The 144179-nt window shown below is 45.6% G+C and overlaps 1 pseudogene; it reads right to left on the reverse strand.

Moving 5' to 3' along the window:
* Window positions 1-49274: 49274 nt before the first annotated feature.
* On the reverse strand, window positions 49275-49380 carry LOC120925142 (annotated as a pseudogene).
* Between the last annotated feature and the right edge of the window lie 94799 nt (window positions 49381-144179).

A 144179-nucleotide genomic window follows, 5' to 3' on the forward strand; every position in this document is an offset into this window, starting at 1 on the left:
TTAAGGGGTTGTGTGATGTTGTATCCAAACAAATTGAGGTCCTTTTTTTCCCCACAAATAGAGCTTTCTTTTGGTGGTATTTGATCACCTCTGCTGTTTTTATTTTTTGCGCTATAAACAAAAAAAGTGTCAAAAATAAAAAGCGCAGAGGTGATCAAATACCACCAAAAGAAAGCTCTATTTGTGTGAAAAAAGGACAAAAATTTCATATTAATACAGTGTTGTATGAGTTATTGTCATTCAAAATGTGAGAGCACCGAAAGCTGAAAATTGGTCTGGTTATTAAGGCTGTTTAAGTGCCCAGTGGTCAAGTGGTTAAACTTTTGAAGAAAAAACATTTTTTTTACTTACCAGAATTCCCTGTTGCTAGGCAGTCGTCCTTATCTGCCAATTCCTATTCCGTGGAGCCCCGAGTTCTCTTTCTCCCTCGCCTGTGCTGCTGGGAAATGGGTCCCAGAAGACAGCCGGTCATTCACAAAGCGCTGCGGAACTCACGCATGCACAGTAGGAAACCGTCAGTGAAGCCGCAAGGCTCCACTGCCGGTTCCCCTTAGAATGGCGGTGCCGGCACCCGATCCGATGGACGGATCGGCCTTGGGCGGCCGACATCCTGGGCTCCCTGGACAGGTAAGTGTTCTTATTAACTACTTGCCGACCGCCCACCGCCGTTATACGTCCTCACTTTAGAGATGAATATCTCGGTAACGGCAGCAGCTGCTGCCACAATCGAGATATTCATCTCTTCTGTGGGCGGCCGTGTTAACGATAATGGCGGTCTCCGCGGCGAATTCGCCGCAAGATCGCCGTTATCGGTGGCGGGAGAGGGCCCCCCCCCCCTCCCGCCGCTGTCCCACGCCCTCCGCCGCTTACCGGAGCCGTCGGTAGCGGCGGAGGAGATCGCGACCATCCGGCAGCTGAGCGGGGACGAGACTGAAGGAAAAATCTCCTTCGCCCGTCCCCATAGCTCCGCTGGGCGGAAGTGACGTCATAACGTCAGTCCCGCCCAGCGTCTTAAAGAAAATTTTTTTTTTTTTGTCATTTGAAAAAATGACATTTCCAAATTTTTTTTTTTTTTTGCATTTAAGCCCAAATATGAGATCTGAGGTCTTTTTGACCCCAGATCTCATATTTAAGAGGACCTGTCATGCTTTTTTCTATTACAAGGGATGTTTACATTCCTTGTAATAGGAATAAAAGTGATAATTTTTTTTTTTTTTTTTTTTCAGTGTTAAAAATTCTAAAATAAATAAAAATAAATGCGAAAAGCAAAAAAAAAATTTTTTTAAAGCGCCCCGTCCCGACGAGCTCGCGCGTAGAAGCGAACGTATACGCGAGTAGCGCCGACATATGAAAATGGTATTCAAACCACACAAGTGAGGTATCGCCGCGATCGTTAGAGCGAGAGCATTAATTTTAGCCCTAGGCCTACTCTGTAACTCAAAAAATGCAACCTGTAGAATTTTTTAAACGTCGCCTATCAAGATTTTTAAGGGTAAAAGTTTGACGCCATGCCACGAGCGGGCGCAATTTTTAAGCGTGACATGTTGGGTATCATTTTACTCGGCGTAACATTATCTTTCACAATATATAAAAAAATTGGGCCAAATTTATTGTTGTCTTATTTTTTCATTTAAAAAAGTGAATTTTTTCCAAAAAAAAGTGCGCTTGTAAGACCGCTGCGCAAATACGGTGTGACAAAAAGTATTGCAATGACTTCCATTTTATTCTCTAGGGTGTTAGAAAAAAAAATATATAATGTTTGGGGGTTTTTAAGTAATTTTCTAGCAAAAACAAAATGGTTTTGTCTCGTAAACACCGACTCTGAAAAACAGGCCCGGGGCTAAAGTGGTTAAAGATCAGCAGCTAGAGTGTTTGTAGCTGCTGACTTTTAAAGAAAAACAATTTGCGGGTGGAACACCGCTTTAAACTGGTGTATGTTGTCTTTTGATGTAACCACTAGGGATGAGCCAAACACCCCCCTGTTCAGTTCGCACCAGAACCTTCGAACGGACCGAACGTTTGCGTGAACATTTAGAACCCCATTGACATCTATGGGACTCGAACGTTTGAATTCAAAAGTGCTCATTTTAAAGCCTAATATTCATGTTATTGTCGGAAAACGTCTTTGAGAACCCGGGTCTTGCCCCAGGGAACATGTATCAATGGAAAAAAAGTTTTAAAAACTGTCGTTTTTTCAGGAGCAGTGATTTTAATGATTCTTAAATAAAAAAACAAAAAAAAAATTCCTTTAAATATTGTACCTGCTGGGTGTCTATAGTATGCCTGTGAAAACGGGTCTTTCTCCAGGGAACATGTATCAATGGAAAAAAAGTTTTAAAAACTGTCGTTTTTTTTTCAGGAGTCCTGGAGCAGTGATTTTAATGAAGCTTAAATAAAAAAAAATATATAGCTGGGTGTCTATAGTATGCCTGTGATAACGTCTTTAAATAGCACAATCACCTGCCTGCCAGTAACTTAGGAAGAACTGATCTAGCTAAACTATACAGTGTATAAATATATGTACAACACCTGGGATGTATATATATCCTCTACACACTGTGGCCCGGATTCAGAAAGGAGATACGATGGCGTATCTCCTGATACGCCGTCGTATCTCTGAGTGTGCGTCGTCGTATCTATGCGCCTGATTCATAGAATCAGTTACGCATAGATTTCCCTAAGATCCGACCGACGTAAGTGTCTTACACCGTCGTATCTTAGGCTGCATATTTACGCTGGCCGCTAGGTGGCGCTTCCGTATATTTACGCGAGGAATATGCAAATGAGCTAGATACGCCGATTCAGAAACGTACGTCCTGCCGGCGCATTTTTTTACGCCGTTTACGTTAGGCTTTTTCCGGCGTAAAGTTACCCCTGCTATATGAGGCTAATGTTAAGTATGGACGTCGTTCCCGCGTCGAGTTTTTAAAATTTTACGTTGTTTGCGTAAGTCGTTCGCGAATAGGGCTTTGCGCAAGTTACATTCACGTCTAAAGTATTGACGATTTGTCATGCGCCGTTCGTAAAGAACGTCAAATACGCGGGTCACAGTTAATATACATAAAACACGCCCACATAATCCACATTTGAATTAGGCGGGCTTACGCCGACACACATACGTTATGCGCCGTAACTAAGGGCGCAAGTTGTTTCTGAATACGGAACTTGCGCCCTAATTTACGGCAGCGTAACGTATCCGAGATACGTTACGCCACCCGGAAAGATACACCAATGTATCTGAATCCGGCCCTGTAACATTAACTGACTAGCCGACCTGCAAAAAATGACACTCTCTCTGTCTCTCTCTGTTAACTGCCGCAACACACTACACAAGGCCGACTTGCAGGCGGCCTTTTATAGTGTGGGGCGTGTACTAAACCCCCTGAGCCATAATTGGCCAAAGCCACCCTGGCCAATTATGGCTCTCCGTTTTTTGCGCGCTGTGATTGGCCAAGCATGCGGGTCATAGTGCATGCTTGGCCAATCATCAGCCAGCAATGTCGCAGTGAATTATGGTCTGTGACACATAACTCGAATTTGGCGCGAACGACCCGTTTTGTTCGTATTTCGACGACCGATCGAACATACGATGTTCGAGTACGAAGCTCATCCCTTGTAACCACTATAGTTTGGGGACTTTTTTGGAGATCTGGGCCAGAAGGTAAAGAAAGTGACTAGGACTGGTTTAAGCTATTGGGACCCCAGAGACAATGGGATGTCACAGCTAAAAGCAGAGTCGCATCAACCACAGAAAACCATCAAATAACAGAGTTGAAGAGAAAAAAAAACCCTAAACAGAAATTCATATTCAGCTCAGCTTTGCACATAATATTCTATCAAGAGAAAGGGTTGAGGAGGTTTGGGTCTGTTTTCAATCATGCTTTGCGATTGTTCCAGCTTGTGTCATGGCAGGGATCCATTATTATTTTAAAGGTTTGTCTAATGGAATTTTTGCGGTGTTTGGAAGTTATTACGCGTTTAACGGACTGTGTTAGGGTCTAAGCACAAGAAGTAATAACTTCTAAATCAAAGTGCAATAGGAACAGAATCCCCTTGTCCCATCAGTTATTAGTGAAAACACAGCCAGGGACTGAGAAGTATGTACATGTGTTTGCGTACCTGCCGCTCCGGGGAGGTTAAAAATTTGGCCGTAGACATGAGACGGCGGTAGAACATAAGTAGGAAAGATTCAATTATTTCTCTTATTTCTTATTATTTCTCACGTATTTTTTTTTTTGTATCATTTACTTAGAAAGACCAATATACCTTTGGTACAAGTTGTCCTTTAAGGCATGCCTCCACCTCACTGAAAGCAACCCACCTGATCCATTACTTACCAAAATGCTGTTTTTTTATTTTCCTTGCATGTCCCCCCACAGATCTGCAGCAACTGCACTTGCAGTGCACTTGTAGTTTAAAGTGGATTTGCCTTTCCTTAACCACTTAAGCCCCGGACCATATTGCTGGTCAAAGACCAGTGCCAGTTTTTGCGATTCGGCACTGCGTCGCTTTAACTGACAATTGCGCGGTCGTGTGACGTGGCTCCCAAACAAAATTGGCGTCCTTTTTTTTCCCACAAATAGAGCTTTCTTTTAGTGGTATTTGATCACCTCTGCGGTTTTTAGTTTTTGCGCTATAAACAAAAATAGAGCGACAATTTTGAAAAAAAATTATATTTTTTACTTTTTGCTATAATAAATATCCCCCAAAAATATATATAAAAAAAAAAATTCCTCAGTTTAGGCCGATACGTATTCTTCTACCTATTTTTCGTAAAAAAAATTGCAATAAGCATTTATTGATTGGTTTGCGCAAAAGTTATAGCGTTTACAAAATAGGGGGTATTTTTATTAATATTTTTTTTTTACTACTAATGGCGGCGATCAGCGATTTTTTTTGTGACCGCGACATTATGGCGGACACTTCGGACAATTTTGACACATTTTTGGGACAATTGTCATTTTCACACCAAAAATGCTATAAAAATGCATTGGGCCAGATTCAAGAAGCACTTGCGCCCGCGCAACCATAGGTTGCGCGGCGCAAGTGCTTACTTGCTCCGGTGTAACGAGTGCTCCTGATTCAGGAACCTCGTTACACCGACTGCAGCCTAAGATATGACAGGCATAAGCCTCCTTATGCCTTCATATCTTTGGCTGCATTCTTGCGTTGGCCGCTAGGTGGCGCGGCCATTGTGATCTGTGTATAGTATGCAAATTGCATACTACCACCGATTCACAAAAGTTGCGCGGGCCCTGCGCACGCAAGGTACGGAGTTTCCGTACGGCGACTTTAGCATAAGGCTGCTCCTGCTAATAGCAGGGGCAACCAATGCTAAAGTATAGCTGCGCTTCCCGCTCGTGAAATTTAAATTTCACGTCGTTTACGTAAGTGAACCGTGAATGGCGCTGGACGCCATTCACGTTCACTTAGAAGCAAATGACGTCCTTGCGACGTCATTTGCCGCAATGCACGTCGGGAAAGTTTCCCGACGGAGCATGCACTGTTCGCTCGGCGCGGGAGCGCGCCTAATTTAAATGATTCCCGCCCCCGGCGGGATCATTTACATTAGGCAGCCTTACGCCCGGCTGTTTAGCATATCGCCCGCGCAATTTACGGAGCAACTGCTCCGTGAATAGCGGGCAAAACGCAATATTTGCGTGGGCGCATAGAAAAATATTTGCTCTTTGCCCACGCAAATATTGCTCGGATCTACCTGAATCTGGGCCATTGTTTATTGTGAAAATGACAATGACAATTGCAGTTTGGGAGTTAACCACTAGGGGGCGCTGAAGGGGTTAAGTGTGACCTCATATGTGTTTCAACTGTAGGGGGGCGGGGCTGGACGTGTGACGTCATTGATTGTGGCTTCCTATATCAGGGAACACACAATCAATGACGGCGCCACAGTGAAGAACGGGGAAGGTGTGTTTACACACAGCTCTCCTCGTTCTTCAGCTCCTGGAAACCGATCGCGGGACTCCAGCGGTGATCGGGTCTCGCAGCCGCGGTCACGGAGCTTCCCACGGCTGGGCACTTAAGGAGGATGTACAGGTACGTGCTTGTGCCCAGCCATGCCATTCTGCCGACGTATATGTGCAGGAGGCGGTCCTTAAGTGGTTAATCACCCCCATTGTGTTTTTTTTTCAACATTGACGCTGTTCTTTTGTTTATAGCACTAAAAATTTTAACTGCAGAGGTAACTCCCAAACTGCAATTGTCATTTTCACAGTAAACCATGCATTTGTATAGCATTTTTTGCTGTGAAAATGACAATTGTCCCAAAAATGTGTCAAAATTGTCCGATGTGTCCGCTATAATGTCGCTGAATGAATGAATGAATGAATGACTTGTATAGCGCAACGCATGCGAACTGAATCGCCTCTGGGCGCTTTTTCCAGCCAGTGTCTGCTTGGCTGGTGCGGTCACGAAAAAAAACGCTGATCGCCGCCATTAGTAGTAAAAAAAAAATTATTAATAAAAATGCAATAAAACTATCCCCTATTTTTTAAACACTATACATTTTGCGCAAACCAATCGATAAACGCTTATTGCAATATTTTTTACCAAAAATAGGTAGAAGAATATATATTTTTGGGGGATATTTATTATAGCAAAAAGGAAAAAATATTGAATTTTTTTCAAAATTGTCACTCTATTTTTGTTTATAGCGCAAAAAATAAAAACCGCAGAGGTGATCAAATACCACCAAAAGAAAGCTCTATTTGTGGGAAAAAAAGGACGCCAATTTTGTTTGGGTACAAAGTCGCACGACCGCGCAATTGTCAGTTAAAGCGACGCAGTGCCGATTTGTAAAACGTGCTCTGGTCAGGAAGGGGGTACCAAGTAATATACAGCTAAAGTTAAAAAAAAAAAAAATAATAATTTTTACGAATCGGGTCAGGAGATATTTATTACCACTTACCACCAAATGCAAGGGCAATTTGTCTTGACAAAAACAAGGTATAATCCACCTGAATGTACGAAGTCGTTGCGATGATATCTACGGTTTTACTAACACGTCTCTAAATTGTGCTTAGGCATTTCGATTTGTTTTACCCTCAGGCACGAAGGGGTTAAGGACCTTTGAACAAAATTAGGTGACTCAATGGTGGCAAGATGGAGTGTTCTGATGAATGATTTTATTACATTTTCCATACAAACATTCGAAGAAAGTCCTAGTGGTTTCATGAATATAAAAAGAAAAGTGATTTTCATGGTTTAATCCTCTTCACAAGGTGATCTTCTTGACCCCCGGCTGATAGGTTCTCCTCGGGGCGCTCGTGAGATGTATTATCTGTCATGGAACACATCACAGGGAAAAAATGTACAAACAAATTTGAGAAGTAAAAGTGCTAAACGGGTGCTGGAGCCAGGCAGGGAAAATCTCCAAATTCTGCCGGGCGCTCTCTGGAAGATCCATGCGGCTGATGAGGTGAGACATTCCATGTTGAGAACAGTGTGTCTTCTTTACTGGAGGATCCAACCAGGAATTTTCCAACCAACATGAGTTAGGAAGAGAAAGATTGTATAGATCCAAAAAGGAATTTATAAATGTTCTTATACTGAAATATATCACAGAAATATTACTACAGGTACCAGGAATTCTAAATTCTTTCTAGTCATCAGTGGCCACCCCCCCTCCTGTAGTCACAAATGGGCCCTTTAAGATTTTTTTTCCCTTAAAATGCGCTGCCCCCTCTGGCTCTCGCAAACAACATACATTCATGCATTGCATGAATGTATGTTATTGTGGCCAGCTGCCGCTGGTCTATTCAGATGGCCGGACCTTGGGCGCCGGCTAACTGAATAACGGCAGCTGGTTGGCTGTGCGGAAGTGCCTATCAGAGCGGCTCTGATAGGCTTTCCGAGTACAGCCCTCATCTCCCGGATGTCTTATCCTCGGAAAGTACGGGGGGAGCGTTCCTTGGATAAGACCGACGGCCGTCTCAGCCAATCAGGTTCCCCGATTCTGGTTATCGGTAACCTGATTGGCTCAAGCGTCACCAAGGCGGGAGACATCGAGGAAGGAGTAAGGTAAGTGCATTTTACAGGGCACAGCGCCGACAATGGGCACAGAGGCGACAAAGGGCACAGTGGCATCAATGGGTACAGTGGCGAAAAAGGGCACAGTGGTGACAATGGGCACAGTGTCAACAATTAAAGGGCACAGTGACATGCACAGTGGCATCAATGGGCACAGTGGCAACAATCAAAGGGCACAGTGAATGAATGAATGAAAAATGTTTATAGCGCGGCGCATTCGAACTGAATCGCCTCTGGGCGCTTGTTGTTCCTATCTGTCTAGACATCAAAAGAGCAGAGTTTTGATCCGTCTTCTGAAGGTTAGGTTGTTTTCCTCCAACCGAATGCTGGTTGGTAAAGCGTTCCATAGTCTAGGACCTTGTACCGCAAACCTTCTTTCTCCCTTGGACTTGTATCTGGCTTTGGGTATCTGGACCAGATTTTGGTCGGTGGATCGCAAAACGCGATTGGAGTTGTGAGTTTTTATCTTTTCGCATAGATATTGCGGAGCCTTCCCATGGATGCACTTATGCGTCAGACAGAGTGCTTTAAAGGCAATCCTGTCCTTTACTGGCAACCAGTGAAGGGATCTCAACGAAGGTAAGATTGATTCCCATGTTTTTTTTCCAGTCACAAGTCTGGCGGCCGTGTTCTGAACGACTTGCAGACGAGCGATCTGGTACTTTGGGAGTCAGTGACATGCACAGTGGCAACAATGGGCACAGTGGCGACAATTAAAGGGCACAGTGGTGACAATTGGCACAGTGGCGACAATTGAGGGGCACAGTGGCTGCGTTTGATGGCATAGCACAGTGGTGACAATTGATGGCACAGTGGCTGTGTTTGATGGCATGGCACAGTGGTGCAAATTGATGGCATAGTGACTGCATTTGATGGCATGGCACAATGGTGATAATTGATGCAACAGTGGCTGCATTTGATGGCATGGCACAGTGGTGACAATTGATGGCACAGTGGCTGTGTTTGATGGCATGGCACAGTGGTGACAATTGATGGCACAGTGGCTGCATTTGATGGGCACAGTGAGGCTGCAATTTTTTTTTTTCGTTTGCGCCCCCCCAAAAATGTTGAGCACCAGCCGCCACTGCTAGTCATCCTAATACCCTAGAAATACTATATCTATCTATCTTGCCAGGCAACACGCATTTCCGACTTGCATCCAGACACAAGTAATCTGTCCATGGGCTTTTTTGTTGTTGTTTTATTGAGGGAAAACAACTTGGATATTGTGTAGGGATCATGGGACGCCCAACTTGAGTTGAAGAAACATCAGATAAGGAAAACTTCCTTCTCTATGTACAAAAATAAAGATCCTGGACTGTACTCCCTCTGTTGTCCGCCGGTGTCCTGCGATCGTGTCACGGAGCTGCAGAACAGGGAGATGCCTATGTAAACAAGGTATTTCCCCGTTCTGCCTAGTGACAGAACAGTGATCTACTGCTCCCTGTCATCGAGATCAGTGATCACTGTCATGTCACGTAGCCCAGCCCCCACACAGTTAGAATCACTCCCTAGGACACACTTAAGCCCTTCCCTGCCAGTGTCATTTACACAGTAATCAGTGTATTTTTATAGCACTGATCGCTGTATAAATGACAGTGGTCTCAAAATAGCGTCAAAAGTGTCCGATATGTCCACCATAATGTCGCAGTCACGATAAAAATCGCAGATCGCTGCCATTACTAAAAAAAAATAATAATAATAACAATGCCATAAAACTATCCTCCATTTTGTAGACGCTATAACTTTTGCGCAAACCAATCAAGATACGCTTATTGGGATTTTTTTTACCAAAAATATGTAGAACAACACGTATCGGCCTAAACTGAGGAAAACATTTTTTTTTTTTTTTTTGGGGGGGGGGGGGGGATATTTATTATAGCAGAAAGTAAAAAATATTGTTTTTTTTTTTCAAAAATGGCGCTTTTCTTTCGTTTATAGTGCAAAAAAATCGCAGAGAATCAAATACCACCAAAAGAGATCTCTATTTGTGGGAAAAAAGGACGCCAATTTTGTTTGGGTGCAATGTCGCACGACCGCGCAATTGTCAGTTAAAGCGACACAGTGCCGAATCGCAAAATGTGCTCTGGTCAGGAAGGGGGTAAATTCTTCCAGGGAGGAAGTGGTTAAAGAAATAGCACAACGTTCCAAACTGTATGTAGGAGTATCGTGTCTCCTCAGTAGAACTGCACACAGTTCTGATGCTTTCTGCTACTACCAACCCACCTAGCTGCCTTGACTACCAGCCCACCTGGCTGCTCTGAAGAACACCCCAGGACATGGAATTGTGATTTAGCTCAACGCTGTCCCTGGAAAGTTTGCTACATCTGTCAGTCACCTTGTATGCCCTCAGGTGTGCAGAGGTACTCCCACTGTCCCTTGATTCCTGCTGCACTGGGTAAGACTCCTGTTCAGGCCCTGCTACTGTTTAGAAATCATATTCCCCTGCCAGCCAGGATGACTTCAGCACAAGACCCAAAGGTAATGTAGATCCCTCTCTTATGCCTCTTCTCCTTCCTTTCCTCACCTCACCTCCTATCTGGAAGCAAAGCCCCCAGCCCCGGGGTCCCCTCGAAGGCCTTATGACAGCAACCTTAGCACTCCATCTTCCCCCTGACTCCCTTGTTGGCCAGGCTCCACGATATTTAAGGGCTGATCCAGCCACCCTGCCAGTGAATTCTGCCTGGGGATTGGCCTGATTACCTCAAGTATGCAGTTTAGGACCTCCTACCCTCCGCCCACTAACTTCCAGAAGCTTCTCCAAGATTCTAGAACAAGAAGGAGGTACCAGAGACCCTGCCTTGTACTGCCTTCCAACCTGACCTACAGTGACCAAACCTAATTACAGACTCTCACAACTACCATGAGTCACAACGTATGTTTACCTACACTAGTTGCACACTAGAGGGTGCTACATTTATTATATATCTATTTTTTATTTATCTATCCATGTATCTTTCTGCTATCTATCTATCTATCTATCTATCTATCTATCTATCTATCTTTTATCAATTGATTATCTATCTTTCTCTCTAGCTATTTAGATAGATCAGATATGCAACAAGAGATGGCCAGACTGTGAACATATTATAAGAGTTGATGGAACCTGGGGCCATGAATCAACCATAGACTGTGGAAGCATTTTATGATCACTGGCCCAGATTCAGGTACATTTGCGCTATATTTTCGGAGGCGCAGGGCAACGATTTTGCCCTGCGCCCCCGCAAATATTTTGCGCTGCCCTCGATTCACGGAGCAGTAGCTCCGTGAACTGCGAGGGCGCGCCGGCAAAATTGCCCGGCGTAAGCGCGCGCAATGTAAATGATCCCGCCGGGGGCGGGAATCATTTAAATTAGGCGCGCTCCGCGCCGAGCGTAGAGCGCATGCAAAACTTTCCCGACGTGCATTGCGGCAAATGACGTCGCAAGGACGTCATTTGCTTCAAAGTGAACGTGAATGGCGTCCAGCGCCATTCACGAATCACTTACGCAAACGACGTGAAATTCAAATTTCACGTCGCGGGAAGGGCGGCTATACTATATACTACTGCTATTAGCAGGAGCAGCCTTACGCTAAAGATGCCGTATGGAAACTCCGTACCTTGCGTACGCAGGGCCCGCGCAACTATGTAAATCGGTGGTAGTATGCAATTTGCATACTATACACTGATCACAATGGGAACGCCCCCTAGCGGTCAACGCAAGAATGCAGCCTAAAATCTGCGTGGCATAAGAGCCTTATGCCACGCAAATTTTAGGCTGCAGTCGGCGTAGCGATGTTCCTGAATCAGGAGCATTCGCTACGCCGGAGCAAGTAAGCAATTGCACCGTGTAACCTATGGTTACACGGGCGCAATTGCTTCTTGAATCTGGCCCACTGCTATTAAATCCCCTTTGAAATTTAAAGGAAAGGGACTGCACAGAAAAAGTAAGATATTGTGAAAGGTAAAAGAAATAAACCTAACCAATTACCTGCTAGAACCAAGTCTAAAGTATAGTTTTCCTTTACTTACCCAGTAAACATCCAAAGTAAAGAAGGGGTCCTGATGGTCACACAAGAAGTGAGAAAGGGCCACTTGCGTCCCTCAGGCCACAGCTTGGGCACCAGGGATCTATGGTATGATTTTGAACCTCACCTCACTCTTGTATGAAAATATTTAGTATATCACTGATGAATGAAAGGAGATTGTGTAGAGAATGTTCCGTGATTAAGAGAACCTTGAGGAAGAGGGTGCTCGAGAGATTATCATATTTTACATTTCAGATTAAGAGTTTAATTTACATATACTCAATTTGCCATTGACAAAATGAGTTTGTGATAGAAGTAGGAAGCAGTTTATGGATTTATGTATATAGGCAGGCTTCTTGCCAGGAATAAAGTCAGTGATTAAAGCGGGAGTTCACCCATTTGTAAAAAAAAATTTTTTATCCCCTTAGCTTCCTGCTCGTTCGGTCTAGGGGAATCGGCTATTTGTATTAAAATATGAGCTGTACTTACCCGTTTTCGAGCTGAATCTTCTTTCGTCGCTTCCGGGTATGGGTCTTCGGGAGCGGGCGTTCCTTCTTGAGTGACAGCCTTCCGAGAGGCTTCCGACGGTCGCATCCGTCGCGTCACTCATAGCCGAAAGAAGCCGAACGTCGGTGCGGCTCTATACTGCGCCTGCGCACCGACGTTCGGCTTCTTTCGGAAAATCGTGACGCGATGGATGCGACCGTCGGAAGCCTCTCGGAAGACTGTCAATCAAGAAGGAACGCCCATTCCCGAAGCCCATACCCGGAAGCGACGGAGAAGATGCATCTTGTAAACGGGTAAGTACGGCTCATATTTTATAACAAATAGCCGATTCCCCTAGACAAAACGAGCATCCATCTAAGGGGGAAAAGTGCCCTCTAAGGGTGAACCCCCGCTTTAAAGTGATATTAACCACTTGCTTACTGGGCCCATAAACCCCCTTCGTGCCCAGGCGAAATTTCAGCTTCCGGCACTGCGTCGCTTTAACTGACATTTGCACAGTCGTGCGACGTGGCTCCCAAACAAAATTGACGTCCTTTTTCCCCCACAAATAGAGCTTTATTTTGGTGGTATTTGATCACCTCTGCGGTTTTTATTTTTTGCGCTATAAACAAAAAAAGAGCGTCAATTTAAAAAATATATATATAAAAACTATAAAAAATATTTTTTTCTCAGTTAAGGCCGATACGTATTTTTCTACGTATTTTTGTAAAGAAAAAAAAATCGCAATAAGCGACTGGTTTGCGCAAAAGTTATAGCGACTACAAAATAGGGGATAGAATTATGATTTTTTTATATTATTTTTTTTTTTTACTAGTAATGGCGGCGATCTGCAATTTTTATTGGGACTGCGATATTGCGGCGGACATATCGGACACTTTTGACACAAATTTGGGACCATTCACATTTATACAGCGATCAGTGCTATAAAAATGCAATAATTACTGTATAAATGTGACTGGCAGGGAAGGGGTTAACACTAGGGGGTGAGGAAGGGGTTAAATGTATTCCCTGGGTGTGTTCTAACTGTGTGGGGGGTGACTGGGGGAGGTGACCGATGCGGTGTCTCTATGTACAAGTGACACAGATCGGTCTCCTCTCCTCTGACAGCACGTGGAGCTCTGTGTTGACACACAGAGCTCCACGTCCCTGCTGTCACCTGCTGTGTCACCGCCGATCGTGTGTACCCGGCGGACATCGCGGCCGCCAGGTACACGCATCAGTTTTTCAGCGATGCGCCGGGACAGTGTTTACCCCACTGTGCAGTTTGTTTTTCACAGAGTGGCCCCTAAACGCCGTCGTCTGGGGTCCCCCGGTTGCTCTCGCGGCTCCTTCCCACATCAGATGACCGCCTAGGAGAAGTGCTCTCCCGGGGGGTTACCTTGTGGGCCTGCTCCCGTGTCCTGTATTTGGCATCCATAGCCGCCAAATTCATGAATCAGTCCCTCTCCCGACACCCGCGTCATTGGATTTGATTGACAGCAGCGGGAGCCAATGGCTGTGCTGCTATCAATCTAGCTATTTCTGGCCCAGATAGGAAGGGTGCATGCCTTTAAGTCCTCCTGGACACCAGAAACCTTTGCAGCCTTACTCTTCCTAAACAGTGTACGCAGCATTTTTCCCCCAGCACAAGCAACAAAACACACCACAGAAAACAGGTCTGCTTCAGTTGAGATTTTAGCACAAATCCCGGACGAGCCCCCAATGTAATGCATTACATCTATCTATTAAGTTCTTGTGGTAAAACCAAGGAAGCTTAGACTTCTGTAGTGTATCAATGCTTTACTAAACAGAGAAGCTGCACATACAACTATAGTAAATGTAGAAAATGGAAAGGTGATGGACAGCCACACTCCAAGGAAACTTCAAAAAGTTGTCTTTATTTGGTAAAAATGGACATGCAAAACAAAACACAGCCACAGAAAGGGACACCCGACGCGTTTCAGACTATGTCAGTGCTTAGTCGAGCCATGACTAAGCACTGACATAGTGTGAAACGCGTCGTCTGTCCCTTCCTGTGGCTGTGTTTTGTTTTGCATGTCCATTTTTACCAAATAAAGACAACTTTTTGAAGTTTCCTCGGAGTGCGGCTGTCCATCACCTTTTAATTTTCTATGTTTGCCTTGTGCATTGCCAGCACCTTGGTTTCCTGAGAGGTTCCTTAACTGCTTACAAAGACCCACCTGGAGCGGTGATTCCCTTTCTCTCCACATACAACCATAGGATGCACAATACAACACAACTCATAGCTTACAAAATATATCAGTGTAAAAGGAAAGAAATCTGCGCTAAACCCTATAAAACTAAATAAATAAATGAACAAGTGAACAAATGTGTTGCAAGATAATGATGATCAAGGTGGTATAAAAAACCAAACATAAGTGAAGTGGTGCAGCAACTACAAAACCTTAAATATTCAGTCCATAAAAGTGTAAAACAAAAATAGTGCGCTACCACATAAATGAGGTGAAAATGTGTTAATGAGTGAAAAACCTTAAATGAGAGAATATTTAGAAAAATAGATATAATGTCCTAAACAAGCAATTAGGTATCCAAAAAATTATCGGAGTAGCTTCACAATTTCCGGTATCCACAATTACAACAGAATGACAACTTGTCTGCAGGTAAGATTTTCTGTTCATCAAAGGAAATAAGGCAATCACTGCCGCTTACCAAATCTGTTGGATCTCAGGTAATAGAGATCAAATAGGCATGTCAGAACACCAATGAAGGTGCAGATGTCCCGTCCGAGCTATGCAAAACTCCTTTTTCAATGGATTTTATACATCAAATGGATATCCAAACTTGCTCACCATACCGGTATTGTTAATAGGGGTAGAAAGAGAAAGGCTTCATGGTGCAGTTCGTTTAAAATATTTATTACTCCAAATCAGAACATAACATCAAGCTAAAAACAAAGTTCCACGCAAAAATTCAAAAAAGCACAACCATTTAAATACCAAAAGAGGGTATTGGTATTTAAATGGTGTGGTGCTTGGCGTCTGGATATGATCTCCTTTCCCTGAAGAATCCTTATGTGGGGAAATGCATTGGGTGGAGTCACTATCCTAGACGCTATCATACTTGAACCAGTCAAGCTATGTGCTGTGGTTGTGCTTTTTAAATTTTTTGCATGGAACTTTGTTTTTAGCTTGATGTTATGTTCTGATTTGGAGTAATAAATCTTTTAAACGAACTGCACCATGAAGCCTTTCTCTTTCTGCCCCTATTAACAATACCGGTATGGTGAGCAAGTTTGGATATCCATTTGATGTGTAAAATCCATTGAAAAAGGAGTTTTGCATAGCTCAGACGGGACATCTGCACCTTCATTGGAAACTTCAGATGCTGATCCCTATCTGGCTGATGGTGTTCTGACATGTCTATTTGATCTCTATTACCTGAGATCCAACAGATTTGGTAAGCAGCAGTGATTGCCTTATTTTCTTGTACGTCACCGCGCTTTGCTAGAGCATTTTTCTTTTCACTATCGTGTGTAGGCAACGTCGTTTTAATGATGAAGTTGAAAAAAACATTGTTTTTTCTAGAGGCTGAAAAACTTCGTTTTTTACAACCCGAAAAATGATCGTGTGTACGCGGCATTAGAGTCTGACTTGAGACTGGGACAGAGGTTCACCTTCCAGCAAGACAACAGCCCTAAACATACAGCCAGAGCTACAATGGAATGGTTTAGATCAAAGCATATTCATGTGTTAGAATGGCCCAGTCAAAGTCCAGACCTAAATCCAATTGAGAATCTGTGGCAAGACTTGAAAATTGCTGTTCACAGACGCTCTCCATCCAATCTGACAGAGCTTGAGCTATTTTGCAAAGAAGAATGGGCAAAAATTTCACTTTCTAGATGTGCAAAGCTGGTAAAGACATTCCCAAAAAGGCTTGCAGCTGTAATTGCAGTGAAAGGTGGTTCTACAAAGTATTGACTCAGGGGGGCTGAATATAAATGTACCCCACACTTTTCACATATTTATTTGTAAAACGTTTTGAAAACCATTTATCACTTTCCTTCCACTTTTGTGTGCCACTTTGTGTTGATCTATCACATAAAATCCCAATAAAATACATTTACGTTTTTGGTTGTAACATGACAAAATTTGGAAAATTTCATTTTGGATAGAGCAAGAGAGGGTCATAACCCCTGTCAGATTTTGTTTTCGCCATCTTTGTCCTATTGCAGAGAATTCTCTTCACTTCCTCCCCATAGCCAAAACAGGAAGTGAGTGGAAATCCCTGCAAATCAAGGGAATCCCTTGGGGACCCCCAGGTTACCAGAACTAGTGTCGCCATTGGAAGATATCCCTCTATTACTTTTCTGGGGACAACCCAAAATTTGGGAATGGCCAAATATAGCCACATTAGGTCAATGATGTTACCAGCATCCCTGCCCCTCGACCACATATTACAAAGGGTCAGGGATGCTGGTGACATCATTGACCTAAAATAGCCACATGATCATATGCACAGTATATGGACCAATGTCCTTGGCCAACAATGCCCTAAATATGGCCATATTAGGTCAATGGTGTCACCAGCATCCCTGCCCCTCAGCTGCATGTAACAAAGGGGCAGAAATGGTGGTGACTTTGTTGACCTAATATACCCATATGGCAATATACGGATGGTGTCCATGGTGGCCACAAGGCCATATTAAGTCAATGATGTCAACAGCATCCCTGCCCCTTTGTTCCATGTGGCTGTGGGGCAGGAAATTCCTCAGCTGCAGCCGATTGGGCTGGCGGCCTGCTTTCATGTGACAGCTTCCTGGGGGCTCAGGCAGAGACCTTAGCTCATTGACAGAAGTTGAAAACCAGCCTTAAGTCAATACAATGGACTTTTCTGCACGATAACTCAAGGAATGCACTATAAACCCTTTCAAGAATAAGGCCTAGAGCTAATGGGCAGCATAGGCGAAAGGCCGGACATGACTGGGTGGCAAGACAGGATGCAGTATAATAAGGGTTAAATATTAAATTTTTCTTAAAACTAGGGGCCCTGTTGATTAGAGAAGGCAAGGGTGGAGCAGGGAGGAGTTTTGGTGGAGTAAATGGGTGGTACTAGTATCCAAGGGTCAGTCGGAGCGAGGGCAACTTGGAACGAGACTCTCCCTCCCGTAATAACTTGGCTTGTTTTAGTTTGCTTTTCATTCGTTTGTTGCTTTCAATTTCTATCTCTTTGCTCATGGAGTGAGTGGAATAAGGGTATTGTTTTGTGTGGTTATTACGTTTTGGGGGATGGTTCGCTTAAAGGGCATATGTCGTAGCAGTTGACAGGGGTCTCAGGTCTTAGAAGGCAGTGTTGTGTAAAACTTTGGAGAAGGAGGGGTGGGGCCTATTTCAGGTATGGGTGTACACACCCTGGTAAATTTATGGAATGGTTTAATAGGTCATTTGGCTGTATTGCGGATATCTAAATAGTAATAGTCCTAGAGCTGGTGTAATTGCGGCTGAGGGCCTTGAAGTCTATTTTGATGATAGCTACAGCCGGTTGGTCGAATAAAAGTTGCCTTTCCAAGATCCTAGAATTCAATGAGGTAGTAAATGTACTGAGGTTGGGTTAGTAATTCCAGATATTAAACTGAAGGCTAAGATGTATTGTGATAATAAAGTTGTATTTTATTTGTTTAAAAAAATGGCTGCTATGGCCTTTAAAATCCCAAAAAGGAAAATAGTTTTCTGTTGTTTATGGGGATTACAGGTATAAGGTTGGGTAAAAGCTAAGCAGCCGGAGTATCTGCAATACCTCAGTCATGTTCTTTGCTTTGCTCTGTACTTGTTTTCTTACTTTTCTGTAATTTTTAAGAACTTTGTTCTTTCCCCAATATATCTATATATCTATCTATATAGATATATCTATATTTATTTTATATAGATATTTCTTGATAAAAAAAATAAAGTAAAAGAGATTTTTCCAATTTGCACACAGTTGGAATGTTTCCTCGCCACTGATTGATTTCACTTGTTGCATGAATTGCTCTTCAACAAATTTCATAAAGTAGAGAGAACCCCAGTGAAGCTGCAATACTTACGTTGAGTTATGTGCCGGAGAATGGAGTATATAACAAACATGGGGTTGTGAGTTCCAGAAAGATAAGACGGCTCATCTCACGCTCACACCCCCCCCCCCCCCGGGGATTTCACCACGGAACACGTCCGTGAGAACAGGAGAGATGTGCACTTCCCTCCTGGGAGACACTGTGCAGATTAATTGGAGAAACATTCTAAATATAATGAAGTCTCGAGTAGTGGGAATTCTTCCAGGTAGAATGGGATCTCTCTAATTTTATCCACACAAACAGTATCTGCATTGCTGTCAAAGACCTGAATTTTCCAGTAGCAGAATGTTAAATCTCCTGTACTGATGCTCAGAATTAGCTATTGTTTGCTGTAACATTGCCAATTTTATACATTTTTGGGAAGAATTTTTCTATGGCTGGCCTTGAGCGTTCAACACTTAAATGGTCACCTTTAAATAAGTTAAAGGGGATCCAGCACCAGATATATTGTTTCATGTAAAGTGCATGCATGGTAAGTCATGTGTCAGTGCAAAACTTCCATTTGTGTAGCACCCTGGGGTTTAGTTAGGGAGCTCCTCTCAAATTTACTTGCCAAGCGTAGCTATTTTGGCCGATTCATAGAGATCTATTGATTTCTCCTTAAGTTTGGCCTTGTTGCACTTTTCACTTCTACCTCTAGGTGACCGGGTACTTGGTGTTACTAGATATGAGAACAGTAACCCAAGGTCAGGTTATGAGTAAATGGGGTATCTCAGCCAATGAGCAGATGTTTTCTTGAATCCCTTAGCCTGCTGGGAGAACTTATGCATTCGGATAAGGTCAGGTGATCTGATTTCTATGCCACCTGGACTGCCATCTGGGTGGATGTGTGTTGTACTCCACGGGATACTTGGCCAGAGATTTGGCACATCTGGCTGCCAGGCTGTGTGAGGGCCTATCAAGAAGTAAGAGGGCAGAGCAGGGTTGGAACTGCGGCTTGCAGTCCAACCAAAATTGACGGTTCTATCGGCCGGAGAACCTGTCAGTGGTCGGAGGTAGAAGGAAAGCTGTCGCCACAAAGGGACCAACCACCTTTACCAGGGACCACAGTGAGTAACTCAACAATGTACCGGAAAACATATTCTCACCGAACAGGCATGGTGGAGAATCGTGAAACTTCAGGAGGTGATCAAGTCAGGAGGAGACGCTTGCAGAGCAGCCTTGTGAGTCAAGCCAGGGACCTCGCTGGTAAGGAGGGGTGAAGCTTGAGAAGTGTCTGGCGTGCCAAGCTAGGGACCTAGCTGAGAAGTGGGGGTGACGCTTGAGGGAGATACCGCCACAACCTTGGAGAAGCTCAAGGGATTCAGAGTCAGTGAATCAGAGGGTCTAGTGAGAGATCGGGAGCTCAGTGTTGAAGAGGCAGTTGTAGTGGAGCTAAAAGAACTGTTAAGTTTGGTTTAGGATTTGTTAAAGGACTGTTACCATAGGAGACGGTGTTCCTGCATGTGCAGATGTGGCACCTTGCTGGGGCCTTTACCTGCATGGCCGTCTTCCTATTGAAGGCTATAAGTCTGCCGATTGAATCTTTAACTACTTAAGGGTGTCCTGGCCCTAACCCTCTATCCCCCAAAAATACAAAAGGACTGTCAAAAGAAATAAAACCTCTTTTACATACAGAAGTGTCTGGCGCCCAATGTCTTTCACCATCTTTGCACCCACTATGCCTCGCAACCCACTACATATTGAAGGATGTCAGCTATCTTTGGTCTTGGAGGTCCTCATTAGACTGGATCTTGCTACATATGTATTACCTCTCACAGTGATCAAAGTACTTCGCCTGACAGTGCCATCTCTCTCCTGAAGGAAAGAGCCATCTTTGTTCAGGCATCATCCATGGCTACCATCTAGTTCCTGTACTGAGCTGCCAGCTCAGAGATGATGTGATCAGTCAATCTTTGTGGCTGTGCAGTTGTTGGCTATGTTTACAAATGTCTGCCATACAAGTGTCTTAACTAGAGATGGGCGAGCTGTTTAGGCTGAGCATTGGTTCACCGGGGCACCCAAATTTGTGGGGCGCTCGTTGGGATGTTCGATTGCTGAGCGCCCCACAATGCACTGGGCGCTGCACAGTGTATTCTAGGGCCCTGCATCGATGACCGCAGGTCAGGTGCAAGGCTTTTCCCAATCAGGGCACAGAGCACTGTCAGAGCCCTGAATTTCCCCAATCATGGCTCAGTGCTCATAGTCCCACCCCACATATACTGGCACCAGCTATCACGCAGCTTATAAACCAATCATTCAAGGAGGGCATAGTGCCCACCTTGCTGAAACAAGGTACAATAAAACCTATCCTAAAAAAACCTACCCTCGACCCCAAAGACCCAAATAACCGAAGGCCCATAACAGCTCTAAATGTTTTCTCCAAGGTAATGGAGGAAGAAGTTGTACAACAGCTACAACTGCATTTAGACACCCATAAATTACTCGACCCGTTTCAATCAGGCTTCCGTCCGGGTCACGGAACAGAAACGGCGTTGCTCAAAATATGGGACGACATTCTAGAGGCCGCAGACGAAGGAGAATCCTGTCTCCTGATACTGCTGGACCTAAGCGCTGCTTTTGACACTGTAGACCATGGATTACTACTGGCCAGGCTAGCTGAAGTAGCCGGAGTCGCTGAAGGTGTTTTACCCTGGTTCTCCTCCTTCTTGGAAAACCGATCACAAATAGTGAAACTGGGACCTTTCACTTCCGGAAAATGTACGGTATCATGCGGAGTCCCTCAGGGGTCCCCCTTGTCACCCGTATTGTTCAATATCTATCTCTGCCCTCTCTTTGAAATCATCAGTAACCAGAAGTTATTTTATCACTCTTATGCTGATGACACACAATTGTATTTCCGCATCTGCAACAAAAAGGATTATTCTCTTGGACTAGAGAAATGCCTCACTCTAATAGATAACTGGATGACAAACAGTTATCTCAAACTCAACGGCTCGAAAACAGAACTTCTCCTGTTTCACGCAAACCGAAAAAATCACCCCGCGTCAACATGGACCCCCCCACCCATTCTGGGAAAACCTATCACCCTAAGCACCAAAGTCAAAAGTCTCGGAGTCATTTTTGACATCTACTTGACAATGGATGCACAAATAGGGTCAGTAGTCAGCGGATCCCACCATCTGCTGCGCTTACTACGCAGACTCACGCCCTTTATCCCGAAAGAGGACATTGCAGTCGTGGTGGGAACAATCATCAATTCCAGACTGGACTATGCAAATGCCCTCTATCTCGGTCTCCCCAAATACCAAATCACTCGTCTGTAAGTCGTTCAAAATACGGCCGCTCGACTAGTGACTGGAAAAAAACCATGGGAATCAATCTCACCTTCACTGAGATCCCTTCATTGGTTGCCAGTAAAAGACAGAATCACTTTCAAGGCACTCTGCCTAATACATAAGTGTATTCAAGGCAACGCCCCCCAATATCTATGTGAAAAAATAAAAGCCCATAACCCCAATCGCATTCTGCGATCCATCAATCAAAACCTCCTCCAGATACCCAAAGCCAGATACAAGTCCAAAGGAGATCGAAGATTTGCAGTCCAGGGACCTCGACTGTGGAATGCACTACCAACCACCATCCGACTGGAGTCGGACCACTTGGCCTTCAGGAGAAAGATTAAAACCCATCTCTTCTGAGGTCAAGGGGTTCCTTACCCATGAAATGGATACAGCGCCCAGAGGCGATTCAGTTCGCATGTGCTGCGCTTTACAAGTTTCTCACTCACTCACTCACTCACTCACACTATAAAAGGTTCCTTCCTTCCCTGTTGTTGGAGATAGATAGACAGACCTCAGTGATAGCTAGTCAGTGTTATTGTGTCTGAGTTTTCTTTGATGTTTTTTTACATGCATCGCCCTTTCATGTGCTCCTTGCTGCAAAGGCCAGTTATAGGTTGGGGTGGTTGCCATTAGTTTGTAAATTTGCCCTTAGTTGGAGTGATGGACAGCTCCAAATAAGGGTCCATATAGTGAACTTGGTGTTGAGTTATTCACTTTACGGTCAACACAGAGGACAAGGGGGCACTCTTTACGTCTAGAGGAAAAGAGATTTTGTCTCCAAATACGGAAAGGTTTCTTCACAGTAAGAGCTGTGAAAATGTGGAACAGACTCCCTCCAGAGGTGGTTCTGGCCAGCTCAGTAGATTGCTTTAAGAAAGGTCCGGATACTTTCCTAAATATACATAATATAACTGGGTACTGACATTTATAGGTAAAGTTGATCCGGGGAAAATCCGATTGGAAAGGAATTTTTTTCCCTGCTGTAGCAAATTGGATCGTGTGCTGTTTTTTTTTTTGCCTTCCTGTGGATCAACTGTGGGTATAGAATTGGGTATATGGGATTGTACGATATTTTATTTTTTATTTTTTTATGGTTGAACTAGATGGACTTGTTTCTTTTTTCAACCTGACAAACTATGTAACTATGTAACTTGGTGTACCCATTGGCAGTGCAGCTCACACAGCTGAAAGGCTTCACTAGCCTAGCTGATGTGACAGACACTCTGGGAGGGAATTTAAACCCCCCTGACTCCCCCCTTATTTACGCCCTTGGTTAGGGTAGACTAAAAAATCCAAAAGATATGTGCTGAACTGAGACATTGATGAAATTAAAAAAAGGGATTTTAGGAGAAAAGGTTTCAGGGACACAGGTGGGTAAGGTGAACCAAGTGGGCTTTCGGATTTTGGATAATAACATCATTTCACTGGTTGCCAGGTTAATCACCAGTTGTTGAAACGATCTAAAATTTTTTTTTTAAATATCTTGCCTTTTCCTTACATCGGAGCCCTTCTTTAACCGTGGTCTGCAATGTGCATTTTTTATCATTCCACAAGGACGGCAGAGATCTTAGAGCTCTTTGAAGATGCCGGAGAGATTTCCGGTTTGATAAATTCCTGACAATTCTTTGAAAGCATGTCTGCCTATAAATAATAAATAGACAACATAATTCCTGCATGTCAAAGTGTGGGTCTGATACAAATCTCAGCCAGAGACCGGCGTTTGGATCATATTAGCATGCTAAAGGAAGATTAGCGCAAGGTTCTCTCCGCTGACAGGCTGTTGATGTAGACATTTCTTCTAAAGTCAGGAAATCGCTTCTTCAACCCATCTCAGGTCTACCTAAAATAGTGTTACAAGGTCTCAGGTGTAAATGGGGAGCAGGTGTGTTAAATTTGGTGTTATCCACTTGCCAGGCCCCCCTTTCGTACCAATTTTTGCAAACAAACTTTCCTTTAAAAATATATTAGGTACATAGGGCCAGATTCAAAAAGAGATACGACGGAGTATCTCAGGTACGCCGTCGTATCTCTCAGTATCTATGCGACTGATTCATAGAATCAGTTACGCATAGATAGCCCCTAGATCCGACATGTGTAATTGTTTTACACTGTCGGATCTTAGGATGCAATACCGCGGCCGCCGCTGGGGGGAGTTTGCGTCGTAAACCAGCGTCGGGTATGCAAATTAGTAGTTACGGCGATCCACAACGGATTTTCACGTTCGCTACGTCGCTGCTAGTCTAGTTTCCCGTCGAAAAGTTAGTCGTCGTTTGACCTGCCCTAACTTTACTCAGCAAACGTATTGCTGTTTAAAGTATGGCCGTCGTTCCCGCGTCTAAATTTAAAAATTAACGTCGTTTGCGTAACACGTCCGGGAATACGGAAGTACGCTACGCACGTCGCCGTTCGAAAAAATTACGTCACTTCGCGCAAAGCACGGCGGGAATTTCGAAACAGAGCATGCGCAGTAGGTCCGGCGCGGGAGCGCGCCTAATTTAAATGGCACACGCCCATTTGAATTGGCCCGCCTTGCGCCGGACGGATTTACGATACACCGCCGCAAGTTTCCAGGTAAGTGCTTTGTGGATCGGGCACTAAAACTGAAAACTTGCGGCGGTGTAATGTAAACGGGTTACGTTACACGGCCGCAAAAGTATGTGAATCTGGCCCAGACAGTTTCACTCTTGCATGCAGTCAATTCTCTCCTAAGGTGCATTTAACCACTTCCCGTCCACCTTGTAGTAAAATGACAGTGGACCATCAGTGCCGCCCATCAATGCTGCCCATCAGTGCCGCCCATCAATGCTGCCCATCAGTGCTAACTTTTGTTTTTCGAAATTTTCGGATTCTTTCATATTTTTAGCAAAAAAAAATAAACCCAGCAGTGATTAAATACCACTAAAAGAAAGCTCTATTTGTGTGAAACAAAAAATATATGAAAATGTAATTCTGGTTGTGGGATGGGGAATTCCCATCCCACTTCTGAAACAAAATAGAGTCAGGCTGAGAGCTGCTTAGCCATTCACAGGGAGCTTTGTATTCTATGAATGAATAAAAAGCTTCATCTGATTGGCTGAGGCAGAGATTGGGATGTCACCCACCCACTTCTCTGCCTCAGAGAAAGCTTTGTATCCATTCATATAATATTATTTTGTTCCAGAAGTGGGATGGGAATTTTTCCATCCCACAGCCAGAAGGCAGCACTATATACTCTATTTAGCTGAGGCGACAGTTAAAGCAGCACATCCAGCTGACAGCAACTATTTTGTTCTGGTGGTGGAACGGGAAGTCTCTGTCCCACTGGAATATGGCTGCATATGGTTAACACAGCACACCCAGCAGGCTCATTTATTAATGAAGGTAATAGTTCATTTGGGTAAGCTTGGCACAAACAAACTATTTAACCACTTAAGCCCCGGACCATTTTGTTGCTAAATGCCCAGGCCAGGTTTTGCGATTCGGCACTGCGTCGCTTTAACTGACAATTGCGCGGTTGTGCGATGTGGCTCCCAAACAAAATTGACGTCCTTTTTTCCCCCACAAATAGAGCTTTCTTTTGGTGGTATTTGATCGCCTGTGCGTTTTTTTTGGGCTATAAACAAAAAAAAAAAGAGCGTCAATTTTGAAAAAAAAAAAACACAATATTTTTTACTTTTTGCTATAATAAATATCCAATTTTTTAAAAAAATATATATTTTTTTCTCAGTTTAGGCCGATACGTATTATTCTACATATTTTTGGTAAAAAAAAAAAAATCACAATAACCATGGTTTGCGCAAAAGTTATATTGCCTACAAAATAGGGGACATAATGATTTTTTTTTTTAGTAGTAATGGCGGCGATCTGCGTTTTTTTTTTTTTTCGGAACTGCGACATTATGGCGGACACATCGGACACTTTTGACACATTTTTGGGATCATTCACATTTATACAGTGAACAGTGCTATAAATATGCATTGATTACTGTATAAATGTGACTGGCAGGGAAGGGGTTAACCACTAGGGGGCGGAGAAGGGGTTAAATGTGTATCCTGGGTGTGTTCTAACTGTAGGGGGAGGGGGTGACTGGGGGAGGTGACCGATCTGTGTCCCTATGTAGAAGAGACACAGATCGGTCTCCTCTCCCTGACAGGACGTGGAGCTCTGTGTTTACACACAGAGCTCCACGTCCCTGCTCAGTTACTGGGCAATCGCGGGTGCCCGGCGGCCATCGCAGCGGCCGGGGCACGCGCACTGTGTTCCCAGTGACGCGACGGGTGCGCGCGCGCCCTAGAGGCTTTAAATGACAGGGCGTAATATGACGTCCTGTCAGAACAATAGAGCATTCCGCCCGCCGTCATTTGACGGGGGGCGGGTGTCAAGTGGTTAAAGTAGAATTCAAGTCTAAAACTAAGCTTAGAGCTGTACACCTCCACCTTTCTAACGCCTATACTAACTACACTGTAGAAGATGGTTATACTTACCTATTCTCAGTGCACTCGGTCTGGTCAAGTGATCAATGTAGAGGTACAGGGGAGAGGGGAGAGCTACTGGAATGCCTGGGTAGTGACATCACCCATAGGCTTACTATGGGGCATCCATTTCCAGGTATCCCTCCTCTCCCCTGAAGCCTGCTGCTGGGAGCCGATCATATGACCGGACCAGAGCACCCTGAAAATAGGTAAGTATAAGCATCTTCATTCTACATTGTAGTTAACCACTTGCCAACTGCCCGCCGTCGCTTGACTGCGGCGGTATGGCACTCCTGCGCAAAGCGCCGTAGCTGTACGGCGGGTGCTTCAAGGAGTATAGGGGGCGCGCGTTGACACACAAATCCACGTTCTGTCAGGGGTAAGGAGACTGATCTGTTGTTCCTAGTATATAGGAACAACGATCGGTCTCCTCCCCAAGTCATTCCCAACCCTCCATAGTTAGAACACACATTAGGGAACACATTTAACCCCATTTAACCCCTTCCCTGCCAGTGACATTTACACAGTAATCAGTGCATTTTTATATGACTAATCGCTGTATAAGTGTCAATGGTCCCAAAAATGTGTCAAAAGTGTTTGATCTGTCCACCGCAATGTCGCACTCCCAATAAAAATCTCAGATCGCCGCCATTACTAGTAAAAAAATAAAAAAATTAAAATGCCATAAGTCTATCCCCTATTTTGCAGACGCTATAACTTTTGTGCAAACCAATCAATAAACACTTATTGGGGCTCATTTACTAAAAACAATGCGCTGCGCCGGTTCATGGCTTAATTGGCACGCCGGATGAATCCTTAATTAGGCGCATAAACCGGCGTAGCAGCGGGCGCAATGCAATTAATATGTAAAGCCGCCACCGAACTCCCTTTAGAAGTCTATGGGAGAAATCAAAAGTGTTAATTTTAAAGGTTAATATGCAGGTTTTTGTCCTAAAAAGTGTTTTTTCAGGAGCAGTGAATTTAATAACGCTTAAAGTGCAACAATAAAAGTGAAATATTCCTTTAAATTTCGTACCTGGGGAGTGCAAAGTAAGCATGTAAAATAGTGCATGTTTCCCGTACTTTGGGCCAGATCCACAAAAGGGATACGACGGCGTATCTACTGATACGCCGTCGTATCCCTGTTTCTATCTTTGGAACTGATCCACAGAATCAGTTTCCAATAGATAGGCAGAAGATCCGACATGTGTAAGGGACTTACACTGCCGGATCTTAGGATGCAGTACCGCATCCGCCGCTGGGGGCATTTCGAGTCGAAAATGACATCGTGAGCATGCGCAGTACGGCCGGCGCGGGAGCTCGCCTAATTTAAATGGGACTTGCCCCATTTGAATAGGAACGCTTTGCGCCGGCCGGATTTAAGTTACACAGCCGAAAATATCTAGGTAAGTGCTTTGTGGATCGGGCACTTAGGTAGAAATTTTCCGGCAGTGTAACTTAAATGGGAATATTTAAGTTACGGCGGCTGGCTGTGGATCTGGCCCTTAGAACTGTCCCTGCTCAAAATGACATTCTGAAGGAAAAAAGTCATTTAAAAAATTACTCGTGGCTATAATTAGGGTTGTCCCGATACCACTTTTTTAGGACTGAGTACAAGTACCGATACTTTTTTTCATGTAGTCGCCGATACCGAATACCGATACTTTTTTTAAATGTCATGTGACAGTTTTCAAACCACAATACAGACTAAGGATATTTTCTTTAGAATTATGAAGAACTCTAACTCAAGACATTATAAAAGAATAAAAATTAGTAAAAATGAATAAAAATGTTTTATTTGCTTGTCACGCAGTAGTAAAAAACTCAAAGAATTTTCATAGAACATGTTGATAAATACAAAAAAAGTATTCTATTTAGGTATCGGGAGCATTTGCGCGAGTACGAGTACTCCCGCAAATACTCGGTATCGGTCCCGATACCGATACTAGTATCGGTATCTGGACAACCCTAGCTATAATGAATTGTCGGCTCCCGACAATTCAGAGCAAATTCATTCATAAAAAATAAAAAAAAGCGTGGGCTCCCCCCAAATTCAATTACCAGGCCCTTCAGATCTGGTATGGATATTAAGGGGAACCCGGCCGTCAAATTAAAAAAAAAATGACGTGGGGTTCCCCCCAAATATCCATACCAGGCCCTTCAGGTCTGGTATGGATTTTAAGGGGAACTCCACCCCAAATTAAAAAAAAATATGGCGTGCAGTTCCCCCAAAAATGCACACCAGACCCCTTATCCGGCGACCCCACCCTTTGTTACATCACATTCCCGGGGCATGATGGGAATTTGATGTAACAAAGGGTGGGGTCGCCGGTTGGCGTCACCCGGCGACCACGCCTCATGCCTATATAAGTCATTGCGCAACGCTCAGACGGCATTACAGCAGGAGAGCTTGTCGTGTCAACATCGCTGGAAGAGAAGACGGAACAAGACAGTGGAGAAGACCCGCCCCCCGCGGTGGAGCCCGGCAGAAGAGGGAAGAGAGAAGACCGGGCCCGGCAGAAGAGGGAACAGAGAAGCCCGCCACCCCTGCCCCACGCAGAAGACAGCGGAGAAGACCGGGCCTACCCCCTTTTGCAAAAGAGCTTAAAGAAGAAAGGGGGGCCGGCAGAAGACCCCCCAGCTGACTAATAAGTTACTTAAAAAATCTGTGTAGTGTGGTTTTTTAACTTTACATTTTCCCCCCAGGTGAATGGGTAGGGTGTACGATGTACCCAAAACTCATTCACATAGGGTGGGGGGCCGGCATCTGGGGGCCACCTTATTAAAGGGGGCTCCCAGATTCTGATAAGCCCCTGCCCGCAGACCCCGACAACCAATGGCCAGGATTGTCGGGAAGAGGCCCTTGTCCCCTTGTCTACATGGGGACAAGAGTGCTTTGGGGTGGGGGGCGCAGTGCCCCCCTGCCCCAAAGCACACACTCCCCCATGTTGAGGGAATGCGGCTTGGTACGGCTCAGGAGGGGGGCGCTCGCTCGTCCCCACCCCCATTCCTGTCCGGCCAGGCCGCGTGCTCAGATAAGGGTTTGGTATGGATCTTGGGGGAATCCCCACGCCGTTTTTTCGGCGTAGTTTTTCCCCCTTACGATCCAGACCAAACCTAAGGGCCTGATGTGCTCCTGGAGGGGAACCCACGCCGTTTTTTTTTTTTATTTGGCGCGGAGTTCCCCTTCCTGGTCAGCGTAAGCTGAAAAGGATTCGGGCATTCAAGTGCGCCACTTCAAGCCACGCAAAGGCAGCTACGCCGCTTGGTATTTACCAATATTTTGCTGGTGTAGTGGAGCGGCGTGCATAAGTGCCCGAATTTGACGCTCACGCATGCGCAGTACTCAAATAAACCTCCCGCAGGTTTAAATGTACTTGCCGGCGTAGCGACTCGTTTTCAGAAAAGTCACTTTCACTTTCAATTCGCCCCGTAAAAGTTAAACAAACACATGTCACTACACTTCCCCACATCACCCCCTAATAAACTCCCGCCCAAACCCCTTGTATTTACATTTCTAAATGCCGTGCGCGAGGTCCATAGAGGCGCACTCGGCATTATAGTAAATAAGGAATTGTGCTGCATTGCCAGCGCATTCCTTTAGTAAATTCCAAAACGGCTGTTGCTCCAGCCTTTGCTCCATGAATCATTGAGCAAAGGCTTGGTAAATTAGCCCCATTGTGTTTTTATTTACCAAAAATATGTAGAAGAATATGTATCGACCTAAACTGATGAAGAAATTTGATTTTTTTTTTTCATTTGGGGATATTTATTATAGCAAAAAGTAAAAGATATTGTGGGCCAGATTCATGTACAAATCCGGCGGCGTAACGTATCCCATTTACGTTACACCGCCGCAAGTTTTCAGCGCAAGTGCTTGATTCACAAAGCACTTGCCTGAAAACTTGCGGCGGCGTAGCATAAAGCCGTCCGGCGCAAGACCGCCTAATTCAAATGGGGCGTGTATCATTTAAATTAGGCGCGTTCCCGTACCAAACGTACTGCGCATGCTCCGTTTTGAAATTTCCCGCCATGCTTTGCGCGAACTGACGTCGCACCAACGTAATTTTTTGAAGGGCGACGTGCGTTACGTCCTTTCGTATTCACGGACGACTTACGCAAAAGAAAAAAAAAATTCAAATTCGACGCGGGAACGACGGCCATACTTTAACATGGCTAGTCTAAATATAAGCCATTGAAATAGCACTCGCAACTTTACGACGGGAAAAGCCGACTAGCGACGACGTAAGAGAATGCGACGATCGCGCGTACCTTTGTGGATCGCCGTAAACAGCTAATTAGCATGCCCGACGTGGAAAACGACGCAAACTCCACCCAGCAGGCGCCGAAGTGTTGCATCCTAAGATCCGAAGGCGTACGAAGCCGTACGCCTGTCGGATCTTAGCCAAATGCCGTCGTATCTTTGTTTGAGAATTCAAAATAAAGATACGACGCGGCAAATTTGAAAGTACGCCGGAGTATCAGCTGATACTCCGGCGTACCTTTTCTGTGAATCTGGCCCTGTGTTTTTTTTTTACAAAATTGTCTATTTATTTGGGTAGAATGTTGCACGACCACGCAATTGTCAGCTAAAGCAACGCAGTGCCGTATCGCAAAAAAATGGCTTGGTCAGGAAGGGGGTAATTTCTGAATTTACCCCCTTCCAGACCAGAGCATTTTTTGCGATTCAGCACTGCGTCATTTTAGCTGACAATTGCACCGTCGTGCGACATTCTACCCAAACAAACTTGACGTCCTTTTTTCCCCACAAATAGAGCTTTCTTTTGGTGGTATTTGATCACCTCTATGGTTTTTCTTTTTTGCGCTATAAACAAAAAAGGAGCGACAATTTTGTAATGTCACTAGGCAGAAAGGGGAAATGCCTTGTTTACATAGGCATCTCCCCATTCTGCCTCTCCTCACCGCAATCTCAGGCCGCCCACGAACATCGAGTTTGCGGGACCCGCGGGCACACTTCGAAGGTGCGCAGCCAGCGCACCCGCTAGGTGGCAAATTCAAAGGGACGTGCAGGTATGCCCATTTGCCTGCCCATGCCATTATGTCGATGTATATCGTTTTAAGCTTAGTTGAATTCTACTTTAAAGGGTTTGTAAAGGTAAATATTTTTTACCCTAAATAGCTTCCTTTACCTCAGTGCAGTCCTCCTTCACTTACCTCATCCTTCCATTTTGCTTTTAAATGTCCTTATTTCTTCTGAGAAATCCTTAATTCCTGTTCTTCTGTCTGTAACTCCACACAGTAATGCAAGGCTTTCTCCCTGGTGTGGAGAAAGCCTCTTGAGGGGGGAGGGGGCGAGCAGGAGAGTCAGGACACTCTCTACTTTGCAGATAGAGAAAGGAGCTGTGTGTTAGTGGGCGTCCTGACACTCCTGCCCCCCCCCCTCTCCCCCCTCAAGAGGCTTTCTCCACACCAGGGAGAAAGCCTTGCATTACTGTGTGGAGTTACAGACAGAACAGGAAGTGAGGATTTCTCAGAAGAAATAAGGACATTTAAAAGCAAAATGGAAGGATGAGGTAAGTGAAGGAGGACTGCACTAACGTAAAGGAAGATATTTAGGGAAATAAAAATTACCTTTACAACCCCTTTAACCACATCCCGACCGCCGCATGTAGATATACGTCGGCAGAATGTCACGGACAGGCACATTGGCGTACCTGTACGTCCCTGCCTAGACGTGGGTCGGGGGTCCGATCGGGACCCCCCCCGCTACATGCAGCGGTCGGATACCCGCGGGGAGCGATCCGGGACGACGGCGCAGCTATTCGTTTATAGCCGCCCCATCGCGATCGCTCCCCGGAGCTGAAGAACAGGGAGAGCCATATGTAAACACGGCTTCCCCGTGCTTCACTGTGGCGGCTGCATCGATCGAGTGATCCCTTTTATAGGGAGACTCGATCGATGACATCAGTCTTACAGCCACACCCCCCTACAGTTGTAAACACACACTGGGTGAAACATAACTCCTACAGCGCCCCCTGTGGTTAACTCCCAAACTGCAACTGTCATTTTCACAATAAACCATGCAATTTAAATGCATTTTTTGCTGTGAAAATGACAATGGTCCCAAAAATGTGTCAAAATTGTCCGATGTGTCCGCCATAATGTCACAGTCACGAAAAAAATCACTGATTGCCGCCATTAGTAGTAAAAAATAAATAAATAATAAAACTATCCCCTATTTTGTAAACGCTATAAATTTTGCGCAAACCAATCGATAAACGCTTATTGCGATTTTTTTTACCAAAAATGGGTAGAAGAATACGTATCGGCCTAAACTGAGGACATTTTTTTTTTATATATATATATATATATATACACAGTATGTTTTTGGGGGATATTTATTATAGAAAAAGTAAAAAATATTGCATTTTTTTCAAAATTGTCGCTCTATTTTTGTTTATAGCGCAAAAAATAAAAACCGCAGAGGTGATCAAATACCACCAAAAGAAAGCTCTATTTGTGGGGAAAAAAGGACGCCAATTTTGTTTGGGAGCCACGTCGCACGACCGCGCAATTGTCTGTTAAAGCGATGTAGTGCCGAATTGTAAAAACTCCTTGGGTCATTTAGCAGCATATTGGTCCGGTCCTTAAGTGGTTAAGGTCTTCTATTGTTCAGGGTCCCCTGGAATCCCTCATTCTGCTGAACACAGGGACGGATATTTGCAGAAGTGTAGAATATGAAGACATTCCCGATCACATTGATCCTTCTTCCGTGCTACAAAATACTCTTTTTTTTAAAAAGCTGAATCCAAAAACCAGACCATCATCCCAAACCCACTTCCCCCTCCCTTTTGAGACATAGGATACTCCTGTAAGATGTCAGCAAACAGTAAAATGAAGGGTAACTGAGCCAGTAAAAACTACATCTTAAACATATTATCAAGGGGTTAAAGGTTGACATTTTTGCTGAAAACATTGTGGGTAAAGTTAAAGAGCACAATAACTTTTTTTTAGCATTGCTAAACTCAACATCTTGAGGACTGGGTAATAAAATGATTTAGGTTCTTTATCACTGGTCATCATGCTTAGCCACACATGCTCGACCCAGTTACCGTGTGCGCAGTTTTCCTATCATCTGTTTCTTCTCTTCTGTTATATAAATCTTGAGTGATGCTCATTGAGTACAATAATGTAGAAATCAGATGGAATAATTTATTGAATATATTTGCAATTGTGTTCTAAATACTACAAAACCAATATCTTGAGGACTGGGTAATACAATGGGCCAGATTCAGATAGAGATACGCCGTCGTATCTCTGAGTTCCGTCTGTCGAATCTCTGAGTTCCGTCCATCGTATCTATGCGCATAGATCTCCCTAAGATCCGTCAGGTGTTAGGCCCCGTACACACGGCCGAGAAACTCGACGAGCAAAACACATCGTTTTGCTCGTCGAGTTTTTTGTGAAGCCGCCGAGGATCTCGGCGGGCCAACTTTTCCCATTGAGGAACGAGGAAATAGAGAACATGTTCTCTATTTGGCCCGACGAGATCCTCGTCGGTTTCCTCGGCCGAAAGTGTACACACGGCCGGGTTTCTCGGCAGAATACGGCTCCGATCGAGTTTCTGGTTGAATTCTGCCGAGAAACTCGGTCGTGTGTACCGTTGGATCTTAGGCTGCAATCTCAGGCTGGCGGCTAGGTGGCCCCTCCCGTTTGTATACGCGACGAATATGCAAATGAGGAGTTACGCCGATTCAGAAACGAACGCCCGCCCGGCGCTTTTTTTTTACGTCATTTGCGTTCGGCTTTTTCCGGCATATAGTTACCCCTGCTATATGCGGCGTATCCTATGTTAAGTATGGCCGTGTTAAGTATCGTCGGGCAGGCTCGGCAACTGTCGCGCTGACGTCCTGTACGCTCAGGACATCAGTGCGAGAGGCGCCGAGACTGCCCGAAGATACACGAGTGTACTGCGCTCGGTATATGCCGGCGCAGTATTCAAACTCGTGGCGGGAAAGCGGGTATCGGCGTATATCGCGCACCCACGATTTTGCCCTGATTTTCAGGGCAAAATAGTGCGTGGTATACGCCGATAAATATGGTACATTGTAAATCCCTGTATGTTGTGGTCGTTCAGGTGCTAATGTTTTTTTGAAACCATCGATGCTCCCCCGGAACAAGTAGTGAAGGGCCGGGCATTACAAGGTTGAAAGGAGAGTCAACAAAGGGTTAAGTTGGGGAAAGTCTAATGCCCTGTACACGCGATCGGTCCATCCAATGAGAGCGGTCTGATGGACCGTTTTCATCGGTTAACCGATAAAGCTGACTGATGTTCAGTCGTGCCTTCACACCATCTGTTATAAAACCAATTGTGTCAGAACGCGGTGACGTAAAACACAACGACGTGCTGAAAAAAAACTAAGTTCAATGCTTCCAAGCATGCGTCGACTTGATTCTGAGCATGCATGGATTTTTAAGGCCCCGTACAGACGACCGAACATGTCTGCTGAAACAGGTCTGTGGACCAATTTCAGCAGACATGTTCGGTCGTCTGTACAGCCGAGCGGACAGGATTCCAGCGTACATTTGCCCGCCGGGCCTTTTTCCAGCGGGCAAATATTTCCAAACTTGGAACTTTAGAAACAGCTGGAATCCTGTCCGTCGGACATGTTCGGTCGTCTGTACAGACCTACCGTACATGTCCGAGCGGCCGCCATCCCTCGCATGCGTCGATTGACTTCGACGCATGCGTGGAAGCATTGAACTGGCAGGGCCGCGCACGTCGCCACGTCATCGTCGCGGCGACGGCACGGCCTCGTCGCCGTGTATCGAGTACGCGCGGATTTCTGTATGATGGTGAGTACAGCCATCATACAGAAATCACCAGGCAGACATGTACGCTGAAAACGGTCCGGCGGACCATTTTCAGCGTACATGTTTGCCCGTATGTACAAGGCCTAAAACAAGATTGCTTTTTTTTAACCTATGGATAATTAACCGATAGGGCCCACACACGATCGGTTTGGACCGATGAAAACGGTCCATCAGACCGTTCTCATCGGTTTGACCGATCGTGTGTAAGCGGCATTAGGGGAGGATTCAGGAGAAAAAGTGTTGGAAGGTGGGAGGAGCTGTACAAAAGGTGGAGGCGGGGACTTCTGGGAGCAGTTGGAGAGAAAAGACAGAAGGAGGCGGTTTCCCACCTGCCCTCCCTATTGTTTTGTCTTTGTGTGTTCTTCTTTTGTTTTTCCTTATTTCAGGATCAATGGATTTCGGGTCGTCATGGCAGCGGTGTAACGACGGTGTCTTTGGTCTTTGATGGTGGCAGAAAACAGATGAGATGAAAGTGGTGGGGGGCTCATCCGTGGTATGGGCCCCTATTCCAGTGGAGCGGTGTCTGCTGGAATACGGCATTGGTTGCACTGCGGGAAAGGAGTTGTCTCCGAGCTGGTGATACGGCTGGAGGCCTGGTATGGTAAAAGGTTCCGCAGTGTAGTGGTGGAAAATGTGAAGTTTGGAGTGCCGTCAAAGACCAATATGCTGTCTGTTTAAAAGTTGATGTTACAAAAGGTTATTTGGAAATTATTAAAATATTTTGGTCAATAAAAAGGCTGCTATGGCCGTTTATACTCCAAACTCTTGTCTGGTCTTGTCATTGGATAGTGGTATGGGAATGTGAGTGTGGGGTTTAAGGGTGGTAAGAAAAGTTGGGGATATCTTGACTACTATCTTGACTACACTGGTCAAGAACCCTCTACCTAGTTTAAAGGGGTTGTAAAGGTTTTTTTGTTTTTTTCTTTAAGCTAGAGCATTGTTGGTTCACTTACCTTTTTCTTTGATTTTCCTTCTAAATGTTTTTTTCTTTGTCTGAATTTCTCACTTCCTGTTTCTCCAGCAGCCAGCAGTTTCTAGTAATCAGTCTCTACCTGGTGCTGGTTGCTGGGAGGGTATTTAGTCTCTCCTCTACTAATACACTTTGCATCATTGTTTTGGTTTGCTTGCTGCCAGATACTAATGGGCCGGATTCAGATAGACTTGCGGCGGTGTAGCGTAAATTCCCCGGCCGAATTCAAATTTGGCAGGTAGGGGGCGTATAATATTTAAATCAGGTGCGCCCCCGCGCCGAACGAACTGCGCATGCGCAGTCCGCAAAATTTCCCAGCGTGCATTGCTCCAAATGACGTCCCAAGGATGTTAACGGAAATTACGTCCGGCCGTATTAGCGAACGACTTACGCAAACGACGTAAACATTTCAAAACTCGGTGCGGGAACGACTGCCATACTTAACATAGGATACGCCGCACATACCCCGCATATAGCAGGGGTACTATACGCCGGAAAAAGCCGAACGCAAACGACGTAAAAAAAAAGCGCCGGGCGGTTGTTCGTTTCTGAATCGGCGTAACTCCTCATTTGAATATTCGACGCGTAAAAGATACGGAAGCGCCACCTAACGGCCGGCCTGGAATTGCAGCCTAAGATCCGACGGTGTAACACAGTCAGAAGAGATCCTCTTTTTTTGTGGTGAACTCCTCACAAACATTTCATTGTCCGCACCTGCTCAAATCAAGTGGATCTGGCTTCCACTGATTACAAGTGTATTAGCTAATCTCCTGACTGCATCAAGTTCTCCTTCGCTGACTCTCAGGCAGTTTTTTCTGCCCGGTTCTCAGAGCTTTTTAACGGAACTGGTAAGCGCATTATACCCCCTTTGTATGTACATGTGTTAAACACATTTTTTCAAAGTTTAAGATACTAAATTACTGCATTATACTTGTATTAATGATGAATCTCTATGTCATACACAGACCACTACATGTAATAAAGGAACAGGAATATTATGCAAGCCCTGACGAAGCACATCTAGTGCGAAACTAGTTGGCAAACTCGCATCAATTTTCCTTCTAAAAATAACCCTTTTCCCCTTTATTTTATTAATCATGTAAATGTGGTTTTGATCATGTATATCTCATTATATTAATAACTGTATGAAATATGATATTTTATATTTATATAATTAAACTATTTTTGATACTACTAAAAACCTTGTGTTTTGTGCGCCTACCTTTGATACTAAGAGCAACACACCTCACATTAAAAATCCCTATATTTGGAGAGGAATTGACTTTCTTCCCCTGATATATGCTAACCCCTTTTATTTCCACAAACCTTGATGGGATTGTGAGTGACTGTTGCTCGAGAGGAAGTCATTCATTCACCTACACACTTGTTTCTACATATTTCCCAGGAGCATTAGAGGGAGATGATGTCAGGATCCTAGGTGGTTTCAAAGGCAGATTTCGTGGGACCGCATAGCAACAGGCATTTCCAGATGAGTCCCGGGAGCCAAGGCCCCAGAACCCCGCGCCGCAATGAACAGTAGCGCACAGCCTACGTGGTGCAGGGAGTCTGCCTACAACAGAGCAAGCAGCAAATAGAAGAGCATGTCACAATATAACTAAATAAACATGACAACTGAACAGAGCACCAAGAGAGGTGCAAAAGGAGAAAGAGATAGAGACACGTGGGATGGAGAAAAGAAGAAGAGGGACAGAGAGATGCCATTAAGATTGGATTGGAGTGATCCCGCCCCCAGGCTGGATCCCCGGTAGTAGAGACACATTGCAGTATGTAGCCCAAGGCTCCCATGTGGACCTGAATTTTTCCGATTGGTCTGCACATTTAGCCACAATTTTCTCCTGTGACATTATCCAGGAGACCTTCCTCTTAAATGCCAGGAAGGAACCACTAATTAATTTAAAAGATAATGCATATTTTGCACTAGGGGAAAAAAAATTGGGGGGAATTGGATTAGAAAAAATGAATTACACTTGGGGGACATAATAAAAGATTGCGAAATCAGGACCTATGAAGAGTTGAAATCTCGCTCCGACATCTGGAACCTGGACAGGTGGAGGTATTCTCAGTTATACCATTTTGTGCGACACCTCCCCCGCCCATTACGGACGGGGGAGGAGCTGACACCGTTAGAGAAATTATGTAAAACAGAGAACTCAAAGGGTACTGTTTCTAAATTATATAAATTACTAATAAAGACGGATGCACGGGGTGAACCCTATTTTGTTCAGAAATGGGAAAGGGAGTTGGGTATAGCTCGAGGGAAAAACACTTTTGAAAGGTTGATGCATTTGACCCATTTGTCTGCGATAGATATACGAACCGCCGAGACAAATTACAAATGTATTTCCGGCTGGTACAACACACCTGACAAAATTGAGTGGGGAGAAAGTTAATTTTGTTGTGGGGGTTGGATATTGGTAAGACTCATTCATCGAATCCCTTCTAAGAAATATATACTTTGTTAAGGCAAAAAAAAAAAAAGATGAAAAAGGTAAAAACAACATAAACGTACAATACCACAAATGATGCAAAACTGTAAATGGAGACAAAGGCAAGCATTAAATCATGAGCTGGTCTCTAGTGCTCGGTTAAAAGCTGACGTGGTTAAAAAAAAAAAAAAGAAATGCATTATTTCTATTATTACATTGTAATATAAAATGAAATGGTTCAACTCACCATAATGCAGAATCAGTGGGAGCCCCGAGTGTGTCACTTGCCACGTCACATGCCACCAGATGCAGATTGTCACTTGCCACGTCACCTGCCACATGTTGCAGATTGTCGCTTGCCATGTCACCTGCCACAAGTTGTGGAATGTCACTTGCCACGTCACCTGCCACAAGTTGTGGAATGTCACTTGCCTGACACCAGATGCATATTGTCACTTGCCACGTCACCTGCCACAAGTTGCGGATTGTCACTTGCCACTTCACCTGCCACAAGTTGTGGAATGTCACTTGCCTGCCACCAGATGCAGATTGTCACTTGCCACCTCACCTGCCACACCTTGCAGATTGTCACTTGCTAAGGTGGTGTTTTTCTTGTCAGTGTCAGGTAGCAGAGAGATGATGTAATCTCTCTGCTGCCTGCACAGTGAGGGTGGAAGTTACTGCAGAGATGCAAGGCGGGCGCAGGGCGGTGAGCGATGATGTCTTCTCTCTGCTCCCCCCACCCCCCGGCCGCCAGCTTGTTGATTGGCCAGCTGCCCTCACACCCACAGAGCCGACCAGCTGACCTCCCACTCTCTGACTCTCACTCGCCACGGAGCCACCCGCTCAGACTCACCGGCGCCCGCAAATTCCGCAACTACCGCCCACTCAGACTCTCAATGATGGTGAACCTTGGCCCCCCAGTTGTTTTGGAACTACATTTGCCATGATGCTCATGCACTCTGCAGTGTAGTGGAGCATCACAGGAAAATGTAGTTCCGAAACATCTGGGGTGCCAAGGTTCACCATCACTGAACTAAGTGAATGTACAGTATGTAAAGCGTGGCTTCAATTGACGGTCCTAGATGCATTGCTTTTAGAATAATAATAAATCATAAGATTCAGTGCTGCAGGACTATAAAGACTAAAAAAAAGGCACTAGACTGCCACTGGACTTTAATTTTCAATTTCAATTGGAGTGTATCACTCACTGGTTACTCCTCAGGGGCCGGCACTGATGTGAACTGCTCAATGTTCTCAGTAAATCTCCTAAGAATATGTAAGAATTATAAAAAAGAGGAAATAAATAACCATAATATCTTCATCCACCTCTGATTTCCCAAGAATCCCCTTCTCTTAGGACACACGGGGGTAAATAGATGTATGTGTTACAGAGAGAATTGAGATAAAAGAGCCTCATTCCATAATTTTATTCATCTCCCAGGGGAGGCAATGAGATGGAGTGCGTTATTTCTTTGGGGCTTGTCACTGCTACGATGATTAACCTCACTCTGAACCCGGCTAGCAAGGCTGTGACATTAAAGAGGCAATATTGCTCTCCGATGGATTGGCAATGCTCGCACGCTCTCTCAGGGAGAAGTAATGTCACCGGAATGATGGAGTAAACGCATTTTGCATTTTGTTTTAAAATCACATCAGTCTCTGGTCAGACAGTGGAAACACATTCTACAGCAAAGGGGATTAAAAAAAATAAAAAAGGACAGTGAAATGTATAAGATGAAGGAATGTTACTGTATTTTAAAGAGATACTATAATGGTGAGTATTCAGTCTGCATTTCTGCATTTTCCATTTAACCTTTTATGGGTAAAAAAATAAATAAAATAAAACAAAAACAAAAAAGTAAATATATATATATATGGTGCAAAAAAAACAAAAAAAAAACATAGTACATAAAAGTAAAAATGTAGTAAAAACTAAAAATGAAAATACAACTAAAAGCATGAGAAATGAAAAAAAAAAAACAAATACAAAAATGAATAAAAAGGTAAGTATAAAATAAAAAGCATATATTTTTTCACTATGGTTTGTTTTTATTATTTGGATATTGTAACGGTCAGGGGTTAACACCGTTTACAATATTCCATTCCACCAACCCACGACAGCTTATCCGACACTCCGACAATCCAGCAGACAGGACCCATTGGATTTTTCCCCAGAATGAGGAGACACAAGCTCTGTTTCTGGTTCCAAAGCGAATGAACACTTTAAATGGTAAAACTCAGGCTTTATACAGTAGAAACTAAGAGTGGACAATGACTCAACTCCACCCACAACATGACACAAGGAACTTCAATACACATTTCGTTAGATAAGGACATTCCACATCTATCATCAATAGAATTCACACCAAACAGTATTAGCATCACACAATGAGTTCCTAAAGAGTCCCCCTCAATCCACATCTTAGACAGACGTTCTGACTCCGCGATAAGCTATTCACCTGCTACATAATATACATTCTTTTAGTAAACATAATTGACATGCTAATCCAATACACCTGAAAGGTCAGACATCTGACCTTTCAGACTGCCAACACATATCTATCATCAATAGAACTTTCACACAATACAGTGTAATTAGCATCACACAATAGACAATGAAATGCAATCACAGCAGGCTTTTATCACTACAGCCAGGTAGACTTAATTAGCACCTCAACAGTCTATGCTACACATTGAATGAGTCATTCTCCTATTGACCTGTTGGGGTCAGAATTAACCACCTGTAATATTTCAAGATATCTTGCAATACATGAATTATCATTACTGTCCCATCTCATGTAATTCAAGATATAATTTCTCAGTCATCCTATGCCCCTATTGGACATAGGATGACCCTAGACCCAAGAGTCATTAGTGAAGCTGGCACAGGGGTACCCCGCATCCTTCAAAAGTCTCTAGGTATCACAGGCCATTCCGTTACAGATATATTCTATATTATAATACTGTTTCTGGTGATATAGGTGCACTGGTATGCTGTACACGATTTGATGCACTAGGTTAACCGTAAAGGATCGGATCACATTCAAGACCCTCTGTCTCACCCATAAGTGCACACAAGGAAACGCTCCTCAATACTTATGTGAGAAAATAAAACACTACACCCCCAACCAACCAAAACCTCTTCCACATCCCCAAGTCCCACTACAAATCGAAGGGAGAACGTAGATTTGCAGTCCAAGGCCCACGGACATCCGTATGGAAGAAAACCATTGGCCCTTCAGAAAAAAACTTAAGACTCATCTCTTCTGAAGGATTGGGAGGTCACTGGATGCAAGCGCCTTGAGGTGATTTAGGCCCCTGCTAGCGACCGATAAAGGGTTAATACCGCCCGCAATGCGCCTCTATAGAGGCGTATTGCGGGCGGAATTGCCGCGGTTTCCCATTGTTTTCAATGGGAAGGAGGGGTGAAGGAGCGGTATACATGCCGCTCCTCTCACCGCTCCAAAGATGCTGCTGACAGGAGATTTTTTTGTCTCCCGCCAGTGCATCGCCTCAGTGTGAAAGCCCTCGGGCAGTGAAGGAGTTTTTCAGGCGGGATAGCAGCGCTGTTTTTAGCGATTTACTGCCTGAAAAACTCCTCAATGTGAAAGGGGCCTTAGTTTGCATTTGTAGCGCTATACAAGTTATTCACTCACTCACAAGGTTATATTCTTAGAATTGGATTAATTACAAAACTGCAGTGAGCATGGCACAATTTTTATACACTCAGGGCGGGTGCTATCACTAGGCAAACTAGGCAGCCGCCTGGGGCGCCCAGCCACTGGTGTTCATACTCTCTGCAGCAAGCAACTAAATCTCAGCATCAGCAGGCAGCCGCTGCTCGGTTCGCACATAGTGTCAGAGGCGCTTCTGGAAGAATGATCAAACATTCCCATAGACACTCCTAAACCTTGTGGACGGACTTCCCAGAAGAGTTGAAGCTGCAAAGGGGCGGGCCAACTCAATATTAAATCCTACAGACTAAGACTGGGATGTCATTAAATTCATGTGGGTGTAAAGGCAGGCGTCCCAATACTATTGGCAATATAGTGTATTTGCCTGGGTATGCTGTAGATGATTTGATGCACTACGTTATATTCTTATAATTTGATTGATTACAATTTGCAGATAGTGTGGCATAATTTATATATATAATTTTTTGGGATGATCAGTGCCCTGATTACCTGCCCTGGTCTCCCCTGCGAAGAGATACTACTGATCGGCACTCCTCGCCAAACTCTGTCAGTGTGAGGCAAGGAGAGCTGATTAACGGCACTTCCGCATTTACATATGATCGGCTGTGATTGGACACAGCCGATCACATGGTTAAAGAGCCCTATCATCGGCTCTTTACAGAGATTGGGTTGTGCCGTGTCCTAGGAACATGGTCCAGCCACAATCGCCGCACTGCACAGCCCCGTGGGCAGGTGAGAGCAGCTATTCTGGGTAGCCGTCATATGACGTCCACCCAGAAACAGAGCTGCACCATTCCTCTGTCATTTGACTGTGGGCGGGCAGCAAGTGGTTAAATACCACAAAAAGAAAGATCAATTTGTGTGAAAAAAAAATAACAATTTTTATCATTTGGGTACAGTGTTGTATGACTGTACAACTGTCATTCAAAGTGTGACAGCGCTGAAAGCTGAAAATTGGCCTGTGCAGGAAGGGGGTAATAGTGGCCAGTAGGCAAGTGGTAAAAAAAAGAACAAAAAACAGTACAGTGGAACCTCAGATTACGAGCATAAACCATTCCAGGAGAATGCTCGTAATCCAAAGTACTCGCATATCAAAGCAAGTTTCCCCATTGAAGTCAATGAAAACGAAAATAAATTTGTTCCACATTGACTTCAATAGCACGCAATACCGCATGTGACCAGAGGTGGGGGGTGCTAGAGAGCCTCGGAAATGGCCAGAAAGGACCGAGAACAGCTCGGCTGACCTCGGCAAACCTCGGAAAGGCTCAGGAACTGAGTATTTCTGTGTCTTTCCGAGTCTTTCCAAGGATTTCCGAATGGCGCAGATCGACTCTGCTCGCCTCCGGCGCCCCCCACCTCAGGCCAAAGCGGTACTGCACACCGCTTTGGCCTGAATCCTGCTCGTTTTGCGAGACAACAGACTGAGTTAGGGTTTTTTTTAATACAGTGCTCGTATTGCGAAACGCTCGTTAACCGTGATACTTGCAATCGGAGGTTCCACTGTATATTAAAAGCTGGTAAAATACACAGGGCCAAATTCTCAAAAGAGATACGCGGACTTAACTAAAGTTTTCTAAATTTACACGGCGGGTATCTTTGCGCCCGATCTTCAAAACGAGTTAAGCCTAGATTTCCGGATTTTCCGTCCTACCTAAAATAGTTACACCTGCGCATACCCGGGCGCAAATTACGCTAGTCTCGCCGCTGTTTCTGATAGGCAAAGATGCAAATGAGGGAGTTAGGACGATCCACAAAATTAAGTGTGTGCGGCGTATTTTCCGCCCTGTGCGCACCTGTTAGTTTCCCTGTCTAAATTTCCACATTATAAAAGCAGCCCTAATTTTACACATGCCGTGGAAGGGTTTGCTGAAGGTAGTGACTAGAGCTATACTTGTGAAGGATCTGTCTTGAAAAATGCCTGGGACATCAATGATTCTGACGGCACTTGCCACCTTACAGGCACAAAGGAGGAGGAGGGCACAGAGGAGAAGGATGAGGGCACAGGAGAGAGTTTATCGGCCACGGCGTGATCTGTTTCAAATACCAGATTATGAAGTGTATGGCAACTTCAGGTTTGATAGGGAAGCCATCCTGGAGCTCACCCAACTACTTATGGAGGATCTTATCACCCCAACCGGACGCTCCCATGCCCTGCCACCTCTCCATAAAGTTATGGCAACCCTCCATTTATTATCTACAGGCTCATTCCAGCGTGCATCTGGAGGTCTGGCTGGGATGGTGCAGTCGACAATGAGCCGATGTGTCCATCAGGTGGTCCCTGCCATACTGCGGCGCATGACCAACCAATTTGTCAAGCCCACCCAGGAGGAGCAGCGTCTGCAAGCCATGACTGACTTTTACAGCATTGCTGGCTTCCCAAGGACCATCGGGGCGATAGATTGCACGCATGTGGCACTACAGCCCCCCCATGAAACTGAACACCTGTACAGAAACAGAAAAGGGTGGCATTCCATCAACGTCCAGATGATTGTAGATGCCCATGGCCTCATCTGGCACGTTTGTGCCAAGTTTCCAGGGTCGTGCCACGACAGTTTTATTCTACGGCAGACCAAGATCTACCAAGACTTGGAGATGAACGTTTATGGAGACAGCTGGCTGATTGGTGAGTGACATTGGTGTCAGGTGTGCCCCCCCCATGATGCAGACATCACAAGGGGCACATGCATGACTAATATCCTCCTGTCTTTTCCCTTACAGGTGACTCTGGATATGCGTTGGGACCCCATCTCATGACCCCTTTTAGGAACCCCCAAACACCCGGAGAACGCAAATTCAACGAGGTGCACATCCACACCCGGTCAATAGTAAAGCGGACATTTGGCCTTCTTAAGTCCAGATTCAGATGCCTTGACAAGACTGGGGGTACACTCTTGTATTCCCCAGACTTTGTCTGTCAAATTATTAGGGCATGTTGCATCCTCCATAATTTTGCTCTGAGAAGGGGCCTGCATGTTGAGATATGTCCTGACCTAACCCCCCACCCAGGCAATCCCCCCCCCCAAACACCTCTACCCGGTCTGCTGAGGGCCAGGCAATAAGGAGACAACTGGCTGAAGGCATCTTTGCCCAGTAAATGGACCTTAATTATCTTTTTTTTTTTGGTTTGACAACAAAAACTCACAGAGATTATGTGACCTTTAAACATTTACTTTGCATATAAAATGCACATTACTTATATGACAATGAGTGTCTTTTTTTACACAAAACGCACATTAATTATCTCACAATGAGAATGCATGAATGCACGCCACTGTGGTCCCTAGCACAGACACATCACATGCACATCGAATTGGATTAGATCCAAGTACCCCCCCCCTTTGGTACTTGGGAGCAGTAACGCCCCGCCACGGCTCCAATTATGTCACTGTGCATTCATACACCATTCAGGAACCTGGGATGACTTCTCCCTGGTCCTGGGGATCCCTACTCCACCAAAACTGAGGGTGACACCCTTATGTTATCAGGAATGCCACCCCCCCACATTCACACATCATTCACACACATAAACCAAATCATAAGTACAGTATAAGAAAAAAAAAAAAAAAAAAAAGTACCCCTGCAACTTACTGATGTTGCCGAGTGCTCCTTCTGGGCTGACCACGGCCACGGGCACGGCCACGGCTAACTGGGGGATCTTCACGGGGGGGGTCTGTGCAGGGGAGGGATTATCTTCACGGGGGGGGTCTGTGCAGGGGAAGAAGGAACCTCCCCTGGTGTCTGTCCTCCTGCTGGCCTGCCCTCCAAGGCCACGGCTATTCTTGTCAGACAGGCAGTGATGTCAGCCGTATTAGCCTGGCCAGCCCGGGTATTGGCCTGCACAGCCCGGGTATTGGCCTGCACAGCCTGGGTCAGGGCAGTCACCTCCTGGGCCACGCCTGTTGTGGCGTTCCTCAGGTCCCACAAACAGGTGATGACCCCCACTGAGTTGGTGGCCACGTCACCCAGTGAATCCCTCATTAAACCCAGGCTGTGCTCCACCTTGGTCATTATTTTTTTAATTTCACCCAGACTGCGGGTCTGCCGGGCATTGTCCCTCAGCAGACTGACCGGCAGACGCTCAAACCCCCCCCTGGTTTCCGGGGTCGGCCTCCTACTTGCCCCTGAGGCTTGTGGCCTTGGAGGAGGGGTTGGAGTGACCCATGGGGGCTGCTGCATGTTGGAGGAGGGTTGGGAGGGGCCACCCCTGATGGTGGCCTGACTGATGGGAGCCTCTGGGGTACCCTCAGGGGATGACTCAAAGGTCCTATCTTGGCCCATCAGGATTTGCTGGCCAATAACGATATTCTCATCTTCCTCCCCCTCATCCTCCTCCCACTCAACATCCAAATTAGGGGAGTTGTGGGCACTCCCCTCCCATGGCGAATCCTGCCCTTCTTGGGACTCAGCATCAGCCTGTCTTGGGGGTGGTGCAGCAGCCTGCCCTGATGGGCCAGCAACCTCCTGCCCTGATAGGGCTGCCACCTCCTGCCCTGATGGGGCTGCCACCTCCTGGGCTGATGACCCAGCAACCTCCTGGGCTGATGGGGCTGCCACCTCCTGGGCTGATGACCCAGCAACCTCCTGGGCTGATGGGGCTGCCACCTCCTGGCCATCTGGGGAGGACACAAAACAATCACAGGTTGGTGGATCCACACACTTGGCACCTCTTCCCTTCCCCCACCCACACATGCTAATCACCAGATAGAAAAAAAAACAACTTACCTGTCCTCACAGGAGCATCAGAGTCAAAGCCAGGCAGGCCCACCACCTGCATATTTTATGATGCCCTGAGCAAGAATATGCTTCTCTGCCACTGAAAAATTTAGCTTCCTGCGCTTGGTGGCCATGACAGACACCACCCAGCAACAGGAAACTCACCCAAAAAACAATCAACAATACACACACAACAAAGAAAAATAAACACAGCAAAAAAAAAAAAAAAAAAACAGACAGCTACTATAAATTCAAAAACAAACAGGCAAAAAATCAAAACAAAAAACAATCACACACCAAAAAACAAACACTTATCAAAAACAAACAGGCAAAAAATCAAAACAAATAACAAATTATCAAAAACAAACACCAACTATACACTACAACTCCTCAACAACTTTTCTCACAAACAAATCTTACCAACAAACACTGACAAACGTTCAAAGCAGAAGCAACTTACTTTAGGAAGGGAACACAGGGAAGTGTGTTTGACTGGGGCTATTTAGACACAGGGCGATCCTCAAACTAAGTACGCTTGGCCTTTTACCTATCTCACTGATTGCGATGAGCAAAGTTCTGCACATGCGCAGTGAGCAGCAGATTCGTGCGCGCATGCGCAGTACGGCCGGCCCTTCATTTGCATGGGGTCACGGCTCATTACAATGAAGCACGCCCACTTCCTTCCCACTTGCCATAACCCCGCCTTACGCCTCGGAATTTAGGTAACGGATGGCGCAATTTTGTGCGCAAATGCGCTGTGGATACGGCACTTACGACACCAACTTAGGGCGCCGTAACTTAAATGACATAAGTTAGGTAATACTAAATTTGCACAGCTTTTTGAGAATTTGGCCCACAGTGCTTTAAGAAACTAAATGTCATGCACTGAGGGATTACATCTACTCCAAAAAGTAAAAGTCATCTGCTAATTACTTACCAGCCAACGAAGTCCAGTGCTGTCCTGAAACCCAAAGTCTTCTCCACTGGTATTCGTCCCGCACCACCATCTTGGATTCATGAGCTGATTGTGACTTCCTGATCATTTACAGTTTTCCCCTTAATGTGCATCTGCTGATTGGGGGAGATTGTCCTGAAGCCTTCTGGGATATACGGGCATGTTCCTCATCTTAGGAAGCTTTAGGACAGTCTCCTCCAGTTGGGACAGGGCAAATCGAGGGCAACATTATCCATGTTATTTATTTATTTTTTTAAAGCCCATGGCACGTGAAACACACTCAAAATCTTCACCCAGTGCCAAAAAAATGTGCACACACAAAGAGTGAAACACAAAAACGTGCAACGGGTGTACACAAGCCCTCTAAAATCAGAGGGCCTTAATTGCGGTGATCCCCAGGGGCGTTAGGCTCCAGGTGGGGACTGGGGTAATCTACACTTCGTCCATCTGGCTGAAACCAGACGGACCCCTTTCTATGGAGGGTCTGTCAAAAGAGACCCGCCTAAGTACTAGGTGGGGCTCCCCCAAATGGAGACCCCATGAGAGAGGCCAGAAGGCCATGTCCACCCCCTCCTAAGACTTTCAGGGAAGTCCCGAGAACCTACACCCTACCAGTCACATGTGCAAAAACCGTACAGTATACATGTAAAAATACAAAAAGTGACAAACAAAGGGATTAGAAGAAAGTGGGGGAGAAGGAAGTGGAGAGGAGAGCGAAAAGTGATCATTGCGTAAAACAATGACCAGGCCCTCCGACCAGGAATCAAAAATTCCCCCGATCAAAGCCAAAAAGCCCTAACCAGGAGGCAGGTGGAAAAAAAGTGTGATATGGTGCAGTGACTGTGGTGACTTTACGGCACCCCTGGACTGCCACTCCAGGGGCACATACACCATGGGCTTTGTTTCAAGCCCTCAGCCGGACTAGTGCGGCCCTCCATCCCTGCTAGACAGTGAGCCCTTCCAGGTTTTCTCTGGGAGAAGGCTGAACTGTGTTTGCCAGACACAGACTCCTCCGATACTAACCCTTCCAGGCCCCCATCATGGACCAGTGGATTTGCATGGCAACACCCTGATCTCGTGGTCAGGGTGACAGCTCCTCCACCGGACACTGACAGGGACAGCGACCATACCAATCCTAGCCGGAAGGCCGGGATGACCCGGCCATTCAGACAGACCCCTCCCCACCAGGAGCACTCTTCAGGCCTGCTTAGACTCGACCAATCATCAGCCTGTATGACCAAAGAGCGCCGACGTGGCCCCTACCGAAACAGACCGCCCAAGTACAATTACGTCAGAGGATTTGCATAGCCCTCCCCTTTGGGAGGAGCACAGCGCCTCCTCTGGCAACTGATGAGAACAGATACTACACTTGATCTTAGCCAAAAGGCTGAGAAGCAAACTTCATCCTTGCCTATGTGAGAAATGAAGACGTTGGAGCTAGTTTCTGCAGAAAAAATGGTACTTGCTACCTACAAAAAGGTAAAAAAAAATTGTAAAATGGAGGTGGGAAGGTTAGGATGATGAATTATCCTAAATGTAAGTGAAGGATATTATCTGCAAAGAGTTTGAATGTTCTCCCTATGTTTGTACTGGTTTTCGCCAAAACCCCAAAAATCTACTAGTAGATTAATTGCTTTCCACCCAGAATGGCCCCACTGTCTTTGTGACTGTGGAAGGAACGTTGGATTATAAGTTCCTTGGGGAGCAGGGAATGATGGGATTGGCTTAATGTATTCTGCATAGTTCCGTAGATCAAGCATCAGTGCTACATAAATAAATCTGTGAAGAACTCTTAGTCATTGATTAAACCTTTGTGATGAGAGAAGAGGAAACATCTGCAGTCTTCTAGATGACATTCATTGGGAAATGCCCCAGGAGTGATCAGGCATAGGGATGAGTCACACCATACGTTCATGTACAATGTATACCATCGACTGAAGGCTCAGTAATATTCTATATGTCAGCGAGCAGGTCACAAATGTCTTCAATTGCTTAGTCAGTTAAAGCAGACCTCCCATTTAAAAAAAAAAAGCTTTGATTATTATTATTATTATTATAATACAGGATTAACCACTTGCCGACCGCCGCATATACTGTACATATACGTCGGCAGAATGGCACGGCTGTGCAAAGCAACGTATCTACCTGTATGTTGCTTTGAATCTGGCACTATGCGGGCGCGAGCGCGCCCCTGCCGCACGCTCCGTGGGTCCCTCAGACTCGATGACCCCACCCCCTTATGACGTCTGGCTTGGATCGTCAAATACATCCTAATCTTTATTGAAGAATGATCACATCACAGAAGACATATAGGTAGATTCAGAGAGAATGCCGCAAATTTGCGGCGGCGTAGCTTTAGGCTACGCCGCCGTAAGTTAGCGAGGAAAGTACTTGATTCTCAAAGTACTTGCCTGCTAAGTTACGGCGGTGTAGCCTAAAGCGGGCGGCCGTAAGGGCGCCTAATTCAAATTTGTCTAAGGGGGCGTGTTTAATGGTAATGAGGCTTGACCCTACATGATTGACGTCTCTTTATAACTGCGCATGCGCCGGGCGCCTACATTTCCCAGTGTGCATTGTGGCTAAGTACGCCGCACGGGCCTATTGATTTTGACGTGGACGTAAACTACGTAAATCCCTATTCACAGATGACTTACGCAAACGACGTAAAAATTTCGAATTTCGACGTGGGAACGGCGGCCATACTTAACATTACTATTCCATCTATTTGATGGAATAACTTTAGGCGGCCTATCTCTTACGTAAACGGCGTAAATGTACTGCGGCGGCCGGGCGTACGTTCGTGAATCGGTGTATCTACTGATTTACATATTCTACGCCGACCGCAATGGAAGCGCCACCTAGCGGCCAGCCTCAATATTGCAACCTAAGATAGGACGGCGCAAGCCGTCGTATCTTAGATATGTTTAAGCGTATCTCTGATTGAGAATACACTTAAACATAGGTCGGCGCAGATTCTGAGTTAGGTCGGCTTATCTGTAGATAAGCCGGCATAACTCTTTCTGAATCTAGCTAATAGTGTAATGTTTCGGAGCCACGTAGGAAAGTGTGTATAGCCCTGGGGTTCTACTCTAGTTATTGTTGTTGAATGGTTCATTGCTTTCTTGTATATGAGTTTGGCTCCCCCTAGTGTCTGCTGAACTCTGTTGGGACTTTCTTTGCTCCTTGAGAAGTGAACATAGCAATGCATTATGGGACATGTAGTCTGGGTGAGGAGGTGACTCTGTTGGCTGGATCAGCTCTGGACTACAGGACACACAATGCAAATCGTGCAGAACAGTCTGCTGGGAGGAGAGATAAAAGGACAGGCGCAGCCTGTTTTCAGCCTCTCTAGACTCCATTCAACACCTGCCAGCAGGAGGATTGTGTGACGGGTAGTGAGAGATTGCGGCCTATACAGCGGAGAGCCGGATCGCCCACCTCAGGGGGATCTTGGAGGACAGCACAGCTATTCCAGCAAGCGGACCACCTGCGCTTCAGAGCACCTGGGATCACCTGCTCTCCAGCCCACCGGGAGTCTCGAGCATCGAGTTGGCGCCATTCTCACCGAACGGAGGCAACAGAAGGTGATTTTAGCCGGAACCCTACATCTATTGGGATCCCCATTGACAATGTCTGCTGTGACGAAACGCATACGGGTGCAGCATTCTGACGTCACCACGCTGTAACAGGGAGGACGGGATCTGTACTTGCCGGCCGACAAACAACTTTTTTTTGCTGTTTTTATACGATTAAATGTAAGTATATTACTTGTCTTTTATATAAACCTTATCTACGGTATTACACGATGGTCTGTGTTATTCCTTTCCCTTACTGAGCCACTGCATCGATCGTATAGATTTTTGTGAGTAGAAGGAATCCATCATCTATTCAGGTGCAGTTTCAATCCTTGCGAACAGGTTAAAGGCCGTGGCTGGGTCACAGCCGGCTGCTCTGTACCCTTGCCTTTTGGTAAGCTTACATCCATCTACAGTGGTGGGCACATTTCAGTATTTGTGTGGCACCGGGTGCTATTTTAGGATTGGGACCTGTAACGGTCAGGGGTTAACGCCGTTTACAATATTCCATTCCACCAACCCACGACAGCTTATCCTATACTCCACAATCCAGCAGACACAACCCATTGGATTTCCCCCCAGAATAACGAGACACAAGCTCTGTTCTCTGGTTCCAAACGAATGAACTCTTTAATGGTAAACTCTCAGGTTTTTATACAGTTAGAAGCCAAATATGGACAATGACTCAACTCCACCCACAATGGGTGCTCAATACACATTCCGTTAGATAATGACATTCAGATGAGCTAATTACTAATCATTTCCCAGACGTTCTGACTCTGCAATAAGTTATTCTCACCTGCTACATAAAACGCATTCCTTTAGTAAACATAATTGACATGCTAATCCACTACACCTGAAAGGTCAGACATCTGACCTTTCAGACTGCCAACACATATCTATCATCAATCGAACTTTCATACAATACAGTGTCATTAGCATACACAATGAAAGGTTCTTGAGAGGCAGACTTAATTAGCACAATAGACAATAGAATGCAAACACAGCAAGCTTTTATCACTACAGCCAGGTAGACTTAATTAGCACCTCAACAGTCTGTGTCCCCACATGAATGAGTCACTCTGCTATTGACCTGTTGGGGTCAGAATTAACCACCTGTAATATTTCAAGATATTCTGCAATACATGAATTATCGTTACTGTCCCATCTCATGTAATCTGCGATATAATTTCTCAGTCATCCTATGCCCCTATTGGACATAGGATGACCCTAGACCCAAATGTCATTAGTGAAGCTGGCACAGGAGTACCCCACATCATTCAAAAGTCTCTGGGTATCACGGGCCATTCCGTTACAGGACCCTTTCCAGCTAAACTATCTGCATTGAATTTCCAGAGACTTTCTTGTGGACTTATGCTGTTATTTTTTATTTTTTATTTTTGTTTCTTATACAGTTTTGTTCAAAATTATTCAACCCCCCAATGCTGTAAAGGGTTTTAGGGAATTTAGTGTACATTTGTAATTGTATTCAGAATGAAATCCTACAAGGACTTCTTAAAGAACCATATGCAACTAAAATGACATCAATTGGTTTTGTAATACAGTAGTAAATGTTTATTTTGTGAATTCTTCATTTACACAATTATTCAACCCCTTAAAGACTACCACTCTGAAGAACAGAGGTTCATTGAAGTGTTTTCAATCAGGTATTGAAAACACCTGTGGATGTCAGGGAGCAGCAATAAAGTCTAATAAGCACCAATTAGGCAGCTTTAAAATGACTGTGATACTCGGCTCCTTCTAGACATTTACTGGTGTGGTTACAAACATGGTGAAGTCAAGAGAATGGTCCAGGAAGACAAGAGAAGAGGTGATTACTCTTCACAGGAAGGGCAATGGCTATAAGAAGATTGCAAAGATGTTAAACATACCAAGAGACACCATAGGAAGCATCATTCGCAAATTCAAGGCAAAGGGCACTGTTGAAACGCTACCTGGTCGTGGCAGAAAGAAGATGCTGAATTCGACTGCTGTGCGCTACCTGAAGCGTAGAGTGGAGAAAAGTCCCTGTGTGACTGCTGAGGAACTGAGAAAAGATTTGTCAGATGTGGGTACTGAAGTTTCTGCTCAGACAATACGGCGCACACTGCGTAATGAAGGCCTCCATGCCAGAACTCCCAGGCGCAGCCCCTTGCTGTCTCCAAAGAATAAGAAGAGTCGACTGCAGTATGCAAAAATCATGTGGAAAAACCACAGAAGTTTTGGGATTGTGTTCTGTGGACTGATGAAACAAAATTAGAACTGTTTGGGCCCATGGATCAACGCTATGTTTGGAGGAGGAAGAACAAGGCCTATGATGAAAAGAACACCTTGCCTACTGTGAAGCATGGCGGGGGGTCAATCATGCTTTGGGGCTGTTTTTCTTCTGCAGGTACAGGGAAGCTTCAGCGTGTGCAAGGTACCATGAATTCTCTTCAGTACCAGGAGATATTGGATGACAATGTGATGCAGTCCGTCACAAACCTGAGGCTTGGGAGACGTTGGACCTTTCAACAGGACAATGATCCCAAGCATACCTCCAAGTCCACTAGAGCATGGTTGCAGATTAAAGGCTGGAACATTTTGTGGCTATCGCAGTCACCAGACTTAAATTCCGATTGAGAACCTCTGGTGGGACTTAAAGAAAGCAGTTGCAGTGCGCAAGCCTAAGAATGTGACTGAACTGGAGACTTTTGCCCATAACGGATGGGCGAAGATACCCGTAGATCGCTGCAAGACACTTGTGTCAAGCTATGCTTCACGTTTAAAAGCTGTTATAACTGTAAAAGGATGTTGTACTAAGTACTAAGATTGAATGTCACTTGGGGGTTGAATAAAACTGATAATGATGTGAGCACAGAAAAGACATTTGTGGTTATTTCATTATAAATGTTATGTTATATTTGTCTGGCCTACATGTGCCTCTTTGATTTAATTGTAAGCAGGATGACTGAATGATCAAAATCAATGTCAAACTGGCCAAAAAAATCTATTTCAGTGGGGGTTGAATAATTTTGAATACAACTGTATGTCTTAATATTTTTTAATGGTTGGGGCATAAATACCTTTGGCATCACAGCCATCTTATTTAGCGATAATTCAATTACCACTTTTTTTATTCCAGATGGATTTAGTTGGTATTATTTAATATTGACCTCACATAGGACTTTTTTTGGTGTTCGTTCACTTTGCATTGTTTTTGGCATACCAGAACCTGAATGATAATCTCCCAGGAGACCAATTTTCATTCATTCTTATTGATGCTTTTTCAGGCTACTGGGTGACACATGGTTTCTTTCTAGTTCCTTGTGTTTATTGGCGCAGCTCCCCCCCTTTTTTTCAGTTATCTATTTGTGTGTTATTCCACCAGTGCTGCTGCCTTTGTTTTTTATTTTATTTTTTTCATCTAAGCGCAGATTTTTGTGGTTTATCTATTGGGATCTATTGTGGTGAGAGAGCCCCTGCCCATACAGCTAGAGATTACAGTATTGCTGAGTGAGTTACTTTCTACAGACTGCTGGTGACACTTGTAGTTCCACGGATATGAATCTACTCTTTCACAGGCATCATACAGCTAGAGCTGTGCCTTGATTTTATTTTCCTGTGCTGTAAGGTCAGTACTGCATTGCACTCACATTTAAAGAGGAACCTACAAGTGGTGATATTTCTTCAGTCTAAGCGTTCATCAGTTGCACCTTTTGTTCTTCAGTCCTTTTTGTCTTTTACGCACCTGGATTACCAAGTACAAAATTACACTGCAATATAAACTTCAGGCTAGCTGAAGACATCCGGAATTTAAAGAACATTCACCACCTTCTTCTTTTATTGTGCTTTACTGCTCTACATTTTTTTTTTAATTGTTTATTTATTCAGAACAGGAGACTGGTCCACATGAACCACAGCAAACTGCTCTACATTTTAAGGCCAATCACTAAATTATAATCTAGGGGGAGACCTTTTGTGAGATATTCCTTGAATATGTTTTATGTTACTGTATGTATATGCTGTGCACTGTATGCTGGTTTGTGTACTGAGGCCGCAGGGGAAAGGTATCCAATTCACGTGTTAAAGGTGTTGGATATTTATCTCACTTGTGTAACTGTTCACGTACACCAATTCAGGTCATAGAGGTACAACTTGTGTATATATCCATACTAAGTAATATTTTATGTCTGAGGGGGTACCTCAGGAGCCGCTGATTAATTTGGGATCGGCGTATTAAGTTACCTCTATGTGATGTCTAGGGGTGAAGGTAGTGAGCAGAGCAATAACCAAATGTCCAATCTGTAGTTGAAGTTTTCTGAATACTTTATTTCCTGTCCCAACACGACCAACATCAACTTGAGGTAGACAGGAAAGGTTGATGAAATAAAGTAACTTCGCAGTATCAGGCCTTGGATAAGGAAAAGCAGTCCTGCTTTTCTGCAGCTGTAACGATACGTTGCCACTCCAGCCAGAGCGGGCGAAGTGCCCCCGGACAGACTCCTGCCACGAGCCTGGCAGCCAGGGTGTCACTTTAAGTTGCTGGGAGGAACAAGTCTCTGCCACCGACTTGGCTCTGATTAATTTAGGATGCTAGATGAGGCCTCTGCCACAGGCTCAATACTGACTATGTGAACAGCAGAGCGAATCCTCCCAATCAATCACGTTGGGGTTACCGACTGACAGTGCAAGTGTACCTGTCAATGTCCGGTCACCAGATCCCCGATGGTTCGTTCAAGCCCTTTTGGATAACCTGCCTCCGGGTTTTCCTCAAGCCGATCCCCCACCGAACAGCATACAGCCTGGGATCTCCTCAGTAGAAGTGGGGACCCAGTAAGTCACTGGGGCCCCTTTATGGCATCAGTTGCTCCAGGCCAGGAGGGCCCAGAGTCAGGAACTCTGCATAGCCCCAGGCCAGGTAGGCCATAGTGGTGGGGCCCGCGATTGTGCGCATACCCTAAAGGTGGGTGCCGCACCCGGAACCAAGAACCCACAAAGAACCCAGAACAACGGCCTCCGCCACATAAATACCCCCTCCCAGCATGCACAGCGAGGCCCAACTCCTCTCATTGGCTGCTGGGAGGAAGCGGCTCCTCCTGGACCTCTCTGGCGCCATCTGCCGTCCAAGGATGGCACCACATCCCTGGAACGCAGACTAACCCACAGAACAATCCAGAATTTGGCAACAGCCAAATTTAACAAAATTAAGAATGAGAGCAACTTATCTCTCTCATTCTCCCACTAACTTTAGCGTAGTGCCCTTTCTGAAAGTAAAGGGGGCGCTACATGTCAATCATATATTGTGTCCATTCATACGTTTGATTGTGTTCATTCTTTTTTGCCTTAGTAAACATTTCTGAGTGGTTCAGTGATACTGTGTGAGTTTCTCATTACTAATGCAACATTTCAGAATGGAACCCAGGGTGTCAGAGAAGATTTGCAGAGTCGGGGCGGCCATTAGGGTATAGAGTCTATTAGCAGCCCTCACGGGGGTACCGCTACATGTGCAATGACAATATCGATGTTGGCTCAGAGATGACACAATCATAAAAATTCTGTTGCCTGTGCGATTCTTGAGTCACCTTATTGAGGTCGATGATGACCTTTTTATTGTTACATGATACTGTTCCTGTATATTGTGACATGTCAGGAGTTTATTCATGCCGACATTTTCCCCTTTGTGTAGCAGCAGCCAGGCAAACAGCAACATTCACTTATTTGGCTCAAAAAAAAAAGACTAGGGGGTTCCTCTTTTAACTTTTATTGCAGAGTAACTTGAATGGGCTTATGGAAGTTGTGAGATACTCCAGAACACGGAACAGGAATGTGAGGACAATCTTCCTTTCCCAGCTATTTCTCAGAACAGTCCCCTAAGCCAGGCGTCTCCAAACTTTCTAAAGAAATGGCCAGTTTACTATTCTTCAGACTTTAGGGGACTGGACTGTGCCCAGTGGGAGTAAACAATACCCGATCTTTGGTATTAGGGGGGAGAAATAGTTGGTGTCAGTGGAAGAAATTATGCCCCATCGTTGATGTCAAAAGAAGGAATATTGCCCCTATGCTGGGTCAATGACAGGAATTATGCCCCATCGTTGGTTTCAGAAGAAGGAATAGTGCACCTATGCTGGGGTCAATGACAGGAATTATGCCCCATCGTTGGTTTCAGAAGAAGGAATATTGCCCCTATGCTGGGGTCAATGACAGGATTTATGCCCCATCGTTGGTGTCAGTGGCAGAAATAATGCCCCAAGGGCTGAATAAAGGCAAGCAAAGAGCCACATCCAGCCCCAGGGCCACAGATTGGAGACCACTGCCTTAAGCAGTAGGACATACAGTGGACTGTGCTGGGGGGGGTGGTTCAGTCTGTGTTGGAGGCGGTCTATCTGTACCGGGTGGGTTTGTATTGGGGGGGTTTGGGGGTCCGAGGGAAAAAGGACCGTGGCAAAAGTGTGATGTGCATTGGGGGAGTAGGTTTTATTTAACTATGCCCATTTTAGCCCCTCCCACTTTTAAGCACAGGTTGGCCACACTCACCATTTGGCGCAGCACACACCATTGTATTTCTTTAGACCATATTTTTAGAGGGGAGAAGAAGTAAAAAAAGATGGTCACCCCTGGGTGCCAAAATGTGCTAGGTACACCACTACAAAGAATCACAATTCATTTTCTTTGTGGAATAAGATATGTGCTTCAGAAAAAGGAAAATCCTTCCTTGCATATGGTTGCAATTTTTATGCCATATAATTGAACAGTTGGCATACACAATATTACCAAAAGTATTGGGACGCCTGCCTTTACACGCACTCATGAACTTTAATGGCATCCCAGTCCTATTCTGTAGGGTTCAATATTGAGTTGGCCCACCCTTTACAGCTATAACAGCTTCACCTCTTCTGGGAAGGCCGTCCACAAGGTTTAGGCGTGTGTCTATGGGAATGTTTGACCATTCTTCCAGATGCACTGGTCCATAAAGACATGGATGAGCGAGTTTGGGGTGGAGGAACTTGACTGACCTACACAGAGTCCCGACCTCAACCTGATAGAACACCTTTGGGATGAACTAGAGTGGAGACTGTGAGCCAGGCCTCATCCAACATCAGTGCCTGACCTCACAAATGTGCTTCTGGAAGAAATGGTCAAACATTCCCATACACACTCCTAAACCTTGTGGACAGCAGTCCCAGAAGTGTTGAAGCTGTTATAGCTGCAAAGGTGGGCCAACTCAATATTGAACCCTAATATTGAAGACTGGGATGACATTAACCATTAACCACTTCAACTCCGAAAGAATTGGCTGCCCAATGACCGGGCCATTTTTTGCGATTCGGCACTGCGTCGCTTTAACTGACAATTGCGCGGTCATGCGACGTTGCACCCAAACAAAATTGACGTCCTCTTTTTCCCACAAATAGAGCTTTCTTTTGGTGGTATTTGATCACCTCTGAGTTTTTTTTTTTTTTTGCGCTATTAACAAAAAAGTGCGAAAATTTGGAATAAAAGCAATATTTTTTACTTTTTGCTATAATAAATATCCCCCAAAAATATATAAAAAAGTTTTCTCAGTTTCGGCTGATACGTATTCTTCTACATATTTTTGGTAAAATATGAGCATATATTAATTTGTTTGTGCAAAAGTTATAGGGCCGGATTCAGGTAGATCGGCGCATTTTTAGGCGGACGTAGCGCATCTCATATGCGCTACGCCGACGTAAAGCAGAGTGGCAAGCACCCAATTCACAATGCAAATGCTCCCAACGTTGCGCCGGTGTAGCGTAAAATCGTCGGCGTAAGCCCGCCTAATTCAAAGTAGGTGGAAGGTGGGCGTGATCCATTTAAATGAACCATGACCCCATGCAAATGATGGGCCAAACGAACGGCGAATGCGCCGTCCCGTGGAAGCTTCCCAGTGCGCATGCTCAGACTCACGTCGGAACGAACACCTAAGATACGTCGAATCACTGAACGTAACCTACGCCCAGCCCTACGTAAACAACGTAAAATACGACGGCTGTTCCGTCGTCCATACCTTTGCATGGGATGCGCCTCCTATATGTGGAATAACTTTACGCTGGACGTACGCCTTACGTAAACGGCGTATATTATGCGCCGGGCGCAACTACGTTCGTGAATCGCTGTATCTCCCTCATTTGCATATTTGCAATGAGGCGGCCAGCGTAAATATGCGCCCAAGATACGCCGGCGTAGGAAAGTTACGTCGGTCGGATGAAGCCTATTTTCAGGCGTATCTAGTTCTATGGGCACGGCGCACAGATACGACGGCGCACATGTACACTTACGCGGCGTATCTGTAGATACGTCGGCGTAAGTGTTAAGTGAATCCAGGCCATAGTGTCAACAAAATAGGGGATAGTTTTATGGCATTTTTATTATTATTATTTTTCTTTACTAGTAATGGCGCGATAAGCGATTTTTAATGTGACTGCGACATTATGGCGGACACATCGGACACTTTTGACGCTATTTTGGGACCATTGTCATTTATACAGCGATCAGTGCTATAAAAATGCGCTGATTACTGTGTAAGGGGTTAACCACTAGGGGTCAAGGAAGGGGTTAAGTGTGTCCTAGGGAGTGATTCTAACTGTGGGGGGGGGGGGCTGGGCTACAAGTGACACGACAGTGATCACTTATCCGGATGACAGGGAGCAGTAGATCACTGTCATGTCACTAGGCATAACGGAGAAATTACAAGGGCATCTCCCCGTTCTGCCGCTCCGTGACACGATCGCTGGTCACAGCGGACTCGCAGCGGGCGTGCGCGAGCCCGCTAGGTGGCAGTTTCAAAGCAACATACCTGTACGTTGTTTTGCCTGCCCCTGCCATTCTGCCGACGTAAATGAACGTTAGGCAGTCGGCAAGTGGTTAAATTCCATACGCATGTAAAGGCAGGTGTCCCAATACTTTTGGTAATATAGTGTATATTTGGCACATAAAATAAGTGCATCGGTGCGCCAAGCATTTGGTGGTGCAGAACTCCTTATAAGCTATGGTCACTGCAACCGTTTAGATAATTCGTTGCAACTTTTGACTTTTTGTCACAGTTTTTCATGTTCCTGTCGGAATTTCTCATGCCGCTTACACACGATCATTTTTCGGCATGAAAAAAACGTTGCTTTTCAAGAACGTCATTTAAAACGACCGTGTGTGGGCTTCACATAATTTTTCAGGTTCTGAAAAACGACAAATTTTTTTTTAGAACATGCTGCATTTTTTAACGACTTTATAAACTATGTCGTTTTTCAGGTTGTAAAAAATTATCGTGTGTGGGCTAAAACAACGTAAAAAACCTGCGCATGCTCAGAAGCGAGTTATGAGACGGGAGGGCTCGTTCTGGTAAAACTACCGTTCATAATGGAGTAAGCACATTCATCACGCTGTAACAGACAAAAAAGCGCGAATCGTCTTTTTTTTTTTTTTTACGCAAATCGTCTTTTACTAACACGGAATCAGCTAATGCAGCCCAAAGGCAAATGGAACTTCCCCTTTACAGTGCCGTCGTACGTGTTGTACATCACCGCGCTTTGCTAGATCATTTTTTAAAAGCGATGGTGTGTAGGCAACGTCGTTTTAATGATGAAGTTGGGAAAACGTCATTTTTTCGACATGCTGAAAAACACAGGGGTAGATTCAGAAAGCAATTACGCCTGCGTATCCATAGATACGCAGCGTAATTGCTAAGTAGAGCCGGCGTATCGACTTTCTGTATTCAGAAAGCTAGATACGCCGACATTAGCCTAAGAGACGACTGTCATAAGTCTCTTATGCCGTCGTATCTTAGGGTGCAATCTGACGCTGGCCGCTAGGTGGCGCACCCGTAGTTGTTAGCGTAGAGTATGCAAATTGCATACTTACGCCGATTCACAAACGTACGTGCGGCCCGGCGCTCGTTTTTTACGTTGTTTGCGTACGCCGTTTTCGCCATAAGGCTGCTCCTGCTAATAGGAGGCGCAGCCAATGGTAAGTATGGACGTCGTTCCCGCGTCGCGATTTTCAAATTTTGCGTCTTTTACGTAACTCGTTCGTGAATGGCGCTGGACGCCATTTACGTTCACGTCGAAGCCAATGACGTCCTTGCGACGTCATTTACCGCAATGCACGTCGGGAAATTTTCCCGACGGAGCATGCGCAGTACGTCCTAATTTAAATGATCCACGCCCCCTACGGGATCATTTAAATTACGCGCGCTTACGCCGGCCCCTTTTACGATACGCCGCCGCAAATTACGGAGCAAATGCTTCGTGAATGCAGCGTAGCTCCAGTAATTTACGGAGGCGTAGCGTAAAAACGATACGATGCGCCGCCGTATCAGTGCGCGCCCCTACCTGAATCTGGGCCACAGTTTTTTTGTTCATGCTGAAAAATGATCGTGTGTACGCGGCATTACTCTCACGTCCATTTAAAGGGACGCTCACCCAAAGCCCCTGCAGCCGGGAGCAATCGCTTATCGCAGAGATTTTCCAGCCAGTTGACATCCACACCTTCCTCCAGACGTTTATCTGGAGGTCAATAAACGCTGATCGGTCCCCCGTATAATGGTGAGTAACGTGCAGCAGCTGCGGGAGCCAGTAAAATCCTCTTCAGTGGCGTTCAGCCCATTAATAATGTACACAGAATAATCTCTGTATACAAAGGGTCGTATCACGAGCCCGGCATTCTTCACCTGACTTCAGGTCTAATGCACGGCACTTTGTGCTCAGACAACAGCCGGAGCGGTTTTCTTGGCGCGGCATGGCCAACGGTTCCTACGCAAACAAACACGTGTATTCATGGCAGGCCGGTTACCTGGAGTCATCAGGACAAGAAGTAATTGTGTACCTTTCACAAGTCATTTGTATTTAGGACACAGACTGGTTTATGTGGGTACGAGTTATGCCTGACCCTCTATTTTTAATATCCGAAACATTATGACATTCCATCTATAGATAGTACAAAATTCTGCACGCCCTTATACAACAAAATCTGTATTTACTGGCATGCGTTTGGCATAGATCTTAAAGGGGTATACACCAAAAATTCTGTATATTGCAGCTTACTAATCATTAGATGTGGCGGATGTATTCGTTTTTTAGGCTTTTTTTCACCTTGTGATCTGGCCAGTAACAGACCTCCTTTATTAGGGTGACCCTAATCTGGATGGTGGTCGGTTGAGGGGGGGGGGGGGTCAGTCTGTACTGAGGGAGTCTGTGCTAAGGGGGTCCGTGTGGGCTGAAAGTTTTGTGCTGAGTTGTCTGTGCTTGGGGGGCAGTCTGTACAGAGGGGTCTGTGCTGTGCGGGCAGTCTGTACTGAGGGGTCTGTACTCGGGGACAGTCTGTACTGAGGGGTCTGTGCTGTGGGGGCAGTCTGTACTGAGGGGTCTGTACTCAGGGGGCAGTCTGTACAAAGGGGTCTGTACTCGGAGGGCAGTTTGTACCAAGGGGTCTGTGCTGTGGGGGCAGTCTGTACTGAGGGGTCTGTGCTCGTGGGCAGTCTGTACTGAGGAGTCTGTGCTCCGGGGGGCAGTCTGTACAGAGGGGTCTGTACTCGGGGGGCAGTCTGTACAGAGGGGTCTGTACTCGGGGGGCAGTCTGTACTGAGGGGTCTGTGCTGTGTGGGGAGTCTGTACTGAGGGGTCTGTACTCAGGGGGGCAGTCTGTACTAAGGGGTCTGTACTCAGGGGGGCAGTCTGTACTAAGAGGTCTGTACTCGGAAGGCAGTCTGTACCGAGGGGTCTATGCTGTGGGGGCAGTCTGTACTGAGGGGTCTGTGCTGTGGGGGCAGTCTGTACTGAGGGGTCTGTGCTCGGGGGCAGTCTGTACTGAGGGGTCTGTGCTCTGGGGTGCAGTCTGTACTGAGGGGTCTGTGCTTGGGGGCAGTCTGTACTGAGGAGCCTGTGCTCGGGGTGCAGTCTGTACTGAGGGGTCTGTGCTTGGGGGGCAGTCTCTGTACTGAGGGGTCTGTGCTTGGGGGGTGGCAGTCTGTATTGAGGTGTCTGTGCTCAGGGAGGCAGGCTGTGCTCAGGGAGGCAGGCTGTACTGAGGAGTCTGTGCTCGGGGGCAGTCTGTACTGAGGGGTCTGTACTCGGGGGGGCAGTCTGTACTGAGGGGTCTGTACTTGGGGGGGGGGCAGTCTGTACTGAGGGGTCTGTGCTCAGTGGCAGTATGTACAGGGGGGGGCAGTCTGTACTGAGGGGTCTGTGCTCAGGAGGCAGTCTGTATTGAGGGGTCTGTACTTGGGGGGCAGTCTGTACTGAGGGGTCTGTGCTGTGGGGCAGTCTGTACAGGGGGGCAGTCTGTACTGAAGGGTCTGTGCTCGGGGGTCATTTTGTACTGAGGAGTCTGTGCTCGGGGGTCATTTTGTACTGAGGAGTCTGTGCTGAGGGGTCTGTACTCAGGGGGCAGTCTGTGCTGAGGGGTCTGTGCTGTGGTGGCAGTCTGTACAGAGGGGTCTGTGCTGTGGTGGCAGTCTGTACAGAGGGGTCTGTGCTCTGGAGCAGTATATACAGGGGGGCAGTCTGTACTGAGGGGTCTGTGCTCAGGGGGCAGTCTGTACTGAGGGGTCTGTGCTCAGGGGGCAGTCTGTTCTGAGGGGTCTGTGCTCAGGGGGCAGTCTGTACTGAGGGGTCTGTGCTCAGGGGGCAGTCTGTACTGAGGGGTCTGTGCTCAGGGGGCAGTCTGTACTGAGGGGTCTGTGTTTGGGGGGGGAGGGGTGCAGTCTTTACTGAGGAGTCTGCAGCATTGTCAGTCTGGGGGGAGGGGAGTTGTTAGTTTATCTAACTCTTCTACTGTATATCTAACAAATGAAAGTCAAACTCAAGCTAACATGTTGTAACCCAGATGTAAAGCAATAAAGCCGCAGTATGGCCCAGATTCACAAAGACTTACGACGGCGTATCTCCAGATACGCTGTCGTAAGTCCGAATGAGCGCCGTCGTATGTATGCGCCTGATTCATAGAATCAGTTACGCATACATTCTGGCAAGATACGAGCGGCGTAAGTCTCCTACGCCGTCGTATTTTGGGTGCATATTTACGCTGGCCGCTAGGTGGCGCTTCCGTTGATTTCCGCGTTGAATATGCAAATGAGCTAGATACGCCGATTCACGAACGTACGTGCGCCCGTTGCATTTAGTTACGCCTTTTACGTAAGACATACGCCGGCGTAAAGATAAAGTAGGTCTCTAGGTGGCGCAGCCCATGCAAAGTATGGACGTCGGAAAAAGCGTATCTTTTTACGTTGTTTGCGTAAGTTGTACGCGAATAGGGCTGTGCGTAAGTTACGTTCACGTCATAGTCAGTGTTCGACGTATCTTAGGCATTCTATCCGACGCATGCGCACTGGGATACGTCCACGGATGGCGCATGCGCCGTTCGTTCAAAACGTCAATCACGTCGGGTCACGATTCATTAGCATAAAACACGCCCACCTCTTCACAATTTGAATTAGGCGCGCTTACGCCGGCACATTTACACTACGCTGCCGTAACTTAGGACGCAGGTGATTTGTGAATACAGCACTTGCCTCTCTAGGTTGCGGCGGCGTAGCGTAAATACGATACGCTACGCCCGCCCACACTTACGCCGCCCTACATGAATCTAGGCCAAAGTGTGTACCCCTGTATTCTTATGGATGGCTTTGTAGCTTAGGGGGCATTCTTGAGGGGGGGGGGGGTAAAAACACTGCTTAAGCCCTGTTTCACACAGGTGCAGCTTTGAAATCGCCGTACTTCAGCGCAATTTCAAAGCCACAGATTAGTGCAATTTGCCCCTATTTTGGGACATTTCAGCGCATTGGCGGGCCAGTTATTTCAACGGACTGCGTTAGCGCACTACACAAATGTAGATGGCCCCAGGGCCACTATGAGGCAAAATACATTTTGCTAATAATTAGGCAAATTGAAATCTTTCATAGGCCAGCATTTTGAATAAAATTCGTGTTCTTCCACCATCCCAACCATGACTGGTTCTCTTTGAAGGACATATTTTCTGTCGCTCTCATCTGCAGCATCAAATGCCCAGCCTGCCTTTGCCGCTCCCTTAGCCAAATCTTGTCCAAAACCAGCATTTGGCATTTAATCCAGTTTAGGTGTGCAGCATAATCTCCTATTAGCCTTGTAAACTCCTATGAGCCTTGGGCCGCTCGGGCTCTTTGGGAGTCCTCGGCAGACATGTGGCACGGCAGTATTTCATAGCTAAGCCTTCTCCATCTGTTCCCCTTTATAATGTTTATCTGCACATCGGCCCTTTTTTTCTCCTTGTTTCCTGTCTAGGTGCTCGGAACTTTCAATAATTTGCTGCATGCAGACATAGCTCATGACGTCATGGTACGTGGGGTAGTCTGCTAAATTTCAGGAGACCCCCCCCTCTGAAATGTCAAATGTGGTATTAGGCACAGGAAACCCTGGGACATGTGGCTTGCATTTTCCTAGATGATCACGGGGGCTTAAAGTGTATCCAAAGCAAACACTTTATTGTATGGATAGCGAAGGGAAGGGTTAGAACCCCTGTTGGATTTTTCTGCCACACCTCAAGAATTTATTGAGGTCAAAATGCCAAAATCATCACAAAAAGATAAGAAAGTGCCTGGCGTCCCCCAAAGTTTCAGGCTAGGTTCGCACCTTTGCAAGTTGGGAATGCACACAGCCAGGGCCGGCCCTATGATGGGACCGGGTGGTACCATGGGTACCAGGCAGCACTTTTAGGGGGGCAGCATACTGATGCCCGCCAGCCCGTTCCGCCAGCTCCGCTACCCAAATAAAATTGATGTCCTTTTTTTCCCCACAAATAGAGCTTTCTTTTGGTGATATTTGATCACCTCTGCGGTTTTTATTTTTTGTGCTATAAATATATATATTTAACTTTTTGCTATAATAAATATCCCCAGAATTCTGAAAAATAAACAATTTTCTTCAGTTTAGTACCATATTTTTGGTACCAAAAAAAAAAACACAATTAGCGTACATTGATTAGTTTGCGCAAAAGACATTGTGGCCGCCGGCAATTCACAGGTCTCTTTATACTCCTGGATACATGTATAGAGCCATGGCAGGTCCTTTTATACACCTATATGCATGTATAGAGCCATGGCAGGTCCTTTTATACGCCTATATGCATGTATAGAGCCATGACAGGCCCTCTTTATACATCTATAGAGCCATGACAGGCCCTCGTTATACTCCTTTATACATGTATAGAGCAATGACAGGTCCTCTTTATACTCCTATACATGTATAGAGCAATGACAGGTCCTCTTTATACTCCTATACATGTATAGAGCCATGACGGGTCCTCTTTATACTCCTATACATGTATAGAGCCATGACGGGTCCCCTTTAGTTATCATGATATAAAATAATGAATGTGGGGGCCTTTTGGTTGGCGTGATTTTTTTTTGGGGGGGGGGGCAGCATTTCATTCTTGGTCCCAGGCAGCACAATGTCTTGGGCCGGCACTGCACACAGCTAATTATGCTGCATATATCTCTGTACATAGCGGGGATGCTGGACGTGCATTAGCGAGCAGATACATGCAAATGCGCAAAACTTAGTGTGCTATTGCCATCCAATGGTCATCCATGGTCTCAGAGGCGGCTCTTTAATTAGGCAAATTAGGCGGTCGCCTAAGGCCTTGCATTTACAGGGGCCTCGCGGCTGCCTATTTTACCCAATGCATTTCCCCAGTTTTGAGGGACAGGGGACCTTAACGCTGCTGTGCTCAGGCAGGGTTAAGAGCCCTGATTTAGGAGCGGGCCACCAGCATCCCTAACAACCAGTGAATATTGGTGACACCGTCCCTTGTGACGTCACTGACCCAGCATGCCCTCAGTCAATGACGTCACAAGGGGGCGGGTTCACCAGGTGACATCACTGGGTGGCCCTGCCCCTTAGTTATTAAAGAGCAGGATCTGGGGGGGCCGCCTTGTTAAAGGGGGCTTCCAGATTCCGATAAGCCCCCTGCCGGCAGACCTCCACAACCACTGGCCAGGGTTGTGGGGAAGAGGCTCTTGGCCTTGAATTATTTTTCCCATCATGGGCGAGAGTGGGGGCCCCATGTTAAGTTTTGCCTAAGGCCTCACAAAGCCTAGAGCTGCCTCTGCATGGTCTATATTAAATGAAAACACTTCTAAAGGCAGTAGCTGAGTGACCTTAAACTTGTCCTTATTTACCTAAAACCTGAATTATTGGCCTCACTGTATATGACCGTGCTTACCTTCTGGACTTTGCTACCACCTTCTGCCTTATATCATGCTCTTTGGCTGCTGCTGACCTTGACTTGTTCCTGGACTCTGTCCTTGTCTCTTAATCTTGTACCATACTACCTGGCTGTTGCTGACCTTGGCTTGCTTCCTGGACTCTTCCTTTGCCTTTTGATCTGGTACCATGCTTCCCAGCTGTGGTTGCACTTGGTTTGCCTCCTGAACTCTCAATTTGTCTCCTTATCCGGTACCATGCTGCTCAGCTGTTATTGATCTTGGCTTGTCTCCTGGACTCTCTCTTTGTTTCCTGATCCAGTACCATGCTCCCTGCTGTTTTTGACCTTGGCTTGCCTCCTGGACTCTTTGTCTTCTGATCTGGTACCATGCCACCCAGCTGTTACTTGACCCTGGTCTGGCACCATGCTGTCTGGATGTTGCTGACCTTGGCTTGCTCCCTGGACTCTCTCTTTGCCTACTGATCCGGTACCATGCTGCCCAGCTGTTTGTGACCTTGGCTTGCTTCTGGGACTCTCTCTTTGCCTCCTTAACCGGTACCATGCTGCCCAGCTGTTTGTGACCTTGGCTTGCTTCCTGGACTCTCTTTGCCTCCTGATCTGGTACCATGCTGCCCAGCTGTTGCTGACCCTGGCTTGTTTCCTGGACTCTCTCTTTGCCTCCTGATTCGGTATCTACTTATCTGAGAGGATTTAGTCACCACGAGGCAGAAGGCCTTCTGGGTCAGTCCATCGCTTCTTTACAGACATCCACGGCCAGTTGGGGGTATCCAACCTGAGAGGGGATCCTGGGTGCATATACTCCTGGCTGCTTTTGCTGATCCTCATGTTAGTAAAAGTTTGGTGAGAGACGATTCGCGCTTTTCAGTGGCTCCCGCGGGACTGGGCGTTCCTATGCAGCAGGTAAGTGATTGACGTGATGACAAAAACTACCCCCCCCCCCCGTCGCACAAGGAGCGTCACGAGTTGCCGAAAGAAGCCGAATGTTGGTGCGCAGACGCCGTATAGAGCCGACTCGCAGTTCGGCTTCTTTTGGCAACTCGTGGCGCTCCTTATGCGACGGGGGGGTAGTTTTTGTCATCACGTTAATCACTTACCTGCTGCATAGGAATGCCCAGTCCCGCGGGAGCCATTACCTGGAAGCCGGGGGGGGGAAAGCTATACGACGGTATGTACAGCAAAAAAAAAAAACGCATTCTGTCAATGTTGCAAGTGAGCACAATGTAATGTTAGAAAAATGTTTTAGGGTGAACCTCCGCTTTAAATGAAGAGGATCTTGTAGTATGAAAGACAGGCTCCACACAGACTTCAATATAACCAACGTAATGTTTTACTGAAAGAAGAAACAAAGGAACATGAGTAAAACAGTGATACTCTATTTGCAGATCCCTGCAGTATTAATATCAAAAATAAAGCTTAAGTGTGAGCTAGACTACAATGTCATGTAGACCTGTGTGAGCACACAGCAAGAGGGGCCCCTTCAACAAAACATATACATTTAAAGCATATACAAAGCCCTCTTGCCAAACCTCACCCAGCTCTCTGCCTCTCTACAATACTATATAAAATAATAGAACTGATTACTCGGTCAACGAGCAATGCAATGAATATAGTCAATATACAACACTAAATAGATAACCCTTGAGTACTATAGCTATAGCGTTTTCGTTTGGAAAATAAATGTATTTAGTTACTCCCGAAAATCGTTTTGATTTATTTCGTTTTTCGTTGGGGAATAGCTTTCGTCCGAAAATCCAATAACACTTGGTTTCTGTCGAATGGTCAAAACAATATTCACCGGAACGTCGAATCTTTGTTAGTTTCTGTCTAATGGTCAAAAATCTTTACGTCGAATCGTACATTTCCGTTCGAATATTCCGCCTACAAGAATTCTAATGTTGTATGACTAGTAATAATGTCGAATCTATTCTCTATAATGTTGAATCTATTATTTCTATAATGTCGAATCTTTTCTCTATAATGTCGAATCTTTTCTCTATGATGTCGAATCTTTTCCCTATAATGTCGAATCTCTCTATATCGAATTTTTACCGCAACGAAAACGAAAATAAAGCATTTTTTATGTCGGATCTTTCGGTTTTCGTTTCTTGCACTTTCGTTATCGTTTTTTAACCACTTCAATACCGGGCTTTAAAACCCACCTCCTTCCCGGGCCTATTCTGGCACTTCTTTCCTACATGTACAAATCCTCATTCTTTTGCTAGAAAATTACTCAGAACCCCCAAACATTATATATGTTTTTTTAGCAGACACCCTAGGGAATAAAATGGCGGTCATTGCAACTTTTTATCTTGCACCGTATTTGCGCAATAATTTTTTAAACGGCTTTTTTTTGTAAAAAAAACGGTTTCATAAATTAAAAAATAACAAAACAGTAACGTTAGCCCAATTTTTTGGAAAAATATGAAAGATGATGTTACGCCGAGTAACTAGATACCTAACATGTCACGCTTTAAAATTGCGTACACTCATGGAATGGCGCCAAACTTCGTTACTTAAAAATCTCCATAGGCGACACTTTAAAATTTTTACAGGTTGCCAGGTTAGAGTTACAGAGGAGGTCTAGTGCTAGAATTGTTGCACACGCTCTAACGCACGCGGCGACACCTCACATGTGTGGTTTGAACGACGTTTACATACGTGGGCGGGATTTACGTGTGCGTACGCTTCTGAGCGTGAGCTACCGGGGACAGGGGCATTTTCATTTTTTTATTATTATTTTTTCTTTTTTATTTTACTTATTTCTTTATTTTTTACACTTTTTTTTACACTTTTTTTTTTTCAATCGCTTTTATTCCTATTACAAGGAATGTAAACATCCCTTGTAATAGGAATGTGTGTGACAGGTCCTCTTTAAGGAGAGATGCAGGGTCAATAAGACCCCACATCTCTCCTCCAGGCTGGAAAGAATGAGATTGTGAAAAAAAATTCACAGATCTCATTCAAACTAGCCGCAATTGCGGTTTGTTTACTTACGGGGACCCGGGCGTGACGTCATCACATCGCGCCCGGGCCTCCGACGGTCATAGAGATGACTGGTGACCAGATGGTCACCAGTCTTCTCTATGGCAAACATCCGGCGGACGGCGATCATCTCTCCGGGCCCCCGGTGGGACGGGAGAGCCCGGAGAAGCACCGGATGGTGGCGGGAGGGGGGATGTCCCCTCCCGCCGCCTGTAAGAACGATCTAGCGGCGGAACCGCCGCTATGATCATTCTTACGGTGCGCAGGATCGCCGCCGCTAAAAAATGATATCTCAATGATGCCTCCGGGTGCAGGCATCATTGAGATATCCCCCCGCAAAGCCCATCACGTCATATGACGTCCACCCAGGATAACAGGTCCCCGTTTTGGACATCATATGACGGCGTGCGGGTGTCAAGTGGTTAAAACGATAACGAAAAAAAATGATTTTTGGACGAAAATGCATTCTAACGAAAACGAATGCACATGTCTAATAGCTATAGCTAATCAGAGTGACCTGGCATCCCAGGCCAAACTTCAATACAGTCTCCCACTAATAGTTTGTGCACTTGTGCGTTGGCGAGCAAAGAGCAATTTATAATCCAAAAAGGGTAATAGTAAACTGTTAAACACTTTCCTGAATAGTCAAACCGCAAAGATGGATATCAACGATCCGCCCTTCCGCAAGACAATCGGTACTTTCAGGCAAGTGCCCATCTCACCCAACCGGTTCAGAACTTGTCCTTCTACAGTACACCGTCCGATCGGTTAGCAGTCTCTGGTCCTCAGACAGGTCACAGGGTTACTGGGATCTCGTCCGATGACTCCGGCAGAAGCTCTGTCTTTTCTTCTTAAAGCCGCTCCACCCGGGCGTATGCAGGCCTCAACTGCGGCCTACTCCCTGTGGAGACACTCCTGATGGTGTCCTCCTGGGTTGAAGAGGCGGTCCCGAGAGAGCGCGCCAAACACGTCCCCTCCATTAAATTACCTCCCCCAGCAGGCGGTGCAGAAGGCAAAGCATCTTGGGGTTGCACAGCTGCTCTCTGGGTAATGTAGTTCATTACAGGCCAGGGCAAATGGAGTCTCTTTTCCTTCTGAACTCAATCCCCCAACATTCAGTGCGGTACCAGAATGAAATGTAAACAACAGGTGGCTCTAACCCAACTCGGCCACAGGAGGGAGCTGAGATCCTTCACGATCCGCAATGGTAGTCTCTTGTTTCACATCAGAAAGGGCGATACCCCGCTACACTTGATTCTGAGCATGCACGGTTTTCTGCCCGTTGGAAAACCATACAGACGAACGGTTTTCCCATCAGAATTTTTTCCTGACGGGAAAAAAAAGATCATGCTCTCTTTTTTTGTCCGGCATTTTTTCCATCGAAAAACCTGCGATGGAGCATACACGTCAGAAAAAACGCTCATGTGTACGGGGCATGAGTCTTTTCCCAGAGTGGATGAGTCCAGCCTGGGGGGCACGCTGCCCTCCCAGGAAGAAACTGATGTTGCCGAGGCCTCAGAGGGTAACCTGAGGGGAGGAATGTTGAGACCCATGTCCTAAGAAGAAGCTAACGGAGGTGATTTGTCTGCCAAAGATCTGTCTGGTATCACTGGAAGGTGTCTCTTGGAAGATTGGAAGAAGGCCACTATCTGTCCTGGGGCCGTGTGAGCATAGACACTGAAAGATCTTGGGGACCTTGTTCTAAAGCTACCCCTCTGGTGCCTTATAGTCAGCTGTAGGTCTGTAAAAGGGGACACCGCCTGGTGTCCTGAAGAGCTCTGTCTCCTAAATAAAGGGACTTTGCTTTTGTGGCACTGACTACTACTACTTAAGCTAAAGTATATGGTTTGTTTCAAGCCCAGACCTCATAGCTTGCTCAGAAAGGAATACCAAGTCCTCAAGTTGTACATAGTTCTTATCTTTGGAGTATCCCACCACTTCCCTTAACCAAATCCAAGTTCTCCAAAAAAAAAAAAACACCAAAAAAAATTGCCTAGACTGATCTTTGAAGAAAGGGTGAGTGAGCCTGATGTGTGCCTGGCTGCGGGGCAGAAGTTTGGGGAAGAACTGGACAGCAATCCTGTGGCTCCTACGAGAGCATAGGCGTGCGCACAGGGTGTCCCGGGTGTGCCTGAGCACACCCTAATCACAGCATACAGTTCTGATTCACCCTGCTTCCTGGCGCCCCCTTTCTCCTCTCTGCAGTGCTGCCAGCTTCCCTCCTCACCTGTCCGGCCAACTGCTGCAGGGGATGTTTCAGGATGAAGAGCAGGGGAAGAGGCTGGTAAATATTTAATTTACCCCTTCCTTTTCTGGATGAACACAGTGAGTGATCTGTATCTGTTCATTCTTAACTGAAGCATAGTAAACTATGTTTGTTTGTGAGACATCAGGGGTCTGTTTAAACCCTTAATATTTAACCAAAGCCCCCAACGGGGCTCCTAAAAAAATTGAAAAAATAAATAAATAAATAAATTGTAAAAAATAATTAGAAAAATTTAATTGTAAAAAAAAAAAAAATATTGTAAAAAAATAATTACACAAATAAAATTGTAAAAAATAATAAATAAAAAACGTCTGATAGCATCCACTGCCCTATTGGTACCAATCTCTGCTCTACTCACACCTTCCACTGCTCTGCTGATATACACGCATTTGTGCTCTGGGGTGCACACCCTAATACAATAGGCTGCGCACACCAATGTACGAGAGTCTATGGCCCGGATTCACAAAGCACTTGCGCCGACGTATCTCGAGATACGCCGCGTAAGTGCAAATATGCGCCATCGTATCTATGCGCCGGACTCAGAAACTAAGATACGCCTGAAAATAGGCTTCATCCGACCGACATAACTTACCTACGCCGGAGTAGAGTGGGCGCATATTTACGCTGGACGTATTTGGGCGCTCCCATTGATTTTCTATTCACATATGCAAATGAGGGAGATATGCCGATTCACGAAAATACGTCCGTCCGACGCAGTGCGCGTAAAGTCATACGTCCGGCGTAAAGTTATGCCCCATAAAGGAGGTGTAACTCAGCAGTAGACATGTGCATTCGTTTTCGTTAGAATGCATTTTCGTCCAAAAATCATTTTTTTTCGTTATCGTTTTAACAAACGATAACGAAAGTGCAAGAAACGAAAACCGAAAGATCCGACATAAAAAATGCTTTATTTTTGTTTTCGTTGCGGTAAAAATTCGATATAGAGAGATTCGACATTATAGGGAAAAGATTCGACATCATAGAGAAAAGATTCGACACTATAGAAATAATAGATTCGACATTACAGAGAATAGATTTCGATTTATGGGAAAATAGATTCGACATTATAGAGAATAGATTCGACATTATTACTAGTCATACAACATTAGAATTCCTGTAGGCGGAATATTCAAATGAAAATGGACAATTCGGCGTAAAGATTCGACGTTCCGTCGAATATTTTTTGATCATTATACAGAAACAAAGATTCGACGTTCCGGCGAATATTCTTTTGACCATTCGACAGAAACCAAGTATTATTGGATTTTCGGACGAAAGCTATTCCCCAACGAAAAACGAAATAAATCAAAACGATTTTCGGGAGTAACTAAATAAATGTATTTTCCAAACGAAAACGAAAAAACGAAACGAAATATTCCAGTCTGGACATGTCTACTCAGCAGCATCCATGCAAAGGGCTGCACCAGGGAACACAAGCCGACGTATATTACGTAGTTTACGTAGGACGTGAATATGACTAGGCGTAGGTTACGTTCACGCCGTAGGCAGTGATCCGACGTATCTTAGGCAGTTGTTCCGACGTGATTGTGAGCATGCGCACTGAGATGCGCCCACGGGACGGCGCATGCGCAGTTGGCGATACGTATCTGTCTGGCGCTCGGCACGTCATTTGCATGGGGTCACGCCTCAGTAGCATGGCTCACGCCCACTTCCACTTACGCCGACTTACGCCTGAGAAACCCAGCGCAGATTTGGGAGGAAGTGCTTTGTGAATTCAGTGCTTGCCTCTCTGCGCTGCGTCGGCGTAGCGTAAAGGTGATACGCTACGGCGGCATAAATATGCGCCAGTGTCTGTGAATCCGGGCCTTCGTTTTTTTGGGGCACAGCTTCCACAGTTGAGCTTCTCTTTAATTTCCAGTAATGACGAAGGGATCTTAGAGAAGTTCTCCAGTGCAAACGGAAAGTGAACGAGTTCTCGTGGTTGACTCAGCCTCTCACAGTGAACCTTTCATACGAATCCCACTCGTTCCTATTTAGATGTTAGCTGTGTTAAATGGAGTTCTTTAAATGCCGAGTATTTACAGTTTACCAAAAAAACAACTTATCAGTAAATGTCAGAAACCATGACACACGCAGGGACAAATTGCCTCTATTATTCGACCAGCCGCTGCAATCTCGCGGAGCGGCTTCTAGCTAATATTACACACCATGACTCACAATAAGACAAATGGACTGAAGGCTTAATACTTGTTTGTCAAGTGTCATGGTGGGTGATTCACCGTGACTCACTCCGACATTGTCTGCTTTAAATATGTAACATCCAGAACATCTATCATGAAGAGTTCAACACCAAAATGCAAAGCAGCCAAAGAAAGATTCATTGTGCTTTGTACCTATAGACTCATTCCACCATTTGTGCGTTATTTCATTGTTTATTAGTGTTCCATTGTTTTCACATCAATCAGAATATTCATATTGTTTTGTAGATATCATTTTTCTTTATTACTTTGTTTAACCACTTGCCAACCAGGCCAACTCTGACATTTCTCTCCTACATGTAAAAATCATTTTTTTTTTGCAAGAAAATTACGTAGAACCCCCAAACATTATATATGCTTGTTTTTAGCAGAGACCCTAGAGAATACAATGACGCCGGCGGTCATTGCAACTTTTTATCTCGCACGGTATTTGCGCAGAAATTTTTCAAACGCGTTCATACTTAAAATAAATAAACAAAGTTAGCCCAATTTTTTTTGCATAATGTGAAAGAGGAAGTTACGCCGAGTAAAGAGATTCCTTACATGTCACGCTTCAAAATTGCACACGCTCGTGAAATGGCATCAAACTTCGGTACTTAAAGCGGAGTTCCAACCACAATTAGCATTTTTTAAATTCATGTCCTTTCATCCTGCGTTTTTAGAACATAAATCTGGTCACTTACTATTTTACAATCCGCCGCTGATCCGCATAGATATTCAAAAAATATAGTTTATGGGCCAGATTCACAAAGAGATACGACGGTGTATTATCTACAGATACACCATCGTATCTCTGACGTAAACTGGTCCTATCTATGCGCCTGATTCATAGAATCAGATACGCATAGATAGGGCTAAGATCTGACAGTGTTACACTGTGTTACACTGTCGGATCTTTTTTTCAATTTAAAAATGGCGCCGGGGGCGTTCCCGCTGATTTACCTTGAATAATATGTAAATCAGCGAGATACGCAAATTCACGAACGTACGCGGACCCGACGCAGTCTTCTTACGATGTTTCCGTAGCGGCGTACCCGTCGTATACTTACCCCTGCTTTTATCAGGCGCAGCCAATGTTAAGTATAGCTGGCGTTCCCGCGTCGAATTTGAATTTAACGTCGTTTGCGTAAGTCGTTCTAGAATACGGATGGACGTCGTTTACGTAAGCGTCGAAACCACTGACGTCCTAGCGACGTCAGTGGGAGCAATGCATGCCGGGAAATTCCCCGGATGGCGCATGCGCATTTAAATCGGCGCGGGAACGCACCTGATTTAAATAGTACACTCCCCCTAGCCGCGGAATTTGAATTCCGCCGGGGGATTTAGGATCCGCCGCCGCAAGTTTGGAGGTAAGTGGTTTGTGAATTAGCCACTTGCCTCTCAAACTTGCGGGAGCGGATCTTAAATCACGTAGATCGAGCGGATCTATAGATCCGCTGATCTACGTGAATCTGGCCCTATAAAACTATATCTACACCGTTGGCATTTTGCTTGTGGGCATTGTGAAGCCTACAGGCACTTACTTCCTGGAAGTCTTGGATGGGGAGTGATAATTGGACAGCGCACTGCATCCTGGGAAATGATGACACACATTTCCCAGGAGCATTAGAGGGAGATGATGTCAGAATCCTAGGTGGTTTCAAAGGCAGATTTCGTGGGATCGCATAGCAACAGGCATTTCCAGATGAGTAAAAAAAAAAAAAAAAACTTTTTTTTTTCTTTTTTAGTGGTAAGCTACAGTTTAAAGCAAAATTGTTTCTTTGATGGAACCTCCACTTTAACCACTTAAGACCCGGACCTTTAGGCAGCTAAAGGACCCGGCCAGTTTTTGCGATTCGGCACTGCGTGGCTTTAACTGAAAATTGCGCGGTCGTGCGACGTGGCTCCCAAACAAAATTGGTGTCCTTTTTTTCCCACAAACAGAGCTTTCTTTTGGTGGTATTTAATCACCTCTGCAGTTTTTATTTTTTGCGCTATAAATAAAAATAGAGCGACAATTTTGAAAAAAATGCTATATTTTTTCCTTTTTTCTATAATAAATATCCCCCAAGAATATATAAAAAAACATATTTTTTCCTCAGTTTAGGCCGATACGTATTCTTCTACCTATTTTTGGCAAAAAAATCGCAATAAGCGTTTATCGTTAAAAATGCATTGTTTACTGTGAAAATGACAATTGCAGTTTGGGAGTTAACCACAGGGGGCGCTGATGGGGTTATGCGTGACCTCATTTGTGTTTCTAACTGTAGGGAGGTGTGGCTGTAGGTGTGACGTCATCAATTGTGTTTCCCTATAAAAGGGAACACACGATCGATGACAGCGCCACAGTGAAGAACGGGGAAGCTGTGTTTACACACAGCTCTCCCCGTTCTTCAGCTCCGGGGACCTATCACGGGACTCCAGCGGCAATCGTGTCCGCGAGTCCCGCGCCCGCGGTCACGGAGCTTCGGACCGGGTCACGTGCATGCGCCTGCAACCCCACGGCTGGGCTTAAAGAGCCACGTACATGTACGTCGATGTGCCCAGCCGTGCCATTCTGCCGACGTATATCGGCGTGAAGGGGTCCTTAAGTGGTTAAAAATCACCATAGGCGACGCTATTAATTTTTTTTACTGGTTACATGTTTTGAGTTACAGAGGAGGTCTAGGGCTAGAATTATTGCTCTCGCTCTAACGTTTGTGGTGACATCTCACGTGTGTGTGGTTTGAACACCTTTTTCATAAGTGGGCGGGACTTACGTATGCGATCACTTCTGCGTGCGAGCACACGGGGACAGGGGCGCTTCAAAAACATTTTTTTTTTATTAATTGTGCTTTCAATTTTTTAGTTTGACACTGTGTTAAAGAAAAAAAAATGTTTTGATCACTTTTATTCCTATCACAAGAAATGTAAACATCCCTTGTAATAGGAATATGACATGACAGGTCTTTCGTATTCCCGGACGTTTCACGTTTTCACATTTCGACGCGGGAACGACGGCCATACTTTATACAGCACATACGTGGGCTGTGTAAAGTTAGGGCAGCAAAAAACGACGACTAACTTTGCGACGGGAAACTAGACTAGCAGCGACGTAGCGAACGTGAAAAACCGTCGTGGATCGCCGTAACTACTAATTTGCATACCCGACGCTGGTTTACGACGCAAACTCCCCCCAGCGGCGGCCGAGGTATTGCATCCTAAGATCCGACAGTGTAAAACAATTACACCTGTCGGATCTTAGGGCTAACTATGCGTAACTGATTCTATGAATCAGTCGCATAGTTAGGAAGACCCTAAAACAGAGATACAACGGCGTATCAGGAGATACGCCGCCGTATCTCTTTTGTGAATCTGGGCCAAAGCACTTGCTCCGTAAGTTACGTCGGCGTAGCGAAAATGGGCCGGCGTAACCCCCCCTAATTCAAAGTAGGCAGGTAGTGGGCGTGCTACATTTAAATTAACCGCGACCCCATGTAAATGAAGGGCCGTTCGTACGGCGCATGCTCAGAATCACGTTGCAAAAACTCCCTAAGATACGTCGGCTCAATGCTTTCGACGTGAACGTAACCTACGCCCAGCCCCATTCACGTACGGCTTGCGCAAACGGCGTAAAATACGACGGCTGTTCCCTCGTCCATACCTTGCATGGGCTGCGCCACCTAGAGAGGTGTTTTATCTTTACGCCGACGTATGTCTTACGCAAACGGCGTAGCTTACTGCGACGGGCGTACGTACGTTCTTGAATCGGCGTATCTTGCTCATTTACATATTCGAGGCGTAAATCAACGTAAACGCCCCTAGTGGCCAGCGTAAATATGCACCCAAGATACGACGGCGTAGGAGACTTACGTCGGTCGTATCTTGGCAACAGTGAGGCGTATCTCATTTTAAGAATGAGCGCAAAGATACGCCGGCGCACATTCGGACTTACGACGGCGTATCTACTGATACGTCGGCGAAAGTTATTCTGAATCCGGGCCAATGGGGGCGGGATATTAAATGTAGATTGATAAAGGCTTCACCGCCCTCTTATTCTAAAACACAGGCTGGAGGGGCGTGGCACAGCCTGTGCCTGGCAGAAATCTGCCCACGCCATGTTATTGCCAAAAGATAATAAATATTTGATTTCATATATATATTTGTATGACAATTTATAACAGTTTATTGATATTAATTTATTTATTTTTACTCTGTATTGCAAAGGCTGTTTTTCTTTTAATTTTTTCTTTTTTTTTTTCTTTTTGATGTAATCAGCAGCAGAGGACTAGAAACTCCTCCTGCTTATGTTTCCCTGCAGACAGGCTGGGAGAGAGCTGGGGCATGTGACAGCTGTATATCGATTAGGAAAAAGGAACTTAACCACTTAAGGACCTTGCCTGTTTTTGAAATTTGATTTGAAAATTACTTAAAACCCCCAAACATTATATATTTTTTTTCTAACACCCTAGAGCATGGGTGCTCAACCTGTGGCTCTCCAGCTGTTGCAAAACTACAATTCCCATAATGCCTCAGCCTTTGGGAGACATGCTTGTACCCGTCAGCGGCTTGCAATGCCTCATGGGAATTGTAGTTCCGCAACAGCTGGAGAGCCACAGGTTGAGCACCCATGCCCTAGAGAATAAAATGGCGATCATTGCAATACTTTTTGTCACACCGTATTTGCGCAGTGGTCTTACAAGCGCACTTTTTTTAAAAAAATTCACTTTTTTTTATTACAAAATAAGATAACAGTGAAGTTAGCCCAATTTTTTTAAAATGATACCCAACATGTCACGCTTCAAAATTGTGCCCGCTCGTGGAATAGCGTCAAACTTTTACCCTTAAAAATCTCCATAGGCGACGTTTAAAAAAATTCTATAGGTTGCATCTTTTGAGTTACAGAGGAGGTCTAGGACTATAATTATTGCTCTCGCTCTAGCGATCGCGGTGATACCTCACTTGTGTCGTTTGAACACCGTTTTCATATGCAGGCGCTACTCACGTATACGTTCGCTTCTGCGCGCGAGCTTGTCAGGACGGGCGCTTTAAAAAAAAATGTTTTTTGTTTTCTTATTTCTTTTTATTTGTTTAATTAATTTTTACACAAAAAAAAATGGGTCACTTTTATTCCTATTACAAGGAATGTAAACATCCCTTGTAATAGAAAAAAGCATGACAGGTCCTCTTAAATATGACATCTGGGGTCAAAAAGACCTCACATCTCATATTTAGACTAAAATGCAAAAAAAAGAAAAAAAATGACAACAAGAAAATGTCCCTTTAAGAAACATGGGCGGAAGTGAAGTTTTGACTTCGCTTCTGCCCTGCTATGCTATGGAGTATCCAGGCCGAGCAGAAGGAAGGACCCGATCACCTCCGCCGCTGCTGACGGCTCTGGTAAGCGGCGGAGGGCGTGCCTGACGAAGGGGCCCTACGCGGCTCCGAAACTTTGCACTTTCTTTGTGTTGTGATCATGCAATAAAACATCTGTTTGGACGCCATTTACGTCGTTCCATGGTGTGCTGGCAAATATTTCTACTGTAACGTGTACCAGTATACAGCTGGTTGTTGCTACGAGGCACCCAAACCCAAGAGCGGATCCAGGAAAGTGTGCGATGGGAATATGAAGTATTAGTACAATAACAGTGCATATTTTTAGCACTGATCACTGTAATAATGTCACTGGTTCCCAAAAAGGTGTCAAAAATGTCAGTTAGGTGTCCGATCTGTCCACCGCAATGTCGCAGTCTCGCAAAAAATCACTGATCACCGTGATTACTAGTAAAAAAAAATAATAAAAATGTCATAAATCTATCCCCTATTTTGTAGACGCTATAACTTTCGCACGAACCAATCTTTGTTTACCAAAAATATGTAGAAGAATACAAATTGGCCTAAATTGATGAAGAAATTATATTTTATTTTTTATTATTAATTGGTGTGTCTTATAGCAGAAAATAAAAATATTGTGTTTTTTTTTTCAAAATTGTCTATCTTTTTTTTGTTTATAGTGCAAAAAATAAAAACGCAATGGCGATTAAATACCACCAACAGAAAACTCTATGGGGCAGATCCACAAAGGTATTACACCGGCGTATCTCAAGATACGCCGGGTAATTTTTTAAATTTTGCGCGTCGTATCTTTGTTTTGTATCCACAAAACAAGATACGACGGCATCTCGGATAGATCCAACAGGCGTACGTCTTAGTATGCCGTCGGATCTAAGCTGCAATTTTTCGGCGGCCGCTAGGTGGCGTTTCCGTCGAATTCCACGTCAAGTATGCAAATTAGCTAGTTACGGCGATCCACGAACGTCCGTCCGGCCGGCGCATTATGTTTACGTCGTTTGCGTTCGGCTTTTTCCGGCGTATGGTTAAACCTGCTATATGGTGGCGTACTCAATGTTAAGTATGGCCGTCGTTCCCGCGTACAATTTTGAATTTTTTATGTCGTTTGCGTAAGTCGTTCGCGAATAGGGATTTGCGTAGAATGACGTGACCGTCGTGAGCATTGGCTTGTTCCGAGTTAATTTCGAGCATGCGCACTGGGATACCCCCACGGACGGCGCATGCGCAGTTAAAAAAAAAATGACGTTTACGTCAGGTCACAATGCATTTACATAAAACACGCCCCCATTACATCCATTTGAATCCCGCGCCCTTACGCCGCCAAAGATACACTACACCGCTGTAACTTACCGGGCAAATTCTTTGAGGATTCGGAAAAAAAAGAAAAGTTACTGCGGCGCAGTGTATCTTAGATACGCTGCGCCCGGCGGAAGATTACGCGCAGGTACGTGGATCTGCCCCTATATGTGGGGAAAAAGGCAACCATTTTATCTAGGTACAACGTCGCACGACCACGCAATTGTCAGCTAAAGTAACGCAGTCTCGTATCGCAAAAAATGGCCTGGTCATTAGGGGGCAAATCCTTCTGGGACTGAAGTGGGTAATCCTCAGTGACCCTGAGGAGGTTTTGTGCTGGAGGTTTTGTTACTGATAAAAAATGCGTCTGTCCAGACTCCGTGGACTGTCTGACATTTATCAAAATGAATGAGAGTCTGTTTCTCATGCCTCTGCATGGGCTCCCTCATGCTTCAAAACCTGAGAAAGAAGCCAAGAATACATGGTGTAAAGCAGGGGTTTCCATACTTTTCAAGCAAAGGGCCAGTTTACTGTCTTTGAGACTTCAGGGGGGGATGGATTCTGACCAATGGGGGTAGAAAATGCCCCAGGGCCGAGCATCAGTGAGAATAAACATGGCCCCAGTGTTGGTGGGCATTAGGAGGAGGAATAGTGCTCCATCATTGCTATTAGTGGAAGAAAGAGAGCCCCATTGTTGCTGTCATTGGGAGGAATAGTGCCTCATATCATTGGGAGCAATACTGCCCCAAGGGCCGGATAAAGGCTAGCAAAGGGCCACATCCGGCCCTTGGGCCGCATTTTGGAGACCCCTGGTGTAAAGGAAAAGGATCACTATTGGTTGGCAACCCTCCTTGACCACCATTACAAGGAGAAAGTCTCAGAACTTGGCCGCCTAAGTGATGCATTTCACGATTTTTTTTAATCCTCGCCGTCCAGCGCTGTTAGCTTCCACATCCCATCAGCAGCGTCTGCTTCCCAGTCGACGATCCACTGGCTTACTGGGTCATGAGAATAGACCACTGGCCAGAACTTGCCCAGTGTGCAATTGAGCTGCTGGGCTGCCCTGAATCCAGCGCGCTTTCCGAAAGGACATTCAGTGCTGCATTCAGTGCTGCTGGAGGTTTTGTTACTGATAATAAAATGTGTCTGTCCACAGACTCCGTGGACTGTCTGACATTTATCAAAATAAATCAATCCTGGATTACCAGCAGCTATGAAGCTCCTGATGCTCATTAAGGGCCAGATTCAGGTAGAATTCTGGTGGCGTAACGTATTGCATTTACGTTACACCGCCGCAAGTTTTACGGGCAAGTGCTTGATTCACAAAGCACTTGCCTGTAAACTTGCGGCGGCGTAGCGTAAATCCGTCCGGCGCAAGCCCGCCTAATTCAAATGGGGCGTGTATCATTTAAATTAGGCGCGTTCCCGCGCCGAACGTACTGCGCATGCTCCATTTTGAAATTTCCCGCCGTGCTTTGCGCGAAATGACCTCGCACTGACGTCATTTTTTGAACGGCGATGTGCGTTACGTCCTTTCCTATTCACGGACGACTTACGCAAAAAAAAAAATTAAATTTGACGCGGGAACGACGGCCATACTTTAACATGGCAAGTCTAAATATAAGCCAAGAAATAGCAGCTGTAACTATACGCCGGGAAAAGCCGACTAGCGACGACGTAAGAGAATGCGACGACCACGCGTACCTTCGTGGATCGCCGTAAACAGCTAATTATCATACCCGACGCGGAAAACGACGCAAACTCTACCCAGCGGGCGCCGAAGTATTACACCTACGATCCGAAGGCGTACGAAGCCGTACGCCTGTCAGATAGAAGGCAGAAGCCGTCGTATCTTGGTTTGAGAATTCAAACTAAAGATACAACGCGGCAAATTTGAAAGTACTTCTTCTGTGAATCTGGCCCTAAGTGTTTTTGGGATGTGTAATATTTGCAGGACTTCTAGGCTGCCTAGCGTTGTGGGTGTTGATTTAATCTGGAACAATTTTTTGGTGTAGGTTTAATGGGCACAATTAACACCCAAAGATCAATTTTTCCACACCTGTTTGACAGGTACATATCATTTAAATTTTTGACAGCAAGGCCAGTTCTTACTTTCATCAAGAGTACCTCTATAGCAGGGGTCTCCAAACATTCTAAACAAAGGGCCGTTTTTTTGTCCTTCAGACTCTTGGAGGGCCGGACTTTGGCCAGCAGGAGTGGAAATTTTCCTGGCATCATTGTTAGTAAACATCTGGTATTAGGGGAGGAATAGTGCCCTGTTGCTGGTATCATAGGGAAGAATGGTGCTCTATTAGTTGTGTCAGTGGGAGAAATGGTGCTCCATTGTCGGTGTCAGATGGCAGAATAGTGTCTCGTATCAGTGGGAGGGATAGTGCCCCAAGGGCCGGATAAAGGCAAGCAAAGGGCCACATCCGGCCCTCGGGCCGCAGTTTGGAGACCACTGCTCTATAGGGTTATGTGAAGACGCCTATACCGACACCTAAAGACCAATTTTTCCACACCTGTTACTTCTATCCAAAGTCTGTGGAAGAAAACACCAGAATTTATTTAAAAAAATCTCTTGTTCCCCGTGCCACACTACATTGTGGCCTCATCATACAAAATAAAAAAAGCTTGCAGGGAAAATTCGATTTTTTTGTCTGAGAATTCACAAAAAAAAGGGTGGAGAGCTGAAGTTACACTCTGCAGAGCTCAGTGAGGAGAGCTGATTGGAAGGAAGGAAGGAAGGGACCCCCCCCCCCCCCCGTCACACTTGGAATAGAGCTGAGGCTCTACTGGAGCTCACTCTCCTGTCACCTTTTTTCTCTTGGTGTCAGGAAAACTTGTCAGAAGTGACTCATGCAGAGAGCAGAGGAACAAAGCAGCACACAGAAATTACACTTAGTGCTCTGGCTTGAGACAAATACACTCTATAGAGGGATATGCTTTGTTCATATTTCAAGTCTGAGGTTTACATCCACTTTAGGGGCCAGATTCACAGCAGAAATACGCTGGCGTATCTACTGATACGCCGGCGTATTTTCAAATTTGCCGCGTCGTATCTTTATTTGGAATCCTCAAACCAAGATACAACGGCTTTTGGCATAGATCCGTCAGGCGTACGGCTTCGTACGCCTTCGGATCGTAGGTGTAATTCTCCGGCGGCCGCTGGGTGGAGTTTGCGTCGTTTCCTGAGTCGGCTGTTTACGGCGATCCACGAAGGTACGCGCGTTCGTCGCATTCTCTTACGTCGTCACTAGTCGGCTTTTCCCGTCGCAAACTTAGGCCCCATACACACCATAGAATCTATCCGCAGATAAATCCCATCAAATGGGTTTCTGCGGATAGATTCTATGGTGTGTACACTCCGTCGGATATTTATCCGCAGATAAATCTCCCCTGGGATGGATTTCCAGCAGATGGATATTTGCTGACATGCTCAACAAATCCATCTGCTGGAATCCATTCCAACGGATGGATCCGCTCGTCTGTACTGATTTGACGCATGCGTGGAATTCCTTATATGACAGCGTCGCGCCCGTCGCCGCGTCATAATAGCGGCGACGGCGCGACACGTCATCGGCAGAGGATTTCAATGCGATGGTGTGTACACGCCATCGCATAGAAATCTTCTGAAATCCTCGAGAGGATTTATCCGCGGATACGGTCCGCTGGACCGTATCTGCGGATAAATCCTCTCGTGTGTATGGGGCCTTAGGCCTGCTATTTCATGGCTTAGATTTAGAACAGCCATGTTAAAGTATGGGCGTCGTTCCCGCGTAGAATTAAAAAAAAAAATTGGCGTAAGACGTCCGGGAATACGAAAGTACATTACGCACGTCGCCGTTCAAAAAACACATCGGGGCGCCGTAATTTCGCGCAAAGCACGGCGGGAAATTTCCAAACGGAGCATGCGCAGAACATTCGGTTGCTGGAACGCGCCTAATTTAAATGGTACACGCCCCATTTGAATTAGGCGGGCTTGCGCCGGACGGCTTTACGTTACACCGCCGTAAGTTTACACGCAAGTGCTTGGTGAATCAGGCACTTGCGCTGAAAAGTTGTGGCGGTGTAACGTAAAGACGATACGTTACGCCGCCGCAGATCTCTGTGAATCTGGCCCTAGTAAAACACGTAGGAGTTTGGGGTCTGGTAGAAAACCAGCGGCCTTTCAATAAATGAAGATATTCAGCATCGGATGTGCCTGGTAGACATGTGCAGAATAAAAAAATGTGTTTCATTTTGTTTCCATTCGCTATTTACATAAATTTGTTTAATTTGTTTTCGGAATTCATTTTATTCAAATTCGAATTGATTAAAATTTTTCTAATTCCATTCTAATTCAAATCGCATTCCATTTGACATCAAATTTTTTCGAAATTCGAATTTTGGAAGATGGTTATTTTCTTTATATTCTATATTATTGTTTTTTTCTATTCTATCTTTTTATTTTCTATTCTGTTCTTTTCTATTATATTATATTCTTTTGTATTATATTATATTCTTTTGTATTCTCTTCAAATTCAAATTTATTCTATTCGAAAGTAAAATGTATTCTATTCTAAATTCAAACTTCTGAAAACTGTTACATTGTTATATTCTTTCTAGTCTATCCTATTCTTTTCTATTGTTTATTCGATTCTATTCTCTTCCATTCTATTATTTTATTTTCTATTCTATTCTTTTCTGTTCTGTTCCAATTCCAATTTATTCTATTCGAAATTCGAATTTCAGAAGATTGTTCTTTTCCATTTTATTCTATTTGAAATTCAGACTTCGGAAAACGGTTACATTATTATATTCTTTCTATTGTATACTATTTTTTCTGTTTTTTATTCAATTTTATTGCTTTGTTTTCTATTTTATATTATTGAGTTTTTTTATTTTCTATTCTATTTTGTTCTGTTTTGCTCAATTCTTTTATTTTTTATTCTATCCCTTTTTTCTATTATTTTTTTCTATACTTTTATTTTCTAATCTGTTCTGTTTTACTCTATATATTCTATTCTTTTGTATTCTATTCTAATTTAAATTTATTCTATTTGAAATTTGAATTTATTCTATTTGAAATTTGAATTTATTCTATTTGAAATTTTAAATGTATTTTATTTGAAATTTGAATTAATTTTATTCGAAATTCAAACTTTGGGAAACGGTTACATTGTTATATTTTTTCTATTCTACCCTATTATTTTCTAGTGTTTGTTCATTTTCTATTATCTTTTATTCTATTATTTTATTTTCTATTCTTTTCTATTCTATTCCAATTCGAATTTATTCTATTTGAAATTCGAATTTCAGAAGATGGTTATATTCTATTTTATTCTATTTGAAATTCAGAGTTCGTGAAACTGCTATATTGTTATATTCTTTCTATTCAATCCCATTATTTTCTATTTTCTATTCTATTCTATTCCATTCTATTCTATTCATTTATTTTCTATTCTATTTTATTTTATTCTGTTCTTTTATTTTCTATTCTATTTTGTTCAGTTTTACTCTATTCTTTTATTTTCTATTCTATCCTTTTTTTCTATTACCATTTTTTCTATTGTTTTAATTTCTAATCTGTTTTGGTTTACTCTATTATATTCTATTCTTTTGTATTCTATTCTAATTTAAATTTATTCTATTCGAAATTTGAATTTATTCTATTCGAAATTCGAATTTATTCTATTCGTAATTCAAACTTCTGAAAACGGTTACATTGTTATATTCTTTCTATCCTACCCTATTCTTTTCTATTGTTTATTCATTTCTATTCTCTTCTATTCTATTATTTTATTTTCTATTCTATTCCATTTCGAATGTATTCGATTTGAAATTCTAATTTCAGAAGGTGGTTATATTCTATTTTATTCTATTAAAAAATTCAGACTTCGTAAAACTGCTATATTGTTATATTCTTTTAATTCAATCCTATTCGTTTCTATTTTCTATTCTATTCCTTCATTTTCTTTTTTTTTCAATTTCTTTATTTTCCTTTTTTTTTTTTAAATAAATTTCCCTTTTCATTTGTACAAAACATGGGAAATAACAATCATCTAAACAAATATAAGTAAATAGATCCAAATACATTCCAAAAAAATTTATCACAGTACAATCTCTCTATTTGTTCCTCTCTAGAGAGAGGAAGGAAAGGAAGAGAGAAAAGGAAAACAAGCAAAACAAAAAGGAACCAAACAATCACATTCCTACGATTGGGGTCTTCCTATCTCCCCTATTTAATTCCCATCCTCCCGCTCTTCCGACACAAAGTATTTTCTATTCTATTTTATTTTATTTTATTCTGTTCTTTTATTTTCTATTCTATTTTGTTCTGTTTTACTCTATTCTTTTATTTTCTATTCTATCCCCTTTTTTTCCTATTCTAATTGTTTCTTTTCTTTTATATTCTGTTCTGTTTTACTCTATTATATTATTTTCTATTATATTGTATTATATTATTTTCTATTCTATTCCTTTATTTTGTATTCTATTTTATCCTCTTCTGAAAACGATTAGAATTCAATTAGAAAACGATTTGAATTCAAAATTCGTCCAAAATTTTGATTCGTTGTTTCGGATTCGTTCAAATGCATTACTATGGTAGTTCGGAAATTCGAATACATCCACATTTCTGAATAATGTATTTGTATTTGGATTTATTTACTTATATTTGTTAAGATGATTGTTATTTCCCATGTTTTGTACAAATGAAAAGGGAAATTTATTTTGAAAAAAAGAAAGAAAGAAAGAAATTGAAAAAAAAAAAAAAAATTCAGAACGAAACGAACTGCACATGTCTAGTGCCTGGCCTGTGGCCTTGTAGTGCAGCTATAAGATGGGTCTTGAAGTTGTACGGCATCTGGTAGAGGGATTGGAGAGGAGCTTTGAGCATTGCGCCTTTGCTGATAGGAGCTGGCTGCTGGATACAACAATGATACATACAGATGCCACATAGCTGAGACCAGTGGCGGCTGGTGCTCAATTTTTTTTTGGGGGGGGGGGGGCAAACGAAAAAAAAAAAAAGAAAAAATTGCAGCCTCACTGTGCCCATCAAATGCAGCCACTGTGCCATCAATTGTCACCACTGTGCCATGCCATCAAACGCAGTCACTATGCCATCAATTCGCACCACTGTGCCATGCCATCAAACGCAGCCACTGTGCCATCAATTGTCACCACTGTGCCATGCCATCAAATTGCAGCCACTGTGCCATTAATTGTCACCACTGTGCCATGCCATCAAAACGCAGCCACTGTGCCATCAATTGTCGCCAATGTGCCATGCCATCAAACGCAGTCACTGTGCCATCAATTGTCACCACTGTGCAATGCCATCAAACGCAGCCACTGTGCCATCAATTTTCACCACTGTGCCATGCAATCAAACGCAGCCACTGTGCCATCAATTCGCACCACTGTGCCATGCCACCAAACGCAGTCACTGTGCCATGCCATCAAACGCAGTCACTGTGCCATGCCATCAAACGCAGCCACTGTGCCATGCCATCAAACGCAATCACTGTGCCATGCCATCAAACGCAGTCACTGTGCCATGCCATCAAACACAGCCACTGTGCCATTCCATCAAACACAGCCACTGTGCCATCAATTGTCACCACTGTGTCATGCCATCAAACGCAGCCACTGTGCCCCTCAATTGTCGCCACTGTGCCAATTGTCACCACTGTGCCAATTGTCACCACTGTGCCCTTTAATTGTCGCCACTGTGCCCATTGTTGCCACTGTACATGTCACTGTGCCCTTTAATTGTCACCACTGTGCCCATTGTCACCACTGTGCCCTTTGTCACCACTGTGCCCTTTGTCACCACTGTGCCCTTTGTCACCACTGTGCCCATTGATGCCACTGTGCCCTTAGTCGCCAATGTGCCCTTTGTCACCACTGTGCCCCTTGATGCCACTGTGCCCTTTGTAACCACTGTGCCCATTGATGCCTGTGCCCATTGTCGCCACTGTGCCCTGTAAAATGCATTTACCTTACTCCTTCCACGTCCCTCGATGTCTTCTCCCGCCTTGGTGACGCTTCGTCCAATCAGGTTACCGATAACCAGAATCAGGGAACCTGATTGGCTGAGACGGCCGTCAGTCTTATCCAAGGAACGCACCCCCCCGTACGTTCCGAGGATAAGACATCCGGGAGCCGCTGGCTCTTATAGGCATTTCCGCACAGCCAACCAGCTGCCATTATTCAGGTGACCGGCGCTCAAGTTCCGGCCATCTCTGAATAGACCAGCGGAAGCTGGCAACAATAACATACATTCATGCAATGCATGAATGTATGTTATTAGACTCAGTGGCGGGCGAGAGCCAGAGGGGGCGGTGCTCCAGCGCCCTCTATGGACAAACCGCCACTGGCAGAGACTTAGAATCTGCTAAATCGAGGAGATAGTAACACACCTGGTTTTGCCATTCTCCAGGAGATATGGGAATCATACCATGCAGCTGATCAGAATGCACATGGAGGTGTCAGGATCTCCCAGCACGTTATGATGCAACCTTTGGCACTTCATTTGTAAAGCACCTGGATTATTTTAGGAAAATGGGAGCCGGTTCCAGTGCAGTGTGTCCCTTGCTGCTCCCCTTGCATCCTTTGGTGACACTTGGGGGCTCTTAAAATATTGGTTGAATGAACGTCAAACACATTCATCGTTTCTCTAATAGAGTAATCCCTATGATCATTAGCTCCATCTAGTGGTCAAAAGTGCGGTATATTTTCTCATTGAGGTATTTCAGAAAACTATACCGCATATTGGCCACTAGATGGAGCTAAAAATTACAGACAGAATTCACGCAGCATGCACAAAAGTCTGTGACATTCGTCCAACAAATGTCACATTATTAGAACCCATAAGTGTTGGGACCAAAAGGAAAGGTGGGCAACCTAGTTAAATTTTCCTGTAATGCAGCGCTCAAGTTTTAAAGCCAGGTTATGCAGTTAGGTGTTGACTGATAAATCATTAAAGGAGAAGTATAGGCGAAGCTTGTTTGGCTGTACTTCTCCTGTGGATCACAGGAGTGCAGTTCATTCTGCACTCCTGTAACTTATTTTCAGGCTGAAGTCTGCTGTTAGCTGACGTCACAGACCCGGTCCAGGCTCAGGAAAGATTGCGACAATATGGTCGGGATTCGCCCACATGCCTGGACCGGCACCCGACTCAGCCTCTCAGTGAGCCGCTGAGAGCCTGAGCTGGCCGCTCCCGCCCCCTTCACAGCCCAGCGCTCCAGTGAGGGCAGAGTAGAGAGTCAATGACTGACAGTCACCAGTAGGGATGAGCCGGACACCCCCCGTTCGGTTCGCACCAGAACCTTCGAACGGACCGAACGTTCACGCGAACATTTAGAACCCCATTGACGTCTATGGGACTCGAACGTTCGAATTCAAAAGTGCTCATTTTAAAGCCTAATATGCAAGTTATTGTCGGAAAACGTCTTTGAGAACCCGGGTCTTGCCCCAGGGAACATGTATCAATGGAAAAAAAAGTTTTAAAAACAGTAGTTTTTTTCAGGAGTCCTGAAAAAACTACCGTTTTTAAAACTTTGTTTCCATTGATACATGTTCCCTGGGGCAAGACCGGGGTTCTCAAAGACGTTTTCACAGGCAAACTATAGACACCCAGCAGGTACAATATTTAAAGGAATTTTTCATTTTTTTTTTTTTTTTTAATATATATAAGCATCATTAAAATCACTGCTCCTGAATATTTAGGTGCAAACTATAGAGGACACAGGCAATAAAACATGTAAGAATACTGCAGCTAGCACAATCGCCTGCCTGCCAGTAAATTAGGAAGAACTGATCTAGCTAAACTATACAGTGTATAAATATATACACAACACCTGGGATATATATATATCCTCTACACACTGTAACATTAACTGATTAACTGACTAGCCTGCCTGCCTGCTCTATCTACCTGCAAAAAATGACACTCTCTCTGTCCTCTCTTAACCACCGCAACACACTACACAAGGCCGACCTGCAGGCGGCCTTTTATAGTGTGGGGGCGTGTACTAAACCCCCTGAGCCATAATTGGCCAAAGCCACCCTGGCTTTGGCCAATTATGGCTCTCCGTTTTTTGCAAGCTATGATTGGCCAAGCATGCGAGTCATAGTGCATGCTTGGCCAATCATCAGCCAGCGATGCCACAGTGAATTATGGTCTGTGAAACGTAACTCGAATTGGGCGCGAACGACCCGTTTTGTTCGTATTTCGACGAACGATCGAACATACGATGTTCGAGTCGAACTCATGTTCGATCGTTCGTCGAAGCTCATCCCTAGTCACCAGTTCTCCGCTCAGGGAGCTCTGAGAACTGAGCGATCAGCGGTGTTAGATCGCTTAGCTCTCACCCTCAAATTGATGCTACATCCACCTCGGTTAGTTTAAATCTCAAATAAAAAAGAATCCCATACTTCTATTTTAATTATATTATTTTAAGTGCAACTAGAGTCTGGGTCTGTATCCTCCTAGAGCTGCACGATTCTGGGGGAAAATGATTTTCTATGTTGCTTAGAATAAAGAAAGATAACGATTCTGTCACGATTCTCGCAGCGTAACTTCATCTTTCACATTATACCATAAAAATTGGGCTAACTTTACTGTTTCGTTTTTTTTTAGACTAGAATTGCATTGGAAAGGCTGCTGCGCAAATACTGTGTGACATAAAATATTGTAACAACCGCCATCTTATTGTCTAGGGTCTCTTCTAATATATATATATATATATATATATATATATATATATATATATATATATAATGTTTGTAGGTTCTAAGTAATTTTCTAGCAAAAAATAATGATTTTAACTTGAAGCCAACAAGTGTTGAAAAAAAGTTTAGTCTTTAAGTGGTTAAACTTCCCTCATTTACGGACCGAAATTCATCCCTTTGATCTAAAGAACAAAACGTTACAATGTTTATAGTTGGCTCAGCAGGTGAGGAATGTTGTGAAACTTGGCAGGCTGCCTGTTTTTTTTTTTTTTTTTACAGCTGTCGACTTGAGCAGAAAACTATGCATAGAATCAGGAAAATGCTTTGTTAAGATCGCGAGGGGGAAAGAATTGCAGCTCTAGTATCCCCTATACAGCTGCACTCAGACTGGGAGAAGGAGGAGCAAACTTGGGAGCCAGTTGTGCTGACAAGGATAAGGAAGGGGCATAATGAGTAAATGAATAGAGTTTAAAAAAAGTACGCAAACTTTTTGAAGAACCCTCGTACTGTATAATATACTAGCTGAATACCCGGCGTTGCCCGGTCTTCCTATCTTAACCTTTTGGGGAGGAAAATCATAGTAATATAAATATACCCATCTTTTATATAAGGGTGTAGGTAAGGGTTAATGTAACTGTCATATATTTTTATTTGGCATATAAGTAATATGTGTACCAGGTATTATTGAAATATCTCCAGGCGTACAGAAGTTATGTGGGAACATACATTTCCCATTGATTTGCATGGGACTTTAAACAAAAACCCCGACCCTCACAAATGGGGGTAGTTAAGGGATAAATTAACTATCCTATAGTTTAAGTGGACATATAAGTAACATGTGACCAAGTGTTATCGAAATATCTACAGCCGTTTGGAAGTTATGAAGTAACATGTATTTCCCATAGAGTTGAATGGGACTTTAAAGAAAAACCCCGACCATGGCAAATGGGGGTGGGTAAGGGTTAAACCACCTATCCTATGTTTGTTGCTGACATATAAGTAACATGTGTGCCAAGTTTCATGTTAATATCTTTAGCCGTTTGGACGGGATGCTGGAACATACATACATATACACACGTTGAGTTTTATATATATATATATAGATATAGCAATTTGCAGAGTGACCACTAGAGGGAGAAGGCATTCACTTTGCAATCAGTCAATTTATATTATTAAAGCGGAGTTCCACCCAAAAATAGATCTTCCGATGTCCAGAGTTCTCCCCTCCCCTTCGGTGTCACATTTGGCACCTTTCGGGGGGAGCAGATACCTGTCTAATACAGGTATTTGCTCCCACTTTTGGTGATCTATGCCATGTCCGGCCCCTCCTCCGTCCCCCTCTCCGCTGTCTTCTGGGAGACACACTGATCCCAGAAGAGAGCAGGGACCAGTCAGGACGCGCATGCGCAGTAGGGAACTAGGCTGTGAAGCCGCAAGGCTTCACTTCCTGATTCCCTTACTGAAGATGCCGGCGCCTCCTTCCAGGAGCCAAGGGACAGGTCGTCTTCGGGTGAGGACATCGCGGGCACCCTGGACAGGTAAGTGTCTTAATTTTAAAAGTCAGCAGCTGCAGTATTTGTAGCTGCTGACTTAAAAAAAAAAGAAATCGACAGAACTCCACTTTAACAACGGCTAGGATGAACTACCAGCCACACAGGGAGTCCATTATTTTCAATACGTCATCTACCTCATTATGTTGTAAGAAGGAGCAGTTAAAGTATACAGTTCCTTGAAAAAATATTCATACCCCTTGAAATGTTCCACCTTTTATCATGTTACAACCAAAAACGTAAATTTATTTTATTGGGATTTTATGTGATAGACCAACACAAAGTGGCACATAATTGTGAAGTGGAAGGAAAGTTTTAAATGGTTTTCCAATTTTTTTTTTTTTTACAAATAAATATGTGAAAAGTGTGGCGTACATTTTTATTCAGTTCCCTTTACTCTGATACCCCTAATTAAAATCTAGTGGAACCAATTGCCTTCAGAAGTCACCTAATTAGTAAATAGGGTATAATTTAATCTCAGTAAAAATACAGCTGTTCTGTGAAGCCCTCAGAGATTTGTTAGAGAACCTTAGTGAACAAACAGCACCATGAAGGCCAAGGAACACACCAGACAGGTCGGGAATAAAGTTGTGGAGAAGTTTAAAGCAGGGTTAGGTTGTAAAAAAATATCCCAAGCTTTGAATATCTCACGGAGCTCTGTTCAAACCATCATCCGAAAATGGAAAGAGTATGGGAGAACTGCAAACCTACCAAGACGTGGCCGTCCACCTAAACTGACCGGGCCGGGCAAGGAGAGTATTAATCAGAGAAGCAGCCATGAGGGCCATGGTAACTCTGGAGGAGCTGCAGAGATCCACAGCTCAGGTGGGAGAACATACCTCCCAACTGTCCCTAATTTCGAGGGACTGTCCCTGATTTGGAGCAATGTCCCTCTGTCCCTCATTCTCCTCATTTGTCCCTCATTTTGGTCTGATCTATACAGATGTATATAAAATTCACTTTTTATCTATCACAGAGTGTTTCCCAGCGCTAAACCTTTCATCCGATTTCTAAATTGCTGCATTTGTAAATTCCAAAATCCAATATAAAGAAATAGTAATGGTAAAAAAAGCACTTGTGGGTTTAACCAATCTTATTTTTTTGTACAATTCTCCTTTAAGGGGGTGTGGCAAGGGGTGTGTCTTATGCCTGCATACTTTTGATGATAGGTGTCCCTCATTCCCGTCTCAAAAAGTTGGGAGGTATGGGAGAATCTGTCCACAGGACAACTATTAGTTGTGCTCTTCACAAATCTGCCCTTTATGGAAGAGTGGCAAGAAGAAAGACATTGGTGAGAGAAAACCATAAGAAGTCCAGGGCTCAAGTCCTGCGGGAACGCGTGGGAACGGAGTTCCTGCACTTTTCGGGACTGGGTGTTCCTATTTGATTGACAGCCTTCCGACGGTCGCATACAGCGCGTCACAAGTTGCCGAACGTCGGTGCGGCTCTTTGCGGCGCCTGCGCACCGACGTTCGGCTACTTTCGGAAACTCGTGACGCGCTGTATGCGACCGTCGGAAGCCTGTCGGAAGCCTGTCAATCAAATAGGAACGCCCAGTCCCACAGCCCATATCCGGAAGCGGCGGAGAACATCTATCTCTAAAACGGTAAGTACTGCATTGATTTAAAAAAAAACACCCGATTCTGCTTCCCGTAATTAGCCCCAATGTAATGTTAAAAATTTATTTTTTGGGTGAGCCTCCACTTTAATTTCTTAAAAAAATAAAAAGTGCCACACCTTGGTGAATTTTGGTGAACATCTTCGATGTTGTTTTCTCCAACTCTCAAAAGGTTGCCTACCCCTGCACTAGAGGGTGCTACACTAAGGGCCAGATTCTCAAAGAGTTACGCCGGCGTATCAGCAGATACGCCGACGTAACTCCGAATCTAAGCCCGTCGTATGTCTAAATGTATTCTCAAACTGAGATACACTTAAACATGCCTAAGATACGAAGGCCTGCGCCGTCGTATCTTAGGGTGCAATATTTACGCTGGCCGCTAGGTGGCGCTTCCATTGCGGTCGGCGTAGAATATGCAAATGAGTCGTTACGCCGATTCACGAACGTACGTTTGCCCGTCGCAGTAAATTTACGCCGTTTCCGTAAGAGATACGCGGCGTAAAGATAAACATGCCCCCTAGGTGGCGTACTCAATTTTACGTATGGCCGTCGTTCCCGCGTCGAAATTTGAAAATTTTACGTTGTTTGCGTAAGTCGTCCGTGAATGGGGCTGGACGCCATTTACGTTCACGTCGAAACCAATGACGTCCTTGTGACGTCATTTAGCGCAATGCACGTCGGGAAAATTTAGGGACGGCGCATGCGCAGTACGTTCGGCGCGGGAACGCGCCTAATTTAAATGATCCACGCCCCCTACCCGGATCATTTGAATTAGGCGGGCTTGCGCCGGGGGATTTATGCTACGCCGCCGCAACTTTACGGGCAAGTGCTTTGTGAATCAAGCACTTGCGCGTAAAACTTGCGGCGGCGTAACGTAAATGCGATACGTTACGCCGCCGCAGATCTACGTGAATCTGCCCCAAATATTTTAACTTTAAGGGGCAGATTCACGTGGATCTGTGGCGGCGTAACGTATCACATTTACGTTACGCCGCCGCAAGTTTTACGGGCAAGTGCTTGATTCACAAAGCACTTGCCCGTAAAGTTGCGGCGGCGTAGCGTAAATCCCCCGGCGCAAGCCCGCTTAATTCAAATGATCCGGGTAGGGGGCGTGGATCATTTAAATTAGGCGCGTTCCCGCGCCGAACGTACTGCGCATGTGCCGTCCCTAAATTTTCCCGACAGGCATTGCGCTAAATGACGTCGCAAGGACGTCATTGGTTTCGACGTGAACGTAAATGGCGTCCAGCCCCATTCACAGACGACTTACGCAAACAACGTAACATTTTCAAATTTCAACGCGGGAACGACGGCCATACTTAACATTGAGTACGCCACCTAGGGGGCATGTTTATCTTTACGCCGCGTATCTCTTACGGAAACTGCGTAAATTTACTGCGACGGGCAAGCGTACGTTCGTGAATCGGCGTAACGACTCATTTGCATATTCTACGCCGACCGCAATGGAAGCGCCACCTAGCGGCCAGCGTAAATATTGCACCCTAAGATACGACGGCGCAGGCCGTCGTATATTAGGCATGTTTAAGTGTATCTCAGTTTGAGAATACATTTAGACATACGACGGGCTTAGATTCGGAGTTACGTCGGCGTATCTGCTGATACGCCGGCGTAACTCTTTGAGAATCTGGCCCTAAGTACATAAAAAAAATAACTTTACACTCCTTTTGATTCTGTACTAGTTTAGCATTTGGTCTTTTTTTTATTTCGGGGGGGGGGGGGGGGGTTGTTTACTAGGGCTGCGCATCTTCACCGATCTCACGATTCGATGCGATTACGATTATCAAGTCCACGATTCGATTCGATTCCGCGATGCATCACGATGCATCACGATTGCAGCGCAAGTGCGCATGGCTTTCATCAAAAAAAAATTAAGTACTCCATTTTTTTTTCTATCTGTTCTTAAAAAAAAACACACAATAACACTTCCTGCATGTAGCAAAGTCTAAACACAGCAGACATGCTACAGGAGATGGTCAGAGACTGCAGACATGCTACAGGAGATGGTCAGAGACTGCAGACATGCTACAGGAGATGGTCAGAGACTGCAGACATGCTACATGAGATGGTCAGAGACTGCAGACATGCTACAGGAGATGGTCAGAGACTGCAGACATGCTACAGGAGATGGTCAGAGACTGCAGACATGCTACAGGAGATGGTCAGAGACTGCAGACATGCTACAGGAGATGGTCAGAGACTGCAGACATGCTACAGGAGATGGTCAGAGACTGCAGACATGCTACAGGAGATGGTCAGAGACTGCAGACATGCTACAGGAGATGGTCAGAGACTGCAGACATGCTACAGGAGATGGTCAGAGACTGCAGACATGCTACAGGAGATGGTCAGAGACTGCAGACATGCTACAGGAGATGGTCAGAGACTGCAGACATGCTACATGAGATGGTCAGAGACTGCAGACATGCTACAGGAGATGGTCAGAGACTGCAGACATGCTACAGGAGATGGTCAGAGACTGCAGACATGCTACAGGAGATGGTCAGAGACTGCAGACATGCTACAGGAGATGGTCAGAGACTGCAGACATGCTACAGGAGATGGTCAGAGACTGCAGACATGCTACAGGAGATGGTCAGAGACTGCAGACATGCTACAGGAGATGGTCAGAGACTGCAGACATGCTACAGGAGATGGTCAGAGACTGCAGACATGCTACAGGAGATGGTCAGAGACTGCAGACATGCTACAGGAGATGGTCAGAGACTGCAGACATGCTACAGGAGATGGTCAGAGACTGCAGACATGCTACATGAGATGGTCAGAGACTGCAGACATGCTACAGGAGATGGTCAGAGACTGCAGACATGCTACAGGAGATGGTCAGAGACTGCAGACATGCTACAGGAGATGGTCAGAGACTGCAGACATGCTACAGGAGATGGTCAGAGACTGCAGACATGCTACAGGAGATGGTCAGAGACTGCAGACATGCTACAGGAGATGGTCAGAGACTGCAGACATGCTACAGGAGATGGTCAGAGACTGCAGACATGCTACAGGAGATGGTCAGAGACTGCAGACATGCTACAGGAGATGGTCAGAGACTGCAGACATGCTACAGGAGATGGTCAGAGACTGCAGACATGCTACATGAGATGGTCAGAGACTGCAGACATGCTACAGGAGATGGTCAGAGACTGCAGACATGCTACAGGAGATGGTCAGAGACTGCAGACATGCTACAAGAGATGGTCAGAGACTGCAGACATGCTACAGGAGATGGTCAGAGACTGCAGACATGCTACAGGAGATGGTCAGAGACTGCAGACATGCTACAGGAGATGGTCAGAGACTGCAGACATGCTACATGAGATGGTCAGAGACTGCAGACATGCTACATGAGATGGTCAGAGACTGCAGACATGCTACAGGAGATGGTCAGAGACTGCAGACATGCTACAAGAGATGGTCAGAGACTGCAGACATGCTACAGGAGATGGTCAGAGACTGCAGACATGCTACAGGAGATGGTCAGAGACGGCAGACATGCTACAAGAGATGGTCAGAGACTGCAGACCTGCTACAGGAGATGGTCAGAGACTGCAGACCTACTACAGGAGATGGTCAGAGACTGCAGACATGATTCAGGAGATGATTATTCTACCCCATGCACCGTTGCTACGTGTTAAAACAATGCACCCTCATCTTATCTGTGATCTGTGCTACTGCTAGCCACCGTGGTCACTCAGTGAAAGTGAAACGGTTGGTAAAGTGATCTCTATCTCTCCTTCTCCAATCTTCGTGGCACACTGGCATTGAACAAACAGCTACAACAACATATGTCATTTAATTAATTATGGTTTTATGTATTCATTCTCTTAGTGATTGATTCACATAACTTCATTACTTAGCTTGTTTGTATGATTTATGGTTTTGCTCTTCACTGCCCCACACATGCACTGCATTGCATGTGTGTGGCAGTGATGAGCTAAATCATACAAAACAAGGTAAGTAATGAAGTTTTGATCAATCAGTAAGACATTGGACAATAGATTAGAGCTAGACCTACATAAACCATAATTAATTAAATGGCAATGGTACGGTCACAAACTCAGTTTAATGTTTAGAAATACAGAATAATTCAGTTTACCCAATCACCATCATTAATATTTATTATTTACAATTATTATTACAGTCATACATTTGGCATATTTGAATTTTGCAGTCCACTCCACATGGTGCATCAAAGATATGATAATATATTATATTATATACCTTGGTTACAGTTATAAGTGTACTAGTAGTACTACTGTGACAGTCAGTGTCTCTGTTGTGTACCTGATGATGATGATGATGATGATGATGATGATGATGATGATGATGACGAGTCAGTTCTGCACTCAGCTACTCACTGCTGGAGGTCTCCTCTCCTGTTGCCTGTGAGGAGGACAGAGGACAAGTGCAGCCTGTCTCGCTCGGGGTCTCTCTCCCACAGTCCTGCAGCTGCTGCCCACAGCAGCCAGTTGTGAGTCGGCAACGTTCTCCCCCTGTACCAGGCAGCCTGCAGTGCACGCTGCATAGTAATGGTAAGCCGAGGAGGACAGCTCTGGGAACTGGGACCGGAACTCACAACAGGTGTCACTCTGTCTCCTCTCACGTGTCTGCCAGTGAAGCAAGAGACACAGGGCGGCTGTGGATGACGTCGGCGGAAGGCGGAAAAAGACGGCGCTTACTTCGGCTGGGGACTCGGAGGAAAGCTAAGTGTCTGAGCGCTCTGGGGGGGGGGGGGGCTCCGGGGGGAGGGCTACGCTGTGCTGGCGCTGCATGTGTCCGTCTCCTCTCCTCAGGACTCCGAGTGTGACACAGGGGAAGGCGGCAAAACTTCGGCTCCGCGCGGCAGGACGCGACGATGACGTCATCAACATGCATCGATTATTTAAAGCAACCGCATCGATGCAGAATCGCCAGGGGTCGAATCGCGATGCATCGCTGCATCGATTATATTCGACAGCCCTATTGTTTACTCAGTCTGTATATATTCCAGTATCCTTTTGCCATGCTGTTGCTGTGCTTCTCTAATGTTTGCTATTTGCCCACTTTAATATATTTCCATCTTGTGTTTTATAAATAGGTTGTGTTTCATTTTCTGTGTTTGCAGCCCAGTGAATTGGCCCTCCGGGCTTTTTCCACTTTCCGAATGTTTTTACAGTTCTAGATGCTGTTTTTTTTCTCCGATGGAGACCTGATATGGAGCCAAGACACTGAGGCATCTGAGTTGAATTCATAAACTAGCAAACGCAGCTAATGTAAACACACCCAACACTACAGATATGTATAGGCTAAAATAAAAATGAATTCATGACTGTGGTTTAAAAGGGGTTTCCGGTGTGCCGGAATCACAGGAGTAGTCAGTACAGGTTAGGAGACATAGGCGTGCGCACAGGGTGTACCAGGTTTGCCTGGGCACACCCTAATTACCCTGTGTGGTGCAGATTGCATCAAAATGTACTGCGTTAATATGCAGTAACGCACAGAAAATACAGCATTAAATGGCACATAACACACTGAAATATACAACGTTAAACGTGCACTAATGCACAGAAATATGCTGCATTAAACGTGCAGTAACACACTGGAATATACTGCTTTAAACATGCAGTAACGCACAGAAATAGACCCCTGATATTTCACCATAGCTCCCTAATGGGGCTCCTAAAAAAAAATATATATATAATAAAAATAAAAAAACTACTAACACTGTCCACTGCCCTACTGACTAGTGTTGAGCGGAATACGCCATATTCGATTTCGCGATATATCACGATATATAGCCGAATATTCGTGAAATATTCGCTAAAATCGAATATTCGTGATATTTTATCAAAAAAAAATTTTTGCGAATGCGAAACTGATTGCGAAATTTCGCTAATGCGAATGCGAAATTGATTGCGAAATTTTGAAACATTTAATTTCACCTGCCCTTTGGAAAAAGTGTGGTTTTACGTAATGGACCCTGCAACTAACAAGGTATTAATAAAATAAATACATTGGGCCAAATTCTCAAAAGAGATACGCAGACTTAACTCAAGTTTTCTAAATTTACACGGCGCGTATATTTGCGCACGATCTTCAAAACGACTTAAGCAAAGATTTCCGTATTTTCAGCCGTACTTAAATTAGTTACACCTGCGCATCCCCGGGCGCAAATTACGCTAGGCTCGCCGCTGTTTTTGATAGGCAAAGATGCAAATGAGGGAGTTAGGGCGATTCTCAGAATTAAGTGTGTGTGCCGTATTTTCCGCCCTGTGCGCACCTGTTAGTTTTTCTGACTAAAATTTCCACATTATAAAACCAGCCCTAATTTTACACATGCTGTGGAAGGGTTTGCTGTAGGTAGTGACTAGAGCTTAGAGCTATAGTTGAGAAGGATCTTTGTGTAAAAATGCCAGGACCAGCTATGATTCTGACGGCACTTGCTGCCTTACAGGCACAAAGGAGGAGGAGGGCACAGAGGAGGAGGATGAGGGCACAGGCGCGAGTTTATCGTCCACGGCGTGATATTTGGCAAATGCCAGATTATGAGGTGATTGGCAACTACCGGTTTGATAGGGAGGCCATCCTGGAGATCACCCATCTTCTTCAGGAGGATCTTATCACCCCAACCATACGTTCCCATGCCCTGACACCTCTCCAAAAAGTGATGGCAACCCTCCATTTTTTAGCCAGTGGCTCATTCCAGCGTGCATCTGCCCTTACAGGTGACTCAGGATATGCGTTGGGACCCCACCTGATGACCCCCTTTAGGAACCCCCAAACACCCGGAGAACGGAAATTCAACGAGGTGCACATCCAGACCCGGGCAATAGTAGAGCGGACATTTGGCCTTCTCAAGTCCAGATTTAGATGCCTTGACAAGACTGGGGGTACACTCTTGTATTCCCCAGACTTTGTCTGCCAAATTATTGGGGCATGTTGCATCCTGCATAATTTTGCATTGAGAAGGGGCCTGCATGTGGAGATATGTCCTGACCTAACCCCCCACCCAGGCAATCCCCCCCCCCAAACCCCTCTACCCGGTCTGCTGAGGGCCAGGCAATAAGGAGACAACTGGCTGAAGGCATCTTTGCCCAGTAAATGGACCCTAATTATCTTTATTTTTTGATTTGCCCAGAATAAATCACAGAGATTATGTGACCTTTAAATATTTTCGTTGCACATAAAATGCACATTACTTATATGCCAATGAGAATGGTTTTTTTTTTGTACAAAACGCACATTAATTATCTCACAATGAGAATGCATGAATGCACGTCACTGTGGTCCCTAGCACAGACACATCACATGCACATCGAATTGGATTAGATCCAAGTACCCCCCCCCCTTTGGTACTTGGGAGCAGTAACGCTCCGCCACGGCTCCAATTATGTCACTGTGCATTCATACACCATTCAGGAACCTAGGATGACTTCTCCCTGGTCCTGGGGATCCATACTCCACCAAAACTGAGGGTGACACCCTTATGTTTTCAGGAATGCCACCCCCCACATTCACACATCATTCACACACATAAACCAAATCATAAGTACAGTAGCAAAAAAAAAAAAAATCAAAAGTACCCCTGCAAATTAAGGATGTTGCCGAGTGCTCCCTCTGGGCTGCCCACGGCCATGGGCACGGCCACGGGGAGACTGGGGGATCTTCATGGGGGGGGGTCTGTGCAGGGGAGGGAGTATTTTCAGGGGGGGGTCTGTGCAGGGGAGGGAGTATTTTGAGGGGGGGGGTCTGTGCAGGGGAAGAAGGAGCCTCCCCTGGTGTCTGTCCTCCTGCTGGCCTTCCCTCCAAGGCAACGGCTATCCTTGTCAGACAGGAAGTAATGTCAGCCGTATTGGCCTGCACAGCCCGGGTATTGGCCTGCACAGCCTGGGTGAGGGCAGTCACCTCCTGGGCCACGCCTGTTGTGGCGTTCCTCAGGTCCCACAAACAGGTGATGACCCCCACTGAGTTGGTGGCCACGTCACCCAGTGACTCCCTCATTGCACCCAGGCTGCGCTCCACCTTGGTCATCGTTTTTTGGATTGCAGACAGACTGCGGGTCTGCCGGACATTGTCCCTCAACAGACTGACCGGCAGACGCACTAACCCCCCCCCTGTTTTCCGGGGTCGGCCTCCTACTTGCCCCTGAGGCTTGTGGCCTTGGAGGAGGAGTTGGAGTGAGCCATGGGTGCTGCTGCATGTTGGAGGAGGGTTGGAAGGGGCGACCCATGATGGTGGCCTGACTGCTGGGCGCCTGTGGGGTTCCCTCAGGGGATGACTCAAAGGTCATATCTTGGCCCATCATGATTTGCTGCCCAATCACAATATTGTCATCTTCCTCCCCCTCATCCTCCTCCCACTCAACATCCAAATTAGGGGAGTTGTGGGCACTCCCCTCCCATGGCGAATCCTGCCCTTCTTGGGACTCTGCATCAGCCTGTCTTGGGGGTGGTGCAGCAGCCTGCCCTGATGGGCCAGCAACCTCCTGACCTGATGGGGCTGCCACCTCCTGACCTGATGGGGCTGCCACCTCCTGACCTGATGGGGCTGCCACCTCCTGACCTGATGGGGCTGCCACCTCCTGACCTGATGGGGCTGCCACCTCCTGACCTGATGGGGCTGCCACCTCCTGACCTGATGGGGCTGCCACCTCCTGACCTGATGGGGCTGCCACCTCCTGGGCTGATGGGGCTGCCACCTCCTGGGCTGATGGGGCTGCCACCTCCTGGGCTGATGGGGCTGCCACCTCCTGGGCTGATGGGGCTGCCACCTCCTGGGCTGATGGGGCTGCCACCTCCTGGGCTGATGGGGCTGCCACCTCCTGGGCTGATGGGGCTGCCACCTCCTGGGCTGATGGGGCTGCCACCTCCTGGGCTGATGGGGCTGCCACCTCCTGACCTGATGGGCCAGCAACCTCCTGTCCTGATGGTGCTGCCTCCTCCTGGGCTGATGGGGCTGCAACCTCCTGGCCATCTGGGGAGGACACAAAACAATCACAGGTTGGTGGATCCACACACTTGGCACATCTTCCCTTCCCCCACCCACACATGCTAATCACCAGATAGAAATTCCAAAAAATTACCTGTCCTCATAAGAGGATCATTGTCAAAGCCAGACAGGCCCACCACCTGCTGTGGGTGGAAACACTGGGCCACTGCCCATTCCTCCTCAAAAATTGAAAAAATACGAATATTCGGAATAGCGAATATTGGCCGCGAAATTCGAGTTACTCGCGAATATTAGAATATGCCATATTCGTAACGAATATTCGTGAGCAACACTACTACTGACACCAATCTCTGCCCTACTGACACCGTCCACCGCTCTGCTGACACCATCAGTATACTGTATATACACATGCAAATATGTTTGAGCTTTGGGGTGCACACCCTAATGCAATAGGCTGCGCACACCTATGTTAGGAGACTTCAGGCAATGCTTGCTGGGAAATGTATGCAAACAAGCTTCCTCACGTGGCATTGACCAGAGTGTCCTTCCCTTTACATGCTACAGTAAAATCACTTCGGTGCTACTTTACTGCTGACTATCAGAACCACAAGCCCTACACGGTTAGGGCCCAACAGTGGGGACAGCAAATGAGTCAATATTCTGGTTCTCCAAAGTTTAAGATTAAATACCCTAGCACAGCCTGCTTTCATTTTGAATATCATAGCCTCATCTAGTCTCTAATTGCTGCCTGTGCTGGCCCAGCTCCTCAGCTCATCCCTTCACCTCTCTACATAAAGGAAAAAGGGAATACTATTGAGCAATGAACAGCAGTGATAGCTGGACACCCCCGGTTCAGTTTGCACCAGAACTCACGAACAGACCAAAAATGTTTGGCCCCGAGAGGCCAACTCTTTTAAAGTCTATGGGACCTGAACATGAAAAGTCTCCATTTTAAAGGCTCATATGCAAGTTTTTGGCCATACAAAGGGAATGGGGGCACGGGTACTGCCCTGGGGGACATGTATGAATGCATTTTTTTCTAAAACTATTGTTTTAAAGGGAGCAGTGATTTTAATGATGCCTAAAGTGAAACAATAAAAATGAAAAATTACTTTATATATAGTGCCTTTGGGATCCCCTTAGTCTGCATGTACAGTGGTGCATCTGTACCATGTAAAGAACCTGCTGCAGCAAAACTGACATACCTAAAGAAAAAAAATTACATTCAAATTGACTCGCAGTTGCGAGCCATTGCCTGCAATACAAAAAAAATATGAAATAAACTGTGTGGGGTCCCCCCCCCCTAGTCCATACTAGGCCCTTATTTGACCATGCAGCCTGGCAGGCCAGGAAAGGGGGGGGAAAGCCAGCGCGCCCCCCACCTCCTGAACCACATGAGGCCACATGCCCTCAACATGGATGTGAAGCTTTGTGGCAGGGGGGCTCTGCGTGCCCCCATCCCAAAGCACCTTGTCCTCATGTTCATGGGGACTAGGCCCTTTCCCAAAAACCCTGGGCGGTGGTTGTGGGGGTCTGCAGGCAGGGGGCTTATTGAAATCTGGAAGCCCCTTTAACAAGAGGGCCCCCAGATCCTGACCCCCCCCATGTGAATTGGGATAGGGTACATTGTACATAAATAAAGACAAGAGCTGGTTTTTGGCAATTCCTGTATGTAGATGTGGATCCATCATGAATCACGACGCCCGACGTACCGCCAGATCCGCAAAAAGTTTAAAAAACGCTTCGCCCATGAGGAAGGCTGACCGCCAGACTGACCAAATGCCTGCTCCTCTGTCTGACGGTTCTTAACCACTTCAGCCCCGGACCATATTGCTGGTCAATGACCGGGCCACTTTTTGCGATTCGGCACTGCGTTGCTTTAACTGACAATTGCGCGGTCATGCGACGTTGCTCTCAAACAAAATTGGTGCCCTTTTTTTCCCACAAATAGAGCTTTCTTTTGGTGGTATTTGATCACCTTTGCGGATTTTAGTTTTTGTGCTATAAACAAAAATAGAGCGACAATTTTGAAAATAATGAATATTTTTAACTTTTTGCTATAATTTTTTTTAATTTTTTTTTTTATTGCTGTCATTACCCATTTGATCTCTTTATCTTTGTATGGCCATTATTTACTCTGTTGGATGATATGATGTTTTTTCTAACCGCCTTTGCATTTGTCCTTTGAAGCCACATTACTGTTCGGTATTTAGTGCTGCTATCCAGGGCTTTTTTTCTCTGGGAATGGGTGCAGGAACTCCCCCTTTCCGAGTCACCCCCATCTCCACCCCTATCCACCTCTGAACACCATTCCTTTGTTCCACCCCCTACCCACCTCCCAGTACTGCCCTTTTAGAGAATACAGAACCAAGTATCATTTTGTGGTGCTAAGCAATTTGTATGGAATATGGTAATGATAACAAGAAAAGCAGTAAAATAGATTCCCTGCAGCCAGTAAAAATATAGCCCCCCGCCAGCAACAACAGATCAGCCTAACAATAATGGACCACCCGCAACAACATTTTCCCCCTTGCAACAATAGACTCACAGCAGCAGCAACAGATCTCCCCACAGCCAGCATCAATAGACTTTCTATCAACCAGCAACAATAGATCCCTTCTGTAACGGTCAGGGGTTAACACCGTTTACGATATTCCATTCCACCAACCCAAGACAGCTTATCCGACACTCCACAATCCAGCAGACACGATCCATATGGATTTTCCCAGAATAACGAGACACAAGCTCTGTTCTCTGGTTCCAAACGAATGAATACTTTAATGGTAGACTGAGCTCTTCTTATACAGTTAGCAACCAAATATGGACAATGACTCAACTCCACCCACAACATGATACAAGGAACTTCAATACACATTCCTTTAAATGTAAGTCAGACTTTCTGGCACCGAATCTACATGAGTCAGTTACTATAGCTGACATGGCAGACATCATGACTTTTAGTCTCCATTCACATCTAGGCGACAAAACGCCCGACGCCGGACGCTTGTGCCGCTAGAGGGGGAAATTCCCATTGCTGTCTATGGAGATGGTTCACATCTCATAGACGCCGTACGCCTGAAAAAAAGTCCCGGACCCTTTTTTTCAGGCAACATTGGCGTTCGCCCGTTGACAGCAATGGGAAGAATAAAAAAAAAAAAAGATACACTATCCGCGGCAAAATACGCCGCGTACGCGGCGTTGCTTGTCACGGAGATGTGAATGGAGCCTTAGAGTGTGTTAACTCACAACACATATTAGCATCAATAGAACTTCACACAGTGAAAGGTTCTTGAGAGGCAGACTTAATTAGCACAATAGAATAGACTCAATTAACACCTCAACAGTATGTGTCCCCACATTGAATGAGTCATTCTATTGACCGGTAGTAATTAGTTCTTCTAGACATTAAGGAATATATTGTGGATTACTGTTCCATGCTAGAAAAAATCCAACATATGTCCCTTATTTCCTGAAATACATGAATTATTACTGTCCCATCTCATGTAATCCGAGATATCATTTCTCAGTCATCCTATGCCCCTAGTGGACATAGGATGACCCTAGACCCAAGCGTCATTAGTGAAGCTGGCACAGGAGTACTCCACAGCCTTCAAAAGTCTCTGGGTATCACGGGCCATTCCGATACACCTTCCTCAACAATAGATCTCCCAGCAATATAAGACCCACCCCCAGGAACAGTAGGTCCCCCACCAGCAACAACAGACTGCCGAAGCAACATAAGACCCCCCCCCCTGTAAAAATAGATCCCCTCCAGCTGGAATAAATCCCCCAGTGGCCAGCTTCAATAAACCCTGCAGCACACTTCAGCACCCCTTGCATTACATACAGTCAGTGCTGGAGGGGCCGTAACTGCGTTCTCGCTGAAAAAAAGCCCTGCTGCTATCAATGATTTCTTGCAATACTGTGGGTTTGTCTACTCAGCCTGGTGTGTCATTAGGGCTAAGGACTTTGAGAAGGCCGAGACCAGGAACAGGGGACCCACCTTAACTAGCGGCTCTTTCGATGGTAGCGCTACATATGAATTTGTACACACGTGTGGCTGTGGGATATGTGCGCTGTGTCTAGGGGGAGTGGGCTCAGCTTTTATTTAACCATGCCTCTTTAAGCCCTTCCCACTATTAGCACAAGTTGACCACGCCCACAATTTGGTTCACTACACACGCCACTTTACTGCTTTAGATCTTTTTTTCTGCAGGTGGGGAGAGTCATTAAAAAAAACGATCACCCCCCAGGTGGCAGATAAGTTAGGTACACCACTACCCTACTCTATCCAACATGAAATTATTTACTTTAATGATTGATTTAAAGTCCCATTCTGAAAGTTCTCTGAAGACGTCATTATATTCCACTTGAAATCTGTTAACAAGAGACTCAGTGAGAACTCCAGGAAATGTGGAGAATTTTAACAGCCGTGCAATAATTTTTTTTAACTGCAGCCGGTTACATAAAGCCATTCCCTTTCATTACAATAAAACGTTTCAGAAACCGTTGTGTTTGGCAGCCGGGGCCGCTGGTACGATATTATGACACCGTCAGGTATTTTACTTGTAGGTTTTTACGGTGGACTCTAATTTGAGGTTTTAATTTTAAAGGCTTTACTAGATGACATAAGATGTTTGCAAAAGCTTTTATTGTAGCCAACAGTGAAATAGTAAAATGTGGCTACAATGAAAACATAGGAGGTGTTGTGCATTTTATCATTATTATTATTCTGCACATTTTTAATCCTATTTTTTTATTTTATTTTGCTATTAAAAAAAAAAAAAAAAATCAGTGTTTTGTATGCTGCCTAATATAACCCACTTTGGTCTATTTTCTAAAGTCCTATTAAAGGTTTTCAAACAGCCAAAAAAGCCAAAACTTTTAGGGCCCATTCACACTTGTGAACTGTGACAACACATCAGCGGCAGTCCGTCCATAGAGGGCGCTGGAGCGCCGCCCCCTCTGGCTCCGCACTGCCATTGAAAATAACATACATTCATGCATTGCATAAATGTATGTTATTGTTGCCAGCTGCCGCTGGTCTATTCAAGGTGGCCGGACATTGAGCGCCGACCACCTGAATAACGGCAGCTGGTTGGCTGTGCGGAAGTGCCTATCAGAGCCAGCGGCTTTCCGTGTACAGCCCTCGTCCTCCCGGATGTCTTATCCAGGGAACGTACGGGGTGCGTTCCTTGGATAAGACTGACGGCCGTCTCAGCCAATCAGGTTCGCCAATTCTGGTTATCATTAAAAAAGATCATAAAAGAACAAAATAGTCCACAATGATAAACAGCGCTTAAGTTATTGGTTAAAATGTCCAACTTCATATAGGCATTCGTTTGGTGACGAATTTTCAAATAAGTGAAGACAGTCTATAACGTATCCTACACCTCTTCCCAGAGACCACACCACACGTGGGGCACACTCCCCTTGGGGGTACTCACTCACCAGAGGGCCAGTAAATAAAGGCAGTAAGAGGTATCTTTCACTGGATCATCCGTTCCTATAGCTGGGGTCAGCGAGGGTATAAACTCCACATAAAAGATACAAGAGGGTACCAAAATAGTGTAATCCCGTTTATTAATTAAAACAATAATCCCTCCACATCATGTAAGGCCCCCGCTCCGAATGCACGTACCATTAGTAGATGTAAACAAGCAGAGGATAGGACAGTGGCAGTGTCTTCCTAGTGGTGTCCAATTCCCCAGAGGATAGTAGTCAGCACAGCGCACACGTCACTTCCGGGTCGCCGTTGTATTCCCGATTCTGGTTATCGGTAACCTGATTGGCTGAAGCGTCACCAAGGACGGAGAAGAAGACATCGAGGGACGTCGAAGGATTAAGGTAAGTGCATTTTACAGGGCACAGCGGCGACAATGGGCACAGAGGCGACAAAGGGCACAGCCTTAATGTCAGTACCCCACGTTTTTTTAAATAAACTCCTTTCATTACGATCTACACTCTGTGGAGGCCCTTTTTTCTTTCATGAATCATTCTTATGAACAACTTCGGTGGACGAGACGTTGGAACACCGCTTTCTGATCTTCAGTAACAGCTCTTCTGAGTTCCAGATCCCATCCATATGCCTGTTTGACTCTCTGCCGCTGGTATTTGAGCCCACAGTTTCTGGTAAGAGTACATACCCTCTCCCCTGGGTGGCGGATGCACAATCTGTGGTGACCCTTAACAGATGATCGTCCACTTTTGTCTGCATTGAATAGACCTATAACCTTCAACCTCTATCCACAGATCCCTGTTCCCAGGAACTGTTATTCTTGGATGTTGGTGACTTTCCCATCTGGCTTAGCAGAGCCCCATTGTGTGCCTGCTTATCGCATTTTGAACGGTGTTGAACCTTTAGCGGCTATCTGCATTGATTTGGACTTATGATTTATTTTTTACGCTAGCACATGTTCACTTTATTATTGGTGCAATCCAATATTATTAAGCACTTTGAATTTTATGCACTAACATTGTTGGTATTGTATATATGCACTTTTGTTGGTTTACACCAGGGGTCCTCAAACTATGGCCCACGGGCCGCATCCGGCCCACCAGTGTGATTTATCCAGCTCACTAGGGGAAATGACAGATCGCTGTTCATACATTGTATGAGCAGACGGTCAGGCATTTCTCCCCCTAAAAGGACCAGGAGCTGTGTGTTTACACACACAGCTCCCAGTTCACGCTTTGTAACGAGCGATCGCGGGTGCCCGGCAGTGATCGCGCCTGCCGGGCACGCGCGCGGCACCGGGGGCAAGCAGGGGGCGCGTAGGCGCCCCTAGTAGCTGAGATGCAAAATCACGTAATATTACGTGATTTTGCGCAGCCGAGCCGACCTGGTCGGCAAGCAGTTAACCACTTCAGCCCTGGAGGATTTGGCTGCCAAATGACCAGAGTACTGTTTGCGATTCGGCACTGCGTCGCTTTAACTGACAATTGCGCTGTCATGAGATGTGGCTCCCAAACAAAATTTACATCCTTTTTTTCCCACAAATAGAGCTTTCTTTTGGTGGTATTTGATCACCTCTGCGGTTTTCATTTTTTGTGCTATGAAAAAAAAAACGACAATTTTTAAATAAAAGCAATGGGCCAGATTCACAGAAGAAGTACGCCGGAGTATCTACTGATACGCCGGCGTACTTTCAAATTTGCCGCGTCATATCTTTAGTTTGAATCCTCAAACCAAGATACGACGGCTTTTGGCTTCGATCCGACAGGCGTACGGCTTCGTACGCCTTCGGATCATAGGTGTAATACTTTGGCGCCCACTGGGTGGAGTTTGCGTCGTTTTCCTCGTCGGGTATGCTAATTAGCATTTTCCGGCGATTCACGAAGGTACGTGCGGCCGTCGCATTCTCTTACGTCGTCACTAGTCGGCTTTTTCCGGCGTATAGTTAGAGCTGCTATTTTGTGGCCTATATTTAGACCTGCCATGTTAAAGTATGGCCGCCGTTCCCGCGTCGAATTTTGAATTTTTTTTTTTTTGCGTAAGTCGTGCGTGAATAGGAAAGGATGTAACTCACGTCGACGTTCAAAAAATGACGTTGGTGCGACGTCATTTCGCGCAAAGCACAGCGGGAAATTTCAAAACGGAGCATGCGCAGTACGTTCGGCGCGGGAACGCGCCTAATTTAAATGATCCACGCCCCCTACTCGGATCATTTGAATTAGGCGGGCTTGCGCCGGAGTGATTTACGCTACGCCGCCGTAACTTTACAGGCAAGTGCTTTGTGAATCAAGCACTTGCGGCGGTGTAACGTAAATGCGATGCGTTATGCCGCCGTAAATTTACCTGAATCTGGCCCAATATTTTTTAGTTTTTGCTAAAATAAAGATCCCCCAAAAATATATTAAAAAAACAATTTTTTTCCTCAGTTTAGGCCGATACCTATTCTTCTACATATTTTTGGTAAAAAAAAAAATCGCAATAAGCGTTTATTGATTGGTTTGCGCAAAAGTTATAGTATAGCGTTTACAAAATAGGGGATAGTTTTATGGCATTTTTATTATATATTTTTTACTGGTAATGGTGACTATCAGTGATTTTTATCATGACTGCGAAATTATGGCGTACACATCGGACACCATTTTGGGACCATTGCCATTTATACAGCGATCAGTGCTATAAAAATGCACTGATTACTGTGTAAATGTCAATGGCAGGAAAAGGGTTAACCACTAAGGGGCGAGGAAGAGGTTAAGTGTGTCCTAGGGAGTGATTCTAAGGCCTCGTACACACGACCGAGAAACTCGACGGGCGAAACACATCGTTTTCCTCGTCGAGTTCCTTGTTAGGCTTGTCGAGGAACTCGACAAGCTTGCTTTGCGTACACACAGTCAAGCCAAAATCTCCTCGTTCTCAAACGCGGTGACATACAACACATACAACGGCAGGGAAAGATCGATTCCACTGGCTAAACTCTTGGGGCTGCTTTTGCTAATTTCATGTGTTTGCGTGTTACAGTAAATAAAAGTTTGGTAAGAGACGATTTTCACTTTTCAGTCTGTAACAACTTTAAAAATGTGTTATCTCCAGGGCTCAAGTCCTGCGGGAACGCGTGGGAACGGAGTTCCTGCACTTTTTTCACAGCAGGAACGCAGTTCCCTTTGCAGGACTAGAGCAGCCGAGAGCAGCCGAGCCGCCCGAGCCAATCCTTCACTAAGCGGCGATACCCAGCTCGAGTCACTGTCAGGGGCAGGTGAACCTTAGTAATCCTTTATGTTACTGGCCGCTTCCTGTATATGGATTCATCAGGTAGTGTGCGGGTATTCCGTCACTTCCTTGATGCCGCAATGTCTCCTGGGAGCTTTTGTCATTGTTCCCAGGAGACATTGCGGAGGTCTGCCGTGAGTTATCGCAGGATTTAGAAAGAACTTGCTTAATGAAAAAAAAAACATGCGGTTTAGCATATGCATATGAGCGTATCGTTTTTTTTTTTTGGTGGGGGAGTGGATCTTGGGTGGGAGTTCCCACACTTTTTTCCCCAGGACTTGACCCCTGGTTATCTCCAATACAAATGCTACTTTTACTCCAGTCCCATACTTTAATCTGAGCAAGCGCGGGTTTCTTAGCATACAGACGTCCGAGTTTCTCATTGAAAACCAGCCCGTCGAGAATCTCGACGAGCCAAATCAGACTCTCGTCGAGAAAATAGAGAACTTGCTCTCTTTTTGGCTCGTCGAGGTTCTCAACAGTTTCCTCGTCGAAAATGTACACACGACCGGTTTCCTCGTCAAAAAAATATCTCCCAGCAAGTTTCTTGCTGGTTTTTGCCGAGAAACTCGGTCGTGTGTACGAGGCCTAACTATGTGGGGGCTGGGCTTACTGTGACACGACACTGATCGCTGCTCCCGATGACAGGGAGCAGACGATCAGTGTCCTGTCACTAAGCAGAACAGGGAGATGCCTTGTTTACATAGGCATCCCCCTGTTCTGCAGCTCCGTGATACGATCGCGGGACACCGGCGAACATAGAGTCCTCGGGTCCCGCAGCCAAGGTCACGGAGCTTGTGGCAGGGGCCCACGCGCCGGGAAATTCGAAGTGACGTATATATATATATACACGTTACTTAGCGCAGCCATGCCATTCTGCCGACGTATATGTACAGGCGATGGTCGGCAAGTGGTTAAGGCCTGGAAGCTGCTGCGATACACTCTGAGGCCCCGTACACACGACCGAGAAACTCGACGGGCAAAACACATCGTTTTTCTCGTCGAGTTTCTCGTTCGGCTGTCAAAAAACTCGTCGAGCCAAATTTCCCCATTGCCCAACGAGGAAATAGAGAACATGCTCTCTATTTGGCTCGACGAGTTTCCCGACGGGTTTCTCGGCGAAAAGTGTACACACGACCGGTTTTCTCGGCAGAATACGTCTCCCATCGAGTTTCTTGCCTGTACGAGGCCTCACACATTCCTTTCATTGCTTATGTCATTTTTCCAACTGCTCCAGATTGGCAGTAGAAAGAAGTCTATAGAGAAATGTCAGGGACCTGAAAACTGAAGCCGAACTATTTTTTTGTAATTATTATTCAAGCAGTGTAAATACCTGCTGTCCCTGTACCGCAGGGTTGAAGTGTGAGAGGAGGAGCCAATCAGTTCATGTGCGCAGGCCCGTCGGAACCCGACAGGCAAAGCAAGCATTTGCCTGGTGCCCCGAGCTGGCCAGGGGCCCCCGAGCTGGCCAGGGGCCCCAGCAGGGAGGGCCCTTGCTACACCGCTGCGTCCTCCTGCAGTCCGGTCGGCCGTGTACCATAACCACGCGGTACAGGAGAATCAGGTTCCTGTTCCCGGCCGGACTGACAGGAAGTGCACACATTGAGTGTTTACTTCCTTGCAGTCCGGCCCCGGGAACAGTAAACTGAATCTCCTGTACCGCGCGGTTATGGTACACGGCCGACCGGACTGCAAGAGGACGCAGTGATGCGGCAAGGGCCCTCCCTGCTGGGGCCCCTGTGCGGACACCATCATCTGCCAGCGTGTGCGTGTGAGGATAGAGGTAGACCGCCAACCCTCCCCCCCCCCACTTCTCAACTATAAAACTGAAATGTCTTTTTTTTTTTTTGACTGGGGCCCCCAAATGTCTTCAAACGGCCCTGCATGTGCTGACAAGAAGCATGCCGGTAGGAGAAGAAAGCAGATCGACAGAGAGATGATCTCATCACTGTGCTACTTCTCTTTGCACTGTCCAGTCACAGGCTGGGGGCTGGTCCGGGATGACCTGGGCTCAGAGGAATTGGGTTGAACGATGCTGGCTATATTACAGGAAAAGCAGATTCTGTTATTTGATCTTTTAATAGTCTATTCATTTTTATCTTGTTATTTTTGGCTGGAGTGCTTTAACCACAGTTGGCCGAGTCCTATCCCGTTAGGCTTGCCAGAAATATTCCTCATTATTAGGGAATGGGTTGGCGATTAGTTATCGCTGCATGTGTCCAGGATGGTTTTAAATGTGACATCATTTTCCCAGGACAAATTGCAGCTTATTGTTTTACTGCCTGTCATAAAATAGGCGAGTGTTATCGGAAAGACTGATATTGTCCGAATTTGGCAACAAACCGACAGAATAGTTCCTACAGCTAGACAGACAATTTAATCATTTTAATACTCAGGAAAGCAACATGTTATGGCGGTTGCTTAATTCAATTCCTAGGAAGCTTTCTGACATTCTATCTGATATGCCGCAAATACAGAACAATATCCATTTCCAGACTCGCTGCAAATGGAAAAGAACTGGCACGGGCGCAAGGAAATTCCACCCAGCTAAGTCGGAGATAAGTGCCCAGAGCCGCAGTGTATGCAAAACAAAGCGTCCAATTCTCAGCAGAGATCATTTCATCGCTCAGAACTCCTATAATGGGACAAGAATGATTCCATATGTCTGACATTCCGACTCCTAATGTACGGCACATTCCGCCCATTCATCCGCATGTTTACATTCTACATTCTGACCTACACCCCGTCTTCTACGTACGCACCATCAACTTCTAACACATACACATAGAGGGGTAGATAAATATACAATAGATAGATAGATGGTTGGATAGATGAATTATAGATATATGGATAGAGAGATAGAAAGACAAATAGATAGATTGATAGGTGGTTAGACAGATGGATTACTGTATAGATAGATAGATAGATAGATAGATAGATAGATAGATAGATAGATAGATAGAGACAATACATGTATAGAGAGATAGATAGACAATAGATCTTTAGAGGATAGATGAATTATAGATACATAGAGAGAGAGAGAGAGAGAGAGAGAGAGAGAGAGAGAGAGAGAGAGAGAGAGAGAGAGATGAATAGATGAATTATAGATACATTGATGGATATATAGATAGACAGACAGATAGATGGTTAGGTAAATGGATTATAGATGGGTACAAAGATAAATAGATAGATTGATAGATAGTTAGATAGATGGATTACTGTATAGATAGATAGATAGATAGATAGATAGATAAGACGATAGAGGGTTGGATAGATGAATTATAGATACACGGATAGAGAGATTGATACATAGATAGATTAATAGATGGTTAGACAGATGGATTACAGTATAGATAAAAGGATAGATAGATAGATAGATAGATAGATAGATAGATAGATAGATAGATAGATAGATAGATAGATAGATAGATGAAGTATAGATACATGGATTGGTAGACAGACAGATAGATAGACGATAGATGGTTAGATAAATGGATTATAAATACATGGATAGATAGATAGACAAATAGATAGATTGATAGAAGGTTAGACAGATGGATTACTGTATAGATAAAAAGATAGATAGATAGTTGGATAGATGAATTATAGATACAGTAATTCATCTATATATCAATCTATCTATGTATCATTAGATAGACGATAGATAATTGGATAGATGAATTGTAGATACATAGATTGGTAGATAGACAGACAGATAGATAGATAGACAAAAGATGGTTAGATAAATGTATTATAGAGAGATACATATATAGAAAAATAGAAAGATGGTTGGAAAGATGAATTATAGATACATGGATAGATAGACAGACAAATAGATAGACGATAGATGGTCAGATAAATGGATTAGATAGATAGATAGATAGATAGATACATTATAGATAGATAGATAGATACATTATAGATAGATAGATAGATAGATAGATAGATAGATATTTGGTCTCGGCATGCTATGACGAATATTCTTGTTGTATGGGGCAATAGACATGGAGTGACACAGGCAGCGTCTGATTGATGTCATTCTTCCAGCTGTTTGTGTGAAATGAGAAGGCAGCCAATCACATGATGTAGATAAGGCGTTGGCGCGGCGGTGCGCTGAATGACGATGTGGCGATAAGTGAACCACGCAGAGATGTGGCAGCAGGGATTTATGTAAAGAATGAAGGACATATGGAAATGATTATCGACCAGCAACGCTTGGAAAATGACGTAAAGCAGTGCGAGTGCCACATAAACATTTTCCCGGAGAATCAGTAATTGTTAACATGAAAAGCCAAGCACATATTATTACATATCTGGTGTCTGCCGGGCTTGTTACCCGCTGTCTGCACTGAGGCCCTTGTGTGTGTACAGCAGCAGCACAATGGAGGAGGACAGGGGCCCTTCTTATACAGCTGGGAACGGAATCCTCACCACCATTCATTGATTAGCATCAAACTACCTCAATTTCCATGCCAAGGAGAAAGTCCAGACTACAAGTAATTGTATTACAGAGTACTAGAACAGCGGGGGGCTCCAGATGCATTGTGTGGCCTGTGGCCCATTTGTATGAGTAAGCCCTGAGTGAAACGCGTCAGCTGGATTCATTTTTGGTGGTAGCAACTATGTAAGAGTAGCCATGCAGTGGTTCTAATAAACAATACAAACAAAAAAAACACAGCGCTATGCGGCCTGGGCTAGACAGTTGGAGTCCATAGGCTGGGAAAAGGTGTTAAGCTGTAGCCCTTCCCTACTGTAAGAAAAGTTTAGTATGTGCTAAAACATGGAGATCTTTGCTTGTGCATGTTTCCGAGCAAAAGCATAGGCGTAGATGCACATGCACGCTCTGCACTGGTCGGTATGCTCGGCACTGGTTGGCATGCTCGATACTGGTCGACACAATCGGCACAAGTTGGCACGCTCGGCACTTGTTAGCACACTGGGAACTGGTCGGCACGCTCGGCACTTGTTAGCACACTGGGAACTGGTCGGCATGCTCGGCACTTGTTAGCACACTGGGAACTGGTCGGCATGCTCGGCACTTGTTGGCACACTCGGCACTTGTTAGCACACTGGGAACTGGTCGGCACGCTCGCCACTTGTTAGCACACTGGGAACTGGTCGACATGCTCAGCACTTGTTGGCACACTCGGCACTTGTTAGCACACTGGGAATTGGTCGGCACGCTCGGCACTTGTTAGCACACTGGGAACTGGTCGGCATGCTTGGCACTTGTTGGCACACTCGGCACTGGTCGGCACTTGTTAGCACACTGGGAACTGGTCGGCATGCTCGGCACTTGTTAGCACACTGGGAACTGGTCGGCATGATCGGCACTTGTTAGCACACTGGGAACTGGTCGGCATGCTCGCTACTTGTTAGCACACTGGGAACTGGTCGGCATGCTTGGCACTTGTTGGCACACTCGGCACTGGTTGGCACTTGTTAGCACACTGGGAACTGGTCGGCACGCTCGGCACTTGTTAGCACACTGGGAACTGCTCGGCACTTGTTGGCACACTCGGAACTGGTCGGCACGCTCGGCACTTATTGGCACACTCGGCACGCTCGCCACTAGTCAGCACGCTCGGCACTGGTTGACACACTCGTCACTGGTTGACACACTCGTCACTAGTTGGCACGCTCGGCACTGGTTGGCACGCTCGGCACTGGTTGGCACGCTCGGCACTGGTTGGCACGCTCTTCAGTGGTCTTCAGTTAGTCCATAATTCACCTGTGACTTGACTTGTTTGTTTTCCTATATATGACCCAGCTTTCCTTTGACCTGCCCTTGGATTCCCGTCTACCGTTGTGCCCTCAGCCTGCGTTTGGACTCTGTATCCTGATTCCTGATTGGGTACCTCACTGCCTGGCTGTGAACTGACCTTGTGTTGTATTCTGACTCTGACTTTGCCTTATGTTCCTGCACCTCGCTGCTCAGCTGTTGACAACGGTTGGCTTGTATCCTGGCTTCTCTCTTGTCTTCCAATCTGGCGTCACCATATTCTTTCCTATGATCCTTATCTGGGTGGTCCACAGTCACCTGCGTCACGCAATCCAACTCATAGCGCTTGTAGGCAGGTGCAGTCTGATTTCTCCACTGCAGGTGGCGCTCAACCGGAAGGGGGTCCTCCGCCATATCATGCAACCTAAACAAACCACACCAAAACCAATTGGAGTTTTAATGGCCACAGCAGCCACTTTATTAATAAAAATATAAATAACCAATATAAGCTTGTGGCATTGGCAGCCCTGATGCCCAATGAGATTATGGGGCCACGAAAATAGCATAAATCATTTGAGATAGAAAGGTGGGGCCTGGTGGGACATTGGGATTCTGATGAAGGGGGGGAGGGAGGAACCAGGGAAGGTGAAAAATAAACAGATTAAACGTGAACTATAATGCCATCTAAAATTCGGGATCAGCGTTATCAGCCATGGTACTTTGGCCACTAAGGGCCAGATCCATGTAGCGGATCGTCATTTTCGGCAGGCGTAGCGTATCGTATTAACGCTACGCCGCCGCAACTTTGAGAGGCAAGTGCTGTATTCACAAAGCACTTGCCTCTAAAGTTACGGCGGCGTAGCGTAAATCTGCCGGCGTATGGGCGCGGAATTCAAATGTTAAAAGATGTGGGCGTGTTTTATGTTAATTTTACTTGAACCGACGTAAATGATGTTTTTTCTGCGCTGTCCGTGGGGGTATCCCAGTGCGCATGCTCGAAATTAACCCGCAACAAGCCAATGCTTATGACGTGAACGTCATTCTACGCAAAGCCCTATTCGCGAACGACTTACGCAAACCACGTAAAATTTTCAAAATTCGACGCGGGAACGACGTCCATACTTAACATTGAGTACGCCTCATATAGCAGGGGTAACTTTATGCCGAAAAAAGCCTTACGGAAACTACGTAAAAAATGCGCCGGCCGGACGTATGTTTGTGGATTCGCGTATCTAGCTCATTTGCATACTCAACGCGGAATTCAAAGGAAGCGCCACCTAGCGGCCAGCGCAAACATGCACCTTAGATCCGACGGCGTACTAAGACGTACGCCAGTCGGATCTAGCCCAGCTTCAGGCGTATCTTGTTTTGTGGATACAAAACAAAGATACGCTGGAGCAAAATAGAAGTTACGCGGCGTACCAATAGATACGCCGTCGTAACTTCTTTGTGGATCTGCCCCTAAATGTATACATGCAAGCTGCAACTAACTGAAAAACAGAGCAGCTTAAAGTGCTTGTAAACCCTTTACAACCACTTTAACCACTTAAGCTCCGAACCATTTTGTAGCTAAAGGACAAGCCACTTTTTGCGATTCGACACTCCGTCGCTTTAACTGAAAATTGCGCGGTATTGCGACGTGGCTCCCAAAAATTGATGTTCTCCTTTTTCCCACAAATAGAGCTTTCTTTTGGTGGTATTTGATCACCTCTGCGGTTTTTATTTTTTGCGCTATAAACAAAAATAGAGCGACAATTTTGAAAAAAATTCTATATTTTTTACTTTTTGCTATAATAAATATCCCCCAAAAATATATATATAAAAAAAAGTTTTCCTCAGTTTAGGCCGATACGTATTCTTCTCCATATTTTTGGTAAAAAAAAAAAAATCGCAATACGTTTTTTATTGATTGGTTTGCGCAAAAGTTATAGCGTCTACAAAATAAGGGATAGTTTTATAGCATTTTTATTAATATTTAATTTTTGTATTAGTAATGGCGGCAATCTGCGATTTTTATCGTGACTGCGACATTATGGCGGACACATCGGACATGTTTGACACATTTTGGGACCATTGTGATCAGTTCTATAAAAATGCACTGGTAACTGTGAAAATTACAATGGCAGTGAATGGGTGAACCACTAGGTGTTCCCTAAGGAGTGATTCTTACTGTACGGGGTCGTGGCTTGCTGTGACACATCACTGATCGTGTTCCCGATGACAGGGAACACGATCAGTGACAGTGTCACTAGGCAGAATGGGGAAATGTGTTTACACTCCGTGAGACGATCGCGGGTACGCCCGTGGCGATCGAGTCTGCGGGATCCGTGGGCGCACTCACAGAGATCGAGGCGGGCGCATGCGTGCCCGCAACAACCGCTTCTTAAAGGGGACGTACAGGTACGTTCTTCCGCTTGCCCGTGCCATGCTGCAGACGTATATCTACGTGCGGCAGGCGGCAAGCGGTTAAAACGGAAGTAAACCCCCCAAAAAATCCTGTAAAAAAAAATCCTGCAAGGAAAAGGCATAATGAGCTAGTATGCATAGCATACTACCGTGTTTCCCCAAAAATAAGCCCGGGTCTTATATTAATTTTGGTAACAAAAGACACAGTAGGGCTTATTTTCGGGGTAGGTCTTACCATGTAATGTGCTGTCTTCTCTCCCCCTCTCTCTCCCTGCCTGACAGGAATCCCCAGTGTAAACCGAGTTAAAATGCTTGTAAAATCCTATAATCCACTCTATTTCAGTAGTATATAATGTACAATGTGTGTGTTTCTGTAATATAATTGTGCCAAATACCTTCGTTATAGCGCTTCTGTGACCCGCCAGAGCTCTCGTCCCCACAATTATATTACAGAAACACACACATTGTACATTATATACTACTGAAATAGAGTGGATTATAGGATGTTAAAAACATTTTAGACTAGGGCTTATTTTCGGGGTAGGGCTTATATTGCAGCCCTCCTGGAAAATAACGCTAGGTCTTATTTTCGGGGTAGGTCTTATTTTCGGGGAAACACGGTAGCTCAATATTTGGCACTTACCTGAGATCGAAGCCCAAGAAGTGCTCCTCGTTCCCCTCCGCCGTCATGTCCCCTCGGAGCATCTTCCTTGTATCGCCGCTCCGACGCTGTGACCGGCCAGAGCGACGATGACGTCACTCCCGCGCATGCGCGTGGGACCAGCACAATACCCACGCATGCGCAGGTTTCCGGCATTATCCCATTCAGAAAACCGTCACACTCAGTGCACCTGCCCCGTTGTCTGCGGAGCGCATGCGGTGCAGTGTTTTCTGCAAACATCTCCTTAACCGTGTAGGTTAAGGAGATATTTCTTGCACCCACAGGTAAGCCTTGATCTAGGCTTACCTGTAGGTGCAAGTTGTCTGGTTGGGTTTTACAATCACTTTAACCTACAGGTAAGCTTAGATTAAGACTTACCTGTAGGTGCAAGAAATATCTCCTAAACCTGCACAGTGTAGGAGATATTTACTATAATCACGGACGCCGTAGACAAGCGGCGCAGGCGCACTGTAGTGTGCCGTTCCTCATTGAGGCTGTGCCGTCACTGCCGGTGATCTGACGATATGGTTCCTCCTATCGATATGGTTCCTGTCTTGACTGCGCAGGCGCAATCCTTGCCGGCGGAAATCGCCGAACCTCCAGGGCGACGTGGAATTTGAGATAAGTGGCCAGTCGGCCTCACGTCCTCGCTGCGCTCGCTCGGCCTCCTGGCTCTTTTTTTAACATCCTCCAATCCACGGGGATGTTAAGGAATGAGCCTGGATGCTGCCCGAGGTTTGGCGATTTCGGTGGGCTTCATCCGCGCCTGCACAGTCAGGCAGGGAACCATCTCGATAGGGGAACCAGATCGACAAGACACTGGCTCCCGTGCGGTTCCGGCCAATCGGAGCGCCGGAGCCGCGATACGTGGAAGTAACCCCCGGGCAAGATGTTGGCTGCCCAGTTCCCGGGAGTTGAAAGAGGACAGCTGCGGGGGCTTTGATCGGAGGTGAGTATTACATAATGAGCTAGTATGACATGCATACTAGCTCATTATGTCTTTGTCTTGCTGGTGGTGTTTTTTTTTTTCCTGGGTTTACTTCCTCTTTAACCACTTGCCGACCAGTTATACAGCGGCAGGTCGGCTCCCCTGCGCGAGATCACGTAGATCTACGTCATCTCGCAAATCAGCCAATAGGGGCGCAACGGGCGCGATCACCGCCGGGCACCCGCGATCGCTCGTTACAGAGCGAGAACGGGTAGCTGTGTGTGTAAACACACAGCTCCCGGTCCTGTCAGGGGGAGAAATGACTGTTCGCTGTTCATACAATGTATGAACGGCGATCAGTCATTTCCCCTAGTCAGTCCACCCCCCCTACAGTTAGAACACACCCAGGGAACATAATTAACTCCTTCCTCACCCCCTAGTGTTAACCCCTTCCCTGCCAGTGGCATTTTTATAGTAATTAATGCATTTTTATAGCACTGATCGCTATAAAAATGCCAATGGTCCCAAAAATGTGTGAAAAGTGTCCGCCATAAGGTCGCAGTACCGATAAAAATCGCTGAAAAATATTGATAAAATGAAATAAAACTATGCCCTATTTTGTAGACGCTATGGCCCAGATTCTCGTAGATCGCCGTAAAAATGGGCGGGCGTAACGTATCTGATTTACGTTACGCCGCCGCAAGTTTTTCAGGCAAGTGCTTTATTCACAAAGCACTTGCGTGTAAAGTTGCGGCGGTGTAACGTAAATCACCCGGCGGAATTCAAATTGGGCGGGTAGGGGGCGTGTAGCATTTAAAAGAAGCGCGTTCCGCGCCGAACGAACTGCGCATGCGCCTTCCGTAAAATATCCCAGGGTGCATTGCTCCAAATGATGTCGCAAGGACGTCATTGGTTTCGACGTGAGCGTAAATGGCATCCAGCCCCATTCACGGACGACTTACGCAAACAACGTAACTTTTCAAATTTCGGCGCGGGAACGACGGCCATACTTAACATTGGTTGCGCCTCATAGACCCAGGGGCAACTTTACGCCGGGAAAAGCCTAACGTAAACGTCGGAACTTTACTGCGTCGGGCGCGCGTACGTTCGGAAATTCGCGTATCTAGCTAATTTGCATACTCAACGGGGAAATCGACGGAAGCGCCACCTAGCGGGCCAAAAAAAATTGCAGTTAAGATCCGACGGCGTAAGAGACTTACGCCTGTCGGATCTAATGCATATCTATGCATAACTGATTCTAAGACCCCGTACACACCATAGAATCCATCCGCTGAAAAATCCCAGCGAATGGGTTTCAGCGGATAGATCCTATGGTGTGTACAATCCAGCGGATCTGTTTCCGCGGATATTTATCCCCTGGGATAGATTCCAGCAGATCGAATATTTGCTGACATGCCAAACAAATCCATCTGCTGGAGTCCATCCCAACGGATGGATCCGCTCGTCTGTATAGACTCACCGGATCCATCCGTCCGAAGGGATCCCCCGCATGCGTCGTAATGATTCGACGCATGCGTGGAATTCCTTATATGACAGCGTCACGCACGTCGCCGCGGCGACGGCGCGACACGTCATCGCCAGAGGATTTCGACTGAGGATTTCGGCGTGGATTTCAATGCGATGGTGAGTACACTCCATCGCATGGAAATGCGCGCAAATCCTCGAGAGGATTTATCCGCGGAAACGGACCGTATCCGCGGATAAATCCTCCCGTGTGTATGGGGCCTAAGAATCAGTCGCATAGATACGACGGGCCAGATTAGGACTTACGACAGCGTACATGGCGCTGCGCCGTCGTAAGCCCTTTGAGAATCTGGGCCTAGAACTTTTGCGCAAACCAATCAATAAACGCTTATTGCGATATTTTTTTTTTTTACGAAAAATATGTAGAAGAATACGTATCAGCCTAAACTGAGGAAAAAAAATCGTTTTTTTTATATATTTTTGGGGATATTTATTATAGCAAAAAGTAAAAAAAATATTCATTTTTTTTCAAAATTGTCGCTCTATTTTTGTTTATAGCGCAAAGAATAAAAACCGCAGAGGTGATCAAATACCACCAAAAGAAAGCTCTATATGTGGGGAAAAAAGGACGCCAATTTTCTTTGCGAGCCACGTCGCACGACCGCGCAATTGTCAGTTAAAGCGACGCAGTGCCAAATCGCAAAAAGTGGCCGGGTCATTGACCAGCAATATGGTCCGGGGCTGAAGTGGTTAATGCGTTGGTGATGCAAACAATATAAGAGTGTGTCCCATGTTAACACATAAACCCAACACTGTGCTCTCTTTCTATAGCACAACATTTCTGGGACAGGATCTGACAATATTTAAACAAACTTGGAGCGGAATGTAATGTGCGCCAGATGTTTATGAATGAATTGGAGATCAAACCAACTATTTAATTAATCATTCTTAGCTCTGGCAAAATCCAGATGTTTTGTTAAAAAAAAAAAAAAAAAAACCTCTACAACATACACATTGTGGATATTATTACGGGGAGGTGGGGGGAGATTTTTCACGACTGAGAAAATAGACCCAAAGAGACTTTCCGCCCCTTATTATGGAATCACTAAGAAAAAATTACAAGCTTGTTTATGTGTAGTGTTCTTAACATTTATGTGTCAATATTTACCAATTTCTAAAAGATCACCAGAAATTACTATTACTATTATTATTATTTTTAATAATTTTTTAATTAAAAGACCAACTTTTTTTTAAAATATATATATATATGTTGGTAGAAAGCAAGAGAAAATCTCTCCAAAGCAAGGAAAATCTCCCTTAACCACTTAAGCCCCGGAACCATTTGGCTGGTTAAAGACCAGGCCACTTTTTGTGATTCGGCACTGCGTCTCTTTAACTGACAATTGCGCGGTCGTGCGACGTGGCTCCCAAACAAAATTGGCGTCTTTTTTCCCCCCCACAAATAGAGAGATTTCTTTTGGTGGTATTTGATCACCTCTGCGGTTTTTATTTTTTGCGCTATAAGCAAAAGTAGAGCGACATTTAACCACTTAAGGACCGGACCAATATGCTGCTAAATGACCCAAGGGGTTGTTACAATTCGGCACTGCGTCGCTTTAACAGACAATTGCGCGGTCATGCGACGTGGCTCCCAAACAAAATTGGCGTCCTTTTTTCCCCCCACAAATAGAGCTTTCTTTTGGTGGTATTTGATCACCTCTGCGTTTTTTATTTTTTGCGCTATAAACAAAAATAGAGCGACAATTGTGAAAAAAAATTCAATATATTTTTTACTTTTTGCTATAATAAATATCCCCCAAAAACATATATAAAACAAACATGTTTTCCTCAGTTTAGGCCGATACGTATTCTTCTACCTATTTTTGGTAAAAAAAAAATCGCAATAAGTGTTTATCGATTGGTTTGCACAAAATTTATAGCGTTTACAAAATAGGGGATGGTTTTATTTTTATTTATTTTTTTACTACTAATGGCGGCGATCAGCGATTTTTTTCGTGACTGCGACATTATGGCAGACACATCGGACAATTTTGACACATTTTTGGGACCATTGTCATTTTCACAGCAAAAAGTGCTATAAAAATGCATTGTTTACTGTGAAAATGACAATTGCAGTTTGGGAGTTAACCACTAGGGGGCGCTGAAGGGGTTAAGTGTGACCTCATATGTGTTTCTAACTGTAGGGGGGTGGGGCTGGACGTGTGACGTCATTGATCGCCTTTCCCTATATCAGGGAACAGACGATCAATGACAACGCCACAGTGAAGAACGGGGAAGGTGTGTTTACACACACCTCTCCCTGTTCTTCAGCTTCTGTGACCGATCGCGCGACTCCGGCGGCGATCGGTTCTGCGGGTGCCGCAGCCACGGAGCTTCGGACCGGGTTTAACAATCACGTACAGGTACGTGATTGTGCCCAGCCGTGCCATTCTGCCGACGTATATCAGCGTTAGGCCGTCCTTAAGTGGTTAAGGGGGCGTGGCAAGGGGTGTGTCCTATGCCTGCATACTTTTGCTGATAGGTGTCCCTCATTCCCATCTCAAAAAATTGGGAGGTGTGCACTGGTGGGCACTGTTTAGCAGAACTGATGGCCAGTAAGATGTTCCTCTAACAGAAATCAGTGAACGGATTTCTTCTTTTCTTCACGCGGACAGCGTGATGGGAAAAAAAGCTGATTACCGGCTTCTGTTTACTTTCCGTGATTAGCTGTCATTGGCTGACAGCTGATCATGTGGTAAAGGACACCCTTCGATTGGCCCTTTACCCCAATCTGTGATCAGCTGAGTCCCAAGGATTCGGCGATCACAGAGTGAGCCACCGTGCACCCCCTAGGGTGTGGGCAACGCGAGAACAGGAGGAAGTCCATGTACGCCTTCCTGGCAAAGGAAGCCCACACTGTAGCTGTCGTTTGGCTATAGCGCGGGTGACAAGTAAAAAGTAAACAATTGATTGTAAATAAAAAATATCTAAATGTGGCCACTAGATGGAGCCAAGTATAATAAAAATGCCCCGAGCCCATCCTATTTTGAAGCCTATTAGGTGCTTCAAAAAAACATCCCACTGCTGTAATTCATGCGCCTGGCATCCTGAAAGGGGCCGGACACATGGATAGGAGGTTGGCTGTGGGTAGAGGGGGCGGCGCCCGGGCACCCCTTATGGACAGGCTGTCACTGAGCCAAATACTACTCAAGCTTAATCATGGAGGTCATACCTCCCAACTTTTTGAGATGGGAATGAGGGACACCTATCAGAAAAAGTATGCAGCGTAGGACGCACACCCTTACCACGCCCCCTTAAAGGAGAATTGTACAAAAAAACAAGATTGGTTAAACCCACTACTATTTCTTTATATTGGATTTTGGACTTTTCAAATGCAGAAATTTAGAAATCAGATGGATAAAAAGTGCATTTTATATACATCTATATAGATCAGACCAAAATGAGGGACAAATGAGGAGGAAAGAGGGACAGAGGGACATTGCTCCAAATCAGGGACAGTTGGGAGCTTTGCCTGTGCCACCAATAAATGCCCATCAGTGCCTTATCATATCTGTCACTTATTAGTGCCATCTAGCAGTGCCACCTCTCTGTGCTACCTATCAGTGCCCATCAGCGCCACCTATCAGTTCCCATCAGTGCCACCCGTTAGTGCAGCCTCATCAGTGCCTCCTGATCAGTGCCCACCAGTGCCCCCCAATCAGTGCCACCTATCAGCGAAGAAGAAAAAATACCCGTTTGCAAAATTTTATAACAAAATCTGAAAAACGTTTTATTTGTTTTTTCAAGGAGGAGTTTGTTTTGGGAGGTATGATGGAGGCTCAGCATCAGAAGTGGCCATTAGCTAGGGTGGTCTGCATGAAAAATACCACCCACTCCTATAGACTGATATCATCAAGGCATTTTGATATTTGCATAACTCCTCCCAAGTGACCACCCACTGCTGAGGGTACAGAGGGGTACTGATATTTTTAGGAAGCTACCGTGTTTCCCCGAAAATAAGCCCGGGTCTTATATTAATTTTGGCAACAAAAGACCCAGTGGGGCTTATTTTCGGGGTAGGTCTTAATATATTCGCTCTCCCTGCCTGTCAGGAATCCCCAGTTTGAACAAACTTAAAATGCCCAAATTCTTTCTTTTACAGTAGCACACAATACAGAATGTGTGTGCCCCTGCAATCCAACAGTGCTCAGTCTTCCTCCACCTCTCCCAGCCACCAGCGAGGGACCCCAGCCCCCCTCTCTTTGCAATGCTCGAAGCAGGGAAGAGGGCACACCAGCATGTGAGGAAAAAAAAACTGTGAACCTGTAAATACCTTGTGGAGACTGGAGTATCCATGCTCCATAACACACACACATGTTGATTGGAGAGGCTCTGCACCGTAGATTCAGTGACCTGCTGAAGCTCTGTGAAGGGAGGGGGACAAAGCTCCCCGCAGACAGGCAGGAGAGGAGACTGGAGTATCTATGCTGCATACCGCACATGTTGATTGCAGAGGCACCGTACAATACTTTCAGTGACCCGCCGAAGCTCTGTGAAGGGAGGGGGGGCCAAGATCCCACGCAGACAGGCGGGAGAAGAGGGGACCAACGGGGAGATCAGCCGCTCTGTATCAAAGGCACCTGACACCGCTAGAGACACACACAGCACACCGCCGTAACAGGATTATACTGCGTTTCCTCAAAAATCACACAATCACCTCGAACTAGGGCTTATTTTCGGGGTAGGGCTTATATTGCAGCCCTCCTGGAAAATAGCGCTAGGTCTTATTTTCAGGGTAGGTCTTATTTTCGGGGAAACATGGTATGTATAGCACCTTGTTGGCCCCTCCCATTAGCCATGATCTGCCTGCATTCCATAGAGAAGCACATTACTAGGTCTAAAATAAGCTATGTAATGAAAACAGAAATGTTTTTTTTTTGGGGCAATAAAGGGAAAGCAAAATATAAGAATAATCTTCTGCTTTAATAGACCAAAAGGGATCAAAACACACACTTTAATTTAGCACGTTTAAATGAGGCCCAGCTGTTCCAAGTCACATGACCGGCTCTTCCCTCTGCAATCAGAACTTCCCCGGCTCGCTGTGCAGAATGGTTTAATGATTAACATATATTGTCGGTGATCAGTGACAGCAGGAGACCACACATCCCTTATCTCTCAGACATGATCATGTCACGGTGACTTTTTATTTGTTGAACAGTCCTTTAGCTACACTCGCTGGAGATTGTGAACGCAAACAAGAGATTTATTGATTACGAAAGAAAAATCTGAGATTTTTAATAGTATTATTAACTGCCGTATAAAGTCCCATTCCACTAGAACAATAATCGCCTATTTTACCGGGAAAATAATCATCGCCTTTACTGCTAAAATTATACGCTTCGTTTTATCCTCCGTGATAACCAATATCCATCATATGGAAGATTTCTACGTAAACAAGTCCACCTCCATTTATGTCGGATGATATTTGCACAATTGTTTATTAGAGTTGGGCCAAACAACCCTCAGTGCGGTTCGGTTTTTTCAAAATTGTCGCTCTCTCTTTTTTTTTTTTTACCGCAAAAAAATAAAAACCGCAGAGGTGATCAAATACCACCAAAAGAAAGCTCTATTTGTGGGGGAAAAAAGGACGTCAGTTTTGTTTGGTTATAATGTCGCACAATGCAGTGCCGTATCGCAAAAAATGGCCTGGTCATTAAGGGGGAAAATCTTCCGGTCCTTAAGTGGTTAAATACAGTGCCTGGGTGGTCCCCTTAGTCTGCCTGCAAAGTGGCGCATCTGTACCATATATAGAACCTTCAGCAGCAAAACTGACATTTATAAAGAAAATAAAAAGGGATTTAAATTGCCGGGAATACAATACCATTTCCGGTAATAGAAAAGGGTTTAAAAAAAACGGCATGAGGTCGTGCCCCCCGCCCACTCCCTCCCCCCAAAAATACCAGGCCCTTCTAGGATGGATTTTAAGGGAAACTTAACAACAATTTTCAAATAAAATATGTGGTGTCACCCCCAAAATCCATACCAGACCCTTATCTGGGCATGCAGTCCGGTAGGTAAGAAAAGGGGGGAACAAGGGGCACTATTGCTGACAAGGGCCTCTTTCTGGCAACCCTGGGCTGTGGTTGTGGGGACCTGTGGGCAGGGGACTTATCGGAATCTGGAAGCCCCCTTTAACAAGGGGGCCCCCTGATCCTGGCCCCCTACCATATGATGGATATTGGTTATCACGAAGGATAAAATTAAGCGTATAATTTTAGCAGTAAAGGCGATGATTATTCTCCCGGTTAAATAGACGATTATTGTCCTAGTGGGACTTTATTACAGGCAGCCACGTTTTACAGGCAGCCACTTTAGTCTGCCTATAAAGTGGCACATCTTTACCATGTATAGAACCTGCTGCAGCAAAACTGACATTTATAAAAGCAAAAAAAGAAAAGGTTTAAAAAAAAAAACGGCATGGGGTCGTACTACCCCCCCCCCCCCCCCCCCAACCCACTCCCCCCAAAAATACCAGGCCCTTCTAGGATGGGTTTTAAGGGAAACTCCATGCAAAATTTTTAAAAGAAAAGGTGTGGTGTCCCCCCAAAATCCATACTAGATCCTTATCTGAGCATGCAGCCCGGTATGTCAGAAAGGGGGGGGACGAGGGGCACGCTTCCTGACAAGGGCCTCTTCCTGACAACCTTGGGCTGTGGTTGTGGGAAACTGTGGGCAGGGGGCTTATCGGAATCTGAAAAGCCCCCTTTAACAAGTGGGCTCCCTAATCCTGGCCCTAAGCTGTGGTTGTGGGGATCTGGGGGCAGGGGGCTTATTGGAATCTGGAAGCCGCCTTTAACAAGGAGGCCCCCTGATTTTGGCCCCCTACCATATGATGGATATTGGTTATCATGGAGGATAAAAATGAAGCATATCATTTTAGCATTAAAGGCAATGATTATTCTCCCTGGGGCCCCAAGTGCATGATAATGATAATATTGCTTTACATCATATTTGCCAACTGTCCTGGTTTTGCTGGGACAGTCACCGTTTTTACTAAGATGTCCCAGCATGGCCATGTCCCGGGTAGCATCCCCGAACCTGCACTGTGCCCTTCTGATCCCAGTATTGTAGTATTGTGCCCTCCTGATCCCCACCCCCATCTTTTCTTAGTGTTTAAAATAGATTTTATTGAAAGTACCAATAAATGCTGTACAGTGGAACCTTGAATTATGAGCATAATCCATCAGAGGACTGACCATCATGTGAACATGATTGGCCAAGTGATGGAAATGGCACAAGCGTTAAGTGGCATAGATAGTCATGTACAGGGAGTTCAGATGGATTCCTACACAGTTGATATCCAATCTACTAGCAGGGTGCTCCTCAGTATGTAGACTGTGTATCCTGAAGTGGTATAGTAACAACCTTGGTACAATTCATTCAATGCGTTAACACGCTCACTACCGCAGTAAGTGCAGCCTTCTATGGCCAATCATACAATGACCAAGGCTGCTAAGTGAGTGGGAGTATAAGGAGGACCGCTGCAAGATGTAGGTTGAGAATCTGAACATTAGGGATGAGCTCCGCGTTCGATTCGAACGTATGTTCGAATCGAACATCGATCGTTCGTCGAAAATCGAACAAAACGGGTCGTTCGCGCCAAATTCGAATGACACAAAACGTCCCATAATTCACTGGGGCGTTGAGCGCTGATGATTGGCCAAGCATGCTGTATGTCCCGCATGCTTGGCCAATCACAGCGCTCAAAAAACGAAGAGCCATAATTGGCCAAAGCCAGGGTGGCTTTGGCCAATTATGGCTCAGGGGGATTAGTACACGCCCCCCACTATAAAAGGCAGCCTGCACGTCTGCCTAGTGTAGTGTGTTGGCGGTTCTAGAGAAGATCAGTCAGTCAGACAGAGAGAGATAGAGAGATAGAGACACAGTGTCTTAACTAGATAGATAGAGACACAGTGTCTTAACTAGATAGATAGATAGATAGATAGATAGATAGATAGACAGATAGGTAGGTAGATAGATAGATAGATAGATAGAGACACAGTGTCTTAAATAGATAGATAGATAGATAGATAGATAGAGACACAGTGTCTTAAATAGATAGATAGATAGATAGATAGAGAGAGAGACACATTGTCTTAAATAGATAGATAGATAGATAGAGACACAGTGTCTTAAATAGATAGATAGATAGATACACAGTGTCTTAGATAGATAGATAGATAGAGACACAGTGTCTTAGATAGATAGATAGATAGATAGATAGATAGATACACAGTGTCTTAAATAAATAGATAGATAGATAGATAGATAGATAGATAGATAGATAGATACACAGTGTCTTAGATAGATAGATAGATAGATAGATAGATAGATAGATAGATAGATAGATACACAGTGTCTTAAATAAATAGATAGATAGATAGATAGATAGATAGATAGATAGATAGATAGATAGATAGATAGATAGATAGATAGATAGAGACACAGTGTCTTAGATAGATAGATAGAGACACAGTGTCATAGATAGATAGATAGAGACACAGGGCCAGATCCACAAAAACCTGACGTAACTTAAAAAATCCAATTTAAGTTACACTGGCTTAAAGTTTCTACCTAAGTGCCTGATCCACAAAGCACTTATCTAGAAATTTCAGGCTGTGTAACTAAAATTCCGCCGGCGCAAGGCGTTCCTATTCAAATGGGGCGAGTCCCATTTAAATGAGGCGCGCTCCCGCGCCGGCCGTACTGCGCATGCGCGTCGGCCGTACTGCGCATGCGCGAAGTTACGTTACGCCGAGTTTTGAGGATCGCGACGGCTTAAAGTTGCGTCGGGGGAAAAAAAAATGACAGCGGCATGCATTCCTGAGGGAGAACTCCATGCCAATTTTCAAAGAAAAAAACGGCATGGGTTCCCCCCCAGGAGCATACCAGGTCCTTAGGTCTGGCATGGGTTGTAAGGAGACCCCCCCACGCCGAAAAATTGACGTAGGGGGTCCCCCTACAATCCATACCAGACCCGTATCCAAAGCACGGTACCCGGCCGGCCAGGAAGGGAGTGGGGACGAGCGAGCGCCCCCCCCCCTCCTGAGCCGTGCCAGGCCGCGTGCCCTCAACATGGGGGGGTTGGGTGCTCTGGGGCAGGGGGGCGCACTGCGGGCCCCCCCACCCCAGAGCACCCTGTCCCCATGTTGATGAGGACAGGACCTCTTCCCGACAACCCTTGCCATTGGTTGTCGGGGTCTGCGGGCGGAGGCTTATCGGAATCTGGGAGTCCCCTTTAATAAGGGGGCCCCCAGATACCGGCCCCCCACCCTAAGTGAATGGATATGGGGTACATCGTACCCCTATCCATTCACCTGGAGGCAAAAAGTAAAAGTTAATAAACACACAACACAAGGCTTTTTAAAATATTTTATTATTCTGCTCCGGACGCCCCCCCTGTCTTCGTTATTAGCTCAATTACCAGGGGGGGCTTCTTCTTCCACTCTCCGGGGGTCTTCCGCTCTCCGGGGGGGCTTCTCCGGACTCCGGGGGGGCTTCTTCCATCTTCTCCCCTCTTCCGCTCTTGACTCGGCGAACCCCGGTTCTTCTGCAGCTCTCCGGTGCCTTCTTCTTCAGCGCTGGCTCCCTGCTATGTTTGTGTGTTAGCTCGATTTCAAACAGGCAGCCGGCGCGGTCTTCTGTGGCGTCAGGGTCTTCTGGTCTTCTGTTCTTCCGATGTTGCCTCGTCGCCTGTTGTCGCTGTAATGATGGAAGCGCGCCTTGCATCACATTTATATAGGCATCACCGTCCCATCATGCTCCGGTAGGTACCCACGTGGTGGGTGCCTACCCACGTGCACCCACCACGTGGGTACCTACCGGAGCATGATGGGACGGTGATGCCTATATAAATGTGATGCAAGGCGCGCTTCCATCATTACAGCGACAACAGGCGACGAGACAACATCGGAAGAACAGAAGACCAGAAGACCCTGACGCCACAGAAGACAGCGCCGGCTGCCTGTTTGAAATCGAGCTAACACACAAACATAGCAGGCAGCCAGCGCTGAAGAAGAAGGCACCGGAGAGCTGCAGAAGAACCGGGGTTCGCCGAGTCAAGAGCGGAAGAGGGGAGAAGATGGAAGAAGCCCCCCGGAGTCCGGAGAAGCCCCCCCGGAGAGCGGAAGACCCCCGGAGAGTGGAAGAAGAAGCCCCCCCTGGTAATTGAGCTAATAACGAAGACAGGGGGGGCGTCCGGAGCAGAATAATAAAATATTTTAAAAAGCCTTGTGTTGTGTGTTTATTAACTTTTACTTTTTGCCTCCAGGTGAATGGATAGGGGTACGATGTACCCCATATCCATTCACTTAGGGTGGGGGGCCGGTATCTGGGGGCCCCCTTATTAAAGGGGACTCCCAGATTCCGATAAGCCTCCGCCCGCAGACCCCGACAACCAATGGCAAGGGTTGTCGGGAAGAGGTCCTGTCCTCATCAACATGGGGACAGGGTGCTCTGGGGTGGGGGGGCCCGCAGTGCGCCCCCCTGCCCCAGAGCACCCAACCCCCCCATGTTGAGGGCACGCGGCCTGGCACGGCTCAGGAGGGGGGGGGGCGCTCGCTCGTCCCCACTCCCTTCCTGGCCGGCCGGGGTACCGTGCTTTGGATACGGGTCTGGTATGGATTGTAGGGGGACCCCCTACGTCAATTTTTCGGCGTAGGGGGGGTCCCCTTACAACCCATACCAGACCTAAGGGCCTGGTATGCTCCTGGGGGGGAACCCATGCCGGTTTTGTTTTTTACAAATTGACGTGGAGTTCTCCCTCGGGAAAGCATACCAAATGCCGTCGCTGCAATGGGCCTTTACAAGGTGTGACTAACTTTACACTTTGTAAAACGAGCCCTAATTTTACACTTGCAAAATAACACTTACGGCGCAAAAAAGAAGCTAGAAAGCTTTGTGGATCGCCTTAAGTGCTAATTTGCATACTAGCAACGGCATTTCGACTCGAAATGCCCCCAGCGGCGGATGCGGTACTGCATCCTAAAATTAGGCAGTGTAAATCAATTACACATGCCGGATCTTCTGTGTAACTTTGGAAAAAGCCTTTTGAGGATCGTTTCCAAAGTTACACACAGACTGAACAGCACTTAAGTCGGAGTATCTCTTTTGAGGATCTGGCCCACAGTGTCATAGATAGATAGATAGATAGATAGATAGATAGATAGATAGAGACACAGTGTCATAGATAGATAGATAGATAGATAGATAGATAGATAGATAGATAGATAGAGACACAGTGTCATAGATAGATAGATAGATAGATAGATAGATAGATAGAGACACAGTGTCATAGATAGATAGATAGATAGATAGATAGATAGAGACACAGTGTCATAGATAGATAGATAGATAGATAGATAGAGACACAGTGTCATAGATAGATAGATAGATAGATAGATAGATAGATAGATAGATAGATAGATAGATAGATAGATAGATAGATAGATAGATAGATAGATAGATAGATAGATAGATAGAGTAGGAAGTGTAGTCAGTATAGTTAAAAGTACAGTTTGTAGAGAATATATTCACATCCTTAGGCGTTGTCAATATATTTATAAACTGTACAGCTCAGCTAGTTTATCTATTAGTATCTGTCAGGCAGGAGATTGTTCTACATGCAGCGCTCTAACGTGTTGTATTGCCTGCATTAGGGATTTACTTTAACCACTTCCTTACTGGGCACTTAAACCCCTTCCTGACCAGAGGACTTTTTGCGATTCGGCACTGCGTCGCTTTAACTGACAATTGCGCGGTCGTGCGACGTGGCTCCCAAACAAAATTAACGTCCTTTTTTCCCCACAAATAGAGCTTTCTTTTGGTGGTATTTGATCACCTCTGCGGTTTTTATTTTTTGCGCTATAAACAAAAATAGAGCGACAATTTTGAAAAAAAATAAAATATTTTTACTTTGTTGCTATAATAAATAGCTCAATTTTTTTTTTTACGTTTTTTTTTTATCCTCAGTCTAGGCCGATACGTATTCTACATATTTTTAGTAAAAAAAAAAAAAAAAAAAAAAAAAAAAAAAAAATCGCAATAAGCGACTGGTTTGCGCAAAAGTTATAGCGCCTACAAAATAAGGGACAGAATTATTATTTTTTTTTTTTTTTTTTTTTTACTAGAAATGGCGGCGATCTGCGATTTTTATTGGGACTGCGACGTTATGGCGGACACATCGGACACTTTTGACACATTTTTGGCGCCATTCACATTTATACTGCAATCAGTGCTATAAATATGCACTAATTACTGTATAAATGCTTTTTTTTTTACTAGAAATGGCGGCGATCTGCGAATTTTATTGGGACTGCGACGTTATGGCGGACACATCGGACACTTTTGACACATTTTTGGCGCCATTCACATTTATACTGCAATCAGTGCTATAAATATGCACTAATTACTGTATAAATGTGACTGGCAGGAAAGGGGTTAACACTAGGGGGTGAGGAAGGGGTTAAATGTGTACCCTAATTAGTGTTCTAACTGTGGGGGAGGGGGGGTGACTGGGGGGGTGACCGATCTGTGTCTATGTACAAGAGACACAGATCCGTCGCCTCTCTCCCCTGACAGCACCGCTGTCTGCGAGAGCCGGGAATGAGAGATGATCTCATATGTAAACATATGAGATCATCTCTCATTGGCCGCACAGATCGCCTAGGAAACGGCCGCTCCGATTGGCCGTTCACGGCGATCTGTGACTGGCTGTGTCCAAGGGACACGGCCAGCACAGCAGTTCCCCGCTGCGCGCTCTGGAGCGCGCGCGGGGAACGCGAAAAGGGGAGGCCGTAAAAAGACGGCCTGTTAGGGATTGGGAGCCGCGCTGAGGCCGTACAAAGTCGTACGGCCGTCAGCAAGTGGTTAAATATAATTATTCTGTGTTATTTAACGTGTGCTAGTTAATTGCACACACAGACGCATTACCTGTTACTGCACGTGTGCAATTTATTTGCACAGAAGCGCAGTCGCTGTTAATGCAACTGGGCTATTGAATTGCACAGAAACGCAGTCGCTATTACTGCGTGCGTGCTGTTTAATAACAACTAAAGGCAGTTGGTGTCACTGCGTGCGTGCTGTTAAATCGCATTTGACCGCAGTCGCTATTACTGCGTGTGTGCTGCTTAATAGCAACTAAAGGCAGTTGGTGTGACTGCGACTATTTTGTTACATAACACTTGAGCCAAGTCGCTCTTACTGTGTGGTTGCTGTTTAATACCATCTGAACGCAGTTGGTGTGACAGCGACTATTTTGTTACTTTACACTTGAGCCAAGTCGCTCTTACTGTGTGGTTGCTGTTTAATACCATCTGAACGCAGTTGGTGTGACATCGACTATTTTGTTACTTTACACTTGAGCCAAGTCGCTCTTACTGTGTGGTTGCTGTTTAATACCATCCGAAAGCAGTTGGTGTAACAGCAACTATTTTGTTACATAACACTTGAGCCAAGTCGCTCTTACTGTGTGGTTGCTGTTTAATACCATCTGAACGCAGTTGGTGTGACTGCGAATATTTTGTTACTTTACACTTGAGCCAAGTCGCTCTTACTGTGTGGTTGCTGTTTAATACCATCTGAACGCAGTTGGTGTGACAGCGACTATTTTGTTACATAACACCTGAACGCATAACTATGGCTGGAAGGACAAAGAGAGGCAGAGAGTCACGAGGGCAAGCAGGCTCTGCATCTAGAGGTAACGCTGGTGATGGATGTGGTGCATCCTCTTCAGCACGTGGCCGTGGCCGCTCGTCCTTTTCGGGAGCTGGCCGTGTTGAGCCTCAACATGCTGAGAAATTAGTTGAGTGGATGACCAAGCCGTCCTCATCCTCCTCATCCTCTCTCACACAGACTGATTATAGTTTGTCTGGCAAAGCAGCTGCCAAGGCGTCCTCTACCCTCTGCACAATGGGATCACACAATCCTTCCCTAGTCCCACCGTGTCCTCCTGAGGAGTCCCCCGAACTGTTTCAACACAGTGTTGGGTACATGCTAGCTGAAGATGCACAGCGTTTTGAAGACTCCGATGACGGAACACTGATAGAGGAAGGCATTGATGTGAGCCCAGGTAGAGGGGGTGGCCGAGAGGGACAACAATCTGGGAGTGATGTTCCCCCAGCTGGAGCATACTGCCAGGTTGTCGCCAGTGATGATGAGGAGGGAGGGGATGATGAGGTCATTGACTCTACCTGGGTGCCTGGTAGGAGAGGGGAGGAGGAGGAAGAGGACGAGGCACAGGCACATCTTCAAAGAGGCAGGAAGCCCTCCAGGGGTCAGCTTAAGGGCAGTACACCAACTGCATTACGTGGCGCTGCTGTGTCTCAACGGTACAGCAAAAGTTCTTTGGTGTGGGCCTTTTTTGAAACCTGTCCATCAGATGCTACCTTTGCTGTTTGCAACATATGTCTCAAGCGTATCTTGCGTGGCCAAAACATCACCCGCTTGGTCACCACATGCTTGTCCAGACATATGTCGACCTGCCATGCAGCTCGTTGGCAGGCATACCAGAAAGACCCACACCAAAGACCAAAGCGGTCCTCCCCTTGCCCTTCTGTGACCTCAAACCCCACTAGACCCCTAGTCCTCTCTGCAGCCTGCACCGAAGGTGTAGAAATAGGTGTGTCACAACGTAGTAGTGGTAGTACATCCGGCCAATCTACTGATATTACCAGACAAATTTCCCTGCCCCAGCTGCTGCAGCGCCGAAAGAAGTACGCTCCCAGCCATCCACATGCCCAGCGGTTGAATGCTAGCTTAGCAAAATTGCTAGCACTTCAACTGCTACCTTTTCAGTTGGTAGATTCTGCCCCCTTCCGTGAGTTTGTGGAATGTGCAGTACCTCAGTGGCAAGTACCCAAACGCCACTTTTTTTCACGGAAGGCGATTCCGGCTCTCTACCGGCATGTGGAAGGCAATGTCCATACCTCGCTGGACAGGGCGGTCAGTGGTAAGGTGCATCTTACCGCTGACTCATGGTCCAGCAGGCATGGACAGAGACGTTACCTGTCTTTTACGGCCCATTGGGTGACTCTGCTGGCAGCTGGGAAGGACGCAGGTTAAGGCACAGTAGTTTTGGAGGTTGTTCCACCACCACGCCTCCAAAACACTACAACTGCTTGTGACACACCTCTCTCCTCCACCCCCTCCTCTTCTTCTTCCTCTGTGGCCTCTTCCTGTGGTGATGTTGGCTCAGAACCAGCCGTGCTCCGTAGGCGTACGACGGGCTACGCAGGAATGCAGGCCAAGAGATGCCATGCGGTCCTAGAGCTGGTGTGCTTGGGAGACAGGAGCCACACTGGGGAAGAGGTTCTTTCAGCTCTGCAGGGGCAGGCTCAGAGGTGGTTGACGCCACGCCAGCTGAAGCCTGGAATGGTGGTCAGCGATAATGGCACCAACCTCCTCTCTGCCCTGCGACGTGGAAAACTCACCCATGTGCCCTGTTTTGCGCATGTTCTCAATTTGGTGGTGCAGCGGTTCTTGGGCAGGTACCCTGGCTTACAGGATGTCCTGAGGCAGGCCAGGAAAGTCTGTGTGCATTTCCGGAGGTCATATAATGCCACTGCTCGGCTGACAGACCTCCAGAGGGAATACAACCTGCCCAAGAACCGCCTAATCTGTGACATGCCCACCAGATGGAACTCTACGTTGGCCATGCTGCAGCGGCTGCACACGCAGCAGAGGGCCATCAATGAGTACCTGTGCCAATATGGCAGCAGAACTGGCTCAGGGGAGCTTGGTTTTTTTTCACCACGCCAGTGGGCCTTGATCAGGGATGCATGCACTGTCCTGTCACCATTTGAGGAGGCCACGAGGATGGTGAGCAGTGACAGTGCATGCATCAGTGAGACTGTCCCGCTTATTCACATGTTGGAGCACACCCTACGTGGAATAATGGACAGGGCCCTTGAGGCAGAACAGAGGGAGCAAGAGGCAGAACAGAGGGAGGAAGAGGACTTCCTTACCTCTCAAGGCCCCCTTTATCCAGACACTGTTCCTGCTTGCCCACCTGAAACACAGGAAGAGGAGGAGGAGGATGAGGAAGAGGAGGAGGAGGAGGATTGTATCAGCAGCATGGAGGTGGAGCCTAGCACTCAGCATCAACAGCAGCAGTCTTCAAGGGATCATTTACAGTCCCAAGGAACACGTGGACTTTTACGTGGCTGGGATGAGGTGGCTGAGGATCCTGTCGTCCTCAGTGACCCAGAGGACTGTGCCCCGAATGCCTCTGCAAACCTACGCTGCATGGCCTCCCTGATCCTGCAAAGCCTGCGTAAGGATCCTCGTGTACGTGCTATCAAGGAGAGGGATCATTACTGGCTGGCAACTCTCCTTGATCCACGTTACAAGAGTAAGGTAACGGATCTTATGTTGCCATCGCAGAGGGAGCAGAAGATGAAACTACTGCGGGAGGCCTTGCAGAAGGGTCTGTGCAATGCGTTCCCAGAACCGGGGGGGGGGTTACCAAAACCTGGCCCTGGACGTCTTGCTGAGGCTTCGGTGAGTCAGAGAAGGAGCGGTGGAGAAGGTGGCCGTCTGACCGATGCGTTCAGACAATTTTTTAGTCCGCAGCCCCAAGGTCTGACCGGTTCCAGCAACCATCGCCAGCGTCTGGTTTACATGGTCCGGGAATACCTAGCGGCAAGATCCGACTTGGACACCTTCCCCACGAAAAATCCTCTGGCTTACTGGGTCTTGAGGATGGATCACTGGCCAGAGCTTGCACAGTACGCAATTGAGCTACTGGCTTGCCCTGCATCCAGTGTTCTTTCAGAACGCACATTCAGTGCTGCTGGAGGCTTTGTGACCGATCACAGGGTACGCCTCTCCACCGACTCGGTTGATCGACTGACCTTCATCAAAATGAATCAGGCTTGGATCAACACCGGCTACCAAGCACCTGATGCTGATGTTACTGAATAAGAATTTTGTGTTGAAATATCAGATCCCTTTGAGACTGCTGATGCTGAGTGACTGTCCTGTTGTGCTGCTGATGGAATATCCTTCTCCTCCTCACTTTTCATGCTGTTAGCTAGTAAGAAATTTTGTTTTTCTGTGCTCCGCCACCAGTGCCTAAGGCCTAATTTTTCTGCCCCTGTTTAACAGGGGCGCCTAATAACAATTTTTGATGCAATACTTTGCACGTGGCTCCTTGTTGCGCTCCAATTACAGATATTGGGAGGGGTTGCAGTGTTATGTTGCGCCTATGGACACATTTTTATGACCCTGTGTAACAAGGGCGCCTAATAACAATTTTTGATGCAATACTTTGCACGTGGCTCTTTGTTGCACTACAATTACAGTATGTTTGAGGGGTGCCCTTTTTTCTACAATTTTGCTTTCCCAAAAAGATAATGCCACCCCCCCACCACCCCTAAAATAATCGAGATATTGTTCCCACACAGCACGTGCGCAACCAGTATTAAATTACTTTGTTCTTATAATAATTTAATGTTGTGCAGGGACATTTCTAAACACGTGCCACTACTAGAGACACACAGCAGGTGTGATATTTGAAGGAATTTTTCATTTTTTTTTTCACTTTAACCATCATTAAAATCGCTGCTCCTCAAAAACGTCCGTTTTTAAAATATTTTTTTCAATTGATACATGTTCCCTGGGGCAAGACCCGGGTTCTGAAAGACGTTTACCAACATTAAATTGAATATTGGTCTTCAAAATGATCGTTTTTGAATTCGAACGTTCGAGTCCCATAGACTTCAATGGGGTTCTAAATGTTCGCGCGAACCTGCGGTCTGTTCGAACGTTCTGATGCGAACCGAACCCGGGTATGTTCGGCTCATCCCTACTGAACATGCATATGGCACAACCTCTTAAAGGAAGTGTAACGGCTACCCACTGGTGTGAGGGTCTCAGCCGTTGGAGACGTCCTTTTCCCTGGCAAGCTGCGATATGCAAGTACCGCCGGTATATGCCATCGAACGCCCTTCCAAGAAACGAGACGTGCTACGTTTGCAGAGTCAAGCAGACTGACTTTATTTGGCATATTTCACCTGCTTATATCTGCTTACAACTGTACAGAAACAAATGACACTTCCCCCCCCCAGGGGGGACATCAATACACACACTTTGAAACAATGACACTCCCTTGAGCCAATCAGCCGCTAGCCGTTTTGGCTCCTTAACTTGGACAATAGAATTCAATTAACCTTTAAAACAATTATCACTCACACATAATCCCCATCAGCATACACCTCACAGGGGGGCTGTTACACAAGAGAGAGTTCTCATTAGCTATGCGAAGGGTACATTAGCAATTAGCAGTGAAAGAGACTTGTCCAATTAACCCTTTGAGCTCAGAATACAATGTGGTGCATCCAATGGTGACAAGCCATGCAGTTCCTTGTAGTCCTCCCTGCAGGAAGATTATCGATGTCCCGGCAGCAGGCATATGTCCGTTACACTGCTCCCCTTTTGTGGAACACTCCGGCAGACCCGGATTGATCCTTTTCGGATCAACTTGGGGATGTCCGGTCTGCTGTTAGGGTAAACGTTCAGTTTGCCTGGACAGTCCGTCGGCCTTCCCATTGGCTTACCAGGTCGGTAGCTGATGGCGAAGGTGAATAATAGAATTCAATTCTGGAACAGTCACTTGCTTTGCTCTCTCAATGGCTCCCAAAACCTGTTGCTGATGCTCTTGGGACAGATACGGCACCACCTGGATGCAAATCCCATTTAATCTTTTGACAATTTCCGCCTGTTTGTGCATTTCAATGTTCAAGCCACGGGACATCTCATAATACATGACATAGTGTCGTTGCATCTCTGATTTCTCACTGGCCAACTTGTCACATTCCCATTTTAGACTGTGATATTGTGCCGGATCTACAGTACATGTCGGGGAAGGTAGTCTTACCCGGTTCTCAGCAGCAAGCGGGTTGATTCCAGCAACGCGGGTGGTCACGGGACAAACAGCAGCAGGTGTAGGTAAATAAGCCGAAGTCAGAGGGCCAATGTCGTTGCCCAGCACCACCTCGGCAGGTAGGTTGTCCATGATACCAACTGTGGTCTTTCCTGACCCGGCTCCCCAGTCTAAGTGCACCCGGGTGGTGGGTACGCGAAATACAGCACCCCCTGCGACCCGGACGGCAACTGTGCGAGTGGACACGTTCTCTGGCTTTACCAGATGTTTTTGAATCAGAGTGATAGTAGTCCCGGAATCTCTTAGGCCTTGTGCTACTTGTCCATTCACTCGTACCTCCTGACGGTGATGCTGACGGTTATCCGGAGAGGCCGCTTGTATTGGGTCTGCCTCATACCAAATTCCCAGACATTCCTCAGGGCCCCCCTCGGTCTCCAGGCAGTGGGCCACAGAGAACGTGATGGAGTGACCTCTGTGTTGGGTGTTGTGCGTCTCCAGTTGTTATTTGTAGCTCTCAAAGGGCAATAACGAGCAATATGTCCCGTGTCGCTGCAGTGATGGCACGTCACCCTAGGCGAATCCCGGGGGTAGTTGCTAGGCCCCTGAGGACGTGGTGGGACTGGAGCCCGAAACTCTGGGCGTGGGGT

The sequence above is a fragment of the Rana temporaria genome, chromosome 1 (genome assembly GCF_905171775.1).
Source record: "Rana temporaria chromosome 1, aRanTem1.1, whole genome shotgun sequence".
Taxonomy (NCBI): Eukaryota; Metazoa; Chordata; class Amphibia; order Anura; family Ranidae; genus Rana; species Rana temporaria.